This window comes from Trichoplax adhaerens, genomic scaffold (assembly GCF_000150275.1).
Source record: "Trichoplax adhaerens TRIADscaffold_35 genomic scaffold, whole genome shotgun sequence".
NCBI lineage: Eukaryota > Metazoa > Placozoa > Uniplacotomia > Trichoplacea > Trichoplacidae > Trichoplax > Trichoplax adhaerens.
In genome coordinates, this window is record NW_002060975.1 from 288252 (window position 1) to 411395 (window position 123144).

Consider the following 123144-nt stretch of genomic DNA (forward strand, 5'->3'; position numbering starts at 1 on the left):
GGTTGTTTTCTGGAGTACGGATCGAAAAGAAAAATATACAGTATAAATAAATTGATTAATAGTCCAAATGTAAATATAGGAACACCAACGATTGCAGCATACTGATAAGTTACACTAGCGATATCCCGTGTTTGATTACTGACCATTAATAAATTCACCATCCTGATATAATATCAAATGTCTTGACGCAATTAAAATAGATCACGAATAGATTAAAGCTAAAATAATGATCGATACTTATCTCAAGAGTAATATTTTATTTCAAATGTATCTTAAAAACGGAAGTGATGACGTTCGATGTAGACCCTATTAAACCTTTTGATCATCTATGTTAGATAATAATGTCGTGAATTACAATACGAATATAATAATCTTTATGACGTACTACGTGGTATTACGATAAAAGATCTCACCTTCGCACATTGATAAATTCAACAAGCTTTATACTTTTATACGTTTATACTTTTGTAATTTCACGCTCATGATACCTGGCGTACGTAATTGACAATGATCTGCGAGAGTCATCACAGCTGCTGTCGAAGTGCTATAATATCTAGGTGCTTCACATTTAAATTTCCTGAATAACTGCTAGTGCTATACATGGCTGTATTATTCCTGTCTACATGAGTTTACAATTAATGGAATACTAGCTGTTTGTATCGGTTCACTATAAATAAATAGCTATAAATGGAAATTGCTATTATATATGATAGTCAATATGTCTATATAGCTATTGATATCTATCTATATCTATTACTCTACAGAATATCTAGAGCTCACTAATAACTGCTAGTAGATATAGCTGTCTATATCGGTGTGATATTTTCGAACATCTCCTACTTATAACAATTCTTTAAACTTACATACTACAAAGTGATGCCTATGTGCTCAGTGAATATATTACTGTCGTCAAACCGAATCAGTTCAAGCTGTAGTGAGCTTATAATATAGAAACTGTACAAATATGACCAATCAAAATCCCATTTTGTTAAAAATGGTTCACAGTAAATGGAAATAGTAGCTATCTCTATCCGTTCATTATCAACGAGAATAGCTATCTATATGTACCCACGTACATATCCGTTCTAATATCCGGCAGTTTCAACGCGAAGAGATGTTAATGAATGGCTCATTACTCTTATTGTCTTCCTGTAATGAATTTTACTATTCAAATCATCATTTTTAACGTGAATGGATGTTAATAAAACTTGGTAAAATTAAATTTCTGAATAGCAACTGTAATATATTTTGTAACGCAGACTTATATAAGAGAATTACCAGAATCTGTAAAATAACCATCATGGATTAGTATAGTACATGAGGACAAGGCCGAGTCACGTCTGAAGTATTATTATAAAATAATGTTCTAGAACTATAATATTGTAAGAATATAATCCGTGAGCAAAGCGACGGGAGTTTGTAATATTATAACAACGTAGTCCGTCAGCAAAGCGATGCAAGGCCAAGTCACGTTTGAAGTATTATTGTAAAATAATATTCTAGAAGTATAATATTATAAGAACATAATCCGTCAGCAAGGCGACGGGAATTTGTAATATTACTCGTATAACAACATAATCCGTCAGCATAGCGATGGGAGTTTGTACTAGTATTACACAGTTTTTCATCATCATACGTCACTTTCTTAGATTAAATTGCCACCTCAAATAAATATCGATTCCATCATCCAAGTAATTTTAGAATCTTATTGAAAAGTTCGTTCCATTTCAAAGGTTAATTACGCTCGACGCTCGATGAAAGTCGATAAGCGAAACAGACAGTTCGCTTTTCAAATAATAAATCAAATTATAAATCCCCAACCCTCTCTTCCTTTCTCCATTAGAAACTCCCAGTTTTTATACCCACAACAGCAGATTGTACAACTTAGGATATCTATAAAAGCCATAGTATGCCTTCCTAACACTTGAAACTTGAAAGTTCTAATCATAACGGTTCTTCCTTATGCTCCTAACATAGCTATACAAACAGTAGTCATGCAGTCATGTAGATAATATATTCTGTGTCGTAGATAATGTAGTAATCAGTTGTTGACTCTTATCATAAAGAGATTTATTTATAAATGTATTTATTGATTTGAATCAGTTGATTTTATGAGGAAATAGTGAGTAGTGAGTCTACTAAATAAAGCTATTTCGTAGATTATAGTACAGTGTAGCTACTGATTGTGAGCCTTGCAAAAGTGTAGTAGTTCTTAGGTGTTATAGTACTGTATTCTTAATAAATCTTATAATAGATTACGGTAATCATCTAAAGAAGCAACGTATAGTAAGTGCTTTACATTAGACTAGCAAATTTGTCAGGAAGTAGTATGTAACAGAATCATCAATCAATCAATCTGATCAAATCATATTAATCAATGCAATAATATATGTGTTCTGATTTGCGAGATAAATAGAACAAAATATGATAGTGGATATGTTGCAATGAAGTCAATTATGTTGGTTATAAAACTAGTAAAGTAACGATAATATCAGTGCAACATCACGTGGAAGCAATGAAGAAAACGTAGGAGCCGAAGAAGAATGTTTAATCTGCAAAAACTTTATTAAGCACGCGATTGTTTTAGGCAAGGTCTATTAGAAAGAAGAATAAGGTTTTTTCTAGGTGATATAAATTACCGTAGTGCTTTACTATATAATACTAGTATACTTTCAACGCACATTACCCTTGTAATGAAATAAAATCTCTACAATCCGTTATTAGCTAACCTCGTAATGGCTTAGTCGGTTTTTAATTGATATATCTGTAAAGCTTTCACGAATAATTACGCGTTTATTATTTATAATCAAATAATTTGAAAATTGATAACTGCATGGTTGGGATTTCACTTTATTCCCTGTAGTTGTCATCTAAATTAACATTGTCGATCACATTAATTATTGATGTTGAACTATAATGATTACGTATCAAGGTAGCATTACCTTTAAACTTCAATAGCTTCCCTATTAGTAACAATAAATATTAAAAGCGAAAGTTTCTTTCATACTTATCATCGAGCTAATTTTATATTATGACCGCTACACAATGCAATGCGTAATTTCCGACAGTAATACTGTAAATCATGAAATAGTATTCCATTTTGATTGCATAAATAAAGTGCCAGAATAGGCCTAGGTACCGATGCTTGAACAATATTAGGATATTATACAACGTGGCTCTGTAAGTATAATCTTTCACAAGTAAAGCGTGAGATAACGGAAATCTTAGTGTGTATTTGCCTAAGGTTTTAGCTGGCATATCATTTATATCCTAAATACTAAATTTAAATCCCTTCAATTACTTTGTCATTATAGATTTCCAAGCTGGATTTTTACTTATCAAACACCGTACTAATGGTTTAATTTGAATTAACTTAGCCTAGCAAAAGTTTACGATTCTGAAGGCAAAATATCAATAAAATAACTCACAAGACGTATGGAAGTAGCATAGTTCGGTAGTTTAGTAGAGAATATAAGCATGTGTGCTTGAAAGAGAAAGAGAGAAATCGGTTGAATGGAGAAAAACTCAGAAAGCTATCTCCAACCTTCGATATCTAAATATAAGCTCTAAATTTTTCTATTTCACAAAAATTTCTTAGACTTTGACAATACATTTTTACTTTATTCTATTAAATACTTATAGTTGAACAGATTTATATTTTAGCTATATCATTTCACTTCTCTCATTCATCATTATTCCGAAAGATTGTTTATTGTTTATTTCAAGAAATATAACCGTTACGCATTCCGTCAGTAAAAAAGAATTAAATCTAACTGGACAATATAGTGATATCCATTGCATTCTAACATTTTAACCAGGACTGTAATTAGTGAGTGCATCTTTAAGGTGCTCTTAAACTATCGTCTCATAACCTGGCTTATGGCGTGCCTCTGGTTCTTAATTCTCATAATATTATCTAGTTTGGGCTAATATGTATTGAAATTTCTTCTATTAAGAATAAAACAAAGAACATCTTAAGTCTAGTAAAATTATGTTATGTTAAGCTATTGCAGTGCTACATAGTACACTGTATTAACTAGGTTAAAGTAGAAATATCTATGTTAGGATAATTTTATTAGCTTACCCTTATTTAGTGATTTTCCAATTTAAATATAGTTCAATCACTGTTATTGTAACTTGCTTATGGTAGATTATAGATTATCGTGGAAATGTTCCATGATGGAGGGCATATTTTAATCTGATTATTTTGTATTAGTCATTAGATATCTATGTTCGCAAATAGCGTTGTCTTCATTAGACGACAGTAGGTAAAATTAGCTTCTGATTTATTGGAAGGCTAGAAATATAATATTACTAACCTGGATGCCTGAGCTATATCAGAAGAGTATAGAAATAGGATACATCTTATAATAAAGTTATTTCTTAAGATTAGTGATAACGTAAAATCCGAGGCGGCTAAAGTCTTTTGTAGTCTACTAGTAGAGGAGATAGTATTCCTGATAGAGTAGATATTGCTCCCTGAACGTAGTTCAGAAAACCGACATATGAATCGTAGGTTACCTTATCTCGTTGCAAAGCTGTTTTGTAACACTGGTGTATTGTATTGCTACTTTTTAATTTGCATCCTACTATAATACTACTGTTACTTCAAAGTTCATATTGAGTTTATTATGCATATCACTAAATTGATTTTGTAAGGTTTTTACGGTATTATGGTATTTCTCGAAGCCACTCTATGCAAATAAATCTAATTTAAACCAACTTTTTATCGAACTAGAAGTATAGAAATCATTCTCGACAAAATAAATATCTCCTGCTTTAGAATCGAGAAATAGCCTTAAATAAAGTAATGTTTTGTTCATTCATATGCAATTGGAGATGTTAAAGGCACAATAGCCTTTGGTATTTAAACTACAGTTCAAGAAAAAAAGTTAATTGAAGTAGAGTATAATTGCAAATGTTTTCATCACGATTACCAGTGAAAATTTAAACTAATATTTTATTTCATTGGAAAAATTTTTTCAATTATACAACTAATATTAACCCAGATTATATTGTGTATTGCACTTTAACAAGTGCTAGTATCAAGCCAATATTCAAATTAAAGCTAAATAATGCTAGTTAATCAAGTAGGGTATAAAAAATAAAAATCTTGATAAAATACTAGCCAAAATTGATAAATACTAGTCAATAGTTACAAGTAAATACAATGAACCAAATAAAGACTAGTAATTTACTCGAAAACTAGCAGTAGAAGACATATTGAATCTAATACTTTGAAAAATGGAGATATTAGATTAGTCGTCTAGTTTACATTCATGATGTAGTTTAGTCGCAGTTTGCAGTACAATATTTGCTCATCTTATCCATACTGAAATGGATTTTTCGATACAAAGAAAAACTAAAAGACAAATTTTTGTAAAATTTTCCCCCAATGGTAACAAGATAATCCGTCAATCATGAATTTAGGTATATATATATATATTCCAATGCTAAAATTTTGAATAAATCTAAATCGGCCATTGAATTGTTGCAAAGTAGAACGGCTACTCTACGAATAATTCTACATAAACGATATACAGCAGATCCATGCTAACTTTAATCATGTCGATCGTCTTCAAGTTGATGCTTTCTTTATCCTAATACAATGATGTATTCTCGCATTTGGCATCGTGAGCATCTATCGAGTCGTTACAGCTTAAAGTAATCGACTATCAACTTATCAGTGTCTTACAAAATACAAATTATGTGTAGCAATATTTTGTATTTTAAAGCATACAGTAAAAAGTATTGATATTCAGCATAAGGAACTACATTCTAATAAAACAATTGGAATCGTTTAACAGTATATCCCCATGAGAAGCAACAAATGGATAGACACTAAGAGAAAAATATTCATGAATAGTTGTGTGTGTGATATGTGGTCGAGAAAATACATCCATTCTTTATATATTTATAACATTAATTCTTTACTGGCATCGTCGTCGACCGTTCCTTGCGGACGGAAATGCCGTGGTAACGAAGCTGAACCATAATCCTGATTTTCGTAGGCTGGGTTAAAATGCGCTGCTTCAATATCCTCATATTCCTAATAAAGATACATAATCGACAGGATGATATTAATACAAGAATATACAGTATATTAAGTTAAATAAGGTCTACACGAACGATTAGCTTGACATCATATTCGGTCATATCGCCTGTGAAAAAAATATTTTCACGAGCTGGCTATTGTACATGATTTATTTCAACATTGATTACTAAAAGAATGGAAACCTGCTATGCACATCGTTCGTAGCTCTATACAAATAAATAATGTAAGAGAAACTCCTTTAAACTAGATTAGTCGGTAGTATGTAGCTGTTGTCGAAATTTGAAAACTTAGTCGTGATTGAAATGAAATTGGTAGATTTTATATACAGTATTGAGTAAATACCGCAAAGTGTCTTGTACTTTCTACTAAAATGGCCAATACAATATTTATTCCTGAGAATAGGCTACTATAAACTGTTTAATCCATGAATTAACGTTACAAGCCGCTATTTAACAATACTTTTTGAAGCTCAATATACTGTACAGTTAACTTTTAACAACAGAAACAAGGAGACTTTCAATATCTCACATCAAACTCAGTTGGAACTAAATATTTTGTCCTATTCTAGTGTGCTTATGTTCTGCAAATCAAGCTATTGGCTATCAAGATCAATATCAGACGTAATTTATCAAACCATAATTTGTACTCATTAGATGATCATGCACCGAATAATTCAGTGCTATAAATGTGTATGCACGCTTGGATCTCAGAAAAGACAAACTAGTACTGTATTGATGTCGTTGCACAAACCGATTGTTGCCTTTTAGTGGAGTTTCTTTGATTTTGACGAGGTTGCACAATTTCTGGTGCCTGCTCTACAGGCAGTTGGGCTGGCTCTTTATGCACTGTACCATAGATATTGCTATCGGTAGATTGGCGAGGATTATATGGTGCTTGATTGTTCGGATTGCGAGGATAAGTAGAATATGGATCGTTGCCCGATGATGGAGGCAATCGATTTAAATCATCAAAAGTACGAGGAATTTTTTTCTTCTTTTCGACTTGAGCATAAGTTGGATCGGTTGTACTTGCATAGCCTTCATAGGTATGGCTAGCATAAACTGAATTGCTATCGCTATAGTGCTTATCATTTTCATGGACTAAATTTTGTGTACTACTATAGTCGACGGCATCGGTTGGGTTAGATCTATGCCTTTCTAATGTTGTGCGGTAAGGATCAGTAGGTGGTTCGGTAGAAACATTGTCTTTTACCGTATTATAAATTGGCAAATATAACTGACTGTGAGAATTTGCATCTCGACCTGGTGCATCACCATTCATATCTGCTTCATCTATAATGTAAAGGGTAACAATACATCATAAACATATTATGTTCAGTGAATACTATATTCATTTTTAGTAAATAAGCAGTGGCCATAATTGAAACATTTATTTTTATTGTTTTTCTCTGTACTTACTGTAATGGGCACCAGGATATTGTTTTTGAGTATGGCGTAAACTATCTGTTGTTGACATGCTATATTCTTCACGATGTGAATCATCATGGATAGCATTTGCATAAGACTTGGTTCGATCACGTAAAGACGACGAATTACCAACTTAACATTTCAAAGAGACATAAAATTGATTAGATTTCTTCTCAGTAATTGGATATTGTTGTCAAATTAATTACTGTTTTCTTTTATGGTTGAAAAATGAGACAGCATAAATATGATTCTGTCTACCTAATTTAGAGATATGTATTCTTAAAATAACTACTGATGCAGATAAAATAACATCCTTATATTGTTTACTTTATCTCTACTAATACCAAAGTATATATTTAGGCGAGTTTGGAAAACACTTGTATTATGATTTTTCTTTTTATTTATTCCATGCACGGTGTTCTATTACAGTCCTTTTCAATCAGATCACTTCCATATCATGATACATTCATTATTTATTATTAGTAATAATACTAAATATAATCTTTAATATAGGGTTACGATAACATCAGTGCTATAACGGGATATATTTTCTGATAAATTAAGTCTTAAATAGTCAAGGTTAAATGATCATTATTGTGTCACCATTTAGACATTATAGCCAATGATAACCCTTAATCGCCTAGAGTGATGCTCGAGTACAGTATATGCTGTATGCTTAATTTTTTAAGTTAGTTCGTTACACAAACTTAAATTAGAGTAAAGAAACATAGTGATACTGTACTTTAGAGAACATTTACAGCCAACAAAATGCATCACGGAATAGCTGGGATTATAACAGCGGTTATATATGATTGATTTAATTTTTTAGATTATATGTGATAGGCAATTAATGCCAAAGATTCAATCTGTAATGATATTTTAAAGTTTGCAAAGATTCTCTCTCAACGTCGTTATAATATAATTAAAATAATACAGCTTATTGGCTTAGAAGCTAAGTTCAGTAGATTATATCTTGAGAACGGTGTTATTTTATTAGAATTATCCACCCACATGTTACGCAAACTGAATGTTAGACAAGTATTTCGATGCAAATAAAGAAAAGCAACTAAAGAATCGTTCACGAGATGTAAAATATTCATGTTTCTAATTTATAGAATGAATAGTGTATAATATTTAGAGATCGAAATCACATTCTGTTATATGACTTCCATAACATTCAAATTCGTTGTAACGTATAATGTGTTGCAAATGGTATATTTAAACGTAAATATCGCTTGTTTCCTGGCTTTGATCTAAGTAACTGTCGGACTGGCAGCTAGGCTCTAGGTTATATTTCATTCGAGAATCGTTTACTGTGAAAGTTGCTGGATTACGTGTAAAATTTAAGCATGGAAATGTTAGTGAACAAGAAATGATAACCTAGAGGCAATGGTTTGATACGAGGAGTAACTTCATAGATTCTACTTTGTTACTGGACTGCATTTAGGGGTAAGCTTGCTACTGTAAAGTAATAAGCCAAAAACTTGGGTGATCTTAGATTTATATTTTGAAATTAGTGTTATATAATTCTGTTTAGCTAAGTGCTCTGTATGAAAATAGATTTCATTGCAAGCCCTATATGAGATTAATATAATGTACTTTTAAGTTGTGGAATAATACTGTTCTTTGAAATATCAAATTTTACATGTGTGACAATGGTTATTTTTTACCAAGTTTTTGTTATATTTCGTCAGTAATCTTTAATTTAATTTAATTTAGTCTAATTATAGCAGAAAATTTACGAAAGCAATCGCACATGCGAGAATATTTACCGATTTTGGGATCTTCTTGTTCTTTCCTCCGACACAAACAACAAGCCCCAAGGATAATAAGGATAAGAAAAATGCCGCCGCCAATGCCAGCTGAAAGTCCAATGATTAATGGCAAATCTAGAATAATAATTAAGTTATATAACAATAATTACAATTTACAACAACACAAATCTTCTTAGTTATCATCAATCACAGTCATCATTTTTCATAGGAGAATTTTTAAATCAAACTTCTTACCAACGGGTGCTGGTGTAACAATTGCTCCTGTAATAATAGCAAATAGGATTTGATCTTAATTTTATACTAAAAATGACGAACATCAAGGAGGTGCTCATTTTTAAATATTAGACAGACTTGACTCCAATTAATCAAATTACCTTGCAAAGTGGCAAATTGTATAGAGGATGATGATGGGCTTTGACCCAAAGAGTTGAGTCCACGAATAAATGCGGTGTAGTTGGTACTTGAATTTAAACCAGTTAACGTAAAAGTCGTTTGACCAAAAGAGGTATTACCTCCAAAACTGAAAAAAGTATCTACTGATCGTCTATAAAATAATTGAAAGATTTGAGCCAGGTTGCCGTCATGACCTGATGTCCAGGAAAATGTTGCTGTATCGGAAGTTGTTTCTGTCACTAGGAAGTTTGATGGTGCTTCAGGAACAGCTATAAGCCACAATTTAATAAAAAATTAATATTTCCAATCTAAACAGCTCTCTATCAGATCATAATTGCGTATTAGTTCTAATTCATTACATCTATCCACGACAGTAATGGTAATAGCATAAGAATCACTTCCAAGTTGGTTTGAGGCATTGCACTGTAAGGTACCATCTATTGCTGTAGTAGGGTTACTAATCGATAGCACACTAGTTGTACGTGTAAGGGTATTGGTGTTAGAAATGGAATAAATATTGCTAGTGCTACCAGAGCCAGTAACTATTGCCACGCCATTTATTGTCCATGTAATTGTAGGAGCTGGTCCGCCGTCCATCACACAAGTTACGGTGGCTTTTTTGCCAGTTACAAAGCTGCGTAAACTAGCAGAACTATTTGCAGTAACAACCACCGGAATTTCTATTGCAAATATATATTTTTCATAATTAATAATATGTTCTTCAATATTTAATGTCAATTTTTTATACATTCGATGCATATTTTCTGCATAATTTTTACAGGGGAGAAATTGTTTTAAAATTAATTTTTGCGTCACTACTTACCTAATACAGTTAGCTTCACTACAAGATTAGTTAAACCAACAGTATTACTGATTACGCACGTATAATTTCCTGTAGCTGATAACTGAACGTTTGGGATTGTCAAATTTCCAGTAGTTTGATCGTAGATAGTATTGCTAGGTGGATTTGAATCCAGTGGATAGCTTTTCGCCCAGAAATATTTTAAACTTGTCGGATTGCCAACGGCTAAGCAATTCATGATAGTATCTGAGCCTGAGGTAATCTCATAAGCTCTTGCTTGGTTACTACTAATGATAGGTTTATCTAAGAGAGAATTTTTACAACGTTATATATTATTTTTACATTTTGTCCTTACTATTGATACGAAACGATACATTCAAAGAGGTACTTACATTGAATATTTAAGACTGTTGTAGTATATTTAGTACCCGCAGGATTAATAGCTCTACAAGTATACATCGCTTTATCATATGTGCTGTTGACAGTAAAGCTATACGAAGCTGACGAGTTGTCTGAGCTAATAGTTTCATTCATCGGGCTTAGTAATGTTAAAACAGGTGTAGGTAAAGCTGTTGCAGAACATGTCAAGGTGACAGTAGTACCTTCGTTAGCCGTTACCGTAGCTTTTGTATTGGTAAAGATTGGTATAGCTATAAGTAGATAAAAATGAATGCATTCTCACTTATTCCTATCATTACTTTGATCATAATAACTCTTATTTGCTGATTGAAAAACTACAGTTCCAATACGGAATTGTAGCAAAAGGTAATAAACGAAACTTCAAGATATTTTTAATGTTTATGCTATTTAGTTGAATAAAAATTACAAGCTGTTCAAACTTACTTTGTACGTCAAGTTGAACTGAAGAGCTTAGCGTTCCATACGCGTTGGTTATCGAACATTCATATGTATTTTCGTGGAAATGGGGAAAAACTACAAATGGGTAACTTATTGAATTAAATCCTTGCACCATTATATCATTTTTGCCTCCTGTTGTGTTGGTAAGCTTAATTTCAGCTGCTGGATTTCCAGAATCAGCAACGCTGCAGGATAAAGTTAAAGTTTCAGATTCTTTAACTGTATGAACAGGCGTATTGGGTGACATTGTTAACCCTTCTGGACCATCTAAAATAGTAGTTATAAATAGGAGAGTATTCAATACTTATGTTGGCACTACGCCAGCAAATTGACTCGTCGATTGCTATACAATCAGAAGAATCATCAAACCTATACTGCCAGTATTAACATTAGTAATACTTACATAAAACTTCTAAATAAGCTTCAGAAAATGCACCATTGCCAACAACATTTTTAGGTTGACAACGATATAAGCCCGTATCGCTTTTGACTACATCCTGGATAATGAAAGTCGAATTAGAATAATAGTAAGTAAAGCGTGAGCTGTTTACGGCCAATAATGCGTTATTTTGTGTCCAGTCATAGGTAATATTCCCAGGTATTGCCCAAGAGCCGCAGCGCATTGAAGCATCACCACCGGCAACTGCTGTAGTATTAAACAATTGTTGTACTAAAATGGGTAGACCTGTAAAAGGGAATAGATATCAAAGCTATAGTTATCTCATGAAACTTATCAGATATGGTCATAATAATGATAAGGACTACATTCAATTTTAATTGTTTTGTTATTGCACTTGTTTATGACTCCTAAATAGAAATAGATTTAGAATTTCTTATCCAAAATTACCTCGAACAGTCACTAGAAAGTCGTAATTGTTGACAGCATTGTTTACCAGTATTACTCGTATGTTATACGTGCCAGTGTCATTCATGGTGGTATTATGTAACATAAAGTAAATTGATTTACCAAAGTATGGGCTCGCGTTGGCACCTTGACTAGCATTGACTCGAGGATTTACAGTTGGAACAGAATTTACAAGTGGAGTAGGATAAAGAACTAGCCCATTCTTGATTATGGTAAATTGGAAGACATCTTCAGAATAGGTAGCTGTAAAACTAGCCGTTTCAGGTTCGTCGATAGTTACTTTTAGTGGCGATGTTTGAGCTAGTTAATAAAAAAATAACGCTCTAAATTAGTTTTGTTTAATAGACTCATATTTCACAAAATACCAGAACATTTACAGTAAATTGAGCTCTACTATCGTCACATCGTATTTTGATTTCCATTTTACAAATATATACGGTAAGAAATATACATTAATTAAAACTTAAAAATGGAGCGAGGATATTGTCAATTTGATTTAATCGATTTTTGATCAATTACAAAGTTATTGTTTACAATCTCTAGCGATAATAAATGTATGCTTTAGTGTAATTATTTTTATCGGTATAGTAGTGGTATGATTCATTCATAAATTATGAGTATTGCAGTACTGGCTTTTGAGAAAGATAGACTGCTAGTAGTACTGCATCCAGTTAACATCGTATCATATTACAAGCAATAAACTATTTTAGAGAATTATATGATAGTCTTCATAAAACAAACAACAAATAGAATGAGATCTACTGGCTTGATGAAACTCAACGCACCGCAGTACTATCAAGTTGTTTATGTAGAAAAATATCCTTATGCTACACATATTTTTGGAAGTTAAATGTGTATCGTAGTATTATAAAGTAATTTGAAGATGTCAACTATATTTAATTATTCTGCATACAAGAATGATGTCAAAGCGAGCGATCAATACTTTAAACGTTCCACATGTATTAGCGTGCAAGCCCGATCACCCCTTAAATCATGTTATAAAATTTGATCTCCTTTTCGAATGTAACTAACAGATCGAGTTTAGCTTTTGTTGTGGTCATAAAGAAAATTTCGGCCACTTCATGTGCAATATAATCTCATTTTTGGCTACTCTAGACAGGAAATCTTTAAAAGATGTCAGAAATTTCAAGTTTTAACATCAGGAACATCGTCCGTCTCACCATTTTGTTTCGATATGCATACAAATCGTGCAAGTCTAGTGATCATCAGTTTAACATTAGTAAAATTATCAAATCAAAATAGTTAACGAAAATTAAGCATTAACGGCTATTAATCGTATAATTGGATTACTTGGAGTCGTAATAAAGCCTTTTGTATATTAAGGCATTCGATTACTTACACTTGAAATATGCAATCCAATTGAAACATATGAGTCAACGGTTATCTATTTATAGTAACGTTATCATCTAGTCCAGGTGTTGACTACTATCGTATCTCATATCGGTTCTATGTCTAGTATAGAATAAACATGGAATAGGAGTAACGTTGAATTTTCACTTTTTTTTTTGGTTAGCGTTTGAACATTAGATAGGTTACTTGGAGGATTGTATATCAAAATTCTACTTATTATTATTTGCTTTTGAAATGACATTATGCATCATTTAATTTGTCAAAGGAAAGCCGTTAAATAAATCAACTGCTGCCTTGAAAAGCATTCCAAGCTGACAATTTAAAAGAAGCACTGCACTTTCTGTAGGATTGATCGAAAAGGGAAAATTATGCATAGACTAGCGTTATATGATAAATTGATGATTCAATCGATAAGAGTTGAATCTAGGGTTGCCATGTAACTTAGAAGTTAAAAACTGAGAGATAGATAGGCAGAAGTAAAGCAAAAAATTGTTACGATCACGGCTATATTATCGAACAAGAATTTGTTTTCTATAATAAATAACTTGTACTGTAGCCTGTAACAGAGCAAATAACAACATACAATACGTATATACTAGTAGCACTGTGCAATCACGAAAACAATAAGGGGAAAAGCAGTAGAATGCAATGTACAAGATGTAATGTTGACTATAAGGAGAATGGGAATGTATTTTATAGTTGTATTATGATTAAACCTTTCTATGTACATAACGTGCGTATTACCGATTGTAGAAATATTAGCCGTCCAAATTTCATCATTAATATATATATTTTAATGTAGTTCGATTAATCATTAATCCATGAATTAGACTACCGTGAGTTGGTAACAGAAATAAAATTGATGAGTAAAGAGCAGCGTATAAGCAGTAGTTGTACGGGATGGGTAAAACGTATCATTTGAATATTTCAATTTAAACTGTATTACTTTACTCGATGCAATCACATTACAGCGAGCTATTTTAATAAAGGGAGACTTTACTTTGATATAGCTATGATATTAAAAACAACTGGCATCATTCAATTAAATTGAGACTATTGCTATGGACATTTGTAGAGTAGTTTGTTGGACGTAGGAAACGTGGATGTAATACTATCATCTCAATGCCAATCTACTATTCTCTCATCCATTTTAGATTCAATGAATAGTTGGATAGAATTGCATTCGAGAAAAGCTATCGTTATAACTGTAAGGCGATAGACAGTAGTCTAACATAAATGTGTTGTACTGAAGCAGTTTCGGATGGATAGCTAGCCTATGCGGAAGTACTTGATCGAAAAAGAAAGCACTACAGTGAGTGAGTAGGTAATAGGAAAAGGTAAAAAAGGATTACAATATCCAAATTATTACGGTACTAGCAATCTTGATGCAAGACAAAGAATCTGATGGACGAGTCGGCTACAGTGAAGGAATAATAATTACAGTTATAGGATAATCTTACCAAGAGATAGTGGAGAAAAAACCATTAAAGCCAGAAGACATAAGCATTTGAATTGCATGTAAGCCATGTTGAATTACTATGAGAAGTGTGCAAGGCGTTTGGATCAGTTAAATGAAACAATAATTCCTAATTAACCTTAATAAATCGTATCTGTATTTATCAGAGGCTATTTACATGTAGAAAGAACAATAACTAAAGGTAATGATAGTATTTTGTCTTGAAGGAATTTGTAATCGTTATCCTGATTGATACTATTCAACCGACGGCCATGACTGATACTAATGGCACTTTATATAGCCCTACAGTTATGTATTGACTCCAATCTATTTGCATGTTAACGCTGCAAAATATTTATTTATGGGTTACATTACCGAATCACCATATAAGTCTGGGTCCAATTGAAAAATATCTAGTTATTTTCGACCACCAACTTCAATATTATAATGTCTTTTTTTGGGGGGGGGGAGAAAGTTTGCGTTGGAATTTTAGAGCAGACTAATAAACCAGAGCTATTTTCCTTGCTTGCCGACAATTTCACGTTTCAATTCAAGGTCAGCAACCACGCCAATTGTGTATGTACTACCACTATCGTCATCTATCTTGATTCGGATGACGGAGCGTCTAGTTTTAATAATCGTCTTCACTATTAGCCAAGGAAGTTAAGTTCAGCATCCAAGGGAAGATTAAAATAACGAGTGAAAAGGAGCGACTTGGCTTATCGAATTAAAGTGATAAGGAATCGATTAGAAATAGAGGTGTTAAGTTGGAGATAAGGCGGAGCACTTTCTGATCGGGCGTAAAAACAGCTAAAGTTGCACACGCTGTTCAAATGGGCCTTGAAAGCTAGTTGATCGATGCGAAAATAAGAATTATTATTGATCTGGAATAATGGCGATGATAATGCATTAATTATTATGGTAATGTATATCTAACGTTTAAAGTAATCACTGAATACTTTACCGTTATTTATTGGCCTTGAATAGCGTCCACAGCACGTACGCATGCACGCTTGTACCCACCCAAACCGAACCCAGGTCAACTGACGTCAAGATCACCGCCATCGCATACGCAAGCAGCAGCAATTCCATCGATCCTACTGTACGCTATATAATTATTGTACGGTTTGGGTACCATATTGAGCATGCGCAGGCAAAAGGGATCTGGTTTTCCACTGGGTAGTTCAGTACAGTACTGTATTGTATACAGTCCATACAGTATAATGTTCATAATAGTAATATTAGCATTATTATTATTATTATTATTATTATTAGCTATATTCCAGAGCTTTGCATATTCAGTTCGTTCAATAAAGTATTAATAATATCCCTTAAGCAAGCAATGGCTACTTTTTGTTTGCACCATTTATCAAGTGGACAACTTGATTTTCCCTTATTAGATGGACAGTAATGAGTCATAATACTGTTGATTATGACGCCACGAAACAGTAATAACCAGTAGTACTGGACTCTACGCGGGTAATTTATCGTCTATATACAATAAGTTCAGTATTAGAGTAACAAAGCTTAGACTGGAATCCTGTTTTGTTTGAACTAGGACATCCCATGAGTCATACTTTTTTACAGTGAAAAAATGGACCACTATTATAACGTTAGAATGCTTCTGACTCATCCATTCAATCCTTTGAAGCCTACTACTGACATGCAGCTAGGATAGCTTTGTAGTTCTTCCTAATCTGGTTGTCAATCTGACGTTACAACTTATTGATCTATACTGTACAGTAATAATTGCAGTAGTAGTCTACAGTACAAAGAAGAAATAATCACTTTATTGGTCACTGCATGGGTTAAAGGGGGATAGAATTTGTCCATGGATTACCACCATTTCGCGGTTTAGTTGGATGAATAGTATCATCTCATAAACGTATTCAAGATTCAGGAAATGCACCCCATACGTGGTAAATGGGTTAAAGGGGGATAGAATTTATCCATGGATTACCACCATTTCGCGGTTTAGTTGGATGAATAGTATCATCTCATAAACGTATTCAAGATTCAGGAAATGCACCCCATACGTGGTAAATGGGTTAAAGGGGGATAGAATTTGTCCATGGATTACCACCATTTCGCGGTTTAGTTGGATGAATAGTATCATCTCATAAACGTATTCAAGATTCAGGAAATGCACCCCATACGTTGGTAAATGCGAGTTGCAGCGGTACGCGTATGAGAAGATTGACTTCTTTTCGATTCCGTTAAGGGCCTAAAAATGAAATTTATTTTCTGCAGTGATTTCAGTCTAAATTCAGGCATATAGTGGGAATCAGTGCTATGGCCTAAGGCACACTCTTCTAAAACCTGTCTGTAAAATCCTATTATGAACAGTATTGTAGTGATGGGCGAAGTAGAATTATTTGTAAATCAAATAGGTCGAGCTCTTTTTATGCGAAAGTACATTACTTTTGTTTTAGAGGAGATTGCTTTTGCGGCCTTTTTAATGCTGTACGTGCGTGTATTATTTATTTACTGTATTGATATATACTTTAATATTCGCGTAGTCGGTAGGCCAGATTGAATAGACCCATGATGTAGTACGCATTTCAGTCGTATACAGATTTACGTATGATCATTGGTGAGTAGGGCCGGCCCTATGATAGAGATCAAAGAGAAAATTTTCCCATTACTTTCACTGCACTGAGTGAGGAATCTTTTCCAGCAGCTTGTTACGTTGTTTGTCCAATTTATCCCGTATTATTGATTGATTGAATTCTTTTTTCTTTTCTACGGTAAACGACATATACTGTATACTTGTGTATGGTATGGAAGATTGAGTAGTCCATAGTCCATTGAATAATTTTGTCTCTATTTTTGAGTGTATACTGTATACTGTATACACTATAGTTAATTGATTGATATTTTCATAGTTTATGATACAGTAGGAAAAGCAAGGATAAGTGACTATGAGCAATGAACATGAAATTCAAGCGTGTTGGATAAGGGCAGTAAAAAGAGACCAAGTCGAGAGGGAAAGAGTGCAGTATAGTGGCCATTGCACTATTTCACGAAGGGCTGCAGTAGCCTTGAAGTATTGGGAAGTTTTTACAGTACAGTACTGTACTGTCTGTAGGTTGACTACTAGTGCGTCCTCTACGACAGACGGACGTTACGACAGACGTGCCCTTTTTGAATAGTCAAATGACTGGCTTCAGTTTGAGAAGCAGCTTGAAAAGGAGATTTTCTAGATTCGTTCTTAGAGTAGTACAGTACAGTACTATTTCACGGAGGGCTATAGTACAGTAGGCTTGAAGACCACTTGTACAGAGTATTGGAAGTTTTTACAGTTTTTACAGCACATTACTGTCTGGCAGGTTGGATAGTGCGTCGTCAACGACAGACGGACGGACGCACCCTTTTTGGACAGTCAATTGACTGGCTACAGTTTGAGAAGCAGCTTGAAAAGGAGATTCTCTACATTCGTTCTTACAGTAGTACAGCACTATTTGACGGAGGGCTACCAGTAGGCTTGAAGACCACTTGTGCAGCGTGCAGTACAGTATTGGAAGTTTTTACAGCACATCACTGTCTGGTAGGTTGGATAGTGCGTCCTCGACGACAGACGGACACACCCTTTTTGGACAGTCAAATGACTGGCTACAGCTTGGGAAGCAGCTTGAAAAGGAGATTCTCTACATTCTTTCTTACAGTAGTACTATTTTGACGGAGGGCTACAGTAGGCTTGAAGACCACTTTGTGCAGTGTACAGTACTGTAGTTTTGTCAATTCTGGTATTGAAAATCACTCTACGACAGACAGACGTCATGACAGACATACCCTATTTGGACAGTCAAATGACTAGCTCCAGTTTGAGAAGCAGCTTGAAAAGGAGATTCTCTACAGTACATGCGTTCTTACAGTAGTAAAGTGAGATATGTGATAAGATAGCAATGGAATCCTTGCCTCATTGAACTAGAATATGAAATGACTGAAATAGTACTCCATGGACTCTATTCTATCTGATCAAGTCGACCCACTCGCTTTCCACTGTAGAGTCCCGTAAGGAGGGAGGACTGGACGCGTCCGAGGTTCGGTTCCACTGGCGTGCTTGTCCAAGCCCCTGCCTTGGGATTTATCACGTGGCCATCGCTGGGCCCTTCCCGTCAGGCTTTGTGTTATCACGTGCCTAGTCAGGTGGTCAGGGAGAAAAAGGAGGCAAAGAAAAAAAAAAAAATTCCCTGCCAACTGATACTGACTGTGTGATGGCCTATTTTGCAGTGGTTACGTAGGCCAGGTGGGTGACCGCCGCCATGACAGTTGAGTGGAGACCGTGTTGATCTCAGTTGGCTTCACATGACCAGTGGTCACCACATGATCAAGTTGAGGTTTTTTAGGCGCGTCTATTGGCATTTTTAACTTGGTCCCACATGACCTCTGCAAGTGGATTACAACTTAATCTAGATGCCTCCTCGTTGGAGGTGAGTGGAGCAGGAGCAGTAGTTAGTAATCAAGAACAAAAGCCTAGAATGGATAATAAAGTCAATGAAAGTAATGTACAAGTTGGAAATGCATCGACAACTGCAACAAGCAATCAAGGAGGAAATGACGATGAACGAAGTAATAGTAATGTAGCGATGGCGAATGATGGTAGTAACAATGGCAGTGCATCGACTGGCCAAGTCCAATATGGTGAGCATAGCATCCAATATTCTACGATGCATTTTCCTAGTCAACATCCTACAGCAGGCAATGCAAGTGGACAAGTTCAAGGCAATCCGTTATTTAATGGTGGCCATCAACATGCTCGAGTGTTAACGACAGCTGAACAAGACGGCAATGCCAACGCAGCTCCTGTGGTCTACGCTGCACAACATCAACCTGGGCAAAATATCACCGCTCAGACAGTCATTCAAAGCCAATTTTCTTCCACACCTCCTGCATCATCATTAGCTGAAAGTAATGAAGCAAGATATAGCTATTTCGCTCCACAAACCGACCGAGTTTCACCCAATGCTGCTGCGGCGGCTGCTGCTGCTGCTGCTGGTAAATTTTCAACCTAGTTCAATACAAAATTGTATAGTCTAGCATTGTAGTTGGAGAGATGCAAGATAAATCGTCTATTTTTCTCTCTACTCGATGATAGCGCACACAACATCAGCTACAACGCTTGACTTGTTTACTTGACTCTTGAATGAGCACATTAGCAATTGCAATTAGCTACAGTAGACAAGGACACGTCTTCAGTCTTATATCAACTATCCTTTTTTGGTTATCAACTTGTCGTCTCGCTAGCCAGACGAAAAAAAATTACCCTTTTTCCCATTTTCTCTCATCCTCGTCTACTCTATCATGGTGGATTGAATTTTTTTTTTTTTCAATATATCAAGAATAATGTCTAATCCTAGCTATTACAAGTTAAATAGCCTAGGCTCAATAGTATCCTATACAACAAATAGTCTTAATTTAATGGTCGATTGTAGAATAGAGTGTATCTAGCTATCACGCAGTGATGGATAGTCACTAGTCAGTCGATTGGGCTAATTAATTAGGTCTATCTTTCTACCTTCATGGGTTGAACGAATAACTGAAAGTACATCATTGCTCTTTTCGAACCCTGATACCGTCTTACTTGTATTAGTATCCAAGCTCTGTCCGTTGAATAGGCCCAAGAACTGTATTGAACCTGCCGTAGTCATCATGTATTCAATTCTTTGTCAAAGACTAGCTTTTTCATCCTTTGACCTTTCTGACTTGGGGTAGAAAATAATCATTTTATGGCCAAAAGTAGCAGATTGTAGCTTAGTATCAACTTGCCATCAATTAAATCTTGCATCAATAATCACCCCAAATTATTACACCTTGTAGCATTCGACTAAAATTGAATCATTAGTTGTGTTTTCAATCTTTCTAACGTTCAGACTTTTTAGACGATTTGTCATAATGGCATGAAAACTTTTATTATCCCATGACAACCCATTCAATCTGCAATGGAATGCCTTGATATTAATATTATTTTTTTTCAGCTGTTCAAACTCCATGGGTATTTCGGTTGCGCTAGAAATAAGACCACTTTCCCTCTACTACATGATTGTTGTGATGGCGTGAAAACAAACGTTACTATTGCATACCTACGTATTCAGCATGCAATTGAATGCCCTTGATGTTTTTTTCTAGACTTTGTTACTGTACTATATACTGCCAGGTTATTTTGATGGCGTTAGAACTGGATCACAAGGTCAGTGGTGTAATTTTCCGTTACATGTAAGCATAGATTACTACAAGTCATACCCTCGACAGGGTTTCCCATTGCCACTGGAATAGAATATCACAATTTCGCAAGGCCAGTGTTGTTATTTTCCATACCAGTAGTCTGGAATGACATTCAAGCCAATCTTTACTATAGAAAGGGGATAATATGTGACAGAATTAAAACCGGTTGTAGTTGATGATAACTGTGCTAACCAGATTGATCTCCTACCGTTATGATATGGTCGCTAAAAAGAATCGGCATTGCGATATTTAAGCACATATTGTACATTTTACTGAGTAATTCATGGATGATAAACTATTTCATGTGAAAAGCTACTCAATTGCTGTAGCACTTGATTTAACGACATGATTTTGCAACCTTTTCTTTGCGCTGAAATTGGAGAAGATCAAGTACTTATCAATACGTAGACTCTAATTTTACCCTTCCTTGATCAATCGAACTCATTTAGCCATACGAATTTAACGGTGCAAGTGAACAATACTGTTTAGCTGATGATTTAGTACATAGACTGTAACTTTTGCCCTTCCTTGATCGACCAAACTCATTTAGCGACAACCATGGACTACTCGAACGCCTCGTATTCGAGTAGTCCATGGCGAAACTATTTCAACGGTATAACATATTTTTAAATAATACGGTTTAGCTTATGATATAGTACGTAGACTGCAACGTTACTCTGTCTTGATCAACCGAACACAGTTAATGAAACTAATTCAACGGTGCAAGATGTTTTTACTAATGCTAATACTATCTTCTGACTAATCTAAGGTATTATAATTATTATTATTATTATTATTGTATCATAATGGGATGTCTAGAAATGGAACAATTGCAATAGCTGTAATATGATTATTATTACTGTATCGGAATAATGATGCCTGATCATCATATTGCAAGCTCTCGTAAGATATTTTTCGTATATGTAATTATTGAAACCGAAAATACTCGCTTCAGTATCGAAAAAGCTTTCCTGAAGCAATTTCATCTTTTTAACTGTTGTACAAAACGGTCTCGACAACGAAATGGCAATGATAATTTAAAATAATCAACGATACTTTATCTAGTAAAACATAATTTTGATCGAATATTTCAACTATAGATGGTGACTGTAGTTATAATCGGCACGACTTAGTATACGATTATAGTTTATCACCGATAAAATACTTTATGTTGGATAGTCGTTTCAAGCTTTACAAGTGAATATTCTATGTTGTAATAATTACAAATTAAATGAGATGGCAATGCTTGTAAAAGTGACAAAAACTAAGAGAGATTTTAGCGCGAATCATGGCAATATTTACGTGGAAACTTGTATAGCCCAGTCTGCAAGATAGTAGTAAAGTTGTTTTCAATCGATTAACAATGTAAAGGCTGTATACATCTATGGAGAAAAAATGATAGCAATACGTGATAGATTTCATTTTTGGGGGGACAGTCTACCCGTCATTCTAATTTTAAACTTGAAAGACTGTCATCGTTTTATTTAATCTAATAGTAATAGCATGAATAATTTGGATGCCAGCGATGGACGTGTATCCTCTCATATTCACAATGCCACAGATTTCATTTCTTCTCTTGACGAATTCGATTTAACAGTGTTGTAATCCTATGCCATTCATTTTAAATGATATTCTTTCAGTATGGCCCACTGTACTATTTTGCCCTTTTATGTTATCATGATCGCCTTTCATGCTTTCGACAATCTTTCCATTGATATTATTATTTCTGATGTATTTGGAGAGTATTTAATACGCAAAATAGAACGATCGAAATTGTTCAGGAAGGAATTAAAATAGTAGCAGCGACAATATCGTTGATAACTTTATCTTCGCATCTTAATGAATTAATTAGGAGATACACTGTCTAGTCTTGTCGAGAAAGTGTTGAATAGTTTACAAATTGCATTGATTATTAGAAAAGGTTTATTGCGAATGTACAGTACAGTGTCGAATCCTAGTGTTGCACTATTTGCAATATACTAAGCTGTCAGTGTTGAACATTTTTGGGGGTCTTCTTAGCTTGCTTTTAACTTGGTTCAAGAAAATCTTTCATCCTTATTAATTAAAGTAATCTGTTAAGCATTTTATTTATATGTTCTATGTACCTACTTGTCATCTGTCATATTTATGATACTGTACAATCACTGCTTAAGGTTAGAAGCTTCTCTAACGTTGATGAATTTCAATCTATAGACCTAGTTTTTATACAAAGTTGCATGAAATTTTATTTTGAATCAATCAATTTTAATTATGAATGGGCAATGAAAATTACTCTGTCTTCCTAATTTCGGAACTATATCTAGACTGATCAAAAATTTTTAGTTGACGAATTTGGATCTATAGACCTGGTTTTTATATAAAGTTGTATGAAATTTTATTATCAATCAATCAATCAATTGTAATAATAATTAATGGACAATGAAAATTGCTCTTACTAATTTCGGGACTATTTTTAGACTGATCAAAAATTTTGACTTTAGTCAATTTCCAGTAAATTGGATTCTTTGCTTCCGCTACGTTTTACCCTAAATTCAATTCATCATTAAATGTCCTCATTGTACGCTATAATATGACATTGGAAAAGTGTAGCGATTGTGTATCTACTATGCAACTTCCTTATCTTGATTAATCTCAGATTAATAGCACTAATGAAGCTTACAATACAATATTGAATGTATGGAAATATAATGTCAAGAAATTGAAAGGGGTTTATTTTGATTCTTCTTTATATTGTAGCTGGACAATACTACGTAATGATGCCACAGCAGCCTCAAGATCTTGCCCAAGCTGCAAATCAAAGATCTATTGCGCCGCGTGTCCCTATTCCAGCGTAAGTTTATCATTCGTGATAACTATATTACGCCACTATATTTTGATTGAAAAATCGAAATAGCGTAATTGTTTTATATGAATTATATATTAGAAATAAAATGTATCGATGTTTAGTGTCTATTATTTCGCTCGTAAGTTACTAAAGACTGTACAGTATACATTACACAGCTAAGATTGTTATAGAAAATATAAACTCTTGGAATTTCTAAATCAGGATTGCTATCAGATGGTACCTCATTTTGTCAACATACAGATAATAGTATGATAGAAAAAGTTTCATTATGCATCTTTTACCTACTATACTAACATTATGATGTGTATCATTCACCGATCTTAACAACTTAGCTGCAATGAATAGGCAACGTAGATCTATGAAATTTATGTAAAGTAATTACGTAATCGTAAAACAGTGATTGTTTCTATGGATGCTAAGCTAGCATTAAAAATTTTGCTATTGATACTTTATTTTATAGAAACAAGTTAGATCAACCTCGTACACCTAGAGATGAACGACGACGAGCAACACATAACGAAGGTGGTTATCTTAATGAATTCCAATCTAAATTAATAAACATTTATTATCAGTAATTAGGCAATAAAAGTGATATAAAGTAATATATTTGACTAACTGTAATATGCTATTATTGAATTTATTTTTAGTTGAAAGAAGACGTCGCGATAAGATAAATACTTGGATTAATAGACTAGCTAAGCTTGTTCCAAATGCCGAAGGCGATCACTCAAAACAAGGCCAAGTGGTAGTAAATCCTTAAAGTGATATTACTATTTATTTTTTATCAATACTGTAGTTTCTTTATTTTATGTTACAGTAACAGCGTTTCATCTCTTAATTTATGGACGACTTTACTTTAATAGAGTAAGGGAGCCATCTTGCAAAGAACCGTGGACTATATTAACGAATTGGTAGATAAAAGCCATATGGTGAACAAGAAATCCGAAGAGATACACCAATTGATGGTTGATGTCGAAGTACTTAGACAACAAGTTGGCGAATTACGCAAATTAAACACTTTATATCTTACACAGTTGCAACAAAGCGGCATTGATCCAGCCCATCCATAAATTATGATACTTGATCTATGCCCTGTTGTCATCGTAGTTAGCTAGTCAACATTGGAACAAAAGGAAAGGAAAATTTTTGCTTTATTCGCTAAGATATGTTCCTCCAACAGTTACCAAGACTACAACAATCATTTATATCAAGCTTATTTTAGCAGTCGTTTCACATTACTTGTACAGCAACAACATACCACTAGATTACTATTATTATGTTACGTTTTAAATTAGATTGCAGTACTGTAAATTGACGATCATATTTCTAAAATCTATATTTCCAACATTCACCGATGGTTTATCTATCTACACTAACTGGTGAATAATTTTACTATTGTGCTAGTTATTAGGTGCTAAGTGCAGTTATTTCCTGTCCAGCATTTCATTGCGTTCTAACATAATATAGCGTAATCTCGTATATAATTTTAATTATCTTGTTATTCATAGCAAATTAAGCGTAGTGATAATACCATTCACTCTATTGTTACTGAACTGTATTATCATACCATTCTTGTTTCATCTAATGTTATACGTGCCTGTAGAAAATTAGAATTGATCTAATTTTGCAAAATTTTACATGTTGCAATCCGTATTATTGATAAAGCCACGTTAATGAGAATCACTCGCTGGTCCAGTACTATTAACGCGGCTAACGTAGTTTTACGGTATTTTGATTGCATTCTGTATGAAACAGTATCATTTAATCATCTCGACAAGCGGATAACTGTTATTTGTGTAGATTGTAACAAGCTCTGATATTGCCGCTGATAATCTGTTCGAGAAATTTATTTATGGCATTGGATGCAATTACTTAGACATGTATCTATCTACAATGTGTTTGTATAGGTTTATACCAAAATTACAAATGGAACTGTTATGTTTGCCATTTCAATGATACTGAAATGAATTAATTTTGAAACAAAAGTGATGCGTCTTTCATGATGTTAAATTTTTTTACTTTGATGTAATTTTCTATTTTTACTTTGTTAATTATTGGAAAAATAGTACGTGTTGTATTTACAGACATACTATACTATAAAAATTTCGAAGTTGATGTAATCACTGGGGTCAGAAATATTCCAAAGCAGTTAATGTAAACAGAGTAGCAATGTTGTTTCAAGCAGTAACTTGCTATTTGGCAAAGGGATAAAATAGATATTTAATAGGTTTTCATATCAATTTAATGTATAAGAATATAGTTAATGAATCAATCAAAAATTTCGAAAGTGTATTTCTCTGTAGCATTGTAACGTCGGCAACGTTCTGGTAACCTTAATAACTTAACTCAATTGACATTGCTGATTACTACACAGTATCAGTGATCGCGCTGAAAAACAGCAAATATTTTACCGAACACATTAAACAGATAGAAAAAGCCTTACGCTAGTGGAATTTCTATAAAGTCAATCTACATAACATCAATAATGTCAATAATATGAATGCAATATTACTAGAATTTGATGAGATAGCATACAACGTGTGCACATTTCTATAAAGCATAACAGGATTAGAAATTTGCTCGACCAAAAAATACAACAGTACAAACCATTATGTACAGTGGCTAGTAAATATCGTGTCACATTTACAATATTTTACGTTCATTTAATAATATCTTACATCAATTAGACATTCGCAGTTGCAAAGTTTACTTGAAAGAAGATTACAAGCAATTTCATAGCTATTGTCCATTACCGTTACCATCGTTTCCTGACAACATTGGCTGTTTTTCTGGGACTGTAGAATCAGTTGGAAAATTTATATCAACCGAAGCAGCTGAAGTAATTTTAGCAATTTTGGCGCTATCATCGTCTTGAGATTGCTCTCCTTTACGTTTTCTTCCATTTTCATATTCAAAATCTTCTTTCTATCGCAATAGACAAAAAAAAATTCTTAGATACGAAAGATACCGATTCATTTTATGATTTGATGGCCAGTAATAGTTTCTATCAGATATACCTCCAGTAAACTCAATCCAAAATTTTCCATTTCGTCCATTTCAGGGACAACAGGTAATGAAACCAAGTGTTCGCTTTCCGAATCTTCACCACTGCAATGTGTATTTGACATTAGGATGATATTATGGTAGATAAACAACTTACTGTATATCATCTCTTATACATAAACAATATTATATTACTCATATCATTAGTGGATAAATTAATCCGGTAATTTACTCGTAATTTATACCTGCTATCCAGAAAAGGGACATCGTCAACTGTCGTTATATCGACTTCTGTTTCTTCGCCGTCTCCATCATTGGATGGAGCTTTTGTCGATTTATCTTCATCCTCCTGTTTTGAAATAGTATCGTATGTTTAGCTACATTCTTAATGGTTCAATTTAAATGCGGCTCGTAAATACGTCGTAATCAGCTTCAGAAGATATTGACTCACAATATCAAATTCATCTTCTTTCTCAGAATACTCTACATTTTCATCCAGCTCTTTAAAGTCGGGTGCAAAGGCACTCCAGCTTTCTACTAAACTATGCGACCAAATGGAAATAACCCCACTAGCAATGGAAGAAATGATGGCACGAAGTGGATGCCAAGCAATGTCTAAAATAGTTTCCCCCTTGGTACCATTCAGTATTTTAACTAAAGTGCCATCACTCGTTCTCCAAATTGAAAGGGCATGTTGCCTAGCGGAACCTGTTATATGCCAATTTAAGATACAAAATCTGGCGCATTAAATACACCAAAATAAATCTTTAGGGCCATAACAATGTCTTATACCTGCTACGATATAGTTTCCATCTCCTGAAAAGCAGCATTTCTTCCATTGGGTTCTGTTTACTAGATCTTGCAATTTTTGTATTGATTCCGGCTCTCTACCCTCATAATCCGCGGCCGACAAGACAATCTCGCTGTCATATACACGAATCACTCGATCCGATGAATTAACTAGAAAGACGCTGTAGATTTGGTAGTCATTTTCAAAGAAGTTAATAAATTGAGTTTAAAATCATAGTGTCTAATCTGTACCATTTATATGCTACAGATTAAAAAATTAACGTCAATAGGAGTATGCAAATAAATGTTGTCATCTTTCATAACCTGCCCGTTGGTGAAAATTCAATTGATTTCACCGAAGTTGAACTAGTCCCAGTAGTAATTCGAAATGAAACAATTATCTAATGAAATCATTGTACGCGGTTTGATGAGTAAATTTGTTCTTAGTCATTATTAAGGTAGTCAGAACAACAATTACACTACGCATTAACAATTTTACCTTTCGTGTTTCTGCTTCAATGACCATAATCTGTAACATGCAAGCAAAGGAGATATGTAAGCTGTGACATGTAAAAGCCGTTAGGGTATCTGAATGATTTCATATTCAAAAATAATCAACTTACTTTGCCTTTTGCATTGCCCGTATAGATATTTTCACCTTTTCTATCGAAAGATGCTACAATGTTTTGCTCAGACTGTATAGATCGCATCATTGGGTCCAATATAGCATGTTTCCATACAAGTGCGTGTATATGGATAAGACAATATTTTCGGTTTAAATTAGATATTTAATAACTGTAGCATTGCCGATAATTTTAGCTGTAAGATATCCTCGTGAGAAATTAAAGTAAACTACACTTACAAACCTCGCTATCAAATGGTAGAATATGATGAGTAGCGTCTTTCATGTCAATCAAAACTGGAGCATGTTTTAAAGAACAGGCCAAGATTTGATTTCTAATGTTTATGAAAGAGATTTACATAAAAATTGGTCAACGTTTCAGGTAGGCCGATTTAATACAAACATGCCAATTTATGAATAATACATGTACAATACTCTGCGGTAGTAAAAGTAATCATGTATGGCAATTTACTATATTCACGAGTAGATACAGGCTATAGAATATTATGCTGGTTTAGATGTTCTGATAATGGAACTTTAGCTGGAAAAATTCAATCGTTGTCACTTGAATCATCGGCATGGGCCTTCGTGTAATGTATGTTTTTTGGTTAACTCAATTTACATTGACAGTACGACTTTCTATAGAATTCTACCTGTTCATCTACAACATCATCAATCATTGATAGGTATTATTCTTAACTTACTTATTCCTAGGATTAAATTGGACTTTTGTTAATGGACCCGGAAAGCGATACTGTTTGTCGCATTCCCCAGATAGTACATCCCATATGCCAACTGTCCAATCTGTTGATGCGCTGACTAGCTGTCGTCCATTCCTACTCCAACTATGAGGAAATCAAGTTTTGATTAGCAATCCTCTACTTTAAATTAACATAGGTGTTACGTTGGTTATGAGTTGAACGATAGCATATAGTCTAACAGTTGTGTGAAGTGATACTATGTAGATGATTTGAAATTATTCAGTTGGATTTAGACAGAAACGTTATTTTATACTATTTTCATGGTTTCAAGTTACCTGACAGAACATACAGGATGAACATGAGCAGTGATAATCTTTGCAATACTTCGTGTAATGAAATCCCACAAGACTAATCTACCATCATTACAACCTACAGCTAATAAAGTACCCATTCGATTGAAGGAACATGTAAGAGAGCCACTGGCAGAATCCAGAGTACCATCGTGTTCCTTAGAAGCGTCAATGAATGAGCCATTTTTAGTTTATCAAATCAAAACATGAATATTCCTAATTCAATGAATTTATTTCACAACTATTGTAAGATAGTGTTGATTACGTTATGACAATCGATCGCCAATAGTAAAGAGTACAGAGAGGACAACAAGATATTGATTGCTATCACTACAACGTATTCCTTCGTTGATAGGCCTATTTTGACGATACTACCAGTCTACTGACATTCTCTAAAAGTGCCATTGCTAATGTTAACATGATTACAGTCGATAAATTGAATGACAATATCACAATCCTATACACTGATGAACACTCTTCCATTGATAGCTACAACTAGCATGATTGTTGTATTGAATAAATACACTTACTTCTGGATAGTTCTGCTCAAAAGGCTCTAAAATAGTGTTCCACCGAGTATTATTTCCATCAGCGTAGCAATCGATGAGAAAATAGAGTAAACAAGAAGAAGGTTAATATAAATTATTAGCCATGCATGATTAGCGTCCACTTTGATCATCATTTCATCAACAAGCATCATTGCAACAATAGAGAAAAAAAAAATGAGATAAAAAATGAACGCAAATGATCAACCCTAACATTCCATTCCATATCGAATTGTTTCTCATACTACATATAGCATACATGGTAAGATACTAATTAATAAATTGGAGATTCTATTGGACTTACTCAGCAAAGCTAAATTCATTGATGCATAAGATGGCGAGCTACCCTAATCGAAATGAGCGATGACGAGAGCGCAGGAGCTGACACAAATGAGAATGATTGAAACTGGTGTAATGGTTGGGCGGGCTGTATTGGACGGATAGAAAGACAGAGCTAACCGCCAAGCTCTGCGGCTGGACAAAGGCATTGACGGCAAATGCTCCTTTTCGGTCCGCCTAGCAACTTGGGTGTTGCGTTTATTACTGGTCAATTCAACTGTACCGTATGCCTGTAATGGAACACTCGACTGCGATCGCTTGACTTCCAATTCAGCTACGGATTGGCTCGATGGCAACGAATGGCTACTGTCGATCCATTATTATACCTGGGATAATTCTGCATATAGAACCCTTTCTCTACTATGATTGGAAAAAGAAAATGATAGGCCTGAGCATGATTATGATTTTGCAGGGAAACAGTTACTTTGTCTGTCTTTTTCAGTCAGTTTTCTGTTTTAGAAAGAGCAGGACGGGAAATGCTAATTTTCGGTCTGCTATCAACCTGGACGTTGAGTCTATTACTGGTCATTTCAACTGTACCGTATGCCTGTAATGGAACACTCGACTGCGATCGCTTGACCTCCAATTCAGCTACGGATTGGCTCGATGGCTACGAATGGCTACTGTCGATCCATTATTATACCTGGGATAATTCTGCATATAGAACCCTTACACTACTATGATTGGAAAAAGAAAATAATAGGCCTCGGCATAATTATAATTTTGCAGGGAAACAGTTACTTTGTCTGTCTTGTCAGTCAGTTTTCTGTTTTAGAAAGAGGAGGACGGGCAATGCTCCATTGCTGATGCAATGTTGTAAAACACCGAGGGCGACTATTCTACTAGTCAATACAAGTATTTGGCAGGTGTGTATCGCGCTCCAGTGATGCGATATGGAACTGGAGAATGGCCTAGAAAATGCGCATTACTGTATTTTGCAGTAGAGTTGAAGATTGGTTTCCATTCCATGTTTTTTGAAGCCGTATTGCAGGCACTTTGAGGTCCCTCTTTTGGTTCGAAAGAGAAGGACAGGAAATGCGGATGGAGCAAAATGATAGTGGCCGACTAGTATACCGATCATTTCAACTGTATTGCATGACTGCAACGGTTCACTACAGTATATACTGTCCGAGCTAGGAAGCCAAATGAGCTGCTGGCTTGGCTGATTGATTTCAAACAGTATAGAATGACCTGAAAAAGGATAGAGTTTCGCATTTTGTGTCACTAAAACGGCCACTTTTCGTCCCTCTCTCTTAGTAGACCTCGCTGAAACTGTCCTACCTACGAAAAACATCCAAACGCTCAAGGAACGTGAAATGCTCCTTGAGGGTAGTAAAAATGCAAAATCAGACCATTTTACTGCTCATTTCAACTGCATTGCATCTCTGCAATGGTATACTATGCAGCAGGCGTATACCTCACTAGCTTGACATCAAACCCGATGTGGCGTAGAATGACCGCCAAAAATGATCGGCCTCTGCAGTATTTTTGCTCTGAAATAGCCACTTTACATCTGTCTTTTTTTGATAGTTAGTTAATAGGAAGAGAAAGACGAGACATGCCAATTCAGTGTACTAAAGACACAGAGACCAATTACTTCACTGGTCATTTCGACTAGCGGCTTGCTAGTAACTATGACCTTTGACGCTGTTTCTGCTGCAGCTAGTGTTGGAGACGCAGGGAAATTTGGGACCTCGTCCATGTTGTACTTTTACACTACTTACAGCTGCAACCTGAGAACTGCTTTAAACTGATCGCAAATGCATGGTATAAAGAAATGCAATAACTCATGCTGTGTTTATCATAGTATTTTCAACATATTTGGATCATAATACATCAGTTTAGAGTTGTTATTTTGCACTGTGATGAGCTTTGCAATCTTGTAGAAGAAGAGTTCCAGAAACATTTTCAATCCAACAATATGAAAATTTATCCACCAACGATAGCCATACTATTCCTAGTCCTATAAAGTGTCAAAAGCGCACAGTATAGCGTTCAGTATAGGAAAGCATTGCCATTTCGTTCGTTCTACAAGAGCAGCCGCACCCAATGTCTACTTGCATCGGACGATACAGCAAGACAGACAGTTCCTTCTGCGAGTGTAGATTGACAAAAATCGCTTTCGCCTATAGTAATCCATATAATGATAACTATTGTATGAGGGTGCAATGCGGTGCAATCTTTTTTCTACACCATAGCTTACTCATAATGGTTGTCAATCAGTCATACAAATCCATATCTTTTAGAGTCTTCCATGATACAGTAGTGGTAAGCTAGTCCATAGTGGTCCCAAACGAACCCGCTCGACAGTCTGACGTTGCTAGGGCTTGTTGGCTAGATCGGATCTTGCATCCCTTTCCTCCAACTTTGATCCTCAATTAAGTCGAAAACGAAGGAAAATAGGATACCATTTCCATTAGGAACATTTAAACATACAAGCTATATGAGTAGAATAGATTTAAATTAGCAGTGGTCATCAAGATGGTCCTGTATAGCGTGTATATTATCAATAAAGCTGGTAGTTTAATTTATAATTATGATCATGTCACACCACGAACCGAGGTCGAAAAAACATTTAGTTACCCATTAGAGATGGTTTTACGCGAAGATGAAAGATTAACTGTGGCTTATGGAGAGAGAGATGGTATCAAGAGTAAGTCAATCGTATTTAAAAGTGATTGCATCCACTACTATAGTCACTATATCATGACTGTCTGATTGCTCTTGTGCTCATGCTGGACTACTGATCATTAATGAATGCAATGAACTGATCCAAATAAACCTGCTGTTGCAGCAATGATTGTCAGCATCAAAAAAAAAAATAGGACTGCATCTAGATACTGTAAATTCATTCACAATAACATAAAAAATACTTCTCTTACAGTCTGTAGGCAGTAAATGGAAAAGGAATTATAATGATAGAGGTGTAATATAGACTGCTTTCTTCGTTTTCATCATGTAGTTGGCTATTCTGTAATTGCTGTCAATGGTGAAAATGTAAGCGGTCGAAAGATGCTAGATGGTACTCCTATTATAGCTTACTTGCAAAATGCCGACAATTTTCCATTAAATATTCGCTTCGGTAAACCTAAGCTATCCGTCAATGAGAAAATTACCTTGGCTAGTACCTTTCATTCGTAAGTTTTGATATCGATTTAAAGTCGTCTTATAGAGTCAAGGTGGATAGAAAGTATGTGCTCGCTATTCGAGCATTACTACGTACTCTCATTGCCATCTTGTTTGCATTATCGGTAGAAATAGTTTGCCAAGATAAATAACTGTAATAACAACGATTGTATCTCCTCTCGTTTTAATACGGTACTAGAATGTATGCTATCGCCTGCAAATTATCCCCTGTCTCAAATTCTTCCGGTATTGAAGTATTGGAGACTGGAACATTTCGATTGTGGTGCTATCAAACATTAACAGGTAATCAAATTAGCTTGTATCGAAGTAATAAATCAAGTATTTTTAAATAATAGAATGAAAATCTTATTAAGAGAGAGATAGATAGAGATAGATAGTTAGATAGATTGTTGATGAATAAATGCACTTGAATAGATCCAAACTTACAATTTCTTCATACTGCCTTTCATGTAGGAATTAAATTTGTCGTTATAACTGATCAACACCAATCAAGTGTTCAACCGTTGCTGCGAAAAATTTATGAAATCTACACTGACTACGCACTCAAGAATCCCTTTTATTCCTTAGACATGCCTATTAGGTTAGTAGAACAAAGTTTCATGAGTTCATAGTACTCGTGGAACACTCCTAGCTTAGAAGATCTCTAGCCTCAAGTATTTTACTCTAATCGCTTACATATGGTCTCATAATATGAAACTTTTGGTGATAGATCCTATTAAACTTTGTGAAAATTCCATAACTCGCAATAATCATCCTTTTGTCAAATTATGTGTAATCATGACAATCTTATTTTAATTTTATATTAGGTTAGAATTATTTGATCTCAATTTACAACGTACCTTGGAAGCAGCGGAAAAGAATCAACAATATAATGCTAATATACCAACTAATACTATATAAAATGATAATTCAATAAGATAGTCTACCCAGTAATTACCATTAGTATCGATGTAACTTAGATAAATCTTGCCACTGTTTGTAGTAATAGCCTGAAATAATGCCATTTATTCATTTCGTTTGCAACTGTCATATACCTCATATCCAATTGAAAACGCTCGATTTTAAACCATTTTGTTAGGCGTATTCCAAATTATGGATTAATTGATGTTAAAAATGCTTAAGGATAGATCACTACTGTAAATATCTTGTATCATACCTTCATCCAATCGTTGTTTACTCTGACAATGTTTATTTTATAATTTTATAATGGCCGCTTTAGCAACCTACCTGTAACTTCTAAATTACACAGCGTTAGCTATGTTATTGTACTTTATAGGTCCAATTTACTACACGGATTGCATTTGTAATAAAATCTGAAAAGCTTCCAGCGGTTAACACGTTGGCTTTTATTATTGAATGTAGCGTGATTAAATATCTTAGTGTACAAATCTCTTACTCATGCGACATATTTTTAAATGGATATATCTTGTATTGTCACGAAAGAGCACTATAAGATACCGGATTATCAGTTTATCGATGGTTATAAATATACTTATTAAATACATCTACAAATAATCTTATTTTTTTTCTTATACTGTATTTTACTCGGTACTATTATAATATTCATTTTTTTAGACTCAGTGTAACTATAGTAGCAATCTTTACAAAGCGCTTTTGCCATTAATCTAAATCAAGTAAAACTGTTAAGCTGTATCATAATATAAATAGGATAGACCACAGGCTAGCTATACCAATAATCAGATTACCGTAGGTTGTCAAAACTATCATTTAAGCGTGAACGACAAATATTAGACCGTACGTAATAATTATAAAATATTTTATTAAAAGTAATTATACTTAAAAAGTAAATATTTTTACAAGTTGTAATTGCTTATGATAAGATAACATTGCTGCTATTGAAGTACGAAAACGTGATCGATAGCTATTAAGGGCAATTTCAAAATAGCACAGAAGATGTTCATTTCCACGATATGACATGGTAGTATAAAATTAGCCGATCATATCAAATAATACATAGATTTAAGTTTTAATTTTGACCGTAATCAGTGAGAATAAGCCAAACGATAATTAAATTCATACATGGCGCTTTCATTATTAAATTTACAGTAAAATGTTACATCACAGTCTTATCTTCTAACGGTATCCATGCTTACAATTAAAGCAGATAATGTTGCACTAACTCTATATTCTGTTTTGTCTTTGAGTTTAGCTTATGTTGCTTAAGCGAATAGTATATTATGCGCAATAGATTATTTTTGAATAATTGCTGGTAACGGTTGTGATTTTTGCATCGTTGGGCCTTGAGCAGGGGGTAAAACTTGACCATCTTTCCTAGACAGCTGATGAATTTCAGTTTTTAATGCCTCTATTTCTTGTGACTGTAATTCAATTAATTGCTTAAGACGCCATCTTTCACGTTTATCAGCTTTATGTAAGCTATGATAGTTTGCACCCTAATAAATCATATCCAAACGAAAACGAATCAAATTACCAGTCACCTAATGTTGAAGTGTACTTTATCATGGTCGTATATGAAACATTATCGTGCCCTAAATTATGAACAAGTACTAACCAAGCCAGTCTGACAAGCATTTAGCGATGATTCCAACTCGTTGCCTTCTTGCACCATACCCATCAGTTTATCTAGCATAGCTGTATTTTCGTGCATCATTGCATTTAAAGACTTCTTTTCAGCTTCAATTTTTTTCTAGGAAAGGGATGAGGTTACAAAACGATATTAAAATCGAGAGGAGATTGAATGGACTTTTAGCGTATCATTATGCTTTTCCTTATGCCATAAATTGTTATCAAGTTTTATAAAATGATACAGTATACGTACAGTATTATACAGTAGTAATATTTTATAGCTGTTTGCATGAGCGCATCAACTAGGGTACTAAAGTATAGTAATCAATTACGCGCCTTGTAATTTGGAATAAACTGTTACATATAAATTACTGGCACATCACTCCAGTCTTTTATAGGAAATCATCCAGAATAGATTCAAGAATTAAAGTAGGAGCTATTTTATTTACTTACATCCCAATCTGCTACTTCTCTATCATACTCTGTTTCGAAATATCGCAATTTTTCTTTTAATTCTTCAGCTCCTTTATTGACGGTAACATTGTCCAATTTATCCAAATCGATGATTCTTCCAAATTTAAGTAATTGCATTTCGTTGACCTCTTCCTCTTGTTCTTTAATCTAAGCGAGAGAATTTGATATTAACTACTTGATGCCAAATGATCTAGGCAATAATTCGATATATCCAAAGCGGAAAATTGTCATGCTATTAGCGAAATCTATTGGGTGAATTGAACTTACCTTCGCATCTTGTACTTTTTTATCTTTAGTTAGTAAAGCGAATTTTTGCCTATCTTCTCTATAAGATGAAAGTAATAAGATCATGTTAAGGCTAGAAAAATGAGGAGGTGATCGAATTCTTTTCTTTGGGCGTATCATATTCTTATATATGATAAACGTAAAACTAGATGATAATTTGCTTGCGCCACTAAATATTCTTACTTGAGATAAATATATATATATATATCACCGACTAAACTAATCTTTATTAATAACCAACTACATGTATCTACGGACAAAATTTTAATCCAACTTAATATTTATAAAAATGATTTTTTGAATGTTTTTCTTAATTTAAAATATTTAAGATAGTATAAATAACTTACTTAGACGTTTTTTCTCTCAATACTAAACATATACTATACACGGTACTTTAGGTGTTATTAGTGATATGTTAATAGCACTTTAAAGGTAGAGCAATAATCAGCCTAAAAAACATACTTAAATAGGCGCCGCTGGTTCTGTTTTTCAGACTTGAGTTCTTCAATTCTCTCACGTAATTTACTTTGGCTTGATTTTCGGAACACCAAACATTGCGATAAATCGCGAGGTAAGGTACCATTAACGATGTATTGAATTTGATCAAGATGAATGGTAACTACAACATCCAATTCATTCAGTTTCTGTTGTTTTTCCAACTATAGAAGATTTAATTAAAATAATTCAGGTATCGCTACAATTAAGAGCGTAGATTATATGTTTTGTAGGGAAGAGAGATTACGCAGAACTAAGTTATATTAGCTGCAAGAACTTTAACACCGATCGAATTAACTGAAATTTGAATGTGGTAAGAATTGTTATAATATTTGCAATATCAGCTAATCAAGAAGCAATTTGTAGCATTTGTATAGCAATATTTTAATCCGTTAATACCATCTACAATAAGTAACACAAGATTAATTACCTGGAATTTTTCTAGTTCTCCTTGTGCTGCTTTTAAGGCAGCATCAATAGCTTTTAATTTTTTAGTTAAATTATCATGCTCTTTCTTTAACAATTCGCAGGCTTTCTTTTCTTCAACTAGTTGCTCTTCATTTTCTTGTCGTCTTTCCCTGATGTTCATAGTTCCATCGAATAATTCCTACGATAGACCATCATTTATACGTCAAATGAAAATAAAAAATGTGGGAAGATCATTACTAATCAGCTTGATATAGATAAGTACTTTCAAAATATATCATGTTTAGAGTAATAATTGATGTTGATTGCACTACAGAGGAATACTTTAATTATGAAATCAATGGCGCATATTACGACTAGCAGGAGATTGGAATAGACAGGTACGAAATAGTTCCATGAAATTGTTAAACTTATATTTGTTCGTATCTATATTTTATTACATCTATAGGACGAACAAGATGTAGTCCAACTAATTGCCTGATAGTATACCTCATCACAGCCTGCAGGGCAGACACTATAATCGACTTCATCTTCAGAATCGTCGTCTTCTGATTCAGAAGATAAGAAATCATCATCATCATCATCGTCATCGCTTTCTTCATCGGAATCTAGTAGATTATATGATAAAGATTGTTTAGAATTTTCTAGTTATAAATAGTATTACGGATGAAAGATCAATTAAGATAAAATTTCACATTTTTAATGCCGTAGGGAATAGTTTACCTGCGTTATCTTTAGCTTTTTTTCTGACTTTTTTGATTTTTTTCTTGAATAACTTGGTCAAAAATTCAGCATATTTATTATTGTCACCTAATGAAGTTTGAAAGGATTGATGCAGAGCTTTCTCTTTTTCCTGAAGTCGTTCAATATCCTTCTTTTTAGCTTCGTATTTTTGCCAGCATTCTTCTACCTATATTTTGTAGTTTAACAATGAATAGGTTAGTTATTTAAACTTCCTACTGAATAAACCCTATTCTAACGAGCTATCGGAGCAATCTTTACTTTAGTTTGCATATCTGTTTTTTCATCCATTTTAGCATCCACGCGATCAGCTAGAACATTTTCACTCTTCTCAAATTCTTTTAGTAAAGCAAGCTCTTTAAACAATGTTAAATATCTGAAAATTTAAAGTGTAGACAATTATCAAACAACATACACCGACAGTAGAACTATCGACGATACTTGTAGCCATAAAATTATTCTTATATTTTATGTTATAGTAGGATAGCCTGAATAACTATCCAAACCTCTGTTTCGTATATGTATGTAACGATTTATGTAAGCAAAAGAATCGTACTTGATGTCAGCGTTCTTTAATTTGACGCTTAATTTGGCTTTCTGTTCTCTAATTTCCGCTAATTCTTCATCAAATTCGTTCAATAAATTTTCAATTTCTTCAATCAAGCTATCACGTTCATAGATTAATCTATAAAAGTCAAAAGGAGGTTATTAATTGGAAATCGATCAGTTTATCTGACAGATTAACAGTGCTTTTTATAGATCATTAAACATGACAAATATTCTACCTCTAATTCAAAAATATTAACAATAGAATATACCATTGTCGCTACTTAAATAATTTTAAGTTGTACTATCGATTTAAGCAGAGATATTATATAAAATTATAAATAATAAGAATATATTCTTCTACTACTTTAAAATTAATTCAAATATCACCAAAATCATTATTTAAGGGTAAAACTGGTATTACATATTAAATCATAGTGTAGTGTAATTCTTAATATTACAGTGGTAATATAGCAAAGATTATATGTAGAGATTGAAATTTTGGCGTAAAGTCATTTCATTTTTACTATTATTCAGAAGCTGTGGATAAAATATTATATCATTTCGTCTTGACACTGTGATAATTCTTTACGGTTAAGCTTTACTTCTTAGTGTATTAATCTAGAGATTGTAGCTGTATGAATGATGGTAATGAAGGATATCAAATGAATATGAATATTTCTAACGATTTACTCTAGGTTAGCGAATGGGAATTATTCCTAAATTTTTAGATATGTCGTTCATAAAATGAGTTCCGTATATTTTACCTGACTTCTTTCATTGCTTCTAATTCTTCTTCTAATGGAGATTTTGATATAATCTTTTCTACAGATGCTCCACGTGAACGCAATATTTCAGTCTCAATTTGAGAATTTCGAGAAGAAGCTCGAGAAGCTCGAGTATCACTAGTGAAACTCATAGCATTGCTTCTAGTATTTGCTTCTTTACTTTCATTATTTGCTGTCTGTGATGATGAAGCCTCGTTATTGGCCCCACTAGGAAATGCACTTAGTAAACCACCAAATAGAGCGCCTTCTTCAGAAGCCGCTACAGCCATTTCTAATCGTTCCTTTTCTGCCATATCTTCTTGAAATTTAATCAGCGTCTCTTTAGTATATTCAAATCGCCTATATGGGATGAAATTGGTAAAAAATTGGTATATTTAGTTTATTCCGTATTATATAGATTAATATTCGGAATGGTCGTGTAGCAAAGTTATAGGTTTTTTAACGCTTAATTCCTTAATTAACCATTATGCTAGTTTATTAAATTTAATTATTCTGCGGTAATTAACTGTCATAGTCATCGTAGTGATGACAGTAAGGCAGTATAAGTTTAATTTACCTTTCCGGTTCTTCTTCGATATCGAGTTTAGGGGCATCCATCAGATGCACCGATTTTTGGTTTCCCAACTGATTTTGGATATCCTTCAATTGGTTCAATTTCATCGTAACAGTTTTAATAACTTTTTTCTTCTTCTCTCTTAATCTCAAAACTTTTAAATTGAATTCGCGCTTATGCCGATAAATCTATAAGGAAACAAAGTAAGAATTAGAGGATTGCATTTAATTCGTAAATATTCTTAAAGGGCCGATACCTTTTGCAATTATCTATTGTATATTGTATATCGAACAAGTATGGCATATAATGATATATCTTTGCCATGCCACATTACTACTAGCTTAATTCAGTAGGTATCTCTACCTATATTATTATTCATGCTATGAAAGAATGAATGATATCAAGGTCTATCAAAATCAGGAAGGTCTAGGTAGCAAGTATGCAACAAATGCGCATATCGATACACTGGCTACGTAGTTGTAGCCGTCAATGTGTGAAATATCGCATTTTAAAGGATTAAATTTATGATTTCGTTAACACCCATGCATAGAATAGAGAAGGAATGGATGGTCATAATCGTCGATAGAGATAAAAGGACAGAATCTTTACATAAAGGAGGTTTATCTGGCTTAGCTCGAACAAGAACTTACTCGATTACGGAGAAGAACTAATTCCTCGCGCTTTCTGTTTGCTGTTAAACGTTGATCTTCTGGAACAACATAATCTGTAGCAGTCTTCAATTTAAAATCGCCCATATTCTCGCGCGCAAATTTAATTGCATCAACGAGCTCAGGATCTTCATAGTCTTCTGATGGCCTATTCTTTTCTAATTCTTCCCACTAAAAATAATAAGTTGCCGTTATACATTTTCTAATTATGGATATTATAATGGGCGATTGCATTACAAAAATTATGTTGGCATAAATTTAAGTAGATCATGAATGTTAATCTACTGTTTACAAGGCTATCGGATCAGATTGCAATTAAATGCGTAACTAATTTTATCTCAGAGGTGTTTCTGTTTTACCTCACGTTGACGGATTAATTTCTTTCTCTTTCGCTGCTCTGCTTTAGGCAGTTTAGTAAAGTTAGACACAGACTTTTTACCTAACATCCGCCGATCAGAACGTGTAGATGTTGCCGATCCCTAGTATAGTTCATTTAATAAATTTTAGTTAGTATCAAGGCTAAAATATCATCGATGAAGACTAATACTTTAACGAACAACTGTCTAAATTAAGCTACTTACTCGAGATTTTATCCGTCGTTTTTTACCACTGATACTGGCAGCTTGACTTTTAGTTCTCTCACGAGTTGCTGTTTCTTGGTTTTCACCGCCTTCGGTGACAGCTCGATGAATACTATCTTTAAAATCTTCTTGATCAGCAGCGTTAGAATAAGCCAAACGAAAGGTACTGACATTATAGCCTTTCTTAAATCCTTTAATAAGAATTCTTTCTATTTCGATTCCATCTTTAAATCTATCGAGGTAACATAGATAAGCAAGGAAAGTGAGAATATTATCATATCATTTTGTGTTTGGTAGCTATTAGTCTATAATTTCATTGTTATTAAGCCGTAGTAATACAAGAGTAGTAGAGCTGACTAACTTAGATTGTAATTTTCGCAAGGTAACGTCCATTTTCTCCGATTCCCACGCTAATTGTTTTTGGACTAACTTAATCTGAAATTAGCGCAAAATGATAATATATATATATATCAAGTTAATCTTCCATTTTTAAGAAGTAAATACTTGTAATCATTAGCAATCGTAAGAAATAGACAGGATTACCATCGTTATCATAACAAATTAGTTTAATTTTTTCTGTTACAAGATAAAATGACTTACTTTTTCCTGCTTTTGCTTTTCAATATCACCCTTAACTAACTGATCCAGTTCGAATTCCTATATAATAAAAGTATATTTTTAAAAGGAAATTCTCAATTATTGATATACTAGCTACAAAGATATAAATTGATGATACTGATGAAGTCTAACTACTCATTTGTACACTAATATTTCGATATCATACTGTATTAAAAATGCTATAGTAACTTTCAAGAGTAATAATTATAGATGCAAATTGGATGATAGAAATGAGTCCAGTATATCCGCATAGGAGTATAAAGAAATGGGGATAATGCGATATTTGAATTTAAGGAAAATTAGCTTCAACAAATTTTTAATATACATTCTAGAGGATGATTACAGATTTATCGATTTCGTAAGGCCGGATAAAACTTTGAACTATGTTAGAATTTTATTAAATTTCAATGATATATAGCAGAGACGTCGGCTAAGCTTGGATAGATTGGTGCCGTAGATAGTAGATCTAAATACTTTATATCTTAAAATCTAGCCTATACCCTAAGGGTACTTAATAGCCAGTCTATATACACTATTTGCTATCTCATCATTTATATACCGTTCTCTTCAATTGCAATTTTGTCGGTAAGTCATTATTGCGGTTAAGAATTTTCTTGAAGCGTAAGCGAAGGTTCGCCATTTCATTTCGAACATTCTATTATTTCGTTTAGATTGTGAGCAAAAAGAACAGGAAATGGCGTTAATTTCACAGACTACTAGTATTTAGCCTTGATTATGAAGTGGATTATCAATATCAGGCTAAAGTTGATCTTATATGTGTATTTACCTGTTTCTTTTCTTCAGCTTCTTTTAATCGCTTGTCATATTCCGATTTTTGTTTAGCATCTTCTAAGCTGTTGGTTTATTAAATGGTGAAAATGGAATTGAATAAAAGTAAGAAATCAGAATAACATATATGCAAAGTTCAAATATAAGACTTCTATCTTATTCTAGGTAGAAATGTTGAAATACGGTAACTAACTGAGCATTTAAATGACAGCAGATACAGGGTGTAATAGTTTATCAAGCACTAACTATTCTGACATTGGTTATATAATTAACATCTAAAATATTGTCAAATTAGAAACTGCTAGAATTATGAAATAAGCAAGAGGAAATGACGGCTATTAAAAATCAAAAAGTTGATTCTTATTACCTATAAGCTGAACGGTCAGTAATGTCTTCCATGCGGTTATCGCCTTCCATGATTGACTGTGACAAGTGAAAGGGAAAGAAATTAAGTTACACGGAATTTTATATAGAGTGTCAAAATGGATGATTTACTGCCATAGCATTAAAAATTTGTAGGGAATAAAGATCAAGCTAGCCATTACCATTGACATAGAATCTATTTTTCCACCGTCAACGGTATCCATTTCGTTATGGGCAAAAACGAAAAAGTTGCCATCGCTACCAGTGGTTAAGATATATTTCTTGTCAAAACTTGAACAAATATTAGTCACGCGTCCGTAGAAGCCATCGTGAATCGAGAGGGACCAATAATCAGCCAATTCTGGGATATCGCTAGGTAATTGATTCCCTTTTATTGCATTTTCTTGCGGCTGACAGCGAACAATACCATTATCGAAACCAAGTATCAACAGCTTTCCATCACGGCTGATTTAATGATCAATATGCAAAAGTGAAACGATAATTAACTCAGCTATTAAGAGATCTAGAATTAAAGCTATTATATATAATTATTGGATTGGAAGAATAGTTTTAGTATTATGTTTACTCACCTCAAATGAAGAGATCGGATAGGAGAATCGTTACTATCAGTAACTGGAATAGCCTTAACTGGCTCACCAAAGTGATCGACTTCATTTGTATCTTGATTATCAGGTTCTTTCTGTTGAATTCTAGCCTGCCATTCTTCATATGATTCCATTTTACATTTATAAAGATATCCAGCATCGTATCCTCCCTATAAAAAAATAAAATTTGCATCAACTCTCCGAGGATAATATTTTAAAACCTAATTTTTGTAAAAACATTTCTATATTTCATTAGTACTGTCAGGTTAATGTATTATTTTAGCAACAACCTGAAAGTGATGCTTTAAAACTAATTTGCCTATTTTATACGTACAGGCTTACATGGACAACTTTAATAACATCACTCTATAATGCACACTACCTTAATTGGTAATAACTAATACTAGATCAAGAAATATATGACATTACTCCTTATATTTGTGATTGCTTTACCATTGATAGCCAGAAATGGTCAATTTCATCCGCATAGAATCCACGAATAATTGTCCGTATTCCATTATCCGATTCCTCTTCTACTTCTTCCTCTTCTTTTCCTTTTTCTCCTGCTGCGGTATCCTCTTGTTTTTCCTCATTGTCTTCTTCTTCTTCACTATTACCGATATTAAAAAGTGAACACATTCAATTATTACGTCGAAGAGAAATAAGATATTTATTTTATATCTATTCACATCACATCATGTCGTATATGTATATACTCACATCTATTTTTATTCATTCTATATCTAGCTTTAATGTATTTTAATTTATGCAATTAAATCTATTATTTATCAGTTTATTTCTTAACATATTAGTTGTAGTAAGAATAATTCTTTTATCATGACATTTTACCCGCTTTCTTCACCATTAGCTCTTCTAAGAGCTCTTGCTTCTTCTTTTGCTTTTTGTCTAGCTTCTTCTTCAGCTTTTTTAATCTCTTCAGCTTCTGCTATCTATAAATACAGTAATAATACGTTAAAGGTTCGTAGATGGTGATAAATATCGTAATAGTCAATGATTGAAATAAACTTAGTATACAATGTTGTATTATGCTTACACGTAGCTTCTTTTTAATGGTGTGAAATTTAAATTGCCTAATTTTAATTGCTTCTTCTGGAAGTTGATAAGTTTTAGATGTTGAATAAGTATTAGGTTTTGGGGCTACTACTTCTAAAGCAATACCATCTTGACAACACACTAGGACGACTTTCTTTTTCTGTAGAAAATGATTTAATCAAGTAATGAAGAGATGCTTATTGTAGTTACATTAATATCATCAATTTGATATAAATTGATTTTATGCGTTATTATAGTGCTATACTAACATGGCTTTCAGGTGCCCATGCAATCGAGACTACAGGACAAGGCATTTTAATAAATCCGATAGCCTGGAAAGTATCACGGATAGCGAAGAAGAATATGGACGAATCGGCTCCCTAATAATATTTTCAAATAAAGATGAGCGTATTTTTAACGAAAGAATAAATTATTTGATTATAAATCAACGTCTTAAAATTAGATTAATAGTAAAAATTGAATAGAGTATAATTACAATTAGGGCATAATATCACTGTTATGATTCATTATTACATTTTTTCGTAATATCTAATACTCTATGCTGATAAGCAGTATTCTACACATGAAGCAGTACGTAATATTGTTAATATAAATAAAAGGCATTTCGAAGCTTACCCCTGTAACCAGAATGTCGCCAGTGTTATCAATTGCCATGCAAGTAACTGAGGAATTATGAGGCTTCATGACTTGTTCTAATGCAATTTGAGTGCTTGAAATATCACTAGGTGATCGAATTCGACGCTGAATTGCTCCTTCATCTAATTTCTTTGCAATGCGCAATGCACGAACTATCCCATCATCGAATCCAACCAAGACCGATACTCCAAGAGGATCAACACTTTCTGGTAACCAAAGTAGGCAAGTACCGCTAGAATTAAATTTTGATGAGCACAATTGCTGCTTCTTTATATAATGATAGACTTTGACCGTATGATCTTCAGCAGTTGTAGCTACCATATGATGTTTTGGTGATGTTTGCATGCCAGTAATTTCACCAGCATGAAAAGAAAACAGTTTCTCAGGTGGTTTAGTTGTGTGAGAAAAGGATAAATCAAGTTTCCATATTCCACCACTAGCATCTTGACCATACCAAATACTAGCCAAGTTTGTATCTACAGATTTTACCATCGATTTCAGTTTAACATCTTGGCCAACCTTTAATTCATACATAGGTTCCATTTCAAAGATTTGTCCTTCTTCTCCTACTTCTGCGGAATCGACTGTTTCAAAATCCCATACACGAATGTAACCATCATTTCCGATGGTAATTAGTTCACCTTCATCGTAGAAAAATCCTTCAATACTACCAATATGGCATGACTTTTTAGCTTTTCGTCCGATTTGTACCTTAATTAAGCCATTATCCCATACTAGCATATTACCCCAGTCGGTTCCAGATAAGACTTTACCGTCAGGCAATTCAACGTAGCTAATAATATCACTAATTTGTGTTCGCCCAAATTTACCAATATAACCTTTTAATTTTAAACCGGTAAACGTTTCTGCCATAGTCCAGAATTTGATATGGCCAGTACCACTTGTCGTTAAGTGGCCTTCATTTTCTGGCGAAAATGTAACATTGAAGACATCTTGTGAGAATGCTTTGGTGCGTAAGACAATTTTTTCTTTTTTCCAATCCCAAATAGTTAGGGTATAATCAGGAGAGCAGCCAACTGATGCAAGATGTATACCAGAGCTTGGTGAGAAATCGATATGAGCGTAAGCATGTTCAGTTCCACATCGAAGTATACGATGCAACCGAAGCGAAGGATAATGATAGACGTTAATATTGGGTTTAATTCCACGTTCTGCAACAGCGAAGAACTCTCGCTCAGGGTGAACAGCAATAGCACCAATACCACCGCCTCCCGTTGTTCGTATATGCTGTTGCTGGCCACTCGTTAAATTTAGTATTTGTACAAAGTTACCGGCAGAGAATAAAACGTGTTGAGTATCCATCATAAAGAGATTGGATGCTTTAGTACATTCGTAACCAAAAGAATGAAATAAATCCATGAAATTACTAGGATAATTAGAAGTCGAGATAGGCTTGGATTCTAATTCATTGTTATCATAATAGAAATCATCTGGTAATATTTCCTCTTCTTCTTCTTCTTCTTGCATATTTTCATCTTGTACTACCTCTTTATCATGACTATTTTGATTTTCTTGTGAATTGGGTGAATTATGTTCTGCTTCATCATCGCTTGTTTCATCGTTGTCTTCATCTGAGTTGTTTTCGTCGGAAGATTTTTTCTTGGTGGCTTTTTGCTTTTCTCTTTCATCATCTGAGTCATCTTTGAGGTAAGCATCATATTTTGAAAATATTTGCTGCTTACTAGGACTAGCAGATACACTTTGTGGGAGACTGATTTCTTGCAGATTTGCGTTATCGTCTCGTTGAACATTCTCCCCTGGGTTATTGTCATGGGCACTTGCTTGATGGTCTTCTTTTACATCTTCAGCCTGTTTAGTTTGGCCCTGATCTGTATTAGGTGCGTTATCATGTTGGGATGTACTTGCGTTATTATTATCGGTTGATGATGGATTATCTTGATCTGTAGTAGGTGATTGTTCAGTAGTAGAAGTTAATCCTGGTGTCTCTGGTTGAACAGGAGTATCATCGGATTGAACGGCAAGCGTAGAATTATCTTGATTGCTATCCATTAGTACTTCTTGTGTGGGATGGGTTGAATCCTGTATATCATTCTTTGGAGTTGTACTTGTATCATCTGTATCCACTGTTGGTGAATGATCTTGATGGGATGCCTCGTCCAATGGACCGTCTACAGGCTTCTCTTCTTCTGTATGCGAATGGGTGTCGTTTTCGACATTGCTACTTGATTGAACATGGTTATCAGCCATGATTATACCGCGTATTCCAGGTAATAATTAATCTTTCTTGACTCGTCTACTATCATTCAAGTTGACTACTGCTATGGCTAATTTCAATTGATGCGATGGAGCTTTTCTATGCATAAGACTAGCAGTAATATTGATCTCTAATCTAGTCAGATACGGTTAAAATCGGAACGTTGTTGTCGTGAAGTCGTTGCTATGGCGACAGAGCGAGCTAGATTCAGCTATCCACTTTGCTATACTGGTACTGTACCAACTACCAAGGGATTAGACTACACTAGGCCTTGGCGAATCACTCTTGGACGGACAGACACATTCGTCCTGATCTCCAAACACTTCGTTATGATACTACTTCAGTATGCAGATGGTTCCAATGGACTGATTTTTACTAAATTATGTAATCATATCATGTTGAATCTTATTATCCGTTGCTAAAGTTCTGCTTGAAAATAGCTATATAAGATCTTGAATATTATTGAAATAGTGCCAGTGATTTAGGAAAGCAGACACGGAAGATCCATACTAAGTACAGCAGTCTATTTTTTCGACAGTGCAGTGGCGGCCTCATTTGGTTAAAAAAGTCCGTCCATCTGAGGAATGATCAGTCCAGGTCTTCTTCTAGTACTGTGTCCACTAAATAAATATAGTGCGGGCTCCCTCCTAAACTACTAGAAAAGATCTCTCATCTTTAGTCATAGACTACTGGAGAAGAGCTCTAGTCTAGTCATAAACTGCTAGAAAAGGCTTCTAGTCATGGACTACGTAGTAGAAAAGATCTTTTTCTACAAGCCCACGATAATACCAAACAGTCTTTACTGGCAACCCATCAGCGTTCTACCTCAAAGCTCTGAACGGAACGAGTAGTGCTACTAAAGACTACCGTCATGTTGTCGATGACTAGATCAATGTAATCTATCGAAACTGCAGTGCTCTTTCGTGTTTATCAAGATTTCTTCATCCACTTTGCTGAAATGATGCAAAGTGTAAAGAGAAAATGATCAATTGGTTTCGACGCGATAGTGTGTACTATCTACAGTATATTGCAGTAGGTTTACAGCGAATTTTTTCTCGATGGGGGTTTTGCAGTCCATAAGTGTAAATCAAGAAGAAAATGGACAGTTCTAATGTCATTCTGTCTATGTCGAGATCAATTCTTGATGATAGAACTTGTGGGTTTCGTCCATAGAAACGTCCTCAATTTTGGGGGGAATATCTCCATGGTTTCGTATGACTTCGTGACCCTCATTACTGACCCTTAGACCGGTAAATGGCGGCCCAACGAACAGCATCCGTTCATGTCTAAAACAAATGTCGCATGTTAAAGGGTTTTTGTCAGTGTAGAATGTATATATTCTTGCTTTTATACGACATTTGTTTCACACACTACAATCAATGTTTGGTACTGTTTGCGCACTACAGTTACTGCTTACCTTATTACCCTATTACAGTGTACAGTACTGAGTGTACAGTACACACAGTTATACTGTACTGTACTGTAGTGACCCGGAAAAATGCGTACCGCACCGTCCGTACCGGTCCGCGCCGCCCCGTACCGTACTCTTCCGGACCAGAGGTCATGCTATCATGGTACCATACGCTACAGTACATCCTGTACAGTACTAAACCGCGAGATACAGTCTCTAGTCCATTTGCGACTGTAGTAAGTCCAATCCCACCCATCAAGAAAAAATTTCTTCTTTCTCATTCCATCGAAAGGTGGAAGCCATAACTGGCCATAAGTAAGCATTGCTGCTAACGTTGTCAATTATCCCATCGTTTAATGACTGCTTCAATTGGTGCATCTGTCGCATAGCTTCTAAGTTGCCATTTAAGGCTATTAACAAGGACAAGATAGAGTGGATTATAGGAAGATATCTTACCTGGAACCATCGCAATCCAAACAATAAACGACAAATTAGACCGGTTGAAAGTGTAAAGATTTGCATCATTGGCATCATCTTGTCGATGGTATCCTATCGACTAGGATAAATCCAAACTAGCCTGCAATAAGATAAATGACTGAGTTGAAGAGAGTCTTTCTGTTAATGTTGCTGTTTATTTCATGATCGAGTTGCATCGGTAACTTGGCTATCTGTAAAGATCAATAAACAAGATTAAATTGATCAACGAGGATCAAGTAGACGGGCTGAATTGAAGGTTGGTGAGCAAAAGTAAGTTATTAGTATGCTTCTGGGGGTATTTTATCAAGAGCTAAACCTGATCCTATTGGAATTGGAGGATAGATGATTAAGTTAGTGTTTTAATTTTGCCTTTCTTTCCGTAGTTACCACTGTCGATACTGGAAACCTTGCTCGAGAAGAGTTTGATAATAATAACAAACCATAGAGAAAGGTATTATTAACATGGATTTTGATCAAATCAATAAATTGGAAGAAGGACAAATCTTATGCTGTTGTGAATATTTCAACAGTCGTGGACAACGCAGCCATTTATTAGAAGCCCTTTGCGATTGCCAAGTATTAGATGATATTTGCGAAGGATTTATCCATTGTAAATGGGCTGGGAAAGATCAGTTCCTTCAATTGTTAGAAGTCATGCATGATCGTATACGAATTCCCTGGTTAGACGGACGTGGAGCTCGACGATTTCCACTATCAACAATATTACCCATGATTATTTTACCTTGTATGCTAAAAGTAGCCTCTTCTGGCTTTTATACGACCGTAGGCATGATAACGTCCCTTTTTCCTTTGATGATGTTTATCTATTATAGCGCTATCATTAGCGGTCGTAAAAGGACGCCATTTTTTCTAAGCTGGACGTTAACATCCAGTAAGTAAAATGTACTATTCAGTCAAACCTGTTTCTGTACCAATGGCATCATTTCATTAAAATGCCTAATACGTACATCGTATTCTAGTAGTAAGTTTGATTAAAATCAACTTTAAACCACGTAGTAGATATAATATACTACAACAATTAAACTATCTTGATTACAACATTTTACCTGTTCATATTGTAATGATACGAAAGTTGGAAATGAATGTTGACGATGAAAAATAAGAAAACTCAAAGTATCGTCATTATCGTGAAACTTGTATAATGTATGTTGAACTTCTTTTTTCTCTTAAATTATAGTATTGGGAATGCTATTTGCCTACTTGCGCTATATTACTCCAAATTGTAGTCTTGACAAGACTGCTGAAGTCTCCCTTGGCTTAGTGATGACGTTAATTATTTTTATCTTATGCTTACGTAATCCTGGTAGAATTAAACCCAAACGTAAAGGGGCCAAGCTTGGCAATTATGTCGATCATAATAATCAGGATACGTACGATAATAATTTATTGAAAGTTTGTCAAGAATGTCATGTTCAGATGCCTCGGCGATCGCACCACTGTGGGTAAGAAAATTTTGCTAGACGTTAATATTAGATAAAATTCTGTATTGTGCGTATAGAACATTTAAATTGGAATCTTTCTACTTGAGCTGCAAGTAGTTTTTACAGCCCCTAAAACTGCCATAGTAGATCATCCTATTTTGTTACATTCCTATGATAAATTTTTTAACAATAAATATTTCATAGTAAGGCTACGGTACAAATCACGATTTCTGGATAGAACAGCACAAGAGCCCAGTCACGGTACTTTCCTGTCATTAAACTCACTCATCACCTTTACAAATGATGACCACTAGTTTCCATGATATAATAATATCCAATGTAATTTAGTTAAAACATACAAACTATTTGAGAGTACACGATATAAAATTGGCCTTTACTTGAGCGAATAATAATCATAGTTATTGCTGACGTAGGATTCAAATTATTCGTCATCTAGTTGTAATACAGCAAATCTTGGATAAGTTAACACAATATAATTGATTGCTTTCTATTTTGTAGAATTTGCCACAAATGTGTAAAACATTTTGATCATCACTGCGTCTGGTAAGTGCAATAGTGCGCATTTTTGAAGTGAAAAATTGTAACTTAAAATCAATATTTATAAGTATTCAACATCAAATGTACCAAATTCAAACTATCGCATTAGATAACACTTGTTTTTTACATTTCAGGATTAATAATTGTGTTGGGCAAGGCAATCGAAGGCTCTTTGTTTTACTTTTACTTGTATTTCTTTATACAGCTTCACGTGGCATCTATTTTAGTTTGGATACTGTCTGTGTCTGGGATAAAATGCTTCCAAATTGTCAGTATGCTTACGAAGAAGATTGGTAAGATTATTGATGTCTACAGTAAATACGTAGTTTGTATCTCGTAAAATCAATTTAAACAATTTCAGTAAATGATTATCATGGTAACGTCTATAACTCCTTGAAGTGGTTCCGTATTACCCTAAAATCGATTAACTATTACTCGGCTAGAAATAATATCATGCGTGTTTTGGTGAGTAATAAATTTCTTATCAAAAATTTCGTACATATCCTTAGGTCTGCTATTGTAATGGCTTCAGTTATATATAGTTGTGTGGCTACAACAAGTGTTGGATCTCTTCTCTGCTATCAAATATTACTGATAAGTACCAATGTCACAAGTTATGAATGGCGTTGTGCGCGACGTATTGGTCATTATCTTGATAAATTTGGTCAACCAACAAAAGAAAACATATATGATCTAGGATTAATTAAAAATTGGATTGCTTTCTTTAAAGGGTATAAATGAGATCATTTTCTTAGAATTATTGTTTCAAGTGTAAAATTGTAGTAGTTAGTCTTATATCGATCTGGAATTATTGCTTTAAAATTTTTATCTCAATGATTTTATTATTATGCCTATACCTGCTCCTTTAACTATACAAAAGGTAAAAGTCACGATTTTGATGTAGCAATGTTAAATTTTCGCTGTCAGATTGCTTATTATACTTACTCATGCAAGTACAGTCTTTATCATATTCAATATGATTTTCCAATTAAATATGCTTACTAACCGGCTGAATTACATTCACAAGATCTTACAGTATTACAATTACTATGAACCATTATGCCGATACTGATGATTAAATTTATTTTATTAATCTGTTTCATTTGTAATGTGGATGGTGTAAAATTAATCTACTGTAGGTGTTTTATACCATAATCCAATGAAAAGTAATGGATAAAATATCGGCTGTTGTGTTGTTAAGCTATTATAATTGGTTGCGTATGAGGATGTATAAGTGATGGCTAGTAATAATTTCATAGATTGCAATCAAAAATTTTCTAATTACAACCAATTTAAGGATCTAGAACTTATTGGAGTATAATTAAAAGTCGCAACTTTGTATTCTGCTATTTAAAACTTTGACACCTGGTACCATGGCGATGGATAAAAATATCAGTTATACTCGTATCAGTTTATTACATTTAAAGGCTATATATCCGAAATACTTTTAAAAATTTATTTATTATAAAAATGACTTTTCATGATATTTTCCCAAGACTACTGAAATAAACTGCTTTCCTTTGTGATTTTATTTAATTGATCTTTGAAATATTTACCAACTTTCCATAGGGTCTGATGGTCTGATTTATACAGTTTAGTACGCTATGCTCGTAAGTCTCATACGCCGAAATAGTTTGAATATACCGTGGTAGTATTGTGCATGATTTCTTAAGCACCATAAACTAGTAGTTATAGTGGGACTTATTCTATACGTATATTGCCTTTTGTGAATGGCAAGTATTTGTAAGGCCAATGGTGGCTATTGCGTCCTCACTTTGCGCCTACAGTTAGCGTGGGCAGTTTACAGGACATTTATTGAAAGAATTTAATGTAAATGTTTTACTAAGGTATATAAGGAATACACATCCCATGGTTTCATCCCTATGGGTAACCATTACAAAATTCTATCATGGTCTAAATGGGATTAATATACTGTAAATATGCGTATCCTAATAGCACAAGCATACATAAATAATATACGGATAGTTCCAGTTTGCGCTAGTTCACCATTTCATTTACAGTTCATGATTACTATGGGGGTCACAAATGTATCATTCATGTACATAGGAGAGAGCTAAGTAGCCAAATCGTGTTAAAAAATATAATGGCTATCGTTTATTTCACTGAACTAGATTCTAAGCTTACGCTCTGTTCTAGATATATTCGATAACAACAAAAGTAGTTTTATCTTAAAGAAATCTATTCGAGTTAACTGGTGCAATACAATTTTAGCATTTTGCATTAAAGACGTAATAACACTGTGTTTGCTACGTTAGTTGTACTTTGTACCTTGTCAAGATATAAAGAGCTAAGAATATAATCGTAAACGGAGATTTGGCGACTGTGGTTTTACTACATTATTAATCTATTGTTACGTCGTAAATTATCAAATTGAGCACAATATATTCAACTACTTTTACAACATTCAAAAATAAAGCATGTTAAGCATCAAAAACGCTATAGTCACATCTCCAATATAAAAAAAAGATGAGAAGCATATCACATTGTACAGTTAGATCATGTAGAATATCGACTATACTATTAAAAATTACATTTCCTTTCCATAGTAAGTGAGCTATGTTATGCATCTACTTGAAACTTTTTAAATGTAAATCAACTTCTAAGCTCTTATTAATCCATCGTCGTCACTCGTCGGATCATTTGCAGAAAGGCCGTCATCTACATAGAGAAAGCATGTAGAAAATGATTTGAAAGTTGTAATTACTATCGCCAGGCATCAAATAAAGTACTTAAAAAACATTAAGTCAATACGCAGATTTGATTTAAACTTAAAGTTTACTATCACCAACTGTGGATACAAATGCTTGTAGTAGGTCATGTAACAACAGATACAGATACAAGCTTACCGTTCAATACGTCATCGTCATCATCTCCAGACATTAAGAATGTTGCTTCGTCAGTATCTCGTCTAAAATGGCTACCAACAAATGTTTGCAATCGATTTCTTAATCTACGGGAACTATTGAAGTAATAGCAAGCTCCTATCAATACTAAGACAGCAACCGCGGCTATTGGTAAGGATATCTCCAAAATTGTTGTCAAGGACTGCGGTGCGGCTATACAATAGGAAATGATCCATTAAATAGATATTCATTTGAGTTATCACGACTAATTTATACCTATATTAGGATGTTTAGTACACAAATATCATGATCAGTAACAAATATGCTCATCCTGATACCTGTTGGTACGGGGTAGTAATTATATGTTAGAAATTTAGAACAAGGTCCTGAACCAAAATTTGTGTTGGCGCTAACTCGATACAGGTAGGTTGTATTCGTTAACGGCCGGGAAAAGGTTGTCTTAGTAGTCGTGTAATCCTTTGATCCAGAATTTTCTGAAACACTCTCATGAACATAATAATTCTAAGGAATAAAAAATCTATTAGAGGTACGATACAAAGCCAGTAATAACTTTAGCATATGAAAACGTACAAGTATTTTCATTCCTTGTGCTAAGACAGGCTCTTTCCAATTCAAATAAATAGCGTTAGTTGTCGCTGATATGGAGAGATCACGTGGAATAGGCTTAACTACAGTTAAATATATAAAATTTAGGTTATTAAAGTTTAATTAGCATTAGCAGCGAAAGCAAATATTAGACAGCGAAAGATATGCATTGGTTATTTTCTATCTAGTAATATGATAGCTAATTACTAACCCCCTTTGGACACAAAAATTTCCGAATTGCCTGAATACTTTTGCCCACCGTCTGCTACCGCCGCTATACTAAAAATATACTCCATACCCGGGATTAGGTGTTTGATATTCGCTGTGTGAACAGATGCATCAACGATAACGTATCTGATAGGTACACAAGATGAAGGATCGTTCGCCCTCACAGTTAAGTCATAGGACTGAAATAAATAATCATAGTTCAAAACTGGTCATTTGCAGTATGACTACAAGTGAAGTTTTCGTAACACATCCGACATATTTACTATGTGTATAGATCAGTAAATATATAACCATAACGATGAATGCCATTAGGGCTTATCCACGCATTAAGCTAAAATTACCTGGATTTTAACTGATGATGCTGCTGGTTTCCACGTAACGACAACTTTCAGTGTGGAAGGATCCATACTAATGTTCAAACGGCTAGGCGCTTCAAAGACAGCTAAATTGTGATGAAAGATAGGTATCTTTATTATAAAGCGTTGATTTATTAGCAATAAATAATGATCTATAATTGTCTATTAGGAAGCCATATGCAATATTTTGCTGGTCCTTACAAGTTTTCACTTGAATTTGTGGCGACTTAGGCCCGTATCCTTGCGTTGAAGAATATGCAGCGACCTAAAGCAATATTTAGACCTTAATTTTTAGATATATTAAGTAAGTGAAATTATCAAGTCATAAATTATTACCTGAATGTAATAGTTAGTATTGGCTCGCAGGTTATCAATAATATATCGGAGTCCTGGACCATTAGGATTTGTCAGACCAGAAGTCTTTATTACTTTGGACATAATTGACCCACCATGAATGAAAATCTAAAATGGAAATATTATAGATAATTAACGACAGTGAATTATAATACAAAATCTAACTGTAATTAATTTATTTACGCCATAAAAAAGGATATTCCCATTAGATTGCTTCGGTGCCATCCAAATAACAGCAATGCTACTGCTATGAATTGATGAAGCTTTAACGTTTAACGGCGAACCAGGCTCTATATTATCATAAAATCGTATATTTATAAAATATGATGTACTTCTTAAAATATACGCGGTCACATAAAGTGTACTATCTTTATTTAAAGGTAATGAAATCATCAAATTTAATAGTAAATTTACGTACTTCCAGCTAATGTTCTTATCGAAATCGGTGTTGCCTTTAGACCATTACGATTGGGCTCAATTACCGAAACAGTAAAAGAATATTGAGTAAAAGGAGAGAGATTTTTGACGACATAGGTAAAGTTAGATGTTTGTCCTTCCATCTTCCAAGATTTACCACTGTGCGTTTGCCTTTAATTAGACATATTGACTGTTAAATTATCTACATAAATATTTTTAATAACACCATCACTTACCTTGAATAAACCTTGAACGAATATTGTTGAGGCGTTCTAGTTAGCGTCCATCCTAAGGTAACTTGGTAACTTGCAATCTTGATAGCTGCCAGTTGACTTACAAAGTAGAGAGGATCTAAATATCAGAAAGTAAGGCATCATTTAATAAGCCATAAATTAAAATTAAATGAATTAGGTATAAAAAGTGCTTACGTTTGCAATTGTGTTCATCAGATCCATCGGTACAATCGTTTATTCCATTGCATAATGCTTCATTGGGTATGCAAGTTTTAGAGAATTGACACCTAAATTGTGTATCTGAGCAACCTGGGGAAGGAGTTGGACCCAAGCCTGTGATGATACCGCAAATTTAAAATTTTATAAAATTAGGTTTAATTAGATGAGGCTTGTTCTAGATTATCTAGGAATCATATACGCTATTCTATCTAGCTAATTATTGTATATTTTTGGATTAAAAGCTATTTTACACTTACTGAAACCGCAATTCAATTCGTCTGATCCGTCAGCGCAATCGGCTCGCTTATTACATACGTATGTCGAATTTATGCACTGGCCGTTATGACACTTGAAACGGCCATGCCCACACTGACCCGTTGTAGTTGTTCCTGTAGGTTGAACAGTAGTTGAACCTAACACCACAGGTGATAAAAATAATATTTACTAAAATGAAGAAAATGTAAAAGTAGCAGAAATATAGCATTAAAATGCAATCATAGATAACTTGAAACGTACCGCCACAGTTTGCTTCATCCGATCCGTCCTGACAATCAGTTACATTATCACATAGATCAAAGAACCAAATGCACTTCTGATTATTATCGCAAGCAAATTGCCAATGATGACATGGGCCACTAGGTGTAGGTGTTACGGGTACGGCTAAAATAGCGATAAGAAACGTATTACGAAGTAGCTTATAAATTGCAGGAATCAAATACTTAAGGCGTTAATTCTATTGAAAAAATAAAAACATACCAGTACCACTAGCACATATAACCCCGGCATCTTCCGTATGATCGCAATTATGGACGCCAAATTGGCTATGTTGACAATTTCTTATATCGGTCTCATTGCCCTTACACAAAACGTTATCCAACCAGATAGGTTGATTTGCGCTTCCTTGGCCACCTTGACCCATAACCAAAGGTTGTAGAGCTCCTTTAAAGCCTAACTGACGACAGAGAACAATAGCGTCCGGAAGATTCCAGAAGTCATCACATACTGTACCCCAAAGGCCTCGATGATTAATTTCAACCATTCCCGTGTAATTATTGGTGGTTGTTTTTAATCGTACTAATACATAATCAATTAATTCGTGGTCAGTTTCTTTGACAACAGATTTCCGACATACAATATTTATTAGTACCATCAACAATGGCATGATTCTACTTACAACAATTTTTCTCATCTGCTCCATTACTACACTGCGAAATACCGTCACATCGTCCAAACATAGGTATGCATTCATTGGGTTTACAGGTAAAAACTTTCTGATTGCTGCTACATTGAATTGGTTTAACCGTCGGTAAAGGCATGGTAGCTAAGATATTAACGAAATATTAACACTTATTGAATCAAGAACAGGCATAGACGTGCTACCTATAGTATACAATAAATTGGCTGACGTTTACTAACGTTTCATTCCACAAACAACACCAGCATCTTCTTTATGGATACAGTTATGCGATTGCCAAGCAGACGTATTGCATTGATTAATATAAGTCTCAGAACCGGTACATTTGACATCATCTAGCCAGATAGGGCCAGTACCAGCTCCAAAGAAAGCATTCTTAGGCGCTGCAGAAGCTGGTGGAAGTTTTAATTGGCGGCAGATTACGTTAGCATCATTAAGATCCCAGTAATCGTCACATATTGTACCCCACTTTTGGCGGTGAAAGATTTCTACTCTTCCTTCAGCATAATTGGTACCGTTGCTACCGCCGGCTAAGCGGACTGTTGACAATGATAACATATAAGATTTAATCTTATTTGAGTCGCTATGTCGACGTATACTGTATTATAAGTAGTACTTCGGTTCTGTAATGCACGAGATGACCTAACTAAACGCTACGACACAATCAAATACTGGAGCATTATATCAATGGAATTTTAAAATTCTAGTTACCAGGTGGAATAGAACAGATGATTCCAACATCGTTTGTATGTGCACAATTGCTATTTCCCCAACCGCTAAAATGGCATTCCTTCAGATGTTTTTCGCTACCCTTACAAGCAACACCTTGCATCCATACAGGTCCAGTTCCAGAACCGAAATGACTGGTACTGGTGACTGAATCGGCTTGGCTAAAACCTAAGGTCATTTTAAGATAATTTCATTAATTATATTATTGTAATTTTTGTCAATTTTATTGGCAATGAATGTAATTGTCGAATTTATAGAATGCAGAATTAACTTTAGAGATATGAATATATATGATATAAACATCATAGTCCGCAAAAAGCACACTGGAGTCTTTACCTAATTCACGACAAGCAACATCAGCATCAACTTTAGTAAAGCCATTGCTGCAGATTGTACCCCATCGTCCGTTGTGAATAATCTCCAGTCTTCCCTCCCTTGTTGAATTACCACCAACTAGTCGCACTTTATATTTTATAAGGAAATTATAAGTGGGATTAAATTACTTTTAATTTTAATTAAAATATATTACCGAAGGTGCAGTGTAACATATCAATTCAATAATATAAGAGGTTCTTAAGGTAATATTATACATGCATGTCCTGTACCTTCTGAAGTGTCACAAACGATACCAACATCTTCGTTGTGTCCACAGTTATGGTCATTCCAATTATTATGAGCGCAGTCTCCTATACTTTGTTCAGTTCCATTGCACTGCACCTCATCAAGCCATATTGGACCATTGCCTTGACCAAATGGAGCTCTCCCTAGAGCTGCTGCGGCTCCAATAAAGCCAAGCTGTTTACATACAACATTTGCATCAGTAATATCGAATCGATCATCGCATACGGTACCCCAAACACCGTTAAAATTTATTTCCAATCGACCCTGATTGGGTTGATTACCACCAACAAGGCGAACTGTATTTAAATTTATTGAATGCGACGTTAATGGGTGATATATTGAAACAGTATACTGGAAACACAATATATCAAAATATTTAATATGGATATTTGCTAATCATACCCATTGGATAACTACATACGACACCGGCATCATGCGTATGTTTGCATTTGTTGTTACCCCAACCAGAGCTTGGACATTGATGCAAATTTAATTCATTTCCTTTACATTGAACATCTGTTAACCAAACCGTACCATTGCCTTGACCAAATTCAGCCATTTTAGCGACCCTGATGGCCCCAGTATATCCTAATTGCTTACAAATAACTACTGCATCGTTCTGATCCCATTTATGATCACAAATTGTTCCCCATTTTCCTTTATGAGATACTTCAATTGTTCCCTGTTTATAGACATTGACTTGATTGGCAGTAACAAGGCGAACTAGAAATCACATAAATAATAAATAAATAAATGGAATATATCACTTCAAATATGAATAGTACAAATCGATAACAAATACTGTACGCTTACCAGGTTTAGTCAGACAAGAAACGCCAACATCATATCTATGCGAATTACAAGCTGAGCTACTAATACCCCAACCCGAATACGGACATTCGGTTATGAAAGATTCATTGCCTTGGCATCTAACATTCGACAACCAAACTGTTCCATTACCAGGCCCAAAATTGTTAGTTTGACCAAAAACAAGATTAACTGGTTTTGCACCAGGGAACCCTAGACTGCGGCACACAACATTAGAAGTAGCTATTCTCCAACCAAAATTGCATATTGTTCCCCAAAAACCGTTATGCTTTATTTCAACACGACCTTCGGCAGATGATAGACCTCCAACAAGTCTCACTTAAATTTAAGTAAAATGATATATATACAACATTAAAAGTGCAATGTTATTCCTTAATTAAAGTAATTGAAGATAGTTAGACATTTAAAAACTTGCTTCATCGGCTGCTACAATATACCTGGGGCTTGACTACAAACAACACCAGCATCGTTTGCATGAGTACAAGTTGTATTACTCCAACCGGAGTGAGTGCAATCCAATAGTGATGATTCACTACCACTGCAATGAACATTATTTAGCCAGATTTTGCCTTGACTACCGCCAAATTGACCAAAGTAAACAGCTTGCACTGCTTCATAATAACCAAGTTGTTTGCATACAACAGTTGCTGCTTTAATGTTCCAATTGCCATCGCAGACCGTCCCCCATTCATTGTTGTGAAAGACTTCCACACGACCTTCAAATTCGTATTTGCCGTTGGTAATTCTCACTGGAACCAAAAAGTTAATGTTGTTAGATCTCACATGATAAGTTATTTAATGGCTGCTACTCACCAGCTGGCGCAGTATGTACCACATACTCATTGGTATAATCACTAAAAACGTTGTCATAAGTACCAGCAGCAACCTGAAAGACGATTTAGCCCAAAAATTAGCTATAAGAATTTCCTATACCGTCATAATTGTGGAGTAGTTGCTCAATCGTATGTAAAATGGCATACCCTGACATAATATGTTGTAAACGGTATAAGATTCGAGATGATAACAAAGGAATTTCTGGTTGTAATTGTTGTATCTAAAAATCCAAATCTATAGGCGACCTAGTTTGAACGAGTTATCATGAGATAAATTTGCGTATGAGGATCATTTTAAATTCAGGAGTCCTACTTTATAATTTTTGATCACAACTCCAGGCGCCGACGAAGCCTCCCAGGTTACTTTAATTTTGTTGGCAGCAAGTACAAACGCTTTCAAATTTTTCGGTGGTAACGGTTCTATAGATATGAAATCACCAAAATCATATTTTATATCAATTCTAGTGGTCACATTTTTACCATATTCAAACGAGTAAATCCAAAAATCGAGCTATGCTTAATAGATTAGAGCATAATAAGAAATCATTTTGTTTTCATGGCTTACTCGACGCATATGTTGAAGTAGTGACAAATGGTGCTTTACGTAACACTGCAGCCGATTTCGTTATAATGGTAACGGTTGCATCATAAGTTGTTTGTGGCTGTAAGTTGGATATAATTTTCGAATGGTAAAACTTTGGCACATCTACGTAGCTTGGCCAATAGTTAGCATCGAGATTATGACCAGAAATTCTAAAATGAAATAAATTTATGATTAAATGAGTTGATAACGTATAGCTCGTACGCTAGGTTGAACATGCAAGATATTAAATTAAGTCGTGGAAAAAAACTATCTTTATTTTTATTTACCTGTAATAGATACGATAATGATCTACTTGATATTTACTATTCTGTACATATTTCCATGATATCCTTAAAGAATGAGCCGAAAAGGGTGCTGCTACTAAAGATGAAACAACTAAGAAAAAGCGAGGAAAGAATTAGTAAATTACTAGATTATTTATTAATCTTTGAAACTGTGAAAACTATTCATTTATTAATTAACTTACTATCACATGACTTTTCGTCCGATCCATCACTGCACTGGTTAAATCCGTCACAGCGCCCACTTTTTACAATACACTGACCACTAGTGCAACGAAATTCAGAATTGCTACATTGATGTGAAGCTACGAGTAGAAAATTGCATCGTTTATTAACGAAAATACTGCTATAAGATATCAACTGACTAATATATGAAAATTTCCATCTACTTACCACAGTGCTTTTCATCGGAATTGTCACCACATTCATTGATGCCATTGCATACTTGACTATTCTTTTTTAAGCAGACGCCATTGGCGCACTTAAAACCACTGCATGCTACAGTATATAAAGTTAGAGTCATATCTTTTTAGGTGCTGTACTTTATAAACATGATTGAATGACGCGAAAGATATTGCAGAGAGTCACAGTGACTGTTGTTAGAATCAGACACTACTGACTATATATACATATAATTATTTACGAATGAGTTACAACTCACTAATATTGCAGATATTTCACTCATAATATGATAAAATTTAAGGAAAGTAAAAAATCTTGGGATGTAATTCTTGTAGGAAAAAATAGGTTCTCGAAAATGCTAACCTTGGCAATGACGCTCATCCGCGTCATTACTACAGTCTTGCTCGTTATCGCATCTGAATGAAGCTGGTATACAACGTGGAAGTGAACCTGCACCGCAATCGAATTGCTGGGAACTACAGTTTGTAGGTGTTGTAGGCATTATAGTGGTTTTTGTCGGTGCAGCTGTTAGATAATTGATAGATTATTAACTGTTTGTAATGCCTATTGCAGCCGATATGAGCACTAAACAGATCAACTGACTACCTGTAAAACCACAGTCGAGTTCATCACTACCATCGGAACAATCTGTAACATGATTACAAACCGATGCCTTAGGAATGCATCCACCACTCAGACAAGCAAAACTGTTAGAACCGCACGATGATGGAGTACTCGTTCCAGACGGTTGAGTTGTAGCTTAAATTCAAATATACATATTGACCACATTACATAAGTGTAATTTACTCAAAATTGAAATAATAATACAAAATCTTGGTAGCTGTAATACAGTTCACGCTTACGACAATTAGCTTCATCTGAAGAATCTGGAATAAAAAATCCTTGGCAGTCTACTACCCCATCACAAACATACGACAACGGAATACAAAATTTAGTAACTTTGCATTTAAACTGGTTACTTCCACATTGGCTGGATTGAGTAGTAGGAGCTGCTGTTGTTGTGGTGGCTAGAAACAATTTATAATATCGTTCATTATCGAAATTATAAGAAACAAACGGCAGTAATTTCATTGTCTATGCAACAAGAGCATAGTGAAACTTACTGTTGCAATTCTTTTCATCACTGCTATCCCCACAATCCGCGATTCCGTCACACCGCCAAATATTCGGAATGCATTCGCCATTATTACATACGAATTGGTTTATTGTACATGGTTTTGGAGCTAAACAGGTTTTATATTAAAGGAATCAGTTCATCAATCAACATTGCTACCAAGCTATTGATAATGATAGCTATAACTATAGCCATCTTAAATACTTCTTTAACGTTGTGCATCAATGATTAATCGGCGATTATTTTAGATTGGTACTTACTGCATTTCTTGGGTTCATCCGAATTATCTCCACAATCATTAAATTTATCGCAAAAAAATGTCTTGGGAATACAAGCGCCATTCTTACAACGAAATTCACTTGACTTACAAGAATCTTAGTAGCAAAAAAATAAATTCCAGAGTATTAATTTCAGTGTCATGATGATAATACATGTAATTACATGCTAGAGACGATTGTAGTTACGAATGATGATAACTTACGAGAACTAACGCAATACTTTTCATCACTATTGTCGTAGCAATCATTATCTCCATCGCAAACGTAAGACTTCCTAATACAACGCTTATTATTGCATCTAAATTCATCACTGGTACAATTCGGACGAACTGAAATAGAAATGAAAATTGCCATCAGAAAGCCATTCATAAGATAGAAAAGAAGTTCCAGCTAATCCTGGGCTTTGACGGTTTCTATTAATATAGGAGTGAGGAAATTAAATACCGCAATTTAATTCATCGGATCCATCACGACAGTCCTTTATAAAATCGCACTTCCTGAAATTACTTATGCAACGTCCATCAGAGCAAGTAAATTGCCACGACGCACACGTTTGGAAAGAACACCCTAACATTTACAATCAGATTCATAAACTAAATTAGGTAATTTGATAAAGTAAACGCAATTTGGCAAACGTAATAAAGGTATCCTGCAGTAAAAAGGGTCATTATTAATTAACCGAAATTTCAGAATTCTTGACAATGACATTTTCGTTAATTACAAATAGTATCAAAGTACAGCATATGAGGATGTTCTTTATACTGATCAATTGCAGAGCATGCACTACTAAAATGTAGTATTTATAGCTTATCGTAAATTCGAAAAGACATGAATATTTCAGTAAATCAGGCAAGTAAAGAGAACTCTTTCTCTAATGAAATAAAATTACCTAATTCGTCTGAATTATCACCACAATCGTTATCATGATCGCAATGCCAAGACTTTGGTATACATTTGTGATTGTTACAGGTAAATTGATTAGATTTGCAGCTACTTGAATTAGCTGTAAAAGTTAAAATGAAAAGATTGTTACTTAATGGTATTACTGTATACAGTGTAGGTAAGGCATACTTGCAGAACAGAATCCACCAGGTTGCAAGACTTCTCCGCTTTCACATACGCAAGTCATTTTACCATTACTAGTTATAGTTTTAGCGTTGTCAGGACACAGACATACGTGACCATTATTTGGTAACGGTGCACATAAGTGGGAACATCCACCGTTGTTGTTAGCACAACCATTAGTCCCTGATTAACAATAAAAAACTTAAATATACCATTCTAAATAATGACATTTCCATAAAACTTCAAAATTTTAAATTCCAATAGATACAATAAACTTAATATACATCATATGTTTTAACAGCATACGTTTTAACATTCTGTTAAACTATTGCAACTTTCAATCTAAGGGTATCGATTTACTATTACAGTAACAACTCGCCTATATTTGCATTTTGTAGCAATATTTCTTTTGCCTATACCTGTTTGAGAAGCTTGCCGAAAAGCCTTAACATCGGTTAAGTAAGTCAAAGAACTAGCAATAACTTTCACATTTCCTCCGTTATTATTTGCTTGGAAAATTTTCTTTAATTCTGAATCCGCCCAATAAATGCTATCCTTAAACACAGCTATGGCAGTAGGGTATGTAACATTGGAAGTTATTATTGTTCGTCTACTGTGTCCTTGCGATGTTGCCGTTTCAATAATATGGCGAGTTTTGTCAGTCCAATAAAGCTGCTGTCGCGCAATATCAAGAGCCAAACCAGAAGGATAACCGAGATTTGACTGAACTATAGTAGTAATCCCAGTGCCATCCATGTTAGCTCGCATTATAGAAGGCTTATTGTTTACATTGGTCCAGTATAGATATCTGTTTAGTTTACAATATAAACGTTAAAACATGCTACATATTCATTTGTACTATTTACAAGCAGCATCTGAAAGGCTATGAAAAGTATTCAAATAGTTATAATTTATTCTTAAGGCGTAGTATTAAAATCTTCAAAGTTATATTATTCACCCTCTAGCTGGATCTAAAATCAATGATTCAGCGTTATCCATGTTAGTTGTAAGCAGAGTGCGACGATTTGTACCATCTTTCTTTGCTACTGATAACTCTTTTCGCTTCTGGTCTATCCAGTAAATATTATTCGATATCCAATCTAAAGCCATACCACCGACCTATCCGGAAAGATTTCGATAGTAAGTTAATCCTTCGATTTACATGGGCTTATTAAAATGTGTTTATGCTTAATTTTATATTTTTGTCACTAGCTGCAGCTTTTACGATTTTAAATCTAACCTGCGCAATTTTAGTGGAAACAATTACTTCTGGCCAACCAGTACCATTCAAGTACATTCGCCTAATTGAAGGTGTTTGACCATTTTCGCCCCAATATAAACAGTTTTGGCTAAAGTCGTAATCAATGAAACTTACACCAATTAAATTAATTGGTAAGGTTTCGGCAATACTGGCACCAAATCGGAAACGTCCGATGCTAAACCTCTGAGAAAATAAGAGAAACTCGGACAATTCTGTCGAATTTCAAGAGAAAAATATTGGTTTAAAATTGTAACGTAATACTAATAGGTATAATATTAAAGTAGCTCCTAGCGTTTTACTTGCAACCGGGCATAAAGTCTTTTGTGGTCCGATAGTATTTTCTACACCTCCAAAACAAGTATCGTCCGCAATTTTTCGATATCTAATCATAACCAGATGTAGTTAACTTGTAGTAATTAGTGCATTAATATGAGAAATAACAATGTATGGCTGTATGTAGCAAACATACCCTCTTGTTCTGTAGTAAAACGAGCCCTCTGGGCAAGAAACTGGTATTTGAGGTGGTTGCGCCAGCGAAGCAGATAAAAAGCAATTTCCAGTGAAGAACGAATGGTAATAGCCTTCATCGCTAAAAAAAATAGTAATGAATGTAAGAAACTAATAATTACAGTCAAAAATATTTGGCAAATATAATAAATAATAAATTTTATAAAGAACCCGATCCGTATTACCATTCAAAGTCATCGCGTATACACGTGCAATTTTGAACACTGATTGGTCTGTCATAGTTTCGTCCATTGTAACATCGGCTTTTAGTTTTACGACGCTCATATGTCATTTTCCTGCCAAGTACACACTTCGTACCTGGAGCACCATCTAATTTATCAGATGGTACCCATTTCTTATAATCGTTTAATGTACATGATCTTCCTAGCACATTTTTCATATCTATCTGAACTATAGTCCATTCATGATGTCCAACCGGTGATCCAACAATGGTAAAAACTGTTGTTTGCTCACCAGGCTCGGTGGTTAAACCATATGGCAACATTGCAGTACTATTAAAGATGTAAGTTGACCAAGATTCTCCTTCATCCCAACTATAGCTAATTATTTAAATAACGGAAATCATCAATTAAAGTATTTAATAAGCAGGATTAGCTATAAGCAAAAATTAGAGAAGATTTAATCACAAGAAATAGATATTTAATTACTTACTAGATAACATTCGTGATATAATACCGTCTTACTGCCGCAATAAGTCCGCCATGGTCAGCTACAGCGAACATAAATTGCCCTTTCATAGCCTGTAAAGTAAAACCAAACAGACAATATTATGGCGGTGCTTATTACATGGGGTATGTATATAAACAGACCTCTCTCCAATCGAATCCTCCATCTGTTGAAATATACATGCTTATGTTTCTCGATGTTAAATTTGCACCGACACTTCCGTGTCCAAGTATAAAACCAGGAGCTGAGGCTGAAGTATAAACTGCGCTCGGAAATGGAGATTGATAGTACGCAGTGTAGCGCAGTCCTAGATGTAACGAGCAACTCTAAAACGATACGTTTTAAAACATGAGACAAAATGATCGCAATAAGGATAAACTATGAATCAAGAAAGACATATATTCTACCAACTATGTTGCTAAATCATTACTCTAGAAAGTCACAAATTTCATGCATTTGTAATTACAGACATGATATAAGAAAGTACGTAGCATTAATATTACATTTAATTATTATAGTTAGACTGTATTCAATGAAATACTAAAACACCATTGTTTATAGTAACATGAATTTAGGTACAGATAATACCTCACAGTATACTCTATAACAGAAGAAATTAAATACTACCGTACTTTAGATGAATTTGAAATGCAAGCTGGATATGAATTGCCGTTAGAATCGGTAGCTGGAGGTTTAATGGATTTCCATTTAGCCCCATTATTATAAGTAATTAATGTGGTAATGTAGATAAAATTTTGGGAATCGGGCTTCGTGAGCTGCGTTGCAACGTAGACTCCTAATAAACCCTTCAATTTGGTTATATCGGCAAATAAGGGACTTCTCCTGTTTAAATATAAAGATTCTTGCTAAGATCATATGTACTCGTATTCAATATGCGATATTAAGTTATCGATCATATATTACTGTAGATAACGCTATTTTGATATTAAGTAAACTTACAAATCATATTTATGAACAGGTGGGGTGGCATGTAAGAAAGGATTAAAATATAATACGCGCTGCAGTGATAACGTATACTGTAAGCCTGAAGCATCGGAAATATATAAATCCATCCCTTTATGATTGTTATCAACAACAACAAGCACTTGATCCGTAGTAGAATCAACAATGAAATAATCCTAATAATATCGAGAAAAAATAGCACGTTCAGAAAAATTGATATTTTCAGATTGATATTTACAACTTTTACATACCTGGTTCTTATGATTTTTTAAGGGAAAGTTTGCAATCTGGAGTGCACCACGATTCTTAGATACCAAAAGATCGAGAAATCCACGTTTCTAAATAGTATAAACGGGATAGATTATTAGCTAGAATAACATGAACTTTGATAAATTAATTGATATATGCAAAATTATAGAAAGTACCGCTATCATCAAAACTTACGTTAGATTTAACCACAAAAATGTAAGAACCTTGCATATATAATTCTGTGCCATTTGTCGCTAGTACCGTTCGCTTAATTCCAGTTTGAAATATGAAATCAAGTTTAATCATTGTCGCTAGGCCACCTTAAAAACATACAATTTCATACAATTACGGCATGTCATAACAAGTACTGAATGGAATAGCAACGTTTTAGCATGAAAGCAAAATGTTCTATTTTTGATTACGTTCGCAATGAGATGCTTTATAAACGGTTAAGATACAGTATATTATATTATTCGAGGAGATTGTTGTGGTTGTACTGTGGATAATATTACTGAAAATGCTTAATCTTGACATGTGTAACATTCTAGAATTAGTTATTGGACACTGACTTAATTACGATATAATTAAGCTCGAATACACTACCTATATCTTGACGCTCTAAAAATACAGTTTGAGATGGATCCATATTTGGTTTGCCCCTATTAGTATTAAAGTAATCAGTCAAACTTTAGCACTAAAGAATAATGAACAAGTACAATAGCAAGTAGAGCAAGAACAGTTTAAATTCGCATTTTTTTAAGCTAAAGTAAATTAATTAAAGGTGCACTACTATTCTTACTATTATGTCATGCGAGGCTACTGTTGTACGGTCATAGCTATTACCGTATACAGCATATGTAGTAAGACTTGATTACCATGAAATATAATTAAAAAATGAAGAACTCACCAATAAAAGGCTTTAATGTTGACGTCAAGTAACTTCCATGTAGTTCCAAAGTCATTTGAAGCATAAAGCTATAAAAAATGCATGAAATAACAATTATCAACACCGTCAAAAGCATTATTGATTAGAAACATTTCCGAAATGGAACTCCGATCGACTGATTTTAGTTGCTAATGTTATATTTCGTTCTTTACCTTATTGTTATCACTGGTGTCAAGAGCTAAGACGTAATCCGCAACAGATGGATGGGGTACAATTCTATACGCTTTGAAAGTAATCTTAATCGGTAAGACTGATTGACCTTCATCAAAGGTAACGAATAGGTATTTATGGGCGACATCAGCAAAAATTTTCTAATAATAGCAAATTAATGATAATATTAGTCAATCACATTTAGAATATAAATACACGAAATGATAAAGTAAAGTCAGTTATTCTTTCTTTTTATCTTTAATATCACTTTGTATCCCTTTTAGCTGTTAAAATGACTGCAAATGATTTGATTAAATACTGAATTGATACTTTACAGACGTGGATCAAAGTGACGATTCACAAATTATAAACTTGTTACACTAACAATCTTATTTCATTCATTACGTAGTGATGACAATACCGCATATCGTCTATCTGCTATACGTACGAGTACATGTACTTACGCGTCTGAAATCAATAGGGCTGGTGTAAAAATTGTCTACCGAAGACGGATTGCCATTCAGCAAGCGAAAGTCAGTAGTACGATTAACAAAGGTCTTTCCATAATTAGTAGAAATATAGATTCGACTATAGCTCGTATTGCTGAAAAAATTGTCACCAGTTACCACAATAATGGTACCACTTCCCTGACCGGACCAGTGAATAATCAATCGATGCGTTGAATCTTTCAAATTGGCCTGGAAAGATGTAAGTAATCCAATTAGGTTTAGATACATTGCAAGAGTAGTTTTCTAACTTTTCACAATCCAGTATGTTCATGATCTTATCATTATCTATCATATCAGTAGGTAAAACTATGATATAATCTATATTATAATATTAAAGTTATGATCTTGTAATCTATACAAGATTTAACTCATAGATCAAAGAGGTTTATTAATCAGAAGTAGCCTTTACCGACATTCTTGCATAATATGGACTATACATATTGTTAAAATTGAATATTACGCGTATATTTGAATATGACATGATCTATCAGGTCATCTGTGAAGGACCGTTAGCTAATCAAAGCTTCTACTAATTTGATACACTGCATGTACAGTGGTATTCTCTCTTACTTTGTCTGCAGCTATCAATGTTAACATTGTCTGGCATTATAATTAGTAATATTGTATAACGTGGATGAAAATTTTAAAACAGTCCATAGTGTTGAAGCCTTACATACACATAACAGTCAACTTGTATACAGTCTATGTCAAGTTTATCTTCTATTCAGAGTCTTGTAACTTAATGATATTGTTTTTTCTTCTTGTAAACTAGCCACTACGTGATTGACAACTCTATTCTTTATTCACTTCCTGTGGTGGCGTAGTCTCGTTAACCTTGCCTGGTGTGTACAGTCATGGTACAGCGCAAGGAAGCAGTCTTTTATGATCAATTTTTGAGTTTCAACAAGCTGTATAAATAAATATTAAGTATCTGTAAAGCTACCTTACTGAATGTATCGATCGATTTGTTCTACATACTAGAAACTACCTGTTCAGTTCAACATTAAACGAGCAATTGATAACTATGTACAGTAGAGTCTACAGTCGTTGCCAATCGATGAAGGCACACGAGTGCAAACAGCTATCGTAGATATCGAACTGTACTGTCCTGATCATGAACAACACTTTCCATCGGTATCAATTAATGGCAAGAAGATGATCCAAACAGCATATCGATTGCATGATTTCACGCCTTTGATCCAACATACTATCGACTCCATCTTTCAGTGTAGTGCTATCGATTTTTGTTTATTTATATCGACTTTTGTTTAGAAAAGGAGGTTCGTCTATCTATTCCCTTCGTTACTGGAAAATTTCTTTTTAGCTAGTAACTCTTGTTTTGACTACAGTAAATACTCGATCAAGTTGATACGATTGCTATTAACGTTATAGTCTCTGCCGTACACCATGATCAAGGCATGCTACTGATCGTTGTAGTTAGTGCAAAGCTCCGCAGATCTTCATAACAGTTCACACCTTGCTTGTATCAATAAATTAATCATGAATACTTTACTGGTAATGGATGGTCTTCACCTTAACAGTAAATTGACTCTTGCTTACTTTCAAGCCAAATGTGGACTAACTCGACAGTAACAGACAGCTATTACAAACAAGTATTCCATGCAGATACTTTTCTATTACGTAGAAGGAATTATTTGCTCATCTCTACCTGGTTTGCCTCCATTATTGACTGCTATACAGCCTTCAAAAATTCCCACATCGGGCAAAATAATTGTGCTACAGTACAAATCACTCTGGGAGGATCCGCCCAATACGCCATACTATCCAGCACTTTACAGTGTAGAGTACTGCATTTCAGCCACAGTATCATGCACGGTGATGTCATGACTTGCGCAGCACAGTACTAACTACTGACTGCAATCGTGCAATGGTGCGCTTATCGTGATGGAGAGAACTGAAAGTTTACTGTCATCATGCAATTATTGGTGCATCATCAACAGTGCAAATAGAAACAAATTTGAGCTAAGGTATATGGGTTGGGGTACTACTATGTTTTCGTCTTGTATTTGGGAATTGAAAAATATTTCATCACCATCGTCTAACACAGTAGCACCAATTCAATTTATCCATGGATAATAATTATTGAACTGTGGGTAGAGAGGACATGGAAATCAATTCGATACAGAAAGGGCTTCTTGTGATTGAGAATAGAAGGAAAGAGGCCTTGAAAGCGATCATCAACACGATCCACTACTATTACAAAATAACTCAGCGATTTCGCGTTACTATAGTGTAAAACTGTTGTTCGATCTCTCACTACAACGATGTTGAAGAAAAATAGCATCATAGTTCAGCAAGAATAAAGTGTATTGATTACAGCAGACAACAACGAGACATGTATACTTATTGCTACTTCACGAGCCGTTACAGTAGATAAACAGTCAGTGATGATGATCATTTTTGCTGACATCAAGTGCAACGCTTAAAAGACTCATCATGGCACATATTCGATAACAGCATAGTACAGTACTGTCATTTCATGGTGGTATCATAAAGACTTTGATCGCGTTTGATGATTTCATCATGCATTAAGGTTAAGTGAACTTACCACCGATGTACCATTGGGGGCAGGAGGCGGTGCAGTATTGGCTCTTTTAATCCGCTCTTTGGAATGGAAAACTTGCTTTACAGCTTCCTTTATTGGAATCTTCTTGGGCAGGGTGATTTGGTAAAAGTTCTGCCGTTCAGTCACCACTGTATGAGCAGGTAACTGTTGGTTATTTTCTGCGTTGAAGACGAACGAATCGTCCTTCGCAAAGGCTAGCAGGATAAAAGCGGAAAATATCAGAAACAGCTTCATTAGTGCCATTACTTAATTTCCTAGCTTGATTATTATAATTTTGAAAGGCTGAACGAATGATGTCAACTTCAATAGTTAGTACGTGATATACGCGAACTGTACTGTACGTCCATACAGTCCGGTATACACTACTGCAGTAGTGTACATACAGTACATACAGTAGCACTGTACTGTATGATGAACACGACAGTAAATGTACAATTGTACACTAAAATGTACAGCACAGGGTTAGGGTTCGGATTTTGTACAGTACACAGGCAGACTACTAAGTACTGTACACTGTACAAATCGAAAACAAGACACGGTACTGGGCAGACCTGAGTATCGAAAATGACATAGTGTTCCTCATCAAATACAGTATTGTACGCGTGTGTAGTGTACGAGTGTGCGTACGGGTAGCGAGTTCTCCAGTACAGTACCCGGTACCAGGTACCAGCAGACGTCTGACGGTCCAGGTTTAAAGTTTACCCTCATTGACTTTAGCGCGTGACCTTTCAAACAGAGTCTGCGTACACGTAGCATTTTTGCCGCTACGACTGTCATAGGAATAAACAGATACAGTCTATTTGTACAATATGATATAATACAAATACAGTACATAGGTGGATCGGAAGGATACAGTAGTAATTTTTTACAGCTACTTCTGACAAAGTAGTATTGTAATAGCAATTGATAACATACTCTTTAGCTAACCGACAATTAAGTTAAACCGAAGTGGAGATCCTCCAGAAGATCGAGACTTTATCAATAGTGAAGTTAAAGTTTTATAATAGAAATTTTTGTTGAAGCACTCGATGATTGTCCCCGTGGCGCAATGGATTAGCGCATTGGACTTCTAACGTACTATGGTAGCGATTCAAAGGTTGCGGGTTCGAGTCCCGCCGGGGATGATTAATTTTTTTTCATAGTTACTATAGCTACTTTGCTTTTCACAGTTTCCATTCCTTTACTCATCGGAGTCTCATCCTCTCAACATTGAATTACAGTCTTTCATTTGTATCAGGGACTGCAAACGTTCAAAATTTTGGGGGCACTAATTTGCATGCAGTACTGTATGCAGTAGCGTTATTATTGCTACTACTGTGAGATGACACGTAAGTTACAGATGAGAAGGGGTGAAAGAAAGCTAGCGATCACTATGTGAGTAATCACGTACAGTACTCATATAATACCAGCGTGACAATAAAGAGAAAACGATTTAGTAGTGTATGTCATAATCGAATTAATAATTATAATTATCGACAATATGGTTACAACATTCTCCTTGCTACACAGTCCTGTACACTGGGCTACTAGCTGCATTTACAGTACTGTAATTTAGTAATCCATAACTGTCCATACTGTATTGAATATACGATACAGCTGCAGTGTACTCACTACATATGACAGTATCGTCCCTTCTGACCTTAATCGTAGAATCTGTACGATATTGACAAGATTCTATGTTAGAAACAGGTAATGTATAAATCGTTTAATGCCAAAAAACGAAGGAACGTTCAATTGCAATAATACAGTAGGTTAATGACCTTCAAGGGATTACTTGGATTGATCCCGTAAAGATCCAGCAGCAATAAAATGACGTTGACCGATGTCAAGACAAATGCAAGTCAAAACACCTCCAAATCTTCCCTGAAATTAAACATTTAAAAGCTAATAAATTGGATGATACATCGTTGTAAATAACTTATACTGAAGATAATTGACTGGCTGTGGCTATCATCGATAGTACACGAATATGCAACGCAAACTACGAGCACATGGATTTTACAGAGTGCTCGAATCCTGCATTCTTTACTGATACTTTTGATTTCGGGCGTCTTCGCTTGAAAATTTAGTATCTTCTGTATGTGGTGTTACCATGCACGTTATTGCTTATTTCATTAATAGAATAAAATGATTAACTATTTAAGCCACAGTTTATTGCTAGGACGGCAATTAGACACTCGATAATGTGCTACAGTGCCATAGCTCAGTTGTTAATGTTGTAATTTTTTATTCATCGTTTTATTTTCTCCGAAATACTTTGAGTTGGTCTAACAATTTGTAAAGATAATAAATGTGCAAGTCTACCGGACTATAAATTGACCAATACGATAAACCCTTCGCCTTTTTAAGTCATCTATCTGTGAATTTCAGCCAGTCAATCAATTTCACTAGATAGGTCCTATATATCATGCTTACCGACATGTAATATAGTGCTAATACGAGTATTAATAGGGTCTATAAGAATACAAAAGGTTACCCTGTTAACTGAAATATGATGCAGAATACATTAAGCATCGCATTGTTCACAGTTCAAGTAGACAAGTATGCAGCACTTTAAGGAATTCATCTTTTCTTAAGCGGATATATATCAAAAATATTATGAAAGTAAAGATACATACGACGAACGGCAATTAAGGTCTTGCAGCGACTGAGTAAAGGGTATAAACATATAAACCATACTATAGATATTGTATCGTAAAAGATGACAGATATTCGCTAGGTGTCGTACTATTTTATAAAATAGCTACTAAGGCACAATTATCACTCTACGTATTATTCCTTAATAGTCTTCTACTATGTAATATGTAGACAGTTGCACATAGGTTGAAAGCATATTTATTCATAATGATTTGAGGTTATCTATAAAATGAGATCAATTAGTAACTACGTCTACAACACATACAGTATACTAGTATACTATATACCTTACCGGTCAGTCACGAACAATACACCAAATTGGAATCATGAACTACGAATACCGCCAGTATGAGTTCTCCTCAAACTATAAGGACAACGAACTAAATCAAGTTGAACAATTTACGATATACAGCAATCAATAGATGGAGTATAGTAAACACAACGATACCGTGAATACATATTGAATGTGCAATGTAGCATATTGCATCTTGATGCAAAAGTTCGCCATATGCGTACGAAAAGTTAAAATGTATTGGCAAGATACAGTTTTAGGTAGGAAGGCAATAGGTTGCAGGCAAGCAGTTAATGCTTCATACTTTATCGTAAAACGCATTACTAAATATTTTATGCATTTACAGCTAGCTATTGGGCTAAATTGCTTTGTTATTCGGGTCATAGACAACAAAACGCGAACTTTGCTTACACTGTACATTGAATATAAGCTCTTCATGACGCATTCGCTATATGACATAGCACATCTGCGGGATTCATTATGTATAGTTAGCAGTAACTCCAACTTGTAAGGATTCTAACCGTACCATCACTAATCTACAATTATAGCACATTTAAATTAACAACTTATCAGGGGAATGTACTCTATTCGTAGTCTCTATCTCTTTCGCGACGACGATGTCTGTCCCTATCGCGATCCCTATTTCTTTCTCGGTCACGATCTACCGGGACATCTCTATCTTCTTCTCTTGCATTTTTAAGATGGGTCGGCGATCGTGAACTGCAATTACAAGAAGTATCATCTTATAAGTAAAGAAGTCTTATAGTATTTTATGCTGCATGAGTATAGCAAACAATATTCCGGAAAAGGATTATTATATAGTAGGTCTCAAATTTTTAAAGCCAATTAAAAACAATTCGAAGGCTATATCAATTATACCTGGTGATATGTCTATGGCCATACAATTTTTTTCTAAAACATCAGAAATTGCATTAGATTGTGCCAAAACTTACGTTCAAAAATATATTAGTACGTACTGTATATATAGAATGTTGACGATTGCAGATCGTATTTACCTTAAACTACGCGATATCGGCTTTAAATGCATAAAATTACAGAATCCCCCACGAGTACATTCCCTACGAAAATGTAACAACAAAAAAATGGATACTATATTATGCTCGGCAGATTTTTGGATCGACGGCATTTACATCATGTAACGCAAATGACAATTTACCCCATCTCATATTGTCTACAACAGGCTTCCCTGAAAGATTAAACATGTATCATCTCGGTGAGAATGAATCAAATATAAAATCACTCAGTGAACAATAATACCTGAAATCCGTTACTGGTGATAGCTCAGCAAAGATAGGATTACCTGGTAGATATATGCACATAAATCACGAACATTTACTGCTTATGCAATTAAATTAAAATTGTTGCTATTTCAAATTTAGTGAATTAAAGAAACCCACCATTGAACCATCGATTGTTCAAACTATTGACAGCTGCGCTCGCATGTTCTTCAGATCGAAACTATAAAAAAGTTTAGAAGAGGTCTTGAGGCGACATCACAATGCTACAATCAGTTTCAATCAAGTAGATACAGTACTCTAGAAAGACCTACCTTAACGTATACATTTCCAACAAGATGGTCTCCAAGATTGTCACAGACGTTCATTTCTTCGATTTCTCCATACTAAATATCGTATTTAAATCAAATTACAAGCGAATTTTAGATCTTAATTCCGGATGTCAGACAAAGGGTTAAATCATAGCTGCATAATACTGTCGTAACAGATAAGTTTGCTATCTGAACGTAACGTAATGCAACAACAAGTATTTTACTCTGACCTTTTCTTCCAGTTCGACGAAAATATCCTAAACATTTTGAAGGCAAGGAGATAGAACTTGTTTATTTCCATCACGACATAGTAAACATTGTTAACGTCTTTACTCACCTCATAATAATGATCGAAATGCTTTTGAGCATCTTCATCTGACATATTCGACTCTGTTAAAGGAACATATAAAATAATCAGTGCTAAACATTTGACTAATCGCACGAGCTGGTAATTGTAATCGGTCAACAGTGCCATAGGACAGTCCGCCTTGTGAAATCGCAACAGACTTAATGAATAATAATTCCAGAAATGGATTGCATGTTTACAACTATAAGGCGTCATTGGATACGAAGAATACAAATATAGTTCACGAATTTGTAGTTGATAGAAGCCGACGAAAGATAAGCAGAGATCTATAGTGCTCTTGGTATAATACAATAAACTAGAAATAAATAATCTGCAGTCAAGGAAGTAATATCTGTCTCAAATGTTTACCGTCAACTGTGCTAATATGAGTTTCAAATGCATAATAATACCTTAACAATTTTCTCTACTGGATTAATCTAAAGATTAAAACTCTTGAAAATGAATTACTCAAACGTAAAGCGTGTATTTGGCATAATGAAAGGTAATACAATTACCGCACTAAATTACCTGATCATGTAATCTTGTATAATTAATATACAGTATCTTGCTTATTAGACAAACAGTAACCGTTCGCTATTAACTTAACAACGTCAAATGTGGTGATATCACTGAGTGTGCAAGTACCATTAACCTATCAATGATACTAATTTACGAATTATTTCATAAACTATAATGTAAAAATTCGTTAACAATTTATGAAATTGCAATCCTATTTCATAACAAGCGATGCTGCATCTGATAAGAGTATAAATCATGAAGGCAAAAATAAGACTGCAACACGTTCAATAAGGCGAAACCACGTTTTTCTTACGTGCTTTGCGTGTTTTAGGAAAGTTAGCTACAACCCTCAAAGTTAAATTTTATTAGTATATATAGATTATATATTGATTCGATTCTTAGTTACTATTATAACAATCACGCAAATAATCGTCTTTAGCTTCGTCTAAACATGTATAAGCTGTAAAATAAGCAGGTTTAAGTGATGGGTAGCTAAAGAAAGAACAAGGGAAGTTAGTGTCGAAATTGACATCAAATATGCGTATAGTTACACTCTGGCAGTACGGCAGATTGCATTCTTAGTCTAAATATAATTTCACTTTGACCCATAGCTTTCGAGCGTAATATGAAGAAAAATAGTAATAGAACCTAGAGAAAGATATTTTGGACTTTCCCCTATCTGTTATAGGACATATAGCAAAATTATTGAAATTTTAATGTTTACAGAATCCAAGTGTGTACAAAAATAACGCGAAATAACGTATTTATGATACTGATGTAGACGATTTCGAACGTAACGATATCACGATATATCAAGCATAGCAAAGAGGGTCGTCTATTACCCACAAGTGATGGTAGACTTACTGTACGAGCCATCCGCTAACTGAACGGTATGTTGTGGATTTTGAAAGATATTTTGCATAACAATTGTCTAAAATCAATTGAGAAAAGGCATTACAAATAGGAAGGAAAGATATTAACGATAAGCTACAATGGTTACATGTTATTACTGTAGCACAGCCTGTACGCTGCAATGGCAACTTTATATCACGAATTTTAATTTTTGATGCATTAACTATATACCTTAATACGTGCTACATCACCGTATAGAGTAAATACAATTTGAATTGGCTAAATAGCAACTACTTCAATAAGTTGCTTAAATTTAACTTTAATTTATAATGTTGATATCGTAAAATAGTATTACAAACGAACTATAATTTTTAAGCGTAGGAGTGTTCTGCCTTCACTCTCGCGAAGGTAAGTATAAATAAACGATACACTTTGGTACTATCGCAAGATGGCTAATTTCAACTGGATTAGCTAATAGTAAGACGAGCACATATTTCTAAGATAAATTTAACCGAGTTCATCATTACAGCATAATACAGTATTAAGTTTGATAGATGATAAAACAGATACTGAAAGTTATATTTTTTACCTGACTAAACGTAGGTTTATTATGAAGTCTTGAGCATCTTTCTCCGTGGCGACAGGCACCAATTTTAAAATAGAACGAGCAATTTACTCTAAAATAAAGTGAAAAAGCATAAGATGGATAGTACCATTTTAAGTTAAGACATACGAGTACAGAAAAATACTGTATTTTACTATAAGCATTATCTCGTACTTGCAATGCATCTATCATCACAACTGTTTGATGCCTACTAAACTATCAAGTGTATACTGCATCGCCTGGGTGTAAAAATAATACTGCAGTAAATCTACTACTGTAGGTATGACATATATAGTGTAGACGATTAAAGATGAAATTTGAAACCACTATACTGTCAATACTATATAAGCTTAACTAGTAAACTGGCTTCGAACTCTGCTTACTAATGTACACTATCTTCATTTCAAGGATCATTAGCTTATCTAAATCCTAATTTACATTACTGTACATGGTATTGTGTTAGAATAGCGAAGCAGCTAATCAACAGTTGCTCAGGCAAGAGGATACACGGATGAAATTCTGGAATAAGATAATGGATCCGCTTGGAATGCGTACGCTCACGCTTACGCTTATGCTAAATTTTAGAATATTTCAGCTGAGACCCTAAGATTAAGTACGCTTGCATAGCCGTATATCTATCTATTCGTCTCTAATTCATTGATATGATATAAATCGCATGTACGATCATTCAGATGATACATTTTGAGCCTACCAATTTCACAAATGTTTTAGTGTGTACGTGTACAGTATATATATATATAGACGCGTGTAATTGATCGTATACGTGTACAACTATTAGCGAAAAGGAGCGAAAAGAAGTAAGATGTGGAGACAGTAAGAAATTACTTTTGCTACTTATTCCGTCAAGTTACACCATTTCTTGATGATGCCAGTTTAACAATCTATTGTCTCCTATCAAGACGAATCGACTGTCTAAATTACACCTACACGACTTCTCAAAAGTTCGCTGGCCATTTGAGTACTGTACAGAGTACAACTGTACATGCTGAGAAGCTTTCTCATCACTACCTGCCCGATCTTCATTATTACTCAAGCATCTACATCAGAATGAGTTTCACTGTGATCGTCCTTTAACGTGGTTTGTATAGCAATCCGCTGACACTACTGCCTGTGTTTATTAGACTCGAAAAAATAGTATCCTCGATGAATGTGATTGATGACTGCTGTTGGGAGTCAATTACGCTATCTTCATCGTTTAACTTTGAAAGCTTGGAAGTGATACAGAATCAATTGTCAATTTCCACTTTATACCAGTGATATCTACTTTCGAAGGCCAATGTATTCATAGTAAAACTTCACAACAACGCAAAATTAAGGATTTTAAAATGGTCAAGGAAATTTCTCAACTATGTCCTGTACGAATCTCCTCTACCATTCCGATGGTATTGGGAGTCAAATTTAGCCCATCAGATTGTATTTAAATGCCATTTTCTTGAATTTACGCCTACTATTTTCCCTCTATCTATACATCTGCTTACTTGTCCTTTTCTGTGCCAAAGATGGAAGCTAAATACTCCGCCATGTCTTTGAAAGTTCAGTGAATCAGCAAAGGCTTTCAAAACTGTCTATGAAAAACGGCACGATGACGATTCACACACCATCTACGCGACCCGTCGCGTTGGAGAAGATCGAAAAGCAGCGGTAAAGTGACAATCTTTACAGCTTTTTGTACTGAAATGCTATACCATGACTGTTACTGGACTCCACTGTTACCACTACTGTACTGAACAGTAGAAAGTAAAGTGAAAGATACTGCTTTGGTACAGTACACTGTACACTGTACACTGTATTCGCTGACATGGCTGAGTCTAGACCTGAGAAAGGTTCGGTTCAATACCTTTATGGTCTCTATGGCTGACTCATAACTGTGAAAAATTGGACTCCAAATCCAATACTGTTAAGTCACTGCACTACCGTACAGTGTACAGTACTTACAGTACAGTACTGTGCACTGTAGACTATTGTAGTCATCGCGATTGTACTGTACTGTACTGTTTGCGCATGATTAACATACTGTACTGTACACTGAGTACAGTAGTAATGGTGTACACTCACAGTACTGTACTGTACTGTACACTATCATTGAGCGAGCGACTGCAGTAAAAGTACGTCACTACTTGGATGAGTTCAGAAAACTGGACGAGTGATCCGCGGTGAAGGAATTCAAAACTAATCATGAATCTGGAAAAAACTACTGATGAAGAAAAAGTCAACGTCTGTAGACTATATACCAATCCGTTTTCGTTAAAGTTTAAAATGCTATAGGTTCAAGCATTAACTGTGTTGCTGTCTTGCATCATCGATGGTAGTATGCTGTCGGAGTAAATAAGAATACTACGGTAGTTAGGATTCGTTGATAACCGGTACACAAGATGAATTTCGTGATTATACAATAGAATTATTATATATTGTAAAAGCCAATCTTTGGACACTGTTTGTAAAAGTGCATTAACAAGTGTAGGGTATAGTTAGATATACTATTACTGTAAGGTAAGGTAGTGTATAGAATTCCAGACGGATGCGTTATCCAATGGTACAGTAGTTGCGAAAGATGTTATGCACTTCGGCCACTATATGATTATGTTATACAGTATGTTGTATGTAATTATTAACTGTTCAATGACGTACTTTGTGTTTACGTTTGAAGCTGTGCAAGTGATGATATATTGTAGACATATACGTTAAAGCTTAAAGGGAAGCTTTTTAGTCTACGCTTAGCGATCAGTATGGCAGTAACGACAGTACTGGAATTAAATTCTCGATTTACGTAGATGATGATTACACTAGATTTTATCAAAATTGATCTTGCAGATAAGTTGCATCATACGCGTACGTAGGCAAACCGTAAACGTAAGTAGTACTTACTGTGCAGTAAGGATGTACTTACGGTACTCTAATGTATGGTGTACTTTACATTATATGTGTCAGTAGTTTACTGGACGTAATCATCTACTGTATACAGTACGCGTATACTATATAGATGTACAGTTACTTAGAAGATTAATGGCAACTACTTGCAATGTTGTGCAGCAGTTTCGGATGTAAGAATCGACTTTTAGGAATGTAATCCCTTTCCAAAGTCGGGTGAAACGTAGTTAAATACTGTTATTAGTCTAGTATGAGTTGACTGGGCACATAAAAATGTCTCTTACAACGCTAAACTTTTCCATGGAATATACGTAGTATGGTATTTCATCCTCTGGCTGCAACGAAGAACGTTACTATAACTACATATGCACAGAGTGTAACATAGGCTAAAATTCAACTGAGTTTTAGTTTACATTATTGAACGCCTTTGCTGCTAAAGTATACATAAATTAATTGCTCTATTTTGGCAATCACTTCTTTACTTCGAGTCACTGGAAGAATTAATATATGAGTTTTCCTACGCATACTTAAGAATAAAAGAACAGATACCATAGTCATTCATCTAGATAATGATTATACTTTGATCGCTATTTTTCATAAATTGTGATAATGCCTTGCTCATGTTGTCAAGAATCAATAACGATTTGAATGACTTATCTTCACTTTTTGTCTACATTGTTTTCTGCCTTCTTGTTCTTGTTATCGTGATTACATTATAGGGTTGGATTCTTGTTTCTACCATTTGCATGGGTAATTAATATTGTATGGTTTTATAAATATGCTTTTACAACACCACCTTTCCAAGGCCAAGCCGAAATTAAAAAGTGTAAGCTGACTACAACAAAACCGGCATATTTCTAAATAGCTTTGCTTCATAGTTAACGCAATAAATTTGAATCCTACTGCTACTGAGTCTGCACTTAAGGGACATTCTAGTTTATTGAAACTTAATAAATCATAGACTATAATTTAATTTAATTATTATATTTACAGATGTTATTAGGTCAGCTATCGGAACTATCATCTTTCTGATAGCGTTCATCATTTGGAATGTTGAATTTCAGCGAAATCGTCAAAGTTGGGGAGCGATTGGAGATACCTTATCTTTTGTCATACCGAAAGGAGCGTAATCCCAATGGGTTAATTTATAATTTTTCCTACTTAATACAGCAATTGATTGAGTTACCAAAATCGAATTCTCATTATTTACGCATATCTATGCTAGCGATTTGCTGCAACCTTATTTGTTAATGTCGTATCAACTACGTTACAGTATATAGTACATGCAGCGATCAAGGTATATTTCATTATTGCTGACTTAAAAATGATGGTCTGTTTGCCTACAATAACGATATAACAACGATAGAGCTGTAAAAAAATTGACGAATTTTAATCGTTCCATTTACTGAACGTACTAGTCTCTCTTTTCGACCACAAAGACTATGCATGATGTTATGTTAAAATTGTTCTGCGTTGTTTCTAATTTTATTGTACATAAATTATCCATGTATCGTTTATCAATAACTTGATGTATATGATCCGAATACAAAAGAGTGAATATTAAAAATTGAGCAAGCGTTGAAAATGACATCGTTAATGATTAATGTGATTGATTAATATGGCGTAAATAGTTCCTTTCATTTTATGAATTCATTAGCGTTCGTTGATCATTCCTTCATAGCAGATGTAAGGTATGACAAATGCATTCGTTGTAGTCCTGTCATCACTAAAAAAAAATGATATACAATACTTTAACATTCTTTTGAAGGAAGGAAAAAATTCACTTCAAGTTCCGAGGATATACTCGTACATAGCTAATCAATCAATCAATCAATATCCAGCTTACTACACGTGTGTCATCTGCACTGCAAATGACTGCCGTTCTAGTGGTGTTGTACAATTAGTTTCAATATTATATTATCTACTGTAGTATTCATATTTTGCACACTTGAGAGCGTATGCATTGTGCAACCAATTTACTGTATATGTGATAAGTTGGAGTGGTTAACCATTGACCGATGTCATTAATGTTGTGCTTGTCCGTATTTTTTTTGAATGATCAACTTAGTACAGTTATATTGTATACTTTCTACAGTATGTATACATTACACTAGCACCAACACCTACAGTCCACATGATACCGACTGTACAATGTACATGATGTACATTGCACAGTATCCAAGTGCTAAAGCAGAGACTTGTGAAGAGGAAACCGATTTCCTCTTCAAGGTCCTTACAAATAAGCAAGGTCAAGCTTGTAGCCCGTACTTGATCTACCGTGGTGTACAGTGTACAGTACAGTAGAGTAGTACAGGGCTGTATTGTACACTGTACACTGTACAGTACAGTACTGTACTGTACAGTACGCTGAGTATCTGAGTAATCGGGGTTATTATGGCTGGGCCTACTGTACAGTCAGCACTCAGCAGTACTACCGTATGTTGCACAGTGCATACTGAGCACTAGTGAGCAGTCTACAGTACAGTACTGAACATGGCGTTTGAGCGTCTGATCTTGGATTGAACAAAACACTATACCGCTTTGTATGGTACACAAGCACAGTACTGTATGCAGTTGGCAAAGGCTTTACTGTAGACTGTAGAGTATGTACTGTAAAAGCAAAATGAAACAGTGTTGCTGTGTTTCGTATCGCCTCAGCCCACAATGCAGTGCAAACTGTACAGTACACTGTACTGTACAGTAATGGATACCAGTACAGCAGCACAGTACAGTTTGCTGTGCGAGTACAGTATATTCAAAGTGAGGACGGTAAACTAAAGGTCATTTATGAAGTTCGCTTATCCTTCGCATCACCGTTACAACTTGGCAGTCGTGTAGTCGTGTACAATATTGCAGCCCTTCCCTTGACTTGATTCTTCTGCCTTCACTAAATCATCAACAACGAAGGAGATAAAGCCAACTTGGATCATTCACTGTGTATAGTTTACTGAATTCCCGACAAATTGAAGAGCACTTATGTCGATTTAGTTGAACGATACGGACTGGATTGACAGTACCTCATTGGGCCTTGTGCGTATATCAACAAAACTGCGATATGTAAGTATCATGCAATCAATCATTTCCTAATTTTGTTTGCAGTATTGTGCTGTACTTGAATGATCGCGTCGAAAATTCACTATGGATGGATATTCTCGTATTTGCCAAATCGATACGATCTTGTATCATTGATAGACAGCGCTAGCACTGTACTACTACACCTACCTTGACCGTTCTTCATCCTTGCTGACCGCCGGCCTAAATGTTGACTGCATCATCATGCTCGATGTGATGACGTTACTTACTGTATCTAGTAATCTAGTATGATCGATATTGCTAAGATAGTCAAAACTAGTCATGATCTCGTCGACCGAGTTGTAGGCTATGGTTAACGATAATTAATTTAGCAAATACTTGAACGTGCATCAATGTGTCCAGTGTATGGTGACAGTGCCTATTTTAGCATGCCACAATGTAGTACTTGTTGTACAGTAGACTAAAAGTGTTGCCTACTGTGCTGGATACTGCTCTACACGTACAGTACTGTATAGTACAGTCTACAGTACGTGATTGTGTTTTAGCACAACATCAACGGTATACTGTACACTATAATATCGCACCGGTGACGAGATTCGCTGTACTTTATATGTACACAGTATGAACGATCTTATATATATACAGTAGTATGATATTTACTGGACACTTCCACAGTTTGCATACTGAATCCCTGCACTAATGACATTGCAACATCAACAATTGCTGTTCAACAGATCCGATCATCAATTGATAGTATTCCGTTATCGGCTGAATAAAAGCTAAATATATTGGAGTCATCCGTGAACAAGTCTTATGTAGGCAACATTTCACGATCATTTCCCTATACAGCGGCGTAAAAATAAGCCATGTTTGAATATTACTAGAACCCGTACAGTAGGCTGTATGCTAATCGATGCTAAGCTACTTATGCATACAGAACGACTCCTAAAAACGACCACTGTCGTAAATTAGAAACTTTTCCATCATCCGTGAACAAGTCTTATGTAGGCAACATTTCACGATCATCTCCCTTTTCAGCGGTGTAAAAATAAGCCATGTTTGAATATTACTGGAACCCGTACAGTAGACTGTATGCTAATCGATGCTAAGCTACTTATGCATACAGAACGACTCCTAAAAACGACCACTGTCGTAAATTAGAAACTTTTCCATCATCCGTGAACAAGTCTTATGTAGGCAACATTTCACGATCATCTCCCTTTTCAGCGGTGTAAAAATAAGCCATGTTTGAATATTACTGGAACCCGTACAGTAGACTGTATGCTAATCGATGCTAAGCTACTTATGCATACAGAACGACTCCTAAAAACGACCACTGTCGTAAATTAAAAACTTTTCCATCATTGCTGTCATTGCTACTGTATCTCATGTTGGATTTGTTGAACAAGCGTTATGTCAAGTTTGGTCATTTTCCTACTGCTAAAAGAACCTTAGACATGTTCATTTGACTTGTCAAGTGGTTCAAACGATGAAATTCATGACAGCACTGTCGATTATTAATAGGGCGGAAACTGTTATGCATATATCGATGTGGAGAGGAAAAAAACTTCATAGCACACAGCTGTACAGTACTCTACTCTACTGCTCGGTACAACTGTGACGTAGTTATGCGCTTCACCCTCTTCCTTCCAGCCGGCCTCGGTACTCTGGTCGAGGGGGAGTTGACAATGCTTCACCTGTGTCATGACGGCCGTGACGCATAGCGGTGTTTTTTTTGTCATACCTTGATGGGTATGACGCGTCTTGAACACTGACTCGACAGTAAGCTTCATAATCCCTAGAGTACGCTCGCATCTATTCACCCTGATTGGAAACTATGGATACGCGACCATTGCTGTCGGGGCGGATAGAAAGAAGAAGCAAGGCCTTCTACAGCAATGGACTAGAGTAAATGCTAATCCATGACTTGCTGCTTTCTTCCAAAAATAGACAATAATAATAAATCATGATGCCACCAATTGACGGATGCATGTCTCGTGTTGTCGTCTAAAAGTAGAAAGTTGGACAAACACCATTTGATCCAACATGTTACGGTAGTGGTTAAGCCTTGTCGTCGTTCAATCGACTTGAGCGATTTGACAGCATTGCATGATAACGATATCAAGGTATAGTTGACAAATGACCAAATTTGATCAAGAAAATATGGCAATTTTATGCTTCTCATCTTAGGGTCATCACGGCATCTCCACTTCATTGATTTATTTATTTATTCAATTAAATTTCACGCAAGCAAAAGCGAACCATCAGCAATCGACACAGTCGTTCAATCGTTATTAAAGTAGCCATATCTATTTTCGTACTCATGACTATTTAATGCAATATCGCATAAGTGATCGCAAATCGTTCAATCAGTGACATAAGTTAATACTCTTTGGCCCCTTTTTTGCTACCGTGCTATCTCGGATAATTCAATTGGATACTGTATTGACATTGGCGTTACTTGAATTAGTTATAACAACAAATGATACTGAAAATATTGTAACCTATTCTAGTAGCCTTTGAGAAACTGTATAGGTCATCGCCTTACAGTACAGTATATTAAAAAAAATAGATGAGTCAACGTGCAAAGTAGTTATGCTTGTTGTTTGTGTAATGAAATCAGGCAAACTTGATTTCTTTCTCTCCTGGCTCATAGCCTGTTGTATTACGATTAGTGTTGTCGATATGATACACTTTGCATTTTCTAGCTATCATAAATGAAACACTGACAACGTTCTCATCGAGCACTCGTATCTCCAATTCTGTTGTTTTTATACCAGTTTTATGGACGCTATTAGCGTCTACAATCGAATCTTGTCTACCATTAAAAAATTAAACCTACAGAGTGTTGCCGTGGCTGGGTAATGGAATTGTACATCATTGACATGGCATACAATAGGTCTAAATACCGTTGTAAGTACTAATTGCTCTATGAGATGAGTCAACAAAGCTTTCATTTTAACTTTTGAATCCCTGTCTGTTTTCATAATTCGCTCACCTTGAGATTGGATGATAAAGTCATATTCGCAAAACATTCTTTTGACTATAAATCTGTAAAATTTGTAAACTAGTTGTACAGTACACATATGGATTGTGTTGCACTGGATGCATATCCACCTATGAAGCCATTACTTCACTATCCGTAACGCTACTTGACTACGACTATATTGAATGTTGGCGGATTAATCCGTAAAGTAAACGTAAATAAAATAATAACTAAAACAAATAACGATGCCAAAATAAACTTAGCATCGAAGGTTATTAAATAGCGGACTAGAGTATACCGAATGTCTACGCTGATTCAAATAAAGTTATACAACCACATAGCCAGATATTTCTATGTAATGACTACTATTACTAAGCAGACAGTAGACTACAAGATCAAGAAATGAAGTACTTGATAGCTATCATCTTGCAAGCTTGCCAACGTTATGTTATATCAAACTCTTATAAAGAGAGCGAATGAAAGAAGTCTTCTATTACCTACAATTGTTGGAGGTTGTGGCTGGTGAAACGACGATAGTAAACTCTTCTAATATTCAGATATAGTAGTCCTTAATTCAAGCTTCTAAACTATTCCAACAGTAGACTGCCGCTCCCAAATGATATCAAATGGATAGCTAATGATTGAACGACGCTATCATAAATCGATAATATAAGACTGGTAAATGAGTATGAAGTCAATGAGAAATCATACTATTTGTTTGGAGACTCCATAGCCTTCTCTGTACCAATTCATTATTAACGACTCTCATGAGTCACAATGGGCATAGTCTTTATAATGACTTCAGGACTATGTTTATAATTTTCGATAGTTCTTTAGAGGCTAAGTGAAGCTACTGTTAAAATTTAAAATAATTATTTGCGTGTTGAAATCTACAGCTCTAGAACAATTTCTACAACAATTATGAATTATTCAGAAAGAGAATAAACTATGTTTATTGGCACGTTTCGACCATTTTAAACTCATCGCCTAAACTTTAGCCCCTAAAATGTAACCAACGTTTATTGTTGTATTCTACCACACAAGCATATGAAAATATTCGTAGCAGTAATGAATTTCTAATTTACGGTGTTACTACAGCATTTGTAGCATTATAAACTGACAACATAATTTAATCCTTGGGATTACGGAACTCTCAATGATACACTCTTCTCGTGGCCGGATCCTGTTGACGGATTGCATTTGATGAAGTCAACTTTCCATACTACTTGTACAGTACAAACTTCAAAATTGATCACTGACAACTGTGACTTGCTCGCCCATTACGGTACTATTTAATATTTTGAACTTATTGTCGACATAACTGAATCCTGGAGAATACTGTATAGTCAAGTACACAGTTGTCGTTGTACTTGATTATTTTTCAAATTTCTACTAATAATGAAACTACTACTCAATACTAGAATATAAGCCGATAATACAGTGTATAATATTGGTAAACAACTAGACATCGTATAAGAACTATACTAAATACTATGTTAGCCCTTTTATATTATTATTTTCTTAACTGGATGACAAAAAACATTAAAGCGATCATTGTCTACGGCGTTGAGTGACCAACCGCTGTGCTGCAGGATCAGAGTAATATTTATCACTTGAACGGCCAGGACATAAATAGTTACTTGTATGAATAAAAAAAATAATAAAATATCAAAAGAATCTGGGATCGTTAAGGATTCAAGTTAAATCGCAGCATTGTATTTTAGCACAGTGAAATCTGTAGTCAATGATATGTAATATCATAATCAAAGCTTACCTTCTTTAATCTTTATCGTTATTTAACTGACACATTTCTTTCAAGTAAAATAGACGGATTATTCTGAAATCAAAAGTACACTTCAGAGGTAATGACTTTACGAGTTGGAGAGCTCCTATTATTCCCTTATTTACTTATTAGCATGCTATGAGTATGTTGTTGTATAGCATCGCATCAAAGATACTAAATTACTGCTAAGAGTAGTATTTTCAACTCGCCTCATGTCAGAAACGATCATTGATCACGCCGAGACAGTTTAAGTTTGTAGCTCATTTATAGCATCCTTCAGTCAAAAATATGATCAATATTTAATAAAATTCCTTACAATTAACTCTAGATCATGGGATGATACAGCTTTGTTGATGATGCTGGAATAATTTTAAAATGTGATTACACGATCAAGCGATAATGAGAAAACAACATCTTTGTTTATTTTATAAGAAAAAGGAGTTATTGTTACCATTTTCTTAAAATTATCTATTGTACATTAACAAGGATAATTTGCAATAACTATAGCTAAAATTATTATAGCATTGTAACTGGCATACGCCTACAGTCGATGCTGCAACTAGAAATGCACTTTCGATAAAATTTCATTTTGCAATCTTAGCAACAATCGTTACAGCTCTTGTTGTCAATTATTTGGTATGTTATCACCATTATTTCGACAAGCAAGTACTTCTCTATGACATAACGATAAACTATAACTATACAAGTATGTGATGACCGCTTGTCTGACTAACTTTCATATGACAGTATCTGTTCCCGGCTAAAGCTATAAAATGAGTAACCATCATAATTAAGCAAAATATAAGAAAAAGTTACAACACCAACTGACGCAACTATGATGTTTACTTTCAACAAGTTACTATCGAATTCATTGGTCTAAATGATGATAATTACTAAACTACTTTAGAATTTCAAACTCGCATTAGAGGTCATGGTCAGCTAATTAACATATCGGGGAATCATCATAGCATGTGAATATTATTTGACATAAAACCTTCCTGTGTGTTGTAAGGTAATTGATAATTCGCTAATAGTACTAATAATTAATTCTGTCGTGTTTCCCATGTTGAATGCATGGTTCACTGTAGTACGCGATAGTTAGAGTTTACTACAATACTTTGGCATCTCATGTAACCTTCTGATCGATGGAACTTTAACTCGACCTTGGCCTTTAATTCTTAATCAGTTAAGAATACAGCAGTAACGTTATTACGTCATCGTTTTATCGGAAACTAATGCCAGTCCATCATTTGAATTTTTAACACTGATTTCAAATGAAACTAAAAAATATTAATTCCAGTAACGTTCGTCCCAGATCTAATAATATCTACACAATCCGTACCTTTGCTATATAGTATTCGATAGCATAGATGACATGGCAAATGGTTAGCCAGTAAATACAAATTAAACTACAGTACTTATGTATTCTTTAATTAAATTAATTCACTATAGTGCAAATAGAATTTATCCTTTTCCAGTTATTAATATAATACGATGTTTTACAAGTGCACTATATTTTCTTAATTATGACTTATACTTAAACTTTCACAATTTCATTGTTAAATATTTTACTTACTACATGCTTGACAGTTAGTATTTTCCAAAGGTAGTGATTTTCTTCCCATCTTTTAACCTTCGTTATACATGGTTTACAAATAAACTATCGAAGCTTTAAACTATTTCTACTACTACAGTACAATTTGCAATAATCTCTTGTCACTAGGTAATATTACATACCATTATTAGCTGAGATCCAACGTAGCTTTTTTAAATGATATTTTATTACTTCTTGCAATACACAGTACGTGTAAAGTAACATGTCTGTAGCAGTAAAAATTAATGCTGATGGGTTGCCAATACTTGCCATATAATTACTATGTAGCTAAAGCATACTACGAATAAGAATCGTATGCAATTATTAAACTTGAAATACTGATAAGTCGATTAATCTGATTTATTACATTTTTAATTGAACTTATCTTCAAAGTTCGCCATTAATTACATTGAATACCTTGCTGATCTCTAAATTTAGACGTTGTACGATGCTTAAGGTCATAATCTGTTTGTCCAATGTACAAACTGATAAAATGTATTGCTATACTATACTTTGGTAATTTTAATTTTAATATATAGTATAACATATATTGATAAAAAATTATCCGTTACATATACGGATTTCAAGGTCAAATATACTCCATTATTCATAAAATCACAATTAAAGTACTATATTTTTACCGTCCTTTTAATGTACTGATAGAGCTCCAAAGCTTTTTCACTTAATATACAACAAGTGCATAAACTGTACGATTATACACCCGATTGACTGATGTATCATAACGAGGAAACAGATTTTTGCAATACCTGAGTATTCTGTATCGATTGTATTATAACTTGTGACTGTAATATTAAAACCTTATAGGTTATCTCACTTTTATGTATAATATTCTTATAAATATTACACACCATGTCTACCTTAAATAAATTAAATATCACCATGTTTTAACTGATTAATTATTAAATGTTGCTTGGTGATATAATGCACTAATGATACTTCTGTTTGATTTTTATGTCAACATTATAGAGCAGTACCATTGAATAACTTATTGATTACGGAAGTCAATAAGAACGATTTATTAGAAACAAAGTATGGAAGATTTGTCTACTTTATCTGGACAAGATGAGAGCAGTGCACTTATACAAAGGATTGTCACAATATTTCGGGACCAACAAAATAGCTATGGTTTTACTGTTAGTGGGGACAATCCTGTATTTGTTCAATCAGTGCGAGAAGGTAAGCATAACTATGGATATGCTCTGTAATACCTGCATTCGTTATCGAATACTGCTTAAAATTTAGTGTTATAGATTATTGTTTGTCTACAGTATAACTTACATTTATAAGTCATTCTTTAGCCAATATTATTAGATTACTTACATTAATTTATCGTTGAAATAAACTAATTAATTGCTTTAATGCATTAGGAGTAATAAACTATTATATTATTGGTAAATATCATCATAAATATCTGTTCATGAACAACTTTATTACATTTATATCTTTATCGGAACTTAAAATCTTGCGAAATATTATGCTACTATGATGTGTTTACGGAAAGAGTCCCATTGTAGATAAATAATATCTCCGAATTTTATTAGGTGGTCCAGCGTATAATGCCGGTATTCAACGTGGAGATAGAATTGTTAAGGTACAATAACAGTATAAGGCTACGAATATTTTGTATTATGTTTATATGATTTACAATGTTGATTTTGATGAGATTTTACTTAATAAAGCATTTACGTTGTTTGCTATATGTTATCTAATAAGAAACGTAGCTATACAATTATGGCAGTGTACAATTGAGGGAGTCCTCTTATATTTTTATATAGCACTTGATTTTGATGTTATTTGGGCGTATTAACATTTAATTGCTTACTACCTTTATATTGTATTACACATCTGAAACAGAATGAGATATTTCTCAATAGATATAGGATATCGTTAACATCTGCCCATATATATATATATATATTTGAATAGATTTACAGTAATCTATTGTGTCTAAACATTTTTTCGTTGTGTAGGTCAATAAGAAATTAGTCACTCATGCACATCACCAAGATGTTGTTCAAATGATTAAAGGTATCAAGTTAAAATCTAGGTCAATCTATGATTAGTTCTTTTATCATTTAAGACTAGTATAGCTAAATATAGATTCAATCTTCTATATGATGTGATAGTAAAATATGAATATAGCTCGACAGGGTTACACAAACTAGCTCAGTTGTTGAATGTAGATAAAATTAGCATGATCGGTTGTAGTCAATTGTTATTCGATATACGATAATATTTATAGTTATTCACTTTCACATGGACTTACCTAAACGTTTGAATATCGTACATATGATATCTCCCGGTAAAACTCAGGAAATTGCTACATTCAATTTATACAGCATTGCGTTTATGATATTTTTTACCATATACCGATAGTCATCCGTTTACACCACATCTTATCTTATAGGTGTTGAAAGCGTGACTCTAACACTATTTGGCAAGCCTTCAGCGAATCCAATCGTAGGTACGGTTACACAAACAATTAAATCCATGACTGTTGGAATGCGTGTGTATAAAATCTATCTCTGTGAAGCTTTATATTCTGTAGATGTAACATATATTACCGCGACTTGTTAAATTACTTTTACTCGATTATGAAAAGAGGTTAGCGGAAACAATTAACATAATCTTTTGAAGATTTCAGTTACAACTTTAGTATAGCTAATACACTTTACTGAAACAAGATCTAAAATCAAATTCTATTGATTCAAGTAGTCATAACGAAAATCTCTATTAAAAGCTGCTTTACTACATTTTATTACCTTCCATGAATCATTATAAGTTTTCATGAAAAAGCAATACGATATTAATTTATTTATATAGTTTAATACTCGTATTGTTAAGGTTAACTTTCACTTCAGTAATGTCGCTTGTGAGTTATTACGCTTACGCTTACTTAAACACTGTTAAAAAAGATTGCTTCACAAAAAGATATTACCTATGCCTAGAGACTATGTCATTCAGGTTATATATTATCTCGCTGATAATTCCGAAGGCTACAATATGTACCTGCGATATAAACTGGAAAGTATAGCCTTGTAGTTAGCTGTTGTATGCCAGAGTACAAATTCCTGTATCATACTATCTATTGCGATACGGGGTCCGACCTCTGGTATATTAATTCTATGGCAATCAAATGCATTTTAGTTATTGAAGTAGCATGAAATATACAAATGCATATGATTTGACCACATAATTCTATTACGTCTTTTAATTGCTAAATTATTTCATCAAATTTCTAAATAATCTAATCTATAGATCTTGGATTAGTCCGTCCCCAGCCTCCCAGCGTACCGCAGGTTAATATACGCTATTAAATTTTTAAAACCTGATATATTCAATCTTACAATTAAAATTATTGTAATCTTTCATAAAAAATCTTTAGTTTGACTGTAAAGATGACTCTATACCGGAACAAATTGCCAAACTTGAAAGCATGCTTGTGAACGATGAACGATATCTTACGGTAAAAATGTTTTAAAAATCTCTTTATTCATTTTATTCCGGTTCCGAAACAATTCTTGACAATAACAATATCAATCACTATGCAACATCGAGAAAATAATGTAACAGTTTTAATAAAATTGTAACTGATTCTAGGAAATGCAACGAGAATACGATAAAACTCAATCTCGTGATCTACGGCCATTGGTAAGAGTTAATTGCTTGTAAATAGGCGATCGCAGAATAAGAAACAAAATTTACAATTTTCGAACTGTGTGTTTTTGTGCTTAGCTTCACGATCTATTAGGAAGAAAAACTGCTTTAGAAAAACGGTTAAAATCGCTGAGAGCCTCATTAAATCAAGAAAAAACCACTACAGAGGTAAATGCAGTCATTTATTATAGATTCTATTATGATACAACATTTTAAGGTGTAGAATCTACTTGATTTTTAAGCAATTTTTATCATTTTATCTCGTATTGATAACTGTACTGATTGGATCGTAATCTATTAATTTACTAACACAGACTCAAGCTGATGCTACTTCCACAGAAAAGAGAGTAAGTAGTGAAGATGTATCATCAACTACAACGAAATTAAAGACGGAAGAAGCAAGTCCAAATAGTAATCATGTAGCTCATCAAATTTCTGAGCCGGTATGTCTGGATATTATAGGCGTGGCATTTTATATTTTTATCTAAATTGTATTATTCGCTCGTGTTTGTGTTTACTCTAAACAGACAGTTAATCCATCACGTCTGACACCTCCCGACAGTCCTAAAGGTATTTCTCTCTGATATCGGACGTAACCGTACAAAATCTAAAATAATTCATTCTTAATTTAATTTTAATGTGAATATATTACTGTCTACACCTTAAGTTTTGTGTTATTCTACATCATTATAATTAATTTGTCTTGTACATAGTACCACCTGCGTATGGCACTGCGAATGGTACTGGCAAGCAAACCTATTTAAACATAATAACTGCTGAAGATGACGAATTTGACACCGATTCTGATGAGGTTTAACATGCCCATAATACAGATTAATTAAATTTTATTATCAGTAACCTATCTATAAATATGTCTTTATGTAGCCTGTGGAAGATATTGGTCCATTCTGTGATTTCAATGTTTTAAGAACTAAGCCGGGTATGATTATTGTGATTCTAGTAGCAATTCAAGTAATATGTAAATTTATCTTATGAGTTGTTTATCGCCTTACCGAATTATACCTGAGCTTGTAAAGATCAAATTTATAACATAAATATACAATAGATTAGTATGTTACAGTTTTAATTCATTAATATTCATTATTAAATTAAATTAAATACTATCTACTCGAACAATGCAGTATTTGCTTGTTACATTACTAACGAACTGTTATTCCTTTACAGCACATATTGCGGTCTTTCTGCATTATTTAATTTCCAATAGTGACCCTAATAGCTTGGTGAGTTTGAGTTATTCATTATAAATGGCGCCAAACTGCATTATATTGAAGCATATTCAGTTATTCTTTCGGCAATTTTTTCTTGCAATAGCTATTTTATCTCGTATCAGAAGTATACGAGAATAAATCTGGTCATTATAAAGACGTTAAAAAGTGGATTAGTGAAATTTGTACCGCATTTCTTACTCCAACCGCTGTTAGTAAATATTTATACTTGAATTTCATGATTATTACTGCGAATTACTAAACATCTACCTTTTCATAAAAAGCCTCTGCAAATTCCAATCAAAGATGGAATTGCTCAAAGTATCGGTACGATTACATAGCATTTATTAAATTTTATCATTTATGAATGGTGTACGGATATAGAATACACGACCATACATGTATCCTATTTGTGGACAATGTATGAAACGATCATAATTAAGATGAATGCAGACTTTATAACGTAGTACATGTATGATGTAATGTTATTTCCCCTTTGACAAATCGTTATTATTTAGAACATGTAAATTTTGATTTTCTGATAGATGATACGTTAAAAAATAAAAACATCAGCGATGAAGGATTGCGTACTATATTCTCTCCAGCACGGTAAGAATACTTTATCTTGAGACATCAATATTCTAAAATTGCTTCCAAGCTATAAGCTTTTGATTTTTGTAGGCAAATCGCGACAGATCACATTAAAGAGCAGCTACTGGATTTTAGACAAAAACGAACATTAGGGCTTGGAAGTTTATTTGGTGATTCCGAACTTAAAAGTGCGCAATCTGTTTAACGTATTGGTAACTGGTGCATCATAGAATTTCATTTATTTTATGTATTTATGAGTTATTTATTTCGTAGACGATATGAATAGAGATACTGAACTAAAGATCACGGAAAATACCCTTATTAATCCATTAGAATCAATACTGTGAGTATTTAGCGGCGTCTTTTATCAATCAATTTGTATAAAAAATTTGCTAGTTCATTACTAACGATAGATGTTACTTTGGACTGGACTAGGAAAGAGATTGATTCGACACCGCAAATTTCGCAAAGAGAACAAGATAGGAAGTAAATATCTTCTGTGTATAATCTAATATCTTTAATACTTACTTAATTACTGCTGTCCCATTATTAGTATGGCTATAGCAAGTTCAATTGTCACCTTCATGAAGTTTGTTGGCGTCCGAGCATCGGTAAGCTAACCTTATCTCAAGTCGATATAATATAGCACCTAAGATGATGCTGAAGCCATTTTAACTCTACTGTACACGTAGTCACCTTCGAGCCCATTGGAGAAATGTCATATGTTCGCTCAAAAAGAAAGTAAATTTAAGATAAAAACTTTACCGAAATTATCTAAGAAGGTAAGATTATGTAATTACGTTTACCCTTTATAGCTCTACCTATGTGCAGTATTTAATTCTAATTTCGAAATAATTTAAACATTTTTAACGTTAATTTGGCAAATCCCCTAATTCAGATCCAAGTTAAAGGCCATCAGTTATGTCTTACAGCGTTTGCAAATACTACCTTTTGTGCTAACTGTAAGACTGTGATTTGGGGTATCAGTTCAAACGGATATCAATGCCAACGTAAGTTTGCTACAGTCACTGTCTTGACTGTTACGAAATTCTACTGCCATTGAGTACACCATCGAATTTAAATGGTCACTACTTCTTAAATTCCATGTTGTATGCGTGCTAATTCATTGGAACATTCTTATAATTCTATCAATACTAATTTAAGATTGTAATTATACTTATTTGTATGATCATAGTTTGCCATTGCAACTTTCACAAAGGACCATGCCTAGAGAGTTTAATTATAGCATGTGAAGGACCTCGGACTAAACGTAAATTTGATCATTCTCGGGCTCCTAATATAGGCAAACGCGCAAGTCGAGAAGATCACTATGGAAGTACGCTGTTAATTTTAATATTAACTTTAAATATTTCGCAATATCGATTATAGAATTTTAATTTAAAGACAATTAACTCAACTTAAAGATCGTTCTTATAGATCTGAATTCTACTATATCGTTTATTCGCATTGATAATATCACTAATTAGTTTCATGTAACTAATTGTTTTGCTTCCTAATGTGTTTTGTCATACACAGTACCCGAAATAGGTAAAAATCTTGCTGAAGGTAGAAAATTGGATCTTTTAGCTGAAAACTCTGTTGGCGGTAATAATATTATCATTGAAGACGAGGAGTACACAGGGGAAAACGATGGTTAGTAGTTTACGATTTCGCTCAAGCATCAATCTACCATCAATGCTATAACATTCTTATTGAAATGTATTTTTTTATATTACAAAGATACAACGGAAGGCTTATCTGTAGATACTTTACATACTAACAATTCTGGAAACTTGGTAAGTTATTGATGGCCGTTACGTTTATAGTGTTATATATTACATTAATACCTTGTATCTATATTTTGCAATTAAGGCTGCTCCTGTCAATACACACTCAAGATTGTAAGCCTCTTATCGTCATAATATTCTAATCTTCTTATTATGTTAAAAAGGCAATAGAATACCTAGTTATACTATACGTAAAGAATAAGAAATTTAAGCTACATTTAAACTTTAAGAACAATACTTTGTTAAATGCCAATCAATGTGCTATTTTAATAATGCATTATTAACCTTTTAGTGGTACCATCAGCGAAGGAATGGAAGCAAGGGATTTGTCTAGCTTGAGCTTTAGGTAAGTCTGAAATCTTTTCACTAACAGAAATTTTTGCTTGCGTTATCGTAGTATCAATAGATAATTTTTCTGTTACTCTAGTTCTCCAACCATAAGAAGAGTAAACATTGGGCGTTCAGAAAGTTGTAGAACTACTAGGGTAATTTAAATTGACTTGCGTACCTTATTTTCTACATAATAACATTTCATTTCAATTATACAGTCGGAGATTCAAAAAAGCAGAAGAAGTATAGAGGGACTAGGCTTCCATCAAAGGCATGATTTTGATTTTGATTTTATGTTACTTTGCTTCATTTAGAAAATGTATTATAATTTTTTTTAATATTAATTTACAGAGAGGATTCAGACTGGTCGATGTCATCCGTCGACGTGTAAGTAGTTATTACTAAGTTAAATGGATAACTTAGTTGCTAGTCTGTAACTAATTCAAAATTTTATTCAACATTCTATTCATAGCCTCTCTGAAAAATCAGAGATACTAGAATACGTTGAAGTGTCAAGCGACGGTACCTAAAATAATTAAAAATGAATGAAGAAATTGGCTGTCTTAAAATTAAATGTGTATACCCTATCATTTAATGTATTAGATGATAATGAATCCGATTTGGATGTAAAAGCTGAAACTCCAAGTTGGCAAGACACTGTCAACAGATCGGTATACGACTAAATCTGAAATCATTTTTGAGATGAATAGGTAGTCTATCGCGCCAATCTTTTCTTTACGAAATACCTTATCTTTACGCATAGACTATTGCAAAGCTTAGTCAAAATAAGAAAGAAGTTAAAAGACAAGCTGTGATTAATGGTATGTTTATGTAACATTAAAATTGAATCGTTAAATTATATCGACCATTATTTAACAAATAAATATACTTTTTTCTTGATGGCAATAGAGCTTATACACACTGAAAAAGTGCATGTTAGAAATTTGAAAGTTTTAAAGAGGGTATGAATAAAGCCTAATAATTATATTTTATTGCAAAGCTCTCTACAATAACGGTACTATTATCCTATCCACTAGGTGTATTACAAACCCATGCTACGTAGCAGGCTATTTACATCTGGTTTTATCTCTCTAATGTTTCCAAATTTGATCGAACTCTTAGACTTACATAGTAGGCTCAAACATATTTCATACTAATTTCCAGTGACTCTTTCTACTGTATTCGCGCACATTTATATTTCTTACTAAATTCTACAGAATCACTATTAAGGAAAATGAAGGAACGACGAGCGAAATCTGAAATTGTGGAATTTATAGGCGATGTGATGCTGGATTCGGTATACGAATTTTACTTTTGAAATGTAGTACGGAATGCGTCAGGGAATGTTAATGCCAGTAAGTAATAATTGTCCTTTCCTCTTTATGCAATTGCAACAGTTTGATAAAAGTCCTGGTGATACCATGAAAGAAGCTTGTGCTAAATTTTGTAGCAATCAATCTACTGCTTTAGAAAAATTGAAGGTATGAAATATAGCATTAGTTGCGTTATAATCACTGAAAATGACGAAATATTTGGTATATCTGTAGCATAATTCAAATATTTACCGTTTACTGGTAATCACATAGGTGATGCAGAGGAAAGATCAAAATATTCTATCTTTCGTTAGTGTAAGTATCCTCCGACACTATACTAATTTTTATATTTTTTTACTATAGAGCCATTAGCAATTTTGTTTCTTATTTAATATTGTATGATGCAAATATTCATAATACTACGCACTCAATAAATCTTACATGCGCGTGTTGCTATTTCAAAAGGAATGTGAAAATCACCCATTGTGTCGTCGTTTACGTTTGCAAGATTTAATTTCAACCGGATATAGGCGGTTGACGAAATATCCGTTATTACTAGAACAAGTTGCTAAGTACACCGCAGGTAAGGTGGTCACATATCCGATTTTGTTTGACTATTCTAATTTATTTTCCTTGCTTAGATTTAAAAAAAAATATGTAATCCCTAAATAGGTGATAAACCAGATTATAAAAACGTGCTGAAAGCAATTGAATGTACAAAGGTAAATAAAGTAATTTTTAGCATCTTACTCTTTTATGTACTTTATGAGTTATACATTATATATACGTATGAGAGCGAGCCTTTTACTATTTTATGAACTTGTTAAATCCTTTCACATAAGTACCTCGTGAAATTTATATTCATTTCACATATGTATTATTGTAGGAAACGTTAGCATTTGTGAATCAAAGTATTAAGGATACGGAACAGGCTCAAAAATTATTGGATATACATAAAAAATTAGATCGCCGATCACTCGATCATTCAAACAATCCTGCTATAGCTGAATTTAAGGTAATTAGTAACTTTTGCAGCGCATAAAACGAATTTATTACACGTATCGTTTCAAAGTCTTATTGCTTTGTTGTAACACATCGATTGTTAGGGCTTTGATCTAACGCACCATACGCTACTGCACGATGGTAATCTAACCTGGAAAATTACTAGCAAAAAGCCAATCGGTTTGAGCAAATTGCACATTATTTTAGCTCGTGCTAGGAGCATGTAAATTAGGAGCCGTTACCTGTTTTAATTGTTGATAAATATATGCAATTTGTATTGTTATTGACCAGAATTAAAGGTATTACTTTTGGAAGAATACCTAGTCCTACTCCAAAAGCAAGATGAGAAGTACTGTCTAAAATGTGAAAATGTTCAATCCGGACAAAACAGAGACGATAGCAGGGTATTTAATATAATCTATGTTGGATACTTACAAAATGACATTATGTCGTGCCGTATATTCAACTAATAGTTTTTATCAATGTTATTCAGACTTTTCCCCCGCGCGAAAGTACCAGAAGCCCGATAATCAAGCTTGGCAATGTTATTGCTCGAGGAAATGCTGCTGGTAAGATTAGACGATCATAGATTATGATTTAGGAATGACGTACTATGTCTTAACGCATTACTTTATGAAATATGTAGAGAAGACTGGTTTCTTTCTAGTCAATACATCACCAGTTGGTCCCCAAATTTATGAGTTAATTGCTGCTACGAAAAATGATAGAAATATGTAGGTTTAGAAATCATTTCATTGCAAGCATGTACAGTAATTGTAATTCTAGTTTTGATGCGAATTTTTATAATTCAAGATGGCTTGAGCAGATAAGTAAAACGAAAACTGAAATGGAGGCAAGACGAGGTTATTATCATTGAGCTTTTCTGTCTATGTAATTAAATTTACGCAGGTGTAACTTTTGGAATATAATTTACAGGGAGATCTCGACGTCCTGGATTGCTTGCTACTAGGACAAGTTTGACTACCGAGCTGGAAAAAAATGAGGATGATTCGTCTCCTATCAGTGAAACGAAACCGGATATTAAAAGCGAATTTTCGATAAACAGCACCGATGACGTTAAGAAATCTACAAACTCTGACGATGAAAATTTATCTTTAAGTGGTGATGAAGGTTAAATAATAGAATGAAAGGCAAAGTTTTTATAATTGGTTTGTTATATAATTTTTGTATTTTAAGTACAATTATACCTTATGGTGTAGCTACTGAACCGGAGCAAAATGCGAAATTAAGCGAAATATCTGATAAAGAAATCAATTTAAGTGTAACAGATACTAATAGTTTAACGGATTCAATAAACGTAAGTTTTAAGATTAAGTACTTAGACAGAATTTAACGCTTCTGCACAGATTCGATACAATGATTTGAAAATATTGCGTCATGTTTTTTTAAGAGCCAACATTTTAGCGAAGGGACTGGAATAATATTTTTATCATATTACTATATTTAGAATTCTACTGTTACCACAGATGACCACATCTCTAACAAGGATAATTTTACAAACGTCCAGATTATAGGTATAAATACTGTTATATGCATATGCTACTAGCATTGCATATGTTGTTCATTGACAATGAAGTAAAGTACGAGTCTTCAAAAAATTTTTCTTCTTAATACTTTCTTAACTTGACACAGAAAAAATCAAGGAAAAAGATCGGCAAATTACGGCGTTGATGAGAGATAGATCGAAACTCTTGAATGAACTCAAAGTTAGTTAAAAGCTAATATTACTTGTCTATAATATTGGTAGTCATTATTACCACGTGTAAAGAATATTTCATTAACATGGAATGTAATTATTGATAGGGCCTATCTCCTGCAATACCGACTGTAACTGATAATGATATCCCCGTAGAGTGTAACGTAAGTTATTAAAAACGATGTGAATATGTACAATCACTCTCCGTAGGGATAATTGCTTATTGATGTATCTTGACATATCCTATTTACTGTAGAAAACTAATATTTGGAAAAGCATTGCGGTTCGGTAAGAAGTTTTACGTTGATAATATTTATAGCAAATGGTTGCTCGTATGAATATAGACCTTATTACTTGCTCTTGTGTTATCAGTTGTAATTCAGATATTATTGACTGATACTACATTATAGTGAGATGAATTGATTTAACGTTGAATTTGTATCATTTTCATTCGCAGAGACTTAGTGATTGATGCAAAATCCAACGGTTAGTTTGGCAAGATATAAAATAAATTGCTTAAATTCAGTACTAGAATAAGTCATGTACCTTTTCTAATATTGAAAAATATATTTCTAGCTGGACAATTGAGAAGTTTAACCAGTGAATTAATAAGGCTTAATATAGATAATTTAAACTCAGGTAAATATTGTATATAATTTATTTGTAACGTACATACATACATGATGTGAATTAGGCAATCATAAGGTAGATTATCCCGTTTTGTTAACATGTTGCTTTTTTGTTGATATTAAAATATATTTGATGTAAATCAATCAATTAGATGGGGCATATAGTGAAAAATTTTTAGAAGATCGGCAGTCTTCTTTGCAGGTATAGTAATAAGTTTGTTTGAAAAAAAATGATAAGAGTATCAATAAATCATCCTTACCGGTTATTATTGATATGGTATGGCAAAGTATTATAATGTACAATTATATTTTGATTTTACTTTACTTGATACTAATTGTAGGAAAATGTCATTTCAATTTCGTCTGCAATTGATAATAAGCTGACACGATTATTGGTAAGAAATTGTTGACCTCATTTTATGCTAGGAATTGTATAACATATAACCGATATTATAAATGGAGTTACCAATTCTTAATGTTTTATCTAAATAGGAAATAGTTCAAACTCCAAGTACAATTGTTGAAAGGTAGGTATACTTTGTGATCTCATTAGTGGTCAATATTTGGACGTTAGCAGCAGTAGTTGTAAAGATTGTATTTTTTTTGCAATACCAATTGAATAGAGAGGATGAACCCTGTAATGATGTAAAACGTAGTAATAGTGGTGGTCATGTGTCTGAACTAAGAAAGCAATTTGAAAGTCAAAGATCACCAGTATTACATAATTCTTCAAAAGCCGGTAAGTATACTGTACTAGTGAAATAATTGAATACATTGTAATTGATCTATTTCCTAATGATTGAAAATTGGCTTAGATATTCCATTTTTGCAACAACGTGCGCGATTAAATAAGCAAGATAGATCTGATCATGTAAACAGTAACGAAACATTTACGATGGTAAGTATCATAAAGTGAGAAAATATTATTTCATCATGTTAAGTATGTCATCAAATTGATTGGTTTGTGATTGTATCTACATAATTTTAGCCGATAGCTACAGATCGTCAAACTCCTGATGTGGAAAATAATGACAACTTTACCATTGGATCTCCTGATAGTGAAGGCGTATTCACTATCTAGAAGTTACACTATTTTCGTATTGCAAGTGGTTGATTACAGATTGAAATGTAGTGATGATCCATTGGACAGTGCTACAGAAGTATCTATATGTTTGTGTATGCGTGTGCTATTTGTGTGTGTGTGTGTGTGTGTGTATGTGATACGTATACGTATCATCAAATATTTGATATTTCAATGTTGCGAGCAATGTACATCATCGGCCACTACTAATTACTGTTTTTAATATATTTTTCGGGTTAATTTTAAAAAAAATTATCTATTGTACATGATAAATTTACTAAGCGACAAAGGGAAATTGTGGGTTATAGCTATAAGATGATGACATCAGTTTTTTTCATTGTCGTTGTATTTTATTGATCCACTTTTATTATTGTAAAGAAAGCTAGCGTCTGGAGAGAAGCTTAGCTTAGATGGATGTAGAAGTAATTATGTAACGGTTTTAATGCCTAGTTTGTTTTTACCTAGCTGTAGGTTACAGAACATATTTTGTACTATATCGAATTTGTCTTGTACGATATAGAGTGTATTGGATATCATTTTTGAGGCGAATTATGGATATATTTGTAGTGTATTATTACCTATTAGGATATCGATCTAGATAGGAAAGATATTAATCAGCGTTTAGTTAATGATGAAATTGCCATGTATGGAGATTGGCCTTACTGTTATTGAATAGTATAGATTGATAGCAATCCATTTTAAATTTTTTAAATTCGATACCGTATTTTACGTGTTATTAGTGGACATACTATTCTAACCATGATACCTATTGGTTTGTTGGAAATGGACATGTATGGAATTTTAAATATCCAGCATTGACATTGTTTTATCATTCTTTATTAACCATGTGTAATATCTAAGTCAAAGGAATATATCATCTATGACTGCAGTCATTCAAGGTAATTGTGTTACCATAATGTAAAAACAACACAGTGATGTGTTTTAAATCTTTCCTTGGGCATGACAATTGATAAGCAATCTAGCCTATAAGTGTAAGTACGACAGCATACCACTACGTACTAACAATCAATAAAGCTTTAAACGCCTTTCGATAGAAATATCGATGTTATGGACATTGTATAGTATTGATAGAGTTTTTGTGCATATACATTTATTATACAGTACAGCGAGTAGAGAGCATAGAGCTACTGCAACCTTGGTCATGTTAACAGTATTGCTGTCGACAGTGTCTTTTTTTTTTTAGTGCGAGTAGTCCATGGTATTATCAACAGGCCAAGTCTATGTCAATACGATACTGCTCCACCTCCGCCATGTTTGCAACATTCCTTCGTTGCTATCAGGCAGTAGGATACAGTGCTGTTGCAACCTCTATCATCATGTTTGCCACATCTCATCGTCATCGTTGTTGAGCTTCTTGAAAGCCTAGAGGTTGTATAATTTTTCCCTTTACCTGTACCTGTATGATTCAAACCAACCAACGTTTTTCTTCTTCTTGGAATAGGATGCATATTAGCCTATTCGGTATGCGCCGTTAGATTCTCCACTAGCTCCAAAAGTCGACAGACTACAGGACAGAGCGAGAGCGGCTAATTTACTGCATTAAATTCATAAATTTTACGCTCTATGGGATTGAACGCTGCAAAAAATATTGGGATCATATGTAATCTACTGTGCTACTACATTGCATAGAGTTAAATTGTCCTAGACCCGGACCCATTGCAGCAGCCACATGACCAACTCGTCAACGCTGTAGAGATCATATATAATATTTTCCCTATCATATTCTATCATCGTATCCTATAACATTAGCCAGTTATCCAGACCAATCCGAACGTACGATGTACGATGGCGTAAAGTATTTACTTACGAGCCAATGAAGCCGACATAGACGGATAGACCAATTTCAATACCATCATACACTCTGACCATGACTATTTTGGCTAGCAAAGTCGGCGGATTCAATCTCGTATTCTATAATTGTATTTTGAATTGAAATGTGTAACATTTGAATAGCAATATTATATACTGTATGACAATATACGCTTTCACTTCATGATCAGTAGCATCAAAATAGTGCAAACATACTGTAGTGTCCAGTCCAGTCCGTCCTCTCTAGTCCTGTCCAGTCAATGTCACCCTTTTAGCGAGCACCCCTACCATGGGAAAGGATCACCATCCATGTCAAATCATTTCTTCAGTCCAGTCTAGTCCAGTCCGTCCTATCTAGTCCTGTCCAGTCAATGCCACCCCTAGCGAGTAAGCCTACCATGGGAAAGGATCACCATCCATGTCAAATCCTATCTTCAGTCCAGTCCAGTCCTTCCACTCCATTCCAGTCCGTCCTATCCCGTCCGGTCCACCCCACCCCTAGCGAGTAAGTCTACCATAGGAAAGGATCACCATCCATGTGAAATCCTATCTTCAGTCCAGTCCTGTCCGCTCTAGTCAAGTCCGTCCTATCCCGTCCGGTCCACCCCACCCCTAGCGAGTAAGATAACCATAGGAAAGGATCACCATCCATGTGAAATCCTATCTTCAGTCCAGTCCCGTCCTGTCCTGTCCTGTCCAGTCCCGTCCACTCCAGTCCTGTCCACTCGAGTCCAGTCCGTCCTATCCCGTCCAGTCCACCCTGTCAGGAAGAGAAAAAAAAGTGTGACTGGCGCAATGCCGTGACGGCCACCCGCATACGGACATGCAGACACTGGACAATGGTCCCCATTGAGACCGTTTCAATGCAAGACCTCGTGTAAAAGCATGAGACGGTAGTAGAGTGGGTTTTGCGTCGACTATGACTAGGCTGGCGTGACGGAAGAGCTTGACTATAGCGTATGAAGTATGTTTTTAGTGGTGGTTGGAAAACGATTGTCCGCTAGCTTGGCTTAGTGGAGGAGAGAAAGACCAACAATATTTGCAATTCTTGCTTGCAAGACGCTGCCCAATTTCTCATCGCTTTTGCAAATTGAAGTGGAATAGAATGAACAGCCATCGACCAGGAATGAATGGACCACCACCGTCTTACCATCAGGTTTGTAGACTAGAGTAAAGGATGATGCAAGTCAAATAGGTCATACACAGGGTTGACAAGGGAGGAAAAGAGGGGAAAAGTGCGCCATCAAGCGGAGAAACCATTGCAATCCTTCCAAGCGCGATCGGGAAAGATCATTTCTCCACCATCGAATGGCGATCCATCGCTGTTTTCTTCTTCACTTTCATGCGGTAGACGATCACATTGGAAAAGGGGATACAGCATGCTATTCCATGTATTGGCTAATCCGATAGAGAAAGTCATTGATAGCGACATGCTATGGGACAAGAAGGAAACAACAGCCAAACCACTGCATCATGCCGATCGATCCTTTTTTAGCCATTTCAAGCATGATTCAACCAACGGTGCAATCATGGTAGCAATATACGATGAAGGCGAGAGGGAAAGACCTTTATTTTCATCAAGTCCATTACAAAGAAGAGATGGACAGCAAACTAGTTCATTCTTTCACTTTGGACTTTTCGTCGATAGGCCGTCATCATTGCAACGTCTAATTGACGACATTGCTGACATACTTGTTCACCAGTAGGGAGAGGGCCACTTTTCTGCACATGCCAACACTGCTTTCCAATCCTATTCTTAGTGAGGATAGGAGCGATTTCAACCTTCCTTAGTATCATACAGTCAATAATTAGGCATGGAGAAAAAAAAAAGGGGAATAGCTTATCCGTTCTTCATTGGAAACCCATCATCGACATGCCGCGCTTATAGGACATTGACTACCACCAAAAATAGTTTCCATCAAGAATGGAAAAAAGATTCATTTTTCCCATCATCCAATGGCTCCTTTTTTTTTTTCAATCATGCGATGATGGACGACATTCAATCAGTGAACCTCAAGGACAAGCGATCAACATAGAGAAAAATAGGCAAGACTCCAATACAGAGTCTATTCTTCACTCATTTCATTCCTAAAGCTATCCTCTTTTTACCTTGGCTTCTACCGACAGGACAAGGCCGATATTTTCCCGTCGGTAGTACAGTAAAATAACCCCTTTTTCCTATCCTCTAATCACTCCTTTTCAATCGTACAACAAATCCAGGATATTCAACGTTTGAATTTCATCATCATCATCATGCAATCCATGGACAGTGATCGAGGGAAAGCGTTAGATAGGTAATCTTCCCTTCTTTCCAAGCCATCATCGACATGGCTTTGCCTCTAGTTCAACGACGTCACTGATATTTTCCATCGCTAGTAAAATCGTTAACATAGACTACCAGCGGAACGCTCTTTTAATCCATCCTACCACGATACAAGCACTAGGCAAGCAAGATTATACCCTCGTCCTCTTGGGTGGAAGGAAATGCAAAACGTTAGTCAGCATTCAGTTTTTCATCCCTTCACGATCGGCATCGTCTTCAAAGTTTGAAGTAAATGAAGACTGGTTGACATTTTGACTGTCCATCGGTAGTCCACTTCAATTGTAGTGTTGTTTGTTCTTTCCTAAACAGTCCGATTTCGGCCTTGAACAACATCCTATTCAAGGATCATTTGAATCTGGTTGTATTTTTCTATTCTACGGGATGATCATTCGCTTGATTCTGTACTCAGCCATAACCCTATCCAGTCAAAAGAGTAGACACAGACCCTACGCACTAAATCGACTTCTCGTTGGTGTCTATCCATCCCTTTTTTTCCCACCTTTAACTCTGGATATGGACATCCAATTTGAAATGATTTATTCATTTTTTACAACACATTGATACGTTCAAGTTGTTTTGACTTCCAATATTAATAGCGATCGCCATGATGACTCATAGTATGCGATAATAACTAGATCAATGCCAACAGTATTAAAAATTCATCAGTCTTCCTTTCTGTCGCCGTTGTTGTCCATCAAACGACAACTAAATCACAAGCAAAAAGTTCTCTTAGCGTAAAATAGGGACAATCCTTACTTCCAGTCAATTCAAAACTTGGACATTCTCAACTACATTGACCGTGACATTCATTCCATCATATCCTTAAAAATGGGCACAGTCAACGAATCATTCTGCTTGGTAATGCTTCCCTTTCTGACAACATAATGATGTCAATGAATTCGATCACAGAGTGGAATACATCTTGTATCCATCAACGTGTAGTTTACAATCGAGATTGATCATCTTAACCAGGCTAAACATGAATGACATGGTATCCATGTGCACTATTCCATCATAGACGATAGGATGATGCCGATGATTAGCTAGACTAGGCAGTAGAATACATCGAGTGTCCATCAAGTTATACAAACATATCCATGTTCTTAACTAGTGTAAAAATGACATTTGTCCATGTCCGATAGTCGATACAATAATGGCGATGATGAGCTAGACCACGGACTAGAGAATGCATCTTGTATCCATAAAGTATACAACATATCGATCTTATGAACTAGTCTAAAAATGACATGAACGATAGGATGTTGTAGTACTTTAACTTGGCTCATAAGAACAATCGTAGATGTACGATAGCCTATTCCCTAGTCGACAACATGATGATGAGCTAGAAGTACATCTTGTTCACTAGTTTACAATAAAATTTAGAAATAGGCTATGCCATCATAAGCTAGACTAGAAATACATCTTGTATCCCATAAAGTATACAACTTTGCGATCTTGTTAACTAAGCTAAAAAAATGAGAAGAAGAATGATACTTGTGCGATAGCCATCACATACAGCATCATGATGGTAATTAGACTAGAAGGTAGAATAGGTCGAATTATTTATTCGGGTATTTCCATCAGGTTGACAATACATCAATTTCCTTAATAAGGCTACCAATGAAATTGGTACATCGACGTAGGATAGCCTTTCTCATCCTACGGGTAGACTACACAATCCTATTGGAACTGGTTTGATGCTTCTTCCAACCAAGATACGAATCTCCCACATAACTGTATCCTAGACTAAATTAAAAGTGGATACCAGTTACCATCCTCTGTCATCAAGGACGAACGATTCATTTTCGACACTATACCTTATTTTGTTTGTCTAATCGAAAGCATAATCCACTCTCAATTACTTGGACTGTATGGAAAAGTATCCCTTCAATATCCATCTTGCTATACTTTAAAAAAAGCATAGAATGGAAGCAATATCCCTCAATTGCTTCCAATTGTGATCGTAGCACAAAACATGATGGAGAGAAAAGTGATCATGAAGAATTGACGATCAACCTCTCGTCGTTTTTTCAACCCTGATTTTTCACTCTCATTTTTACATCCTTCCTATCTCTTGTCATCGGCAATTAAAATCGTATTCAACTAGACCTATCATTTCCAGCTTCATGCCGTCCAATTTGCCTCGAATAAGCCATGACTTTCGTCATGTATCACCATGAACCTGCCCAAGTGTGATGTTATTACAATTGGATATCCATTCAAAAATCAAAGATTATTCAACTGTTAAATACTCCAGTACTGTAGAAACGGGATTACCCCTAAATTATCTACAACAATCTTTCCTACTGGAATCCAATTTTCAAATAGCTTGACATAGTTTCATAAAGGAACGAACAGTCATGTCTATACTTGGACTATACGCCTAACTTCGATGTCGTTGTGATCTCAGCAAGGAATAATTTACATGTAATATTGTGATGACTGCCATGGAAAATGGAATTACGGCAATGCGAGAAGATAGAATTGCAAGCTGTTTGCTATGGCTATAGCTTCCATGTTACGAGTAGATGCAAAGTTTCCTATCGAGTACAACCTTGTTGTAATCGATGGAAACGCATCCTCAAATTAAACTAGTAAACGCCAACATGAAATAGTTCAATGATTGCATCGGAAAATAGAATCAATGTCGACGTAGCGATCGGGTTAACCAACTACTGTACTATGCTAATTCTGTATGCAGTGTTGGGATATGGATAAAGGGGGGTAGCTACTTGTACATGCTGTCTAAAATAACTGTAGAATAGAATAGAATAAATGATGGCAATCAATTAAATTGATTCCTTTCTCATAATCCATCTGTTTTTCTCTCTATCAATCATTCAGGGTGAACCAGAACAAATAGGAAGAAATCGTAAGTCCGTAAAGTGAATCTTGCTAATCAATTCATTTCCATCTTTTTCAGCCTTTTTTGGGGGATTTGATAGTGAATAAAATTTGCAATAGCAACAGTCCTCTTTTTCATTTTTATGCTCTATCCTTGGCGGTGTAGATAGATGCATGCCGGCACTTTAATTTAGACTGATAAAAATAGTATAGATGCCATTTCGTTTTTAGATTCAATTGGATATTGTAACTAAAACAAGTACAACATAGAGTAGAGACATTGAGCCAGTCTGTCAACATTACTGTAGATGTTTGCAGCTTGTGATTGAAAAAGGATTGCTGTACAAAAGCTGTTAATAAGGATGATTAGTGATTATCGATATTCCTATTACCCATTTGGATGGCTTATTAAAGGATTAAGTTATTGTAAAGTGCTAACGGCATGAAATTAGAGCTTTAGTAACATGGATTTGTATACTCGCTTAGCCTAATTCATTACACCTATTTTAACCAGAGTTTGATTAATTAGAGGACACCATTTTAAATTACCTATTTTATTGATTTATTCTCCATCGTTCAATAATTTAGCTTCCAAATATGTCCCACCCCATATGCGTGGACGTCGGCAAGGCTCTCGAAGTTTAGCTGAATTAGAAACACAAATATCCACCAAATCTCCTGGTAGCAGTCGAGGTTAGCACTTTCTCCCCGCCATTTTTTTTCATCCAACATTGATCTTGGTGTAATCTCCCTCGATCCTACGTCGAAACTTTTCAATCATGCAGAGTAGAACTATTCAGCATGTGTTCCTAGCGATAGCGATCGTAGAAATGATCGATCGATCATGTTATTTTCTATCCGAACTCTTTTACTCCATTTCATAATCAAGCTTTGTAATCTCTTTCCATTGCATGATGAAAAGTGAAATTGACTTTCGTATTGCTTTCTTACACCCTGCAAACATTGCTTGCTCTCTTCTGAAATGGGTGTTTGTTCAAACGAATTCTCCCTTCACAGTATAATCAACTACTGTATGATTCTAGACTGGAAAGTCATGTAAAAAGGCATCCATCCATCGATCTTCTTTCTAGTCGAAGTCATAATGTAGTAGATGATCGATTGATTGATTTATGCTACCATAACCAGTTGTTATTTGTACAGTCATAAACTGGCTTTTCTTGTAGTAATCTAGGACACAGTAAAGTGTACTCTACAATGCCTTTTCATCGTCAATATTATTTTATTGATCGCTAGCTATAGTGTGCCAATCCATCAATTGTTTTCAAGGTGATGAAAATCAATTTTGCCCCGACCTTTTCCCCTGACACACTTTCTCACCTTTGAAATCAGTTTCTGACGTAGTGAGGAAAAGAAAAAAAATCAAACTCGTTTGGCAAATGTTATAGTAGTATACCGGCAAAGCGGAACGATTGACGATCGAAGACAAATATTTATTTTCTCATCCAATCTGTTATTGTAGTTAACACGATATCAATTAGTTTATGGAATTGTTAGGCATGCTACTGGCAAAGCCGGAACTTTTCAACGTAACCACCCAGTTTGATGATTCCATGATTGCAACATCTACCTAATCTACAGGATGTACCGCTACGATGATTGCAATAAAAATAGAATAGGAAAATTAAAGTTGTAACGAGTATAAGAGGAAAAATCAGAGTCTAAATCGATAGATCAATCGATTGATGATAGTGATATGCTATGAAAAAAAAAAAGAGTACATCCACGGGTCTTCTACTTGGTTATCCACACGTCATACTTACTGTTATTCTCTCACATTCCTACTTTAGTTCTTGCTTTAGACTAACTACTACGATGGGTAGATGTAATGGTGAGAAGAAAAAAACTTCAATTAATGCTGACGTAGCTTAATTTTGAAAGAGTTTTCTCTAATAAGAGACTACTTAGCATGGAATTTTTTTTCCATCATTGCCATGGCGACGTAGCGTAGAAGAGTCCACTCTGCAAGTAGATGACTCTAAATCGACCATAAACAAATTAGATGCGGTAGTTATAGGGCAGTGGAGTGATGATGATTTCATTGCAACACCTTGAGGATAAGATTGCCAAATACTCCTGCAGGTAGTCAGTGAGGGATTGATGTTCTTGTTACATTACTTTACCTTTCTCTCGCTGTGGTAAAAGTCGACGTTGCTAGGAACAACAATCATGATTGATAGTAGTTTTTTTTTTTTACCATCATGATGTCAAAGAAATTGCACTGTTAACTTGATACATGATTGTGCGTCCATGATCGAGAGTGCCCTACTAATGATAATGTAGAGTATTGTTGGCATCAATGCTCTGCACGTAGTGACTGTCAATTTGGAACATTTGTCTTAGGACTCTACTACCGGATAGTGTCTGATTGATTTATATATCTCACTACAAGTCTACAACACCATCTTCCTGTTAACGTTGAAATTCCTTTCTTATTCAATATTGATCAAAATCTTGTCAGCAATAATTAATTGAGAAAATTCTTTCTTTTCCATAATGTTAGATGCTGGAGCTCCCGATAACCAAATGGTTGGTGGTGGCGGCGGCGGTGGCCGATTTAATCGCAATCAAGGCCGCTTTGATGACCGAGGTGGCAATAATAATCATTTTTATGGCGCTGGACGTGGTGGTGGAAATCGCAATAATTATGGCAATGGCCCTGGTAGCGGTTATGGATATCGTCGTGATGATAGACAAGGTAAGAGTAGTGGGGTAAATAGACTAGTTGCAAGTAAATGAAAGTAGAAATGGCCAATGCAAAAAAGTGCTTGTACCTTGGGCAGTATTATCAATATTACTATTACAATCGAGAGAATGAAGAAATAGAATCTTATTCTAGATAGAAATTGTCCTAGTGTACAATGAGAAATCGATTTTTACTCTGCCTTAGCTTAATGGAATAGAATTGTATTTTGTCAAGTTCGTGGCAGTACGTAAATAGCGACAGCTACCACAATTTGGCATTACTTTTGAATTGTACTGATGATCATTTTTTTTTTATCGATAAATGGTTCTTACAGTTAAAATTATCCGCTGATGATACTCTTTTTAAACATGTTTATTGTAACACTTTTAGCATCCGTTCAAACTTTGTGTCTAAGCGTAGCAAAAAGATATGTAAAGTTTAGCGTCCAACATAGAATACTGTACTTCTATTTATAATATTGGAGCTAATACAGTAGTGTAATGATTAAATTTTACAGTATATAAGTGACGATCTTGATAAAATCCATCAGTGATAGATTAAACTATTGTAACTTGCATCTGAAACCTTCTTTTAATATTACCACTACTAAAGAATTACCTGCTTTTGACATCTGACTAACGTATATTAAATACAAAATGGAACTTTGCTCAAGAGTTTTTTTTTTTACTTGACTCCTTTTTAGGTGATAGTGGACCAGTGGATCATAGTCGAGGTTGGACGGTTCCATTGCCTAGAAACGAAAGAATTGAAAGGTAGAAATAAACCCAGTTATATTATGCTGTAATATAATAATAGCGTGTATAAACTGTACCAAAGTACTTGATTATCATTAATAAAGTTATGGCACATTTGATACTTTGCAGTGGGCTAAATTTATTTAAAATCGATTCAACTCATAGAGATGTGTGTTTTTTATACATGAAAATTATTTTAGTACGCGTAGAACAATTCAATTTATATTAAAATTAAGTACATAAAGTAGTATAGTTAATACATTACTACTAAATGTTACAGTCTCGATCAATTGAGGTTAAGATCGTCAAAGAATGGGCTTTCTACAATATCGATTTTAATACACTGTTGATCATCACCATACCTGAAGTAAATGTCATATTTATTTATTTCAGGAATTTATTTGGTAATGCCAATACTGGAATCAACTTTAGTAAATACCAAGATATTCCAGTCGAAGCAACTGGAAGCAACTGCCCAAAACATATTGAGGAGGTGAGATGTGGATCCTTGTTGATAAAATCCTTAGTTTTTTTTTTAATATTAAACGATGCCAACTATATTAACAAACATTGCTATGGTTCTTAATGTAGTTTAACCAGTGCGACCTTGGTGAAATAATTTTGGGTAATATAGAGGTATGTATCAAGTAGAAGAAAAATTTTAAACGTTCTATATACGTTAGTTATATCAACTGATTATGTAAAACTAATTTCTTGTTTCCTATTTATTTAGCTTTGCCAATACAATATACCTACTCCAGTGCAAAAATACGCTATCTCTATTATTACTGGAAAAAGGGATTTGATGGCTTGTGCACAAACAGGTACATGTCGAGATTTTTATCATCATGATGAAATTTTAACTCGTCACTTGATTTTTAAATACAATATAAAAATTGATTCAACGGAAATAATTTATTGATAATAACTAGGTTCTGGTAAGACAGCAGCGTTTCTAATACCCATCCTAAGTTTAATCTTTAATGGTGGACCAGTTGTAAGTTTTTGTCTGGCTACAACTATGCCTTTTCATTTGAATACAAAGAATTATTGAAATAAATATGAATTCTTTTTTCTTTACCTCTAATAGGAGCATGAAGAACCTCAATCATATTACGGCAGTAGACGAAAACAATTCCCCCTTGCTCTAATTCTAGCGCCTACGAGAGAACTTGCCGCTCAAATTTATGAGGAAGCTAAAAAGGTACCTACATGAATAGCGTTAAGCATAACTTTGATTTCCTTAATTTAAAAAAGTATGTGTATCATCATTTCCAACTACATTACTGTGCCAATTTTTAAATTATGGATATAGTTTACTTATCGAGCGGTAGCTAGACCTTGTGTCGTTTATGGTGGAGCCGACTTTGGTTATCAAGTTAAAGACCTCGATAGGGGATGTCACCTATTAGTAGCAACACCTGGACGCCTTGTTGATATGTTAGAGAGAGGCATGATAGGTTTGGATTACTGCAAATATCTGGTCTTAGATGAAGCTGATCGTATGTTGGATATGGGATTTGAACCACAAATTCGACGTATAGTTGAGCAAGATACAATGCCTCCATCTGGACAGCGTCAAACTATGATGTTTAGTGCCACTTTCCCTAAAGAAATCCAAGTATGATTTATATCGGAGCGTCTTTCGTAAGAAAATTAACTACCCCCATAAATAACAATGTAATCATTTATTAATTATAGGTACTTGCCAGAGATTTCTTAGATGATTACATTTTTCTGGCTGTTGGACGTGTCGGCTCTACGAGTGAAAATATTATCCAAAAAATGGTATGGGTAGAAGAAGATGACAAAAGAGCTTATCTACTGGAATTATTAAATTCTACGGGTAAGTTTTATATGGTATCGTGTCAGTTGTAACTAAATAGAGGGTACTAACTATTGTAACTGAAACTATTACAGAACCGACATCGCTGTCGTTGGTTTTTGTCGAGACGAAAAAAGGTGCCGACTCATTGCAAGAATTTTTGGTCAGAATGGGTTATTATTCAACAGCTATTCATGGCGATCGTTCTCAACGAGATAGAGAAGACGCTCTTCGAGCTTTCCGTGCTGGTGTTAGGCCAATTTTAGTAGCTACCGCTGTAAGTCAATTACTATTAAATAACCTTAGAAATGGTGTAATGTGCACAGTAATTAATATACATGTACCATTGACGCCTTTCTTTCAATCTTTAGGTTGCTGCTCGTGGATTAGATATACCCAACGTTGCCCATGTTATCAACTTTGATTTACCAAGTGATATTGAAGAATATGTTCATCGAATAGGTCGAACTGGTCGTGTTGGTAATGTTGGTGAGTAAATGTTTTTTGTTGGGAGGTGAAATGATTACCCCTCAATATTCTAATTTATGGAGCCTATTAATAACTGTGTAAAGTTACATTCAATAAGCAATTTTGATATTGATAACTGAATAGGTACAGCCACGTCATTCTTTAATGAAAAGAACAAGAATGTTGCCAAGGACTTAGTAGACTTGCTACTAGAAGCCAAGCAATCTGTGCCTCGATGGCTGGATGATGTTGCCGTTGAAATGAGATACCAAAGCAATAACAAGCGTGGCGGTAGAAGGTACAGTACTAATTTTTGTTACTGCTTTCATGGATCATGACATAAAACGATCTACTATGCAACATATCTAATTGGTGTTATTTATTTTACACATTACTACATAGGCATGGAGGTTTCTATGGCTCTCGCGATTATCGCCAGACTCAAAACCGTAGTAACCAGTATCATTCTGGTTATTATCCTAATTCGTATAATAACTATTCTAATAACAACAATGGATCTCAGAGAAAGGTCGATTGGTGGAATTGAGATGGGCCTTTGGAGATTAACATAGCTCCTTTTTGGTGCTCTCTTCAATTTGTTTACAGTTTGTTATATAGATACTGTAATTTGTTAGAAAATCATCCGCTGTGTTGATAATAAGTTTAATCTATGAGAAAGTCGTCATACAGTCTGGCAGCAATAAATTTCTGCTTTTGTATATAATACGACATTCGTTGTGTCTTTCTATGATACATTTAATATAATAATCGAACTGAAAAGCGGAAAAAGAAACATTTCAAGTTTCCTTCATACAATATAAAGTAGTTAAATACTAATGTTTTTGTAACTGTAATGGCTTGTATTGTATCACGCATAATATTATTGTTGTACTTGAAGTGAGAGAGCCAAAGAGGACAATTGCCACGGAGTACCACAAGAACTGTTGGAACATTTGTATTACAATCTCAAATGTTCACTAGTTATTGTGCTCGATGTTTAACACTCGAGGGTTAAAAAATATACTTTTAATTTTAATTCTAATGCAATCATGTTACTGTTCACAATATGCTTTGTAATTAATTGGCAAGTTTATGTACGTGAGTACACGTAAGAACTGCGGCTGGGTCAGTAATGTAAGAATGTGTCACGTCGAAATTCTTTAATTGTATGTCAGTAGGTGATCGATGAAAAGGTGAATTGAAAATGGATAATCCATCACACCGACTAATTATATAAATCTACCGAATTTATTGTTGGATTATTCAAGTCTTTGTCAGATAGAAAAGTATCTCACATTACGTATAAATACTCCATCTTACATAAAACATTGTATTTCTTATTTGTTACTGTATAAAGAAATATTATGTTCCATGTCTAGATTCTAGAACGCAACGACCATTTGCTTGTACTGTACTTACAGTATTACTGAATGTAAAAAGAATTTCCTATGTTATTCTATGATCATCTACTAAATTCTACTGAACGCTGCTGTTTGATATGCGTGTCCTTTTTCATAATTGGAAAGTTATGCGTCTTCCTTCCAAAAGAATAAATTATAAACTTGTTATAATGCTGAAATGAATTGTTTGTAATAGTGAAAATGAGGACCATCATATTTTAATGGATAAGCTGTTACCTGTTAGTGATAGCTAACGTGATTTATTAAGCAACGTTATATGCGAATAGTTGTAACGCATTTAAAGCACTAGCGTAAAGTATTCATTAGAACGTACTAGAGTTAGCTACTTAGTGCGTATAACGAATCTGTTTGCATGTCAAAAGTCATCATCATAAAGGCATTCAAGTTAAGACTTTCAAGGAAACTTCACGCCATAAACTGCTAGCAATTTATTGGCAGTATTTAATAGCATTCAAATGATATTTGTTGCATTCACATATACAAAATCCATTACTGCATCTGCGTAATATATTATGGAGTAACTTGCATGGCTGCCCAAACATAGTTTCTTTAAGATTACTTATCTAAGAATGTATTAACTTCTCGATGATATTTACATTATTGAATAGATCAGTGAAAAATTTTATAATGTTATCTAAGTACTCAATAAAGTTTGCGTTCGGTTTTGTTTAAGAGAGACGAATGGTGTTACTATTCCTCCTGACGATAGGAGATTGTTACTATTTAGTGTCGCGCTGTAGGTTAATGTTGATGAGGGCAGACCTGACAGTAGACTCATAGTATAGTATTTCCATTAGTAGTTTTAATTTTCGTCTTTACAAAATTTAGATTGTGACAGGCTGCCAGTCCGTAACCACCGATTTCTATGCATTGTAGGGATTTCCTGTGCCTGATGATAGGAGATTGTCCGTAATTAGGATCATACCTTGAGTCAATGTCAGGGAGGAGAAACCTGACATGAACTCATGGCCTGGTATTTTTATTTATAGTTTTAATTTATTCGCGATTACAAATTTAAATTTAGAACAGGTTGCTACTTGGTAATTATAGATTTCTAAGCTTTTTTTGTAGGATTCGCTGTAGACTGTAGAGCTTTAAAGATTTATAATCGTATAATGATGAAATAGATATGATAGCGTAGCATACGAAAGAAGTATGATACTTTATTACCTGGTTATAAGCTGGTTGCTTGATAGGTATATAAATTGTTTTCCATCTTACAGAATAGCCTACATAGTATATTAACCTAATTTAGCACATTTTAATAAGGCAGTAATTGAATTAAAATAAACCATATGGATTGCAAGATAAGGTACCGATAATTTATAGCATAAATTGCAATACTATAATGTACAATAGGCTATTAACGCTTTCATGCGTTATGTACAGCATTCTGAGCTATTCTATTAATTATCATGCTAGAGATAGCCATCTGTGGTATGAAATCATCTCGTATATCCATATGTATAAAATCATAGCAAAGATTAGATCCGTATATAGTTTTACCCTACTTGCCATGATAAGTTTTACCGATTTTGCCGCGGCCTTATAAACCTCATCAAAACAAAATAACAAAACCTACAAGCACATTATTAAACTTTTGGTCATGATCATGATAATAGGAGAACCATGAGAAAATGTAGTTGATAATTAAATTAACCAATTTAATGATGAAAATAATATAGTGTTGCCTTGAATTAGAATAATACAAAATATTTGAATTTTCTACAGAGCTATTAAATGCATCATAGGTATATCTAGAAGTTAAAAGCGCTAAAAATGAGTAGTATTCTATCATTAAATGATATTTACAACCATGTGTATTAGAATTAAACCAATTTAAATCGACGTTTAGAATTGACTTACAATTTAGCTTTGTGATCTTATTCTCTGAGAATTGATATACTAGCCAAGAATACCTGACTACGTACTTTCCAATTACTAGCTATTTAGCATAATCGGAATCATATACTTGTACGCCATTTATACAAGTGCTAATGAAATTTTCTTTCAATGTATATTCAACATCTATTTAAGTAAAATACTGATAGATATTGAATAGATTTATATTATAGGTATAACAGAAATATTAAACAAGGGTTGTAGCGATCTTAGACCTGGATAGAGTTTATTTACACTAGATAATTTTGAATTTATAATCTAGTTATAAGTTTAACCCTCGACTAGATAAACTTTAGCTCTTAACTGGCTCAAATCACTTCAATTCTGAATATTTATACTGGGTATTTATTAAGCCAATAACAGACAAAACAGAGATGGCGTAATAATTAAGATCAAATGTCAATCTGATGAATTCTATTCATTTCTTTGTCCGTATTTATTATAAAATCCTATTGCTATAGCGCATATTAATAAGTTAATGTTGCTGTTTTATATTGCACAAATTTGTTTGCTGATAAATGCTGTCTTCCATTACATGGACACATGTATGTCAGAAACTCAATTGAAAATCTACGCTAAAGGACTCGAATCAGGAACTACACTTGATCCCTTTTAGTCCGTTTTATAATCGAAATTTTCCGTTATAACTATGCTAACAGCATTAATATAGCCAAAAGTTTATAGGATAACAAATATCCGCAAACATGTGCGCCCCACTGGGTACTTGCCAATGTTATAATCATCATAAAGATAGAAAAAAACTTTTTAGTATCCATTAATACTCTATTATACACTGGATTATAAGGAACTACTTTGGAAATGAATCTAGTTTTCTATTTATTCTTTACTGCAGTTTCTGGTGCTGTGCCGGAGATTCAAGCAGCGTCGTTATTTTCAGGATGAAACTGTATTGAGGCATTTAGCTAGCAGAAAGATCTAATCTAAACCATTAACGTCGGTGCTGCTATCCCTTAAAATAAATTAAAATTCTCTAGTGAGAATTTATTACCATCTGTAGTCCAGACTGATCATTGTGTCCTATTTTATTATTCTATAGGATTTTGTTATGCATGGCAGGGAATATCGTTGTCAAGATTACGTATAATGTAGTTAAATATCGTGTGGGATATACACTGTACAAGTAGAAACTTTATGTGAAGTTAACAACGAAAAGTAGTTTGTCGAATAAAGAGGATTTACGGTTCGTTACAAGTGACTGATTATAATGAGATTATAAAGACATAACCGCTCATTCCTTTCGTAGAATTGGAGTAAATATTTGAAATATTGCAGAAAATTAATTGACTCGTTGTTTAAGTATTGATGACACTGTAAGAACTAACTCAAAACTTTAACTAACGCAATTATACTTTGCATTTTGGGCTAAATATTAATATGGAACAGGCATACTTGCGTATATTTATCTTTTGAATCTACTTTAGACTTTAAATTAACCAACATGATTAAGCATTGCAGTTTAGATTGGATATTTAGTCATAATTAGCATACGCGTACATACTTACTTACATAAAATACCTTACGTCAAATATTAAAAATTGAGGGAATGCCGTACGGGCATTAATTAATCTACTTTAGGCTTTAACTAACATGATCATGCCTGCCGGTTG

At 34.4% G+C, this 123144-nt stretch overlaps 14 protein-coding genes across 14 annotated transcripts; 7 read left to right on the plus strand and 7 right to left on the minus strand.

Moving 5' to 3' along the window:
* Nucleotides 1-5914: 5914 nt before the first annotated feature.
* Nucleotides 5915-7531, minus strand: TRIADDRAFT_62096 (uncharacterized protein; the record flags this gene model as incomplete). Its single annotated transcript, XM_002118034.1, has 3 exons — nucleotides 5915-6049; nucleotides 6806-7347; nucleotides 7474-7531. 3 exons carry the CDS (start codon nucleotides 7529-7531, stop codon nucleotides 5915-5917), a joined length of 735 nt encoding a protein of 244 aa, XP_002118070.1.
* Nucleotides 7532-19384: 11853 nt separating this feature from the next.
* On the plus strand, nucleotides 19385-21278 carry TRIADDRAFT_62098 (uncharacterized protein; the record flags this gene model as incomplete). Its single annotated transcript, XM_002118011.1, has 2 exons — nucleotides 19385-20000; nucleotides 21160-21278. 2 exons carry the CDS (start codon nucleotides 19385-19387, stop codon nucleotides 21276-21278), a joined length of 735 nt encoding a protein of 244 aa, XP_002118047.1.
* A 2705-nt stretch (nucleotides 21279-23983) lies between these two features.
* TRIADDRAFT_62099 (uncharacterized protein) lies at nucleotides 23984-25142 on the plus strand (the record flags this gene model as incomplete). Its single annotated transcript, XM_002118012.1, has 4 exons — nucleotides 23984-24057; nucleotides 24533-24594; nucleotides 24720-24817; nucleotides 24936-25142. The coding sequence occupies 4 exons, from the start codon at nucleotides 23984-23986 to the stop codon at nucleotides 25140-25142; spliced, it is 441 nt and encodes a 146-aa protein (XP_002118048.1).
* Nucleotides 25143-27238: 2096 nt separating this feature from the next.
* Nucleotides 27239-30100, minus strand: TRIADDRAFT_33540 (uncharacterized protein; the record flags this gene model as incomplete). The annotated part of the gene is made up of 10 exons (XM_002118035.1): nucleotides 27239-27424; nucleotides 27527-27783; nucleotides 27868-28046; nucleotides 28189-28265; nucleotides 28364-28393; nucleotides 28488-28559; nucleotides 28731-28821; nucleotides 29191-29331; nucleotides 29523-29695; nucleotides 30068-30100. Coding segments are annotated over 10 exons (1239 nt in total), but the record flags the coding sequence as incomplete, so codon positions are not given.
* A 2802-nt stretch (nucleotides 30101-32902) lies between these two features.
* Nucleotides 32903-34468, plus strand: TRIADDRAFT_62101 (uncharacterized protein; the record flags this gene model as incomplete). The annotated part of the gene is made up of 5 exons (XM_002118013.1): nucleotides 32903-33074; nucleotides 33384-33558; nucleotides 33747-33850; nucleotides 34022-34148; nucleotides 34375-34468. 5 exons carry the CDS (start codon nucleotides 32903-32905, stop codon nucleotides 34466-34468), a joined length of 672 nt encoding a protein of 223 aa, XP_002118049.1.
* Nucleotides 34469-35778: 1310 nt separating this feature from the next.
* TRIADDRAFT_33463 (uncharacterized protein) lies at nucleotides 35779-38681 on the minus strand (the record flags this gene model as incomplete). The annotated part of the gene is made up of 8 exons (XM_002118036.1): nucleotides 35779-35982; nucleotides 36102-36236; nucleotides 36569-36736; nucleotides 36857-36914; nucleotides 37337-37533; nucleotides 37800-37976; nucleotides 38285-38403; nucleotides 38519-38681. Coding segments are annotated over 8 exons (1221 nt in total), but the record flags the coding sequence as incomplete, so codon positions are not given.
* A 4156-nt stretch (nucleotides 38682-42837) lies between these two features.
* Nucleotides 42838-47245, minus strand: TRIADDRAFT_33519 (uncharacterized protein; the record flags this gene model as incomplete). The annotated part of the gene is made up of 10 exons (XM_002118037.1): nucleotides 42838-42945; nucleotides 43078-43144; nucleotides 43447-43502; nucleotides 43625-43907; nucleotides 44033-44217; nucleotides 44501-44657; nucleotides 44890-44981; nucleotides 45102-45260; nucleotides 45370-45480; nucleotides 45737-47245. 10 exons carry the CDS (start codon nucleotides 47243-47245, stop codon nucleotides 42838-42840), a joined length of 2727 nt encoding a protein of 908 aa, XP_002118073.1.
* A 3098-nt stretch (nucleotides 47246-50343) lies between these two features.
* TRIADDRAFT_62103 (uncharacterized protein) lies at nucleotides 50344-52178 on the plus strand (the record flags this gene model as incomplete). Its single annotated transcript, XM_002118014.1, has 4 exons — nucleotides 50344-50773; nucleotides 51080-51344; nucleotides 51843-51887; nucleotides 52016-52178. 4 exons carry the CDS (start codon nucleotides 50344-50346, stop codon nucleotides 52176-52178), a joined length of 903 nt encoding a protein of 300 aa, XP_002118050.1.
* A 2323-nt stretch (nucleotides 52179-54501) lies between these two features.
* On the minus strand, nucleotides 54502-65885 carry TRIADDRAFT_62104 (uncharacterized protein; the record flags this gene model as incomplete). The annotated part of the gene is made up of 40 exons (XM_002118038.1): nucleotides 54502-54560; nucleotides 54749-54958; nucleotides 55084-55267; nucleotides 55337-55434; nucleotides 55563-55758; nucleotides 55921-56021; nucleotides 56137-56200; nucleotides 56272-56397; nucleotides 56455-56579; nucleotides 56708-56877; nucleotides 56943-57057; nucleotides 57135-57272; nucleotides 57416-57571; nucleotides 57675-57818; nucleotides 57915-58232; nucleotides 58333-58479; nucleotides 58575-58892; nucleotides 59065-59250; nucleotides 59419-59544; nucleotides 59688-59999; nucleotides 60106-60426; nucleotides 60517-60849; nucleotides 60969-61280; nucleotides 61345-61417; nucleotides 61512-61610; nucleotides 61678-61784; nucleotides 61930-62117; nucleotides 62235-62343; nucleotides 62435-62554; nucleotides 62643-62747; nucleotides 63015-63176; nucleotides 63258-63410; nucleotides 63515-63679; nucleotides 63776-63895; nucleotides 64047-64160; nucleotides 64268-64393; nucleotides 64509-64631; nucleotides 64954-65067; nucleotides 65136-65312; nucleotides 65549-65885. 40 exons carry the CDS (start codon nucleotides 65883-65885, stop codon nucleotides 54502-54504), a joined length of 6651 nt encoding a protein of 2216 aa, XP_002118074.1.
* Nucleotides 65886-66083: 198 nt separating this feature from the next.
* Nucleotides 66084-73231, minus strand: TRIADDRAFT_62105 (uncharacterized protein; the record flags this gene model as incomplete). The annotated part of the gene is made up of 16 exons (XM_002118039.1): nucleotides 66084-66248; nucleotides 66370-66602; nucleotides 66690-66772; nucleotides 66860-66979; nucleotides 67083-67457; nucleotides 67570-67658; nucleotides 67728-67910; nucleotides 68217-68427; nucleotides 68545-68723; nucleotides 68799-68885; nucleotides 68992-69116; nucleotides 69400-69455; nucleotides 69704-69771; nucleotides 69895-70053; nucleotides 70357-70590; nucleotides 72971-73231. 16 exons carry the CDS (start codon nucleotides 73229-73231, stop codon nucleotides 66084-66086), a joined length of 2628 nt encoding a protein of 875 aa, XP_002118075.1.
* A 3698-nt stretch (nucleotides 73232-76929) lies between these two features.
* On the minus strand, nucleotides 76930-81348 carry TRIADDRAFT_33482 (uncharacterized protein; the record flags this gene model as incomplete). Its single annotated transcript, XM_002118040.1, has 10 exons — nucleotides 76930-76996; nucleotides 77095-77124; nucleotides 77196-77238; nucleotides 77336-77396; nucleotides 77488-77559; nucleotides 77715-77741; nucleotides 77822-77874; nucleotides 79214-79280; nucleotides 79791-79878; nucleotides 81305-81348. The coding sequence occupies 10 exons, from the start codon at nucleotides 81346-81348 to the stop codon at nucleotides 76930-76932; spliced, it is 552 nt and encodes a 183-aa protein (XP_002118076.1).
* Nucleotides 81349-82001: 653 nt separating this feature from the next.
* TRIADDRAFT_38513 (expressed hypothetical protein) lies at nucleotides 82002-84272 on the plus strand (the record flags this gene model as incomplete). The annotated part of the gene is made up of 3 exons (XM_002118015.1): nucleotides 82002-82063; nucleotides 83414-83520; nucleotides 83688-84272. The coding sequence occupies 3 exons, from the start codon at nucleotides 82002-82004 to the stop codon at nucleotides 83822-83824; spliced, it is 306 nt and encodes a 101-aa protein (XP_002118051.1). The 3' UTR covers nucleotides 83825-84272.
* Nucleotides 84273-93142: 8870 nt separating this feature from the next.
* Nucleotides 93143-105444, plus strand: TRIADDRAFT_62108 (uncharacterized protein; the record flags this gene model as incomplete). Its single annotated transcript, XM_002118016.1, has 55 exons — nucleotides 93143-93287; nucleotides 93653-93702; nucleotides 94082-94139; nucleotides 94519-94575; nucleotides 95370-95410; nucleotides 95497-95577; nucleotides 95712-95762; nucleotides 95847-95936; nucleotides 96083-96211; nucleotides 96296-96338; nucleotides 96482-96579; nucleotides 96654-96708; nucleotides 96954-97009; nucleotides 97101-97205; nucleotides 97279-97321; nucleotides 97540-97603; nucleotides 97676-97773; nucleotides 97999-98071; nucleotides 98139-98196; nucleotides 98278-98367; nucleotides 98484-98595; nucleotides 98781-98921; nucleotides 99122-99238; nucleotides 99326-99381; nucleotides 99458-99486; nucleotides 99665-99718; nucleotides 100054-100089; nucleotides 100175-100224; nucleotides 100306-100373; nucleotides 100466-100523; nucleotides 100920-100999; nucleotides 101100-101183; nucleotides 101289-101330; nucleotides 101481-101598; nucleotides 101688-101737; nucleotides 101902-102030; nucleotides 102122-102197; nucleotides 102309-102421; nucleotides 102511-102586; nucleotides 102664-102751; nucleotides 102831-102880; nucleotides 102954-103148; nucleotides 103238-103335; nucleotides 103486-103552; nucleotides 103671-103744; nucleotides 103842-103898; nucleotides 103991-104022; nucleotides 104192-104220; nucleotides 104311-104373; nucleotides 104516-104565; nucleotides 104705-104758; nucleotides 104856-104890; nucleotides 104987-105102; nucleotides 105179-105261; nucleotides 105352-105444. 55 exons carry the CDS (start codon nucleotides 93143-93145, stop codon nucleotides 105442-105444), a joined length of 4158 nt encoding a protein of 1385 aa, XP_002118052.1.
* A 9541-nt stretch (nucleotides 105445-114985) lies between these two features.
* On the plus strand, nucleotides 114986-118531 carry TRIADDRAFT_33552 (uncharacterized protein; the record flags this gene model as incomplete). The annotated part of the gene is made up of 12 exons (XM_002118017.1): nucleotides 114986-115166; nucleotides 115879-115918; nucleotides 116294-116393; nucleotides 116492-116536; nucleotides 116634-116724; nucleotides 116833-116901; nucleotides 117001-117104; nucleotides 117216-117521; nucleotides 117602-117746; nucleotides 117821-118002; nucleotides 118097-118214; nucleotides 118338-118531. 12 exons carry the CDS (start codon nucleotides 114986-114988, stop codon nucleotides 118529-118531), a joined length of 1575 nt encoding a protein of 524 aa, XP_002118053.1.
* Between the last annotated feature and the right edge of the window lie 4613 nt (nucleotides 118532-123144).